Genomic DNA, 125,891 nt, shown 5'->3' with positions numbered 1-125,891 from the left:
CCATCCCTCTGCTCTTCCTCCAAGACAATGGGATGGCAGGATTTTTGATTTAGTAAACATATTAGTCTGTGTAGAGATGGGCTCCAACTGGGGTCAGAACTTCCTTGAAGCTCATGCTAGTTGACTCAGAGCCGTCTAGATGTAAAAGACATGTCGTGCTTGACATGAGTCACTGAGAACCCAATTACTTTAATACACAAAATGTTTTAGTTAAAAAATTAGAAAGTTCTGCCTTGTGTAGGCCCCCAGAACTGAACCCATCAGAGCACATACAGTATCAGCAGCCACTGTCTTGCTTGTTGTGTGTTTGCGCTGGCTGTATGGATAGGTTGTTGGATGGGGTCCAATATTGTTTTTAATGTGTTTTCAGATAATCATGAAAATCATACCCAATGTTCCCATATTAGTATGTGGGATGGAAACTCAGGGACTGCCTCCCATTTCTCCTATTTTACTCCTTACCCATATGACAGAGCCAAGTTCCTTTCCCCTTTCCCTTCTGTGATCTTCTTCATTACCTGTCCTTGCCCCAAACCAGGGTGCTATTGCTGGCCATTTGAAAATATTATTCTCTTGGCTGTTGCTTCCCTACATACCCTACAGTGCTTCAGCACCAAAACATGGCACAGAAGCACAGTCATCACCATCAATAATAAAGCTAATAACAAACACCCTACACTGTAATGAACCCACTTCCAACCACCGGTCCTCAGACAATGAGAATTCTTTTGATTCTGTATCCATGCTGCATCAGAGGAGATGTTCAGCACCAGTCCTGCAGTGGTCTATGGGGTGCCAATGGTGTTTGGAGAGGACTTGGTTTTAAGGGACTGAGAAAATCTGTTTAAGAACAGGTGCAGTGAGGAATAGAGCAATGGTTCTCAACTTCTTCCATACCAGGATCTCTCTCCCTGTTAGCAATATAGGAAGGACAGGGTAGTTGCAATTCCCTGGCACCTTTTTATGATCACTCAGGTTGCAAATCTATGGGATAGAAAATGGGAGCTAGAACAGGACTTTTCAGATGCTGGTGACCTCTTGGAGATAGCATTCATGAGTGACCCACAGGTAGAGAACTACCCCCCCCCCAACCCACGGCCCTTGGAGCTCTCCTCATGTCCGCAGATCTCTTGCCTTTTGAGCTTTATTTTTTTAAAGTATAGCTGAGAATTTTTTCCCAAAAGGAAAGGGAAATTTTTCACAAAAGGAACAACACCCGGAAAGTGAAAACGATGTTGGTGGTGCGTCCACCTGAGCTCCAGCACTTTCTTGCAAGTTGGTTAGCCCATTGCAGCGCCTGACAGCAAGCAAACAAAAAACAAACAACTTTCCATTAATCTTCCAGTAGGTGGCTGGGTTTTTCTACCAGCTGCCTTATGTCATCTTGCAGAAGGTCTGCCAAGCAATCTTACTCTCTCTTAAAACCTTTTTTTGTGCTTTGCACAACCTAATTACGTTGGTTAACTCCATCCCGCTGATGCATTGGCAGCACGATGCCCTACTCCAACAATGTTAACAAGCCTCTGTTATGAGTAAATTCACACCCTAATGTATTTACATAAGCTCTTACTTTGGTCTTCGCATTCAGTTTAAAAATTCTTGGTTTTGCTTCTTCAGTACAGAGCACTATGAGTTAGGGTTAGCTCAGGGTTAATACTTAAAGGCTTGTCTACACTACAGTGGCACAGTTACGCTGCTGCACATGTGCCACTGTAGTGCCCTAGGTCAGGTCTACACTACAGACCTGTACTGGTATAACTATGTCACTCAGGTGTGTGAAAAATCCACATCCCTGAGCAACATAATTATACTGACCTAACCCACTATGTAGACAGTTCTATGTTGACCGGAAAGCTTCTCTGGTTGACAAAGCTACTACCTCTTGGGGAGGTGGATTAATTATGCCAATGGGAGAAGCTGTCCCATCAATATAGGAGCATCTTCATGGAAGTGCTACAGTAGCTACTGTAGCGCAGTATGTGAAGACAAGCCCTTCGTACAGACATTTGCTACAGAGACAAAAGGGGATTTTCCCTCATCATAGTTAATCCACCCCCTTGAGAAGCAGTAGCTAGGTCATCAGAATAATTATTCCTTCCACCTAGCAGTGTCTATACTGGGGCTTAGATTGGCTTCACTATGTCTCTCAGGGGTGTGAGTTTTTTACACCTCTGAGTACGGTAGCTAGGGTGACCTAAGTTTTAGATGTAGAGCAGGCCCTGCCTTCCGTACCTCAGCTTTCATTCAGAGCCAATCAAATTAGTTCCACCTATGTCAATGCCTAGATTTCTGAAGGAGCTGAATGGTTCCTGGATACCCATAAAGCTTTGTTCTGTACAGATATTTCGGTACATGTATTTTTACCAAACTATCTTTCTTGGAACCATTACAACTTACACTTAGGAGTGTTTATTTAAAATTGACCTCTCTCTTTGTGCCAAGTAATCTTGACAGTGCTCAGCAACTCCTTCATGCTCAATTCTAAAATGATAATTAATAGGTATGTCATCAACTCTCTCTTCGCTAAGGAAATACACGTCCCGCCAGCAGACACTAGTATCCTACGGTAGAATCTTTGAGATCAATGGTAGAGGATGAGGAAGTGTCTCTGAAAAAGGGTGCACATTAGCAAACTTGGAGGCTTTCTAATGAGGTAGACTAGGAAGCCACTGAAAGAAACAGCATTCAGTTTCTCTTGGATTGTTTTATTCCAATGCTTTTTGTGTACTTTGCATAATAATGCAATGGAGTTGACAAAAGATTTATTCCCAGCTCCTATAAAATGACACAATACAATGAGTTTTAAATAGAGAGAAGAAAAAATCCAGGAAAAATGGTAATTATGCAGTCACTTCTTTAAGTCTGTAAATGTTATGGACAGAAATTCAATTAGTGCAGGGGAAAATGCAGAAGCTTTCTTTCTTTTCTTTTTTTTCCCTTTCTTTAATCCTTTTAATGCTCAGGCAGACAGGCACATTACGATACCAGTTTTGCTCATATATTTTATATATATACACACACATTAAACCAGGACTTTATCACAGAATATAATTGGATTTTAAATGCCTGTTTCTTAATTCAACAAGAATCATTCATTCACTTGGACCTTTATCAGTATATGCTATTGTGTAAGGCCCTATCTAATTCTCAGCCAATGGGAGTTGGATTGGGCCCCTTGAGCAGAGTTCACCTATACATTTGACCCTTAGGAATGGTAGTTGTTTCACAGCTCAATCCTGTAAGGTGCTGAGGTCTCCTGTGAGGTCAGAATGGAAGGCTCCTAGCACCTCTCAAGATTGAGCCCCAAAGCCACAAACTGTAATTGACAGGTTTCAGAGTAGCAGCAGTGTAAGTCTGTATTCGCAAAAAGAAAAGGAGTACTTGTGGCACCTTAGAGACTAACAAATTAACTGGTGTAACCTAAAATATGTTGATAGACCCAATTAGCAGATGAATGAAGGCATCAGTGCTTAGCAGTGTAGTCATCCCTTCCCCTGCAAAGATGGAATGACCATACTTAGCAGGACACAACATTACTGTACTGTGTGTGTAAGAGAGAGAGAGAGCGCCAGAGCAGGCAAGTATGGCCATGTGTGCATTGCAAAGGTGCCATCTAGTGGTGAAAGTGTATAAGAAGCAGTTGAATAAAGATTGCTGACTGATCAGTCATTTTGCAGCAGCCTTGCAAAATTGTTATGGAAATTTGCTCCCTCTGTTTCACAATTTACCTGCTTGCCATTTATTACAATGATGTTAATAACATCAAACTGAATGCTATTTTACCTGCCTGTTGAAGTAGTAAGTTGTTTGAGTTGAGCAGAATTGTGCAAGGTTGTTGTAACACACCTTGTCTACTGATCCAAGGGGATTGCAAATGCTTTGATAGCAGGCACTTTCACCCCTGGCTAGGAGTAATGCTATCTCTCATACAGAACTAAATGCAGTGTTTTATAGCTGTAATTTAGTTGTACACTCTTTGTGTGTGTGTGTGTGTGTGTGTGTGTGTGTGCTCTGCTCTGTAGTTTTCGAGAGTATCACTTCCAGGAGGTGGTGCTTTCTATTAATGTAATAACAGCTGTGGAAAAGTTAATGTGTCTACTCTGTAAAGACTTGAAGCATTAGTATCTTTCAGATGATATCACAATGCACTGGACTGGCAAGGTTCGCAAGGATTACAAGGATACCAGCATGCAGACACCAGTAATGGGTAATAAAATACATATGTATCACTGGTTTTGCTTTTTGGACGGCTTTCTCACAAGTAAAGAATTTGTGAATTGTAAAGCTATACCTGTGCTATGTCTGTGGACAGATAATATAAAACAAGATCACCATCTAGTGGCATGCACTGCATGGTTGTCTAATATTGATATGCTTGGATGTTCAATAAAGTTGTAGTTATTATATTGCAAAAGGTTTCTTGACTGCTGTACTAAACATTATTCAATAGCTTATTAGAGTTTCCTAATCAGAAAACCTCACTGCAGGAACAGATTTTTCTATTCAGTACCTGTGCTGCATGCTAAACTTGACATTTATAGAAATACAATGAAGCCTTTTTAATTTATCATCGCAGAATACAACAATAAAATAAATCTGCAAGCTGGAATAATATGCAACATGGATCCCCTGGGGAACAAATGAGTCTGTTTAAAAGACTCAGAAAACAAAATCTCCTCTTACAAGAATAATTAATTGTTAGAGGACTATGCCAGTTTAAAGGACATTTTATTGACTCCTGCCTCAGGTCAAAAAGACTTGAATGAAAACAGTGTATAATGTGTCCTGGCCATTTAAGGTTTTCTAGTCCAAACTAGAGCACTGTGAATAACTGACTTTTTGGTTTGCTAGCAATTCTGAAGTTTATTTTTAAAAATTCATTGTGGGTTGACCCAAAAAACTATTTTTTTTATATTTTTGGTTAATAAAAAATTGGGGTTAAATGAAACATTTTATTCCACCCAAGAGGAAATATTTTGTTACAATTTCAAGCATTTTTTACATTTTTTAATTTTTAGAAATAAAATTGAAGGAGATTTCAAAACAAACAGTTATTTCAAATAAAAAATAGTAACATTGTTTTGACAATGTTGAAACTAAACATTTTTCTGATTCGTTTGGAATTGTTTACACAACCAATCTGGCAAAACTAAGATGAATGCATTAAATGTCTCAGTGTTGCCAAATCTGCATTTTTAACTGAAAAAGTTTTGGCTAAAAATTTTGTCCAGTTCACGTCCAAACCTCCCAAGTGTAAAGATTTTGTTCAGCCACAGCCCAGAATTACAGTAAATCTCCTTCAGGCAGAGTCCTCATAAACTGGAAATAGATGTGGCTCACTTGTCATAGTCTAGCTTGCCCCCTTTCCCAGATTTTTTGCCAGGGTGGTGCTAATCTTATAAAGGGCCTGAAATTCTTTTGGGGTCTGTGAAAAATCATTATGTTGCATCACAATGCATCAGGGCCATGTCATAACATTATGATCAAAGGCATAAAGTCATTCTTTGAGCTTGGACATGTTGAGATTCATAACCCTATAAGCTTTCCACCCCACCCCAATGTATCTCATTCCACTGCATCTCTGGCATGCGTGGTCATTTACACCAATACCTCTCAACCTGCCCTTGCCCTAATGCAGGGTGCCATGGGTGGACAAACACCCACAAGGCAGGTTTCAGAGTAGCAGCCATGTTAGTCTGTATCCGCAAAAAGAACAAGAGTACTTGTGGCACCTTAGAGACTAACAAATTTATTTGAGCATAATAAATGCTGTTCTTTCTACCCACAGGCAATTATTGCAGAAGAAGTGCAGCAGGATTATTTCCCTAAGTGTGAATGACTCTCTCTCTCTCTCTTTTCATGAAGGCATTTTTAATGTAAATAATTTCAACAATAAGCATGAGAGCATAGGCACTGACTCCATGGGTGCTCTGGGGTTCAAGCACCTACTGAGAAAAAATAGAGGGTGCTTAGCACCCATGAGCCACCATAGATGGCAGGAGCACGTGCATGGTGCACAGTGAAAGCAGAAAGCAAAATATCAGCAAAATATCAGCGCCTGTGCATGAGAGGATAATGGCGGACAAGGTGTAAGTGAATAGTGACTTGTGCCACTGATTGCTAACGGCAGGGTTTTAACTAGTTCCTTGCCAGATCCAGAGTGGGGCTCTGCCCACCCCATCATAAATCTGTTTTTGATGGCTGCTGTCACAACGAAGGGGGATGGCAAACTGCAAACTCAAGCAACAATTTTTTTTATTTATTCTCTGGTTTTTGTTTATTTTTCTTTTCAAATGGAGTACATTTTGGTGCTCCAGAGAGTGGTTTTTAAGTGCTGACAAGAGCCTGGCATTGCGTGAGCTTCCCCTGCACTTCTCTGACGTGTTTCGCAAAGAACCCCTCCGCCATCCTCGTCCTGGGTTTCTTCTGAGCTGCACAGCAACACCGGTTTGGGGAGGAATGTCCACAAGGGACTGGCCCGGGATCATCAGCCTCACTTGGTTTGAGCCCTATACCTGAAATGTAGTTGAACATTTTAAAAGCCATCATTTTTCTTTCTATTTGTTCTTTGAAAACAATTCCCAGCAGGACTGATGAATGTGTTATTAATTACACCATTGCTCTTTTTACCCACTATTGGTCATTAAATACTTTAACAATGCAAGGTATTGAGAAAATAATTCTTTTTTTCAAATCTAATTGAACTAGAAAGGTCCGATCCAGCTTGACAGGTCCTGTAGTTAATTACCATTGTGTGTACAATGTGCACACTTAGTGGTATGCAGAATGCTTTGGATGGGAGATGTTTTTTTCTTGCAAAACAACTTCTTTGCCTCACTCTGCGGGTTTCAATGAAAGGCACAGAGGGCAACAGAACAACAGTAGGATGCAGGTATGCAAAGAGTCTTGCATGCAGAGAGCTAGATTGTGCCTTTGTTTTCCTTGGTTGAGCAAGGGGCTAAATCTCCCACTGTTTGGCTGAATAAATCCTACATGAATCTTGCATCCACGTCTGGTGTGAAGCTAGGGTTGCCAATCCTCTGGGATTGTCCTGGAGTCTCCAGGAATTATAGAGTAATCTTCAATTAAAGATTATGTTATGTGATGAAACCTCCAGGAATATGTACCATAACTGGCAACCCTAAGCAGTTCTTGCTGTCTAGATACCACCTAGGTAAACCAGTGGGTGAGGAAGGATCAGTGCCTTAGTTTGGTCCACCCAGCTTGCTAGCCAGAGTAGCTATTCAGGCACAAAAAGTAAGCTGTATCTTTTCAGGTAACTTATTTCCCTTCAGCTATTCTGTCTCAGAACAAGATGGGAGCAGGGGAGGGATTGTTCCTCTGAGAATTTTCTATCAGGCACAATGGCTCACAGAGTTACTCCTAGACTGTGCTTCTAGATACAGCTCTGTCCCAGATTTGGCATCTTCTTTCGTTATCATTCAGTGACTGCAGAGTTTTAACCATTCATTCTCCAAATGCTGGATTATTTCTTCTCCAAACACTCCCAATATATATGCATTTTGTTATGTGATTATCTATAACAGGGGTTGGCAACCTTTGGGAAGTGGTGTGCCAAGTCTTCATTAATTTAAGGTTTTGCGTGCCAGTAATAAATTTTACATTTACAGGAACCCCCCCAACAAAACCGCAGACTGGCAGCAGTCTGAGTGGGGCCGGCAGCCAGGACCCAGGCTGGCAGGGGGTGGGGCAGCTGGAACCCCAGATTAGCAGCAAGGTGAGCGGGCGGCAGCTGGTATCCCAGGCCAGCAGCAGGCTGAGCGGGGCCAATGCCCGGAACCCCAGCTGGCAAGGGCCCGGTGGCTGGAACCCCAGACCATCAGTAGGCTGAGTAGGATGGCAGACAGAATCCCAGACCGGAAGCAGCTTTATCCCGCTGCGGGTCTGGGGTTCCGCCAGCTCCTGCCAGCTGGGGTCCCAGCCGCCAGCCCCGCTCAGCCCACTGCCAGCCGGGTGTTCCATTCACTAAGCGGGGCCAGTGGATGGAACCCCAGACCGGCGGCAGGCTGAGCAGCTCAGCCCACCGCCGGTCTGGGGTTCTGTCTGCCGGCTCCTGCCAGCCGGGGTCCTGGCCGCCGGACCTGCTCAGCCTGCTGCCGGCCTGGGGTTCCATTCACCCAGGCAGGCAGCGAGCTGAGCGGGGCTGGCAGCCAGGACCCTGGCTGGCAGCAGCGTGCCAGTAAAAAATCAGCTCATGTGCCGCCTTTGGCAGGTGTGCCAGAGGTTGCCGACCCCTGAGCTATAACATATATCAAATGTTCTATGCATGTAAGCCCCTCGTCAGCTTGGTATAGCTCTCTGTCCCCCTCTGCTAGGTCGTATAGAAATTCATGAGCTTGTTACAGGTGTGGCTAACACAGATGGGTCTTTTAGCTCATGCAGTAGAGGCTCATGCATTAATATCCAGTGACTGCAGGTTTGAGCCTACCGCTGATGACCCACAGAGGAGCATGATATTGTACTAATAGCACTGCCTTTTTTTAAAAAAACAGACCAATCCTGTGTGTGTGCTTTGCCTTGGCTGGTTTTGAAGAGAGAGTAAAAATTGCATCTTTCAGTCTTACTGTCTTGGTTACAAATAGCTCAGATGTTTGGAGGTCCATTTTAACTAAGCACTCAAAATGGTAGATGTTTCTCTGGATTATCCCAAACTCTTAGGTCTGCAAAATGACTCTGGAGACACTACAAGAATAGACTTTTTTACTGTATGTAAATACTGCTGCTACCAGTTCCAGGGAACTTATAAGTACAGAGCTGTACAAACAATAAACATTATGGAGAGAAGTGATCAACATTTTATAGAAACACAAGAAAAGTTCAGTTCAGGTTTCATTCCAATTTCCTGTGAATTTTTCTCTTATTTTTATCTGCCATGGTTGGACCTATCCCAAATTTCATTGAGATCTTTTTGTCATTTCGTCTAAAATGTTGGCATTTTATAAAACCAACACAATGCTTGATTTGTACTTAATATGAGATTAAACTCATGATATTAAGCTATTGATATAGCATGGTATCATCTCAAAGCATTTTCCCCAAAAAATCTTTGAGAGATATATTGTGCCCTCTTTAAAAGAGCTCATCATGGATGTATCACCTGAGGATCTATTTCTAAGTGAGATTCACACTGAATAAGCATTATCTTTGATAGAATTTTTAATACATTAGATAGGAGCCAGGCATTGATCAAAGTGAGTTAAAATAACACTAAGCTATGTAAATATATAGCTCTAGTTCGTAATTCTTTATAATACCTTGTTATAAGCTTGAAAATAACATTTCTTATCTTGCAGAGTGTGACCTTCTCTATTTGCCAAACACCAGAAAGCTTTTCTCTAGGGGTTTCTGGTCTAATTTCAAGCAAGACTTTATTGCAGATCTCAAGAGAGGGGTCTTATTCTTTCTCCGTTTCTAGCCCAGTTGTGTCGATGTCAGTCCAGATTCTTGTATCCCCTTTGTGCTGCTCTGGTGGCAAAAAGGTAATATACAGTGGCCAGATCTCTCTACACACACCCCCTCCCAAAAAAAAGTTCCATGCTCTAATTACTAGATAATGCTCACAACCACAAATTGTGGGCTGACCTAAATAAATGGAATCTAAGACCATGGTGGTGGCACAAAGCAGATGTTGACCTGGCTTAAATGGCCACACTAGGGCATCCCCTGTCTCAATGAAGGGCATGAAGCTAGTAAACTGGGATTCATTAAAGGCTCCTTGCCCTCTAATCTGGAATAGTTCCTGGAGGTTGTTGGCAGTTGGCATAACACAAAGCAGTCAAGAGGCTGCTCTACATTATGCAAACGATTGGGACTAGCTCAGTATAGTGGAGAGTGCCTGGAGCACTGGGCCTGCTGCAAGACCTGAGGCTTGAACCAAAGGCTGTGAATGAGAGTAGGTCTGGCCTTGGCAAAATAACACACTAAATATTTACATAAATACCTTTCAGAAGGCTTGTACAGATACACCCCAATCTAGTACAAGATAAGATGGTTTGACAGAATAATGAATAGGGATGTTTTGTCCGAGATATCAGGAACAAGGGGAGGTAAAAAACAGATGTCATGAAACATGTAAGGTGGTACATAAGTTGTTTGTCTCAGTCTATAAATGTTGGGGTACCTCACCTTGATCCTTTGTGTGGTCAAGGGGACAGCAGAAATTCCTGCTGCTGGCTGAGCCACTCCTTGCCACGGGGCATTCATGTGTTAATGTACCTGTAATCACGGAGCCAGGGCACTAAAACTGCCTTGAGGGCAATAAACCTGGCTGAGTGCCTTTGTCACCAAATTGTGCCTGTGGTCTTTCTTTATGAGTAACATCGAGATGTGCTGAATTAGCAGACAGCACTATCTGCTAATACGGATAACATTGGAGCTCCAAGGACAGAAACATTGAGCAGCCTGTACAGCATTACCAACGCAATGACATTCCGGCCTTCAACACTTAAGAACACTCAGATCAGCACAAAGATCAGAAACTGACCTTTACACCTCATTCCTGAGCTGTACTGAGTACTGCTCCAATGTAGTAGTTGAGGTTATGACCCCGGGTGTTCTGCAGTCATAAAAAATCACTCCATTCATAATTGATTCAAATCTATTGCTTACCATACTTTGCACACTATATCATGTAACAACAATAGTATATATTTCCTCTATGGATTTCTCTTTTCTTCAATTGAGTCATGGCTATCTGACAGATATGTTCATTTTCACAGGAAATCTTCCACTTCATTAGAATCTCATTTTAATTTAATTTTATTTTATTTATATATTTATATATTTATTTTTGAGGCACAGTGTATTTTATTTTTGGAATGGTGTTATTTGTAGACAGTAGCCAAAAAATGGTTTTGGTTAGCAGCCACATGGTAAGCATATGCAGCAGAGGGAGGGAAGGAAGGAACTTCGGTAAACAGTGAAGATTTATGCTGATTTTAAATGAAAAATGACAAAAAACAATCCACCCAATGTATTGCTTGTTGTTACTAAAATAGATGACAGTGTTCAAACAACCTAAAAGGTAAGTGAAAGCAATATTCTGATGGAGCATGCAGGTTTTTTGGAGGAGAAATTTTCAATCAAAAAAATCAACTATATAAATAGTAAATTGAGAAAGATTACTCCTTGCATGTTTAAAGTGCCTTTTCCCAGGGCTTTATCTTTAGTGTTCTGCATTGTTGTGAAATGAGAAAATAGCTATTTTCTGATGCATTGTAGAAAAGCACATTTAATATTATCCAGCTCTTTTTTGCCTCAATGTTCATTGCACTGGGTTACCTTTTGAAGACCACTCAGACATTTTAGCTAGAGTAGAATTTGGCCACATATTTGCTTAATGATATTTCATGCATGGAGCACATTACAGCTCTGCTTCAAAAACTGTACTGACTTCTAATTAGGTTCAAGGGGCAACTAAAGGTAGTTTGACTAACAAAGTCCTGTTATTATTTATTTGTATTGTACTAGTGCCTAAATGCCCCAATCTGGGATCAAGGACATATTGTGTTAAGCACTGTATAGACACACAGTGTGAGAAGACTGGCCCCTGAGTCAGTCTGGTTGGGGATAGATATCTTATAGACAACCTCTGTCCTATGGTTTCCAATGGTCCAATCTGCTAGATGAGATCAGATGGCATATTCTCACTTGACAGTCTTCAGATATAAACTCTGCAAGGTGGGTGGCAGGTCAGTCCTTGATTCTGGAATTCACTTCTCCCCTTGGTCTGACAGACTTGGGTTTATGACCTTCAGTGAACATCGCAAAGTCTATCTTCTCAGCACTGCCTGAGATGGTGCTTGGAGGGCCTGAGGGGCCAGATTCTTTGTTTTTATTGATTGATCTTCGTTCCATTGGATGTGGATGTGGTTTTATGGTGTGTGTACATGTGACTGGAGGCCCTGAATGGAACATCTTTAGAATTAGGAGAAATAAGCAAGTACAACATTCTCCCTTTCACTCACACACTCTGCAAGACAGTTTAGGTCTCAATTTTGATTTGCTTTAAGACATGGCTGTCATTGTTTGCACAAATAACTTCTGAATTTGAATTTTTTTTTGTTTTAGGGTCTAAAAGGAGATATAAAGAAAGAAATCTAAGAAGCCATTATTTATACAGAACCTTAAGGGCTACATTCTCAATAATGTTATTTTGCCTGGGAATTCTGGGCAAGATCATCCCATCCCAGAAGAAAATCCTGCAGGAGAGGTAGGGTTACACCAGCCATTGTGGAAGTTGCAATGCAAGCCATCTTTAAGGCATCTTCACCCTGAAGGAGAAGGGAACTAGAAGGACTAGAGAAAGGGGTAAGGGACTTGGGCCACCAATTTATTTAGAATTGTGGTGAGATCTTATAGATCTCAGAGCATGGACCATGCATCCAGATAAATGGACAGCCCTTCTGTACTACTGCTAATGTTGTAGCCTTTAGCAGCATAGCTCCCTTAGGAAGCAGGAAGCTATAGCCTTCTCCCTAATGCCATCTCTAACCTCATCCTGTTCACTCCAAAGGATGCAAAAATCACAGGACTCTCTGGAAGTTATTCCCAAAGGAATTTCCTCATAATTCTCCTGTGGGATGTTGCCATAAGGTGCAGCCACATTCCCTGGAGATCTGACCATGCAGCGCCCCTAGAGAGGAGCATCCTTGGGTTTAGATGAAAGGAAAATACTGCTGCCTTGACTCCTGTCCCTTTGAAAGGGATCTCTGATCCTTTCGTCATCTCCACCCCACCCAGAAGAAGGGATGATATGAGCCTATGTGTGCATCTTTGTGACTCTGTAAAAGTGTCTTTATGTCAGAGGACCAAATTCTGCCTTTAGTTCTGACGTGCACATCTCCAAACCTTGGAGAAGTGTAAGCACCTAAAGAGCTGACAGCGGCATCTGTGCTTAACTGTTAATCCACTAGCATTTTGTCATCCCCCAGGAAGTGTGGATATGTAGACCTGCATGTCTGCTGCACTTGATCTCAGTGAGACGTCTGGCCAAAAATGGATGGATTTAACAAAATGCATAAATCATTTCTATGCTACTGTATGATACAGTCAGAGCTCATTCTTTCAGAGTAGCAGCCGTGTTAGTCTGTATTCGCAAAAAGAAAAGGAGTACTTGTGGCACCTTAGAGACTAACAAATTTATTAGAGCATAAGCTTTCGTGAGCTACAGCTCACTTCATCGGATGCATTTGGTGGTTTTTTTCCACCAAATGCATCCGATGAAGTGAGCTGTAGCTCACGAAAGCTTATGCTCTAATAAATTTGTTAGTCTCTAAGGTGCCACAAGTATCCAGGTCATTCTTTGATTCAGTTAACTGAATGCTGGCTGCAACCAGCAGTACCCAAAATAATTTGAGTTTGTGACCTTCCTACAGGTAAATTGGGGAAATGATTGGGAGCTTGCCATATGACTAAACTAGAGACAGAACTGGGCAGGAAATGATTTTCCTGAGCTGTGAAAATTTTTGAGATTGAAAATTTGTGTGAACCAAAAATCCTAAAGAATGTGAAGATTTCATTCAATCAAAATGTTTCATTTCAATAATTCTGGGACATCAGGTTTTGATTTTGACCATTACTGATTGTAAAAAAATTATTTTTACTATAATTAGTTTCAATTACGAAACAAAAAGTCATTTTGAACTGGAAAACTGGACATTTTCACTTGGAAAATTTTGAAACAAAATGTTTCAACAATTTTGCATTTTTTTCCAGAATTTTTTGAGTTGAAACATTCATCAAAACTTACCCTTTCCTGTGAACAGTTTTGGGTTTGAGAGAAAAAATGTTTCACTGGAAAATTTCCAACCAGCTCTAATTCATCTTTGTATTAATCCCATCAAATGGGGTCCACTCTACACATCCTCTCCCTCCAAAGTGTTTTGTTCAATGCCCTCTCCTCTATCACACCACATGCTAACATGACATTCTACCATTTCCTCTTGGTTTGGGCTCTCTTGGTACGTCTAAACAGCCCCTGGCAGTAGGTCCCTGAGGCCGGATTGACAGACTGGGGCTCATGCTATGGTGCAGCTGTGTGGACATTGCGGCTCAGGCTGAAGTCCAGGCTCTGAAGCCTAGGGAAGGAGGTGGGCTTCAGAGCCTGAGTTACAGCCTGAGCCACTACTGAAAAGCACCATCTACTTAGCTAGGTTTAGCGCCATGGCACAAGCCCATGTCTGTTGACCCGCGCTCACAGGGTCACGGCCGCCGGCTGTGTAAATGCACCTTCTGTCTTTTTCCTTCAATATTGATCTGTTGGACTCTCTTAACCATATAGTTCTGTCCTCCATTTCCACACTTTCCTGGATTCTGAAATCCAGATACTTGAAACTTGCATTTTTGGTATTGTCTGCCAATCTAGTTTCAAAGGGCAGAGACTAATAAGGGCCCACAAGAAATTCAGACATACACAACTAAATGACTGATGTCATGAAGGGGAGAAACTGAGTCAAACTCAGTGTAGCACCCTACACATCCATTGGTGAAGCCTCGGAAAGGATGCCTCTGGTTTTGGGTGGCCAGCTGAGCACCCACAGCGCCAACTGAAATACTGGAGAGCTGCACTTACTCAGCACTTCTGCAAATCAGGTCCAAACTATTTTAGGTCAGGCATTCCAAATCAGTGGCTATGTTAGAAAACTTGTCTGTAAATAACTTGCCAAATATTACATAATAAGTCGATGACTGAGTCAGTAACATGTCTCAGTTTTCCTGGCACTCAAACCCATTTTTTGACTACTGCATCGTGACTATGCTTTTAAATCCCAAGACTAACTCCATCAACATTGATGGAATTATTCTGCCTTTACACCTGTGTCACTGAGAGCAGAATTTAGCTCATTATCTTCTGAAGTTCTGAATGGTCATCTCAAACAATGAAGGAAAAAAACCTAGAGGGCCTGATTCTGACTTCACCTATGCTGATGTAAATCAGGTGCCACTCCACCGAAGTCAGTGGAGAGACACTGAAGTAAAAGTGGCATAAATGAGATCAGAATTAGGGCCAGAAACTTCGCTGCTTGACCCTGTCCTTTTAAGCCATTTTCAAGTCTTAGTCTGCATCATTATATAACAAGGTTCCTTTTGTTGTGGGCATGGATGCTATCACCCTGTGTGGCTGGTGGTTGGTTAATACTGACTATCTTCTTGTCTTCCTACTACCCTGATTCATTGGCCTCAGGAGGCTGCTGGATAAAGTGCATGATTAGGTCAGACAAGTTGAACCTTGCAAAAGAACAAGCTGGATGATCAAGGACCAGTGAGTATACTTTAATAATAGAAATTAGCATATAAAAATCCTGTTCTTTAATGAGTGATAATGGCATGTATTCGCAGAGGGAGGGAAAGGCGGCACAAGGCAGAGTTTTATATTGTAACAGCATGTTTGCATCTCTGCTGGGCCAGTTTAGGATCTTAATCTGAAAACTCTACTTGAATTCACAAGTAGCTGTAGTAGAAAAAATGTTAATATGTCCACATAGTACAGTAGTGCTTTAAGTTAAAAGATACAAACTTCATGTAAGGTTTTTTCTTTTCCATTTAATTGCAGGGTATGTGAAGTAAAGGCTGCTCACTGTCAAGATGAAGAACATATATAAAAACCCATCTCTTCTGCATTACCATTAACAATGCCTTAGGCAGATTTCACAAGAGCTATGTCAGGAGAAGAGCTATCCCTGGTATGAGTGCTGGGGCATAGAGCAAATGCTGCTTGAAATGAACAAACCTCACCAGCAATTATTTTCCTAACTATAACATTTGTTTTCAAATCCCACTTGGCATTAATTATTGGCCCACAAAAATGACAGGCGGAGAAACACAGTGACTCTGATGAAGATTTGCTCTCTGCCATATGAATCCAATTCTCTTCACAGCTCAGAATCGTAACTTGCAAAGAACTGGCGGAAAGGTCCTTGCAAAGAACTGCTTGCAAGATTCAAAGGGAGGGGGCAAGAGAAGGGAGGTTAAATGTCCCATTAACTAATCTGCCAAAATTAGCTCTATTAATCTTTCTTTACCCCTCACCTACTCAATTCACAAAACTACTGAAATATGATTGAAGCAAGCCAGTGTCTCTCCAGCATTGCTTGTCAATAGTCAGCCTTGACATCTCCGTGAGTAATTTAAGAAAGTGGTTTGAGTCAAGATGTCTTTTTTTCCAGGCTATTCATTTGAAAATAAATAACTGGATTCATTGTGTTCTCTGGGAAGGAAAGTCAATATATTTCAAAGGTTACATTTCTGAGAACTTCACCCACACACACACCACATCCTAGCAATATTTTTGTACAGTATTCGGAAATTGACACTTCAAAGTTTAAGATGGAACCACAGAAATGTTTGAAACAAATCCCAGAAGCTATACCTAGCAAAGATGGCCTTGTGCCTCTCAGTCCAAGCGGTGGAGGGTGGGAAGGATTGCACTCCATCCTCCTTGATACCTTATTAAGTTTGCATCATATGATCAATCTGCACTACAGTTAAGAGGCATATTGAGAGATTAAGTCCCCAGGTATCTAAAGAAGCCTTCTCTTAAACTCTGCCTGCAATGTATGCATGCCCAAAAATCTGTCTGTTGGATCGTGTTACATGCAAACAGACACCAACATATGCAAAATCAGGTAACTGTGCACATAAGTGCTGATATAGTGAACTTGCACATGCAAATGGGTGCACAGGAACATTTTCTAGTTGCTGCCTTTTAAGAGGCTCTCTTGAAAATTTGGCCCCTTGCCTCAAGCATTCTCTATCAGGAACTCTCTAGCTTATACCATGAGGTGTACCTGGGAGTGAACGTGCCACCAGCTGAGTTGGAATGGGTGGGACTCCCATTGTGACCCATTAGGACTGTTCTTTGATCTGCCAGAGGGGTTGCTGCAGAACAAAACATCCTGGACTTGTGCAAGTCCTTGTGAAAGTGAAGAGTACGGTGGCATGCAGCAGCAGAGGGAGCAGCAGCGAGCCAGTTGCGGAGGTGGCGGCTGAAGCAGAGATTTGCTTGGCATGCGCCCCCCTCCATCCTTTTTACAAGTGGGAAGTGAAACCACATGAATGCACCTCTGAACTCTGGGTCCTTGCTGACCAAAGACAACCCATTGTGAGTGGGGGGGGAGGGGCAGCAGAGGAAAGGGGAGTGATGTGGTAAAGGGCCATTCCTTCATCGAACTTTCACACTGCAAGGCAGGAAACTGAGGTAAAAGGCACTGCCCAGCTTTGTGGGAAAGGTGATTGCTTATGGTGGCATGCTTTTGGATCATGGTTGTGGTGTTTCTCCAAATTAATGCTGGGTCCCTTTCAATAAGAAAAGGTTTCTTTTGTTACCCACAGACTCAGTGCTTGCAAGTGGGGAAGTGTGGGCTCTTAGAGGCGCCCAAGAGTGGTGTTTCGTACCCGCTGCCTCAGCTCAGAGTCCAGACACAGGAATCAAATCTATGCCTCTTGCGTTTTAGTCGAGAACAGTGCTGAGAGGGTCACTTGCCCAGCTCAAGTGGCTTTTTTATCAGTACTATATAAACTCTAGCCATATCTTCCGGTTCTCTCCCACCCGGCTGAAACATTTTTCTACTTGGCCTTGAAAGAGTGAGGATGATTCCATGTCACAAAACGAAAGGGGTAGATCATTGATCAACTTCCAGTGCAGACCTGCTGGGCAGCTGGGTCAAGGTTTCAAATGAAAAATAGGTTTATTTGTGACCATCGGAGCATAACCTGACCCACCAGTTGGAGACACTACCTCATTGTTGATGATAAAGAACCTCTGAGTAATGACAGGTCAGCCTTAGCAGTAAGATAAATAGGGAGATAAACTTGGCTGAGAGTCAACCTTTCTTGTTACCAACTTCCACTGGCTAAGACAGGATCTGGGGCTGCTGAGTGAGGTACTGTCATTTCAATTCTCAAGGGGGTGGCTGAACTGGTTCTTGAGTTTGGGATAAGAGGAGAGGTCCTCTCATTGCTCAGTAATTGGTTAAAATACAGGAATCAAAGGGTAGGAATTAATGGTCAGTTTTCAGAATGGAGAGGGGTAAATAGTGGAGTCTCCCAGGGGTTTGTACTGGGACCAGTGCTGTTCAACATACTCATAAATGATCTTGAAAAAGGGCTAAACAGTGAGGTAGCAAAATTTAAAGATGATACAAAACTACTCAAGATAGTTAAGTCCAAAGCAGACTGTGAAGAGTTACAAAGGGATCTCACAAAACTGGGTGACTGGGCAACAAAATGGCAGATGAAATTTAATGTTGATAAATGCAAAGTAATGCACATTGGAAAACATACATATACATATACAAACTATACATATAAAATGATGGGGTCTAAATTAGCTGTTACCACTCAAGAAAGAGATCTTGGAGTCATTTTGCATAGTTCTCTGAAAACAGCCACTCAATGTGCAGCAGCAGTTAAAAAAGTGAACAGAATGTTGGGAATCATTAGGAAAGGGATAGATAATAAGAAAATATCATAATTGCCTCTATATAAATCTATGGTACACCCACATCTTGAATACTGCAGCAGATCTGATCCCCACATCTCAAAAAAGGTATATTGAAAATGGAAAAGGTATAGAAAAGGGCAACAAAAATGAGTAGGGATGTGGACCAGCTTCCATATGAGGAGAGATTAATAAAACTGGGACTTTTCATCTTAGAAAAGAGACAACTCAGGGAGGAATATGATTGAGGTCTATAAAATCATGACTGGTGTGGAGAAAGTAAATAAGGAAGTGTTGTTTACTGCTTCTCATAACACAAGAACTAGGCGTCACCAAATGAAATTAATAGGCAGCAGATTTAAAAGCGAACAAAATACTTGTTCACACGGCACACAGTTAACCTATGTAACTCATTGCCAGAGGATGTTGTGAAGGCCAAGACTATAACAGGGTACAAAAAAGAACTAGATACGTTCCTGGAGGATAGATCCATCAATGGCTATTAGTCAGGATGGGTAGGGATGGTGTCCCGAGTGTCTGTTTTGCCAGAAGCTGGGAATGGACGACAGGGGATGGATCACCTTGTGATTACCTGTTCTGTTCATTCCCTCTGGGGCACCTGGCATAGGCCACTGTCAGAAGACAGGATACTGGGCTAGATGGACCTTTGGTCTGACCCAGTTCTTATGTTCTTATCATGTTGCTGCTCAATGCATAAATTTCCCTTTGGGTTTCTAGTTTAAGCTACTCAAATGAAAGCACTGAGCTTTATGAGGTTTTGTGTAGAGAATACAAATATACCGACAGTCCTCAAAGTGCAAGGAGCTTGCAAAATGTGCAAGGATCCACTATTCAAGGTTTAATGCAAAGACCACACCCACCTAAGGGAGCACTTGCACAATCCAGATGTCATCCTGTGCTCTTGACATTATGGACCCAGAACTGAGAATTTTAAGGACTGGTTTTAGGGACCTAGCCCAGTTGAAACTGAGTCCAGGTTCTCTTGAAAAGTTCATGCCCCATTGTGTGTTTCTAACAGCCAGATATCAGGTGAGTTTTGTGGGGTTTGCCTGCAGGTACTTTGCATGGTTCCCATTCTGGATTATCATTCAGCATGTCAGTTCAGGTGTGACGATAAGGAGACCTTTCACTTGGAATAGGTTAGAGAATGGCTGTCATCAACAGAAGAATGGCTGAGCCCAGCAAGAGCGGAGAACAGTCTTCATTTATTCAAGCATCTCCTAGGGCAGATTCTGCAGTCATCACTCAGATAAAACTTCCCCAGGTCTCTCAGTGACATCAAGAGCAAGGATCTCCAGGATTTGGCTTTAGGATTATGTCAATTTGTAAGACTGATTCTCTTAAATAAATTACTCACTATGCAAGCCTGGAAACCGCTTCAATTCAACTAGGAAATGTACATAAACTTCAAAGGGTCCTAGTAAATTTCAGTCACTCAAAACACCATAGAGATCAATTTACAGTTCCTGAAGTCTCTTCTTTTTCCTTTCATAAATTCTTCCATTGAGTGCCATCCTACATTAAGCAAAGTGTTTCAGGACATGACAAACTGTAACCTAAAAATACAGCAACTCCCTCCAAGAAATGGAAATTAAGGAAAACAAACCTAAAGTAAAGCGAAATGTGAATTTAAAATCCTATTTTGAAAATCATTAAGCTTTCATCCTCCATCTACCTATTACCAATACTGAGTAAGATAAGGTAAGAGTGTTAATGACTGCATGAATTTTCTCCTAGACTCATGTCCAGAGGTTCTATCAAAAGAGTAATATGGCCTAAAAGTGTGGCTGTTGGAGATGCAAGGAATAACTCAAGGCTGGAGACTGAGTAGCAGCCGATGAAGTGAGCTGTAGCTCACAAAAGCTTATGCTCAAATAAATTTGTTAGTCTCTAAGGTGCCACAAATACTCCTTTTCTTTTTAAGGCTGGAGACTGTTAGCTATGCTAAAATTAAAAACGGGAGACAAAAGTCTCTCCTAAATTAATATCCTCTCCTCCAACCAGAGACTTTTAGCCCCACGCTTAACTTTTGAGCTAAGTACACATCTCCCATTGATACCAATGGAGATCTATGGATGGGTCAAAGGCACCATGTAGCTTTCATGCATTTAGGGTTACACATTTTATAAAGCAGTAGGCAAAATTCCAGCCAAAAAGTGTGTGCATGCACATACATGCAGCTAAGAGGTTGGCACAGATTTATTTAGTTCCACTGCACTTGTTTCCCCATCACTCATATTTCTTCCTCTCAAGTTATAGGATGTCCTGTCAATGATCTTCTGTGTCCCAGTGTGCAGTGACCACCCATGCACAAATGGTCATAGTGTTAGTGATTTAGCTTGTTTGCCAGCTCTCATGATAGTTAGTGTTTCTCATAAAGCCCCAGCTTCTGGTGGCATGTGATGGTGGGAAGAAAAACAACATGAAAACATGACCCAAGTGCAACCTACTGTCTCAGAAACAAGAAGACAAAGAAAAAGGAGCCATGTGACCAGGGTCCCAGTGGAGGCCAGCTCTGGTCACTCAATTCAGGTGAACTGCAAATAATGGGGCAGACAATCCGCAAAAAGCCGGTGGCTATTCCAATACTTAGATTAACCAAACCAGCATAAACAGCTTCTTTATTATTTTATTGATTACTCAGAAGTCCAAACAACACAGTTCCATCCAGGTACCTAAGTCAAATATGATGATTTCTGAAAATATTATTTCATCATATAAAAGAAAAGGTTCTACCAATCCCAAATGATCGGACACATTACCTCCCAGGTTATTGAATATTCCAGATCTTATCTAGATACATGCATACAGCCAATTCTTATTAACTAAACTAAAAATTATTAAAAAACAAGAGAGAGAGAGTATGGTTAAAAGATCAATAATATATACAGACATGAATTCAATTCATTAAGGTTCAGATTCATAGCAGAAATGGTCCATAGGTTTTAGTCCAATGTCATTGCAGGGTGTTCCAGTTTAGGACTGGGATCTCAGTCCTTATGGCCTAAGAGTCCCCTGTATGAAGCCTCAAGCAGATCTGAGATGACAGAATCAGGACCCAAGGATCTTTTATATAATTTCATGTATTTTTGACAAGTTGGAGTTCCTCGGGGGAACAAAAGGTAATTAGCATGACTTTGAAGGAGGTCCATCACCGGTATTTATCTATACAAATTAACATAAGGCAATTATTTAAGCTCAGTACCAATGTGGACACAAGAACAAATGGATATAAACTGGCCATTAGGAAGTTTAGATTTGAAATTAGATGAAGGTTTCTAACCATCAGAAGAGTGAAGTTCTGGAACAGCCTTCCAAGGGAACCAGTGGGGGCAAAAGACATATCTGGCTTCAAGACTAAGCTTGATAAGTTTATCAAAGGGATGATATGATGGGATAGCCTAATTTTGGCAATTAATTGATCTTCAACTATTAGCGGTAGATATGCCCAATGGCCTGTGATGGGATGTTAGATGGAGTGGGACTTGAGTTACTACAGAGAATTCTTTCCTGGTTGGCTGGCTGATGAGTCTTGCCCACATGCTCAGGGTTTAGCTGATCGCCATATTTGGGGTCAGGAAGGAATTTTCCTCCAGGGCAGATTGGCAGAGGCCCAGGGGGTTTTTCGCCTTCCTCTGCAGCGTGGGCCATGGGTCACTTGCTGGAGGCTTCTCTGCACCTCAAAGTCTTTAAACCATGATTTGAGGACTTCAATAGCTCAAACATAGGTTAGAGGTTTGTTACAGGAGTGGGTGGGTGAGATTCTGTGACCTGCGTTGTACAGGAGGTCAGACTGGATGATCATAATAGTCCCTTCTGACCTTAAAGTCTATGATTCTATCAATTTGCTTCTTCCTTCACCATTCAACAGTACATTTCAAAAAGAGATGAATACCGAGATATCCCATGTTTACAATTCATTTAAATACTAGGATCTTCTTTTGATCTCTAAACTATCAGAATAAGGCATAGACAAAGACTGAGGATTACATTTTGTTGACCCTACTCATTCATATGTAAATACACAAAAACACAACCATTACCTCCCCACATGTCTTTTGAGGGTTATTTATTTTGCTGGATGTTTAACCCTTTCTGGCCATGCATCACAAGCCATTTTTTAAAAATATCTCATGACTTTTAAGCCACACTTATGATTTTGAGAGTCATGATTTTTGAATGCTTGGGGTTGGCAATACTGAGTTAGTGACAAGATGCTTCGGGATACAACCCAAACTTTACAGACTCCTTTTACCCCAAAACTCTACATATGTGTTTGGGGAGGAGGGAGCATATTTTTTTTAGTTCCCAACCTCCTGCTTCAGAAGTAGCTTATTCCTAGGGATGGGTTTTACATTGATTTATATAAATTTACATTTTGAAGACAAACTTTGCAAAGTAAAGTTTGAAAAACTTAGAATGAAATGAATTTAGAATAAAAAACTGAGATTCTTCTTTACATTTCACATCCCCTCCAAACCAGGGGCCTCAGGGCCAGGGGATTTGCAAGTACAAATATCTAGCTCTGCTTCTTGGATTCAACTATGTGCAGTGTTGCTTTAGGCTGTGATACAGATGTGTTGCTTCACCCCAGGTATGAGTCTATATTTCAGTGTTGTATGAAATGATTCTCATTATATACACATAATATAGATGGACACATGTGTGTGTATTTATATGGGGTGTAGGACTATTCTATTCTTGAAGTCATAACTATCTTCCATACTAAAAATATCACAAAACAGATATAACGATAAACTGAAACTCAAGACACACATTCAATGATCAAGACACACAGTAGAAAATAGAGCTGGTGAATCACAAATACTGAACCTAACTAAATTAACCTGCATTAATTACACTATTTTCAAGGCTAACCCAACATCTCTGAGCTCATCTAAATTAATGCATAAGGAACAAAACACATAAAGGGCAGCAGTAATTGGAAAGCAATACGCTTTTCTGCTGCTGAAATGCATTGTAAATTCGTTAGTGTACAAGGTAGATAGAGCCACCCACTCACATGCTGATTGGCATCAGCTTTATTAACAGTGTTCAAGGGCAAGTTAACTCGTTTGGATGGGGTTTTACCTTAATTCTCTTTCCCACCCATACCAGAACAAGGGAGGCTTTTAACCACCCACCAATGGCATAAATAGTATCCAGTTTATCTGGCCTAACTGCAAGGACCGCCAACCATAAGATGTTACTAGCACTTTGGTTCACTGGCATTCCCCATTTTAGACCATCCACCAAAGCATTCCGTCCCCAGGTGCACATCCAGAAGCCCACGCGTGCATCTGAGTGGCGCACACCATCCATCTTCCAGCACGCTGGGCAGTGCTATGATGGCAGCATGACTGATGACTTCTCTGTTGATGCCCAAGTGGAATTCCTCATTTCCCAAGAGATGCACCATCCAGCCCAGTCAGTCAGAGCCAGGGTGAATGGTCCCTCCGCACTGGCTGGAGCACTGACCAGACAGATCTGGGCACCAAGAACATCTCTTTCAACTCTGTTTAATCCCACTTCACCTCAACTGGGAGCTCTAACCTGGTTTCCAACATTTGGGCATTGCCCCCGTATTGTGAATTGTGGAATCATGTGGTAAATGTATTTATTATGCAGCTGTGACCACTTCACCTGCCTTCAGTCCACTCATCTCTCTCTCTCCCCAGGGTTTATCCCAATATTTCAAACCCATCAGAATCTGTCACCTGTTAAAAACAATTTTTCTTCTCCCCAAAGGGATAGAAATAGCAAGCCAGATCCTCAGCAAGTGTAAGTTAATGTAGCTCCTTTGACTTCATTGGAGCAGCTGGGGATCTGGCTAAAGAGCTTTGTACTATTGGGAATGGCACCCATTTCTTACCCGGAAAGCTAAAGTTGTGATCTTTTTATCTATAGAAAAGCTATGTTGGGTAATTTCATGAGGCTTATATGGCTTTCTCTGAGACCTGCAGAGTTGGATCCATGAGCTCTTCAGCCAGTGTATACTGAAATCAGTTGAGCTACATTGATTTACATTGGGTTACAATCCAGCCCATGATAAAGACACCTGGCCTTACAGGTCGGGAGACAAACTAAATAGTCTCAAAATTTTGTAATGATCTCTAAAACTGTCCTGTAATTGTTGTTTATCATGTGGCACATGCTGACCTTGTGATGGTGGTGGATAGTTTGAAGATTTTACCAGCAGAAATTTAGTTAGCACCTCAGACACAATTAGCAAAGTCATAAAGATCTTGCTGATAAAACCTTCACATTGCCCCACCCTGTTGTCTGGTCCATCTCAGACACAATACCTTTGAAATCTAACATAGCTGTGTTATATGCATTTCATGCAACAAAAACAGCTAATACTTCAGTACCATAGAGGAAAACTAAACCCGGTGATTTTTCCTGCATGGTTAAAAGTCCTTAAAGTGTTCTATGCAAAGCCATTGAGCACTTATTAAACTTCAATGTTTGGCCTTAATGGGTTTTCCCAACTCCATCCTGAGATACTCTCAATATCTCAGTTATGAATCTGATTCCTGGTGGATTCAAAGCAAATAAAAAATGTCCTGAAAGTTTCATGACAAGCACCGGCCAGAGAATGCTGATTTCAGACTCAGCAGAGGCTATTCTGATACCAACACTTAGATTCCACTCTGACCTTCGCAGGCTATTAAACTCCACAGCTTACTCTTGAGGTGCTGGTTTCATCTTTAATCAGGAAGGAAAGATATGGATCTCTCACAGAGTCTGCAACTATCACATCCAATCAAGCCCCCACAGAAAAGCTTTAATAGCCTGCGAAATATGGTTTCAAACATGAAGCCAAAAGACCCACAGCGGGGGAAAAAAAGTAGAAGCTAAGATGCTACAACAGGACTGTGGTCCTCAAATTGCTAATTTCTTATTTTTAAAGAGGCCTTCTGAGTTGCTAAGTCCCTACAAAATACATGGCAGGTGTCTGTGTTTCATTTCTAAAGGGATAAGTGGCTGTCACTTAATACATACGTAACTGTAGAAAACAGTAGGGGTGTTCATCAAAATTTTCAATTCAAGCCAGGCAAGTGTAGCCTTTCTTACTACTTTTCTTGACAGTTTTGCAGTCATTCTGGGATGTTTTAAGGGTCATGGGGCTGGGGGGTTTCCTTCCTCTGCAACACGGGGCAGGGGTAACTTGCATGTTTAAACTAGTGTAAATGGTAGATTCTCTGTAACGAAGTCTTTGAATCATAATTTGAGGATTTCAGTAACTCAGTCAGAGGTTAGGGGTTTATTACAGGAGTGGGAGGGTGAGGTTCTGTGGCCTTCAATGTGCAGGAGGTCAACTAGATGATCATGATGGTCCCTTCTGACCTTAAAGTCTATGAGTTTATGGTTTAACTGAATTGTAACTGACTTTCAAGCACTGCTCAATTACTATTAGTATTTGTTTGCAATGGAAGGTCATTTTGTTGCTCACAGAGTTAGGCAACACTCCGAAGTTTGGCTCCATTTTCAAAAAGTTTGGCCCTTTCACCAAAACTCAGCTTAACTTTTGGAGGGCTTTTCTTCCAGAGACCTCTTCCTGTGTTAAACCCCTTCATTCCCTCACACCTTTGAAGGCATCAGCTCAGCTCCAGGGCAGCCTCCACTTAAATTTAAATTCAAATGAGCAAAAGCAAAGCATCAGCCCTGTTATTTTGACTATTGTGCCCTAGGGCAACTAGGCGTGAATGTAAAGAACACCCTAGACGTGGTCAAGCAAAGAGAAAACCAAACCTGCTGGATCTTTACAGGTGGTGTACCATGGTAGAACTGTGAGGAGAGGAGTCCATTGGTCCTGATGGGAAATGGCCTGAACTTGATAGAAAGTTTCAGTTGGTTAGAGTAGGTGCATGCCCCTCATATCCTGAAGCACCTGAGGATCTTGTGCATTCAAGAAAGCATGTCTTTAACATTAAACAACTTTAAAAGTACATTTATGTTTGCCTAGAAGAACTTCATACGTCAGTCTGATAGAGCTATCCCCTGTCTAGTCTTCCTCATGACAGGTTTGCAAATGTTGCATTTGGTATGCTTGTGAAAGTGACCTTCATTGACAAGGTTTGCTGCAGACGGAAAAGAGAGGTTGATAAAAGAAGCCTTTCAACATAAGTGTCAGCAGTAACAACTCCATTTGTGTGCTCACCGTTCATTTATATTGGTCTGAGAAAGATAATCATTACTAGCGGTAACCATCAGACTCCACAGGTTCAGCCAAACATATGGATGCTTTTTCAGCCCTAACCTCAACAAGCCAAACGTCTTTGTTGCTGAAATCTCATAAGAACAGCCTTTATCACAAGCACTGCTGCTCAAATTAATACAAAAACTACACAAAAATAATGTATTCACTGATTGTTGGGGGGGAATTAACAAGTAATTAGTTTGGTGAACATTATTTGACCCTCTATTGAATTGTATAAATAACAAATATACAAAAGCCCTGACTAACTTAGTCCTCAAATGACTGACAAAATTGGTTGGGAACACATCTGGGATTATTTCGCCTGATCTTCCTCTGATTTATGCCTCCATCCAGCAAAGCACATAAGCATGTCCTTGGCTTTAAGCACTCGCGTTCACAGCAATAGGTTTTCTGGTTTTGGAGCCTTTAGGTATGATGTTCTCAAGATTTAATCCACCCCCATTATTGTGAGATAACCATAACAATTTAAGGGGTTGGGTTTATTTTAAAGAACCTGAGATTGCTCTCTGTAAATGTAACACCAACAGACCCCAGTCATTGGCAGACCGCATCAAACCAGGGACCTCTGGAGTTTAGTGCATCAGCCTCTACCACATGAGCTAAAAGCTAACTGGCTGTTAGCTAAGGCTGTAGAACAAACTCATTTAACTCTCTCTCTCTCTAAGTGGTCTTGGTGCCACTAGATGGGACAGAACACCATGCCAAGGAGGTGTGTGGGTTACATACTTCCCCTACCTGAGGAAGTGTGTCCCAAGTTCCAGGGACTTCCCAGTTGAAATCCCAGACGAGCCTCTACTTGTAAAGCTGATGAACCCAAGTCGTTGGCAGGCAGGATTGAACCAGGGACCTCTGGATCTTAGTGCATGAGCCTCTACCACATGAACTAAAAGCCAACTGACTGTTAGCTAAGGCTGTAAAGCAGATTCATTTAACTCTCTCTCTCTCTTTAAGCGGTCTCGGTGCCACTAGATGGGACAGAACACCACACCCAGAAGGTATGTGGGTTACATAAACACACCAGGGAGAGAGAAGAGCTAAAGCAGTGGTTCTCAAAGCCGGTCCGCCTCTTGTTCAGGGAAAGCCCCTGACGGGCCAGGAGAGTTTGTTTACCTGCCGCGTCCACAGGTTCAGCCGATCGCGGCTCCCACTGGCCGCAGTTCACCTCTCCAAGCCAATGGGGGCTGCGGGAAGCGGTGTGGGCCAAGGGATGTGCTGGCCGTCCTTCCCGCAGCCCCCATTGGCCTGGAGCACCAAACCGCAGCCAGTGGGAGCCGCGATCAGCTGAACCTGCAGACACAGCGGGTAAACAAATGGTCCAGCCCACCAGGGGCTTTCCCTGAACAAGCAGCGAACCAGCTTTGAGAACCACTGAGCTAAAGGACAATGTTGGCACAGAAACAAATGGGGATAAACTGGCCAGGAATAAATTTAGGCTGGAAATGAGAAGAAGGTTTCTAACCCTCAGAAGAGGGAGGGTCTGTAACAGCCTTCCAGTAGGAAGACTGAAGCTAAATAACCCAACTAGTTTTAAAAGGGAGTTTGATAAATTCATGAATGGGATTATTTGATGGAGTTATGCAGGACAACAAGAGACTGTCTTGTTCAGGACTCAGGAGGTGCCTGCCAGCACAATGTCCTATGTTTCCATTCCTTGTAATCACGCAACTCCAGGAACTGGGGCTTTAAAGAAAATACCAAATATCATGAGATACCCAATAATATCACAAAAGCTGGCAATATTCAGATATCGTGCAACTTCTGGGAAATTACTGCAACAATGCTTCTAGGTCATTGAACCTACTGAGAACCAGCAAACATTAGCTTTTTAGGGCAGCGGCTGCCTTTGTTGAGTTTGCACAGTACCCAGCACAATGGTGCCCTGGATCCTAGGTGCTACTAGAATATATATAAAAATAATAATGTAGACACTGACCATATGGGGCTGGAGCTCTACTGAGGTCAATGGAGCTTTGCCAATTTACAACTACTGAGGAACTGGCCCAAGATCTGTCCCATTTTTGTGGGAACCAGATGGTGTTTTAGGTTGTTAAAATATTAAAGTTGCCCAAACTGGCAGTCAGAAAAGAATGGTGCATTGCAGCATATAGTAACTTATTCTCCAGTCTGTTAAATATGACACAGAACGAAAGCATGAAATACTAAGCTTTATGTGTAATGCTCCTGCAAGTGAAGAAGAAATAACACTTGCTCAAGCTTGTTAAATACAAGCTTTCTCCACTGAGCGATTTAAAACACACCTCAGCCAGATCCTCACTGATGTACAATGGCATCGCTCTATTACAGTCAATGCTGGAGCAATGCTGATGTACAGCAGCTGTAGATCTGGCCCACTTACCATTTATTCCTATAATATCCCTGCTATTCCTATCCTAGGCACCTCCGGATCAGAGACCATTAACTGGCCAACAGTGAGTAAACTGAGATGATCAGATTTTCCTGTGAGTTACCCAAGCAAAGTTTGAATCCACATCTCCAGAGGCTAAAGAATGCTGCACTAAACTGCTACCTCATTTTGTTCTTAAGCTTCTTTTTATTTCAAAATAACTTATTTCTTTAGCAGCAGTCTTTTTAAAGAACAATAGTTCTGCATGGTGCCTCAAAACTATTTAAGACCTTTCCAGCATTTTCATCTTTGGGGGAAAAGTAATTACCCACTAAGCAGTCACTCATTCGCTGATGCATAATAGTAATTCTTCAGCAGAGAAAAGTTTAGCAGAGCTGTTACCAGCTCTGTCAGCCATAAGCTTCCCTGCATGGCTCACCTCCTAGATGGATAGATCACAGGACTCCTGGGTGGAGTGGTGCACAAGTCATCTACAATTCCTCACAGAGGGATTTTACTGCGTGCCTGTGCTCATTCTTATACGTAGCCCATTTCACTAACGCTCAGTGCCTCAGAATAGGACTATGGTTTTCAACTTGTGGTCCGAGGACCCATGGGGGTCTGCAGACAATGTGTAAGATTTCCAAAGGGATCTGAAACTCTATTTGAAATTTTTTAGGGGTCTGCAAATGGAAGAAGTTTGAAAACCACTGGAATAATAGTATCAGACTGTTGAGGGTCGGGATTTTTCATTAGACGCAAGGGTCCCATGGAATCAAAAACCACTAACCTTTGCCCTAATAATAACTCTGTTATGCAAAGGTGATAGCAGCCTAAAGAATGGCTGGTGAGTGCACATGCTTTCTCCCATATTGTGTAACCCACGTAGGCAATGAGATTCCTGTTCATGCTGTATCTTGGACTTGAAAGAGAAGCTAATATAGATAAGATCAAAGAGGGCACTGAAGTTAGAAAGTGCACAGAAACAGCACCAATATTAAACTAGAAGAACTTGGGTATATTTTCTTTCTGATGAACATGGGGTGAACCTCAAAATTATTAGGTTTTAATTTCTGGTTTGGGGGTGGTTCCTATTTCATTTCATTTACTGGCTCTGCTGAGGATCTCTCAAGTTGGGAGGAGATGTTTTGTCTTCTTCATAAGTATCACTTAAGCATGCTATCTACCACAGAGCACTCCTCAAAAAGTTTGCCTGGTTGCCACAGGTTGCCTTTTCCTTTACCTGCTTTAGGCTTGGCAAATAGCATGTGAGCCACTACAGTCTTCCTTCCCTCTTATGCTTGCATCACACGGCCATTTGATGATGCTGTCTGGAAACCTGTGTTTGTCTCCCCTTTTCTCTTTCTGGGGGTTCAGAAGTATATCCCAGAACACTTTCAAGTAAGATTTTCTGCAAGGGGAAAGCAGATGGACAAAAAAAATTAGATTGAAAGTACAGTCTCAAACCCTGATTTACAAAAAGTAATAGTAATCTACAAGGAGCACTAATAGCTGGTGTTTTTGAGCTCTGGACAAATATAATTTGCGGCTTCAATTCAATCAGCACAAAGCCATTCAGGACAGAGACATGCTCTCAAAAGAAATGTTACCATAAATTGAAACTTGGCATCATGCTGAGAAGCTGCCATTAATGATCACTTGGAACAATTTGGGATACAATTTTTGACTCCACTTTGAATAACTATGATTTCAGAATACATTTTACACTCTTATGGAGACTGCTGTGGCTGTAGATCAGAAAGAGACAAGCAATCTTAATCATTAATGACTTGGATAATGGAGTGGAGCGTATACTTATGAAATTTGCAGATGACACCAAGCCAGGAGGGGTTACAAGCACTTTGGAGGACAGGATTAGAATTCTCAATGACCATGACATATTAGAGAATTGGTCTGAAATCAAGAAGATGAAATTCAATAAAGACAAGTGCAAAGTATGTCAGTTAAGATGGAAAAATAAAATGTTCAAATGCAAAATAGAGAATAACTGGCTAGGAGGTAGCACTGCTGAAATGGATCTGGTGGCTATATTGGATCACAAATTGAAGAGGAGTCACCAATGTCAGGGAATTGCAAAAAACACTAATATCATTCTGGGGTCTGTTAACAGGAGTGGTATTTGTAAGACACAGGAGGTAATTGCCCCACGCTAGTGAGGCCGCAGACGGAGTACTGTAACCAGTTCTGGGTGCAGCACTTCAGGAAAAATTTGGACAAATTGGAGAGAGCCCAGAGGAGAGCAACAAAAATGGTAAAAAGTTTAGAAAGCCTGACCTGTGAGGAAAAGTTTAAAAACACTGGGCATATTTCATTTTGTGAAAAGACAACTGAAGAGGGACCTGATAACAGTCTTCAAATATGTTAAGGGCTGTTATAAATTGTTCTCCATGTCTATTGAAGTAATTGGCTTAATCTGCAGCAAGGGAAATTTAGATTAGATGTTAGTAAAAACTTTCTAACTAAAAGGGTATTGAAGCAGTGGAACAGGCTTCCCAAGGGAGGCTGTGGGAGGTTTTTAAGAAGAAATTAGACAAACACTTGTCAGGGATGGTCCAGGTATATTTGGTTCTGCCTCAGGATAGGGGGATGGACTATATGACCTCTCCAGGTCCCTTACAGCCCTGCAGTTGTATGATTCTATGGTAAACTGAGGTTTTGGTAGCATTGTAACATGTTTTGAGAACGTAAATCAGAGGGACAGTTGGATCAGTCCATCCTGATCTTAGGTTCGGTTATCTGGGATATCCTTATCTGGTTCATCCAGATAATAGGATGGAAGAACCAGTTCAGGGAGCAATAGGAACTTCCCTCCCACCAATCTTTGTCCTCTTTTGAGAATCAAAGAAGAACCAAACTATTTAGAAGTTCAAATATGTTCTTCCTTTTACTTTGTTGCATGGTTCCATGTGGGGACAGAACCAGAAGTGTTAAGATATCTTGAGATTTATTAGTCCAGAGACTTAAGTGCCAGACATCTTTGGGTTAAGTAAATCTGCAAGATTTTGCAGACTCAAGAGGTTTGGATAGTACAGATACAGTGAAGTATTTGAACTCAAGGGGTTCACTCATCACAATGATATTAGAGTCTCTTTAATGGAATTCAAAATAACACCCAATATGGTTGTTGATGTGTGATAATGAAAAAAGATGAACATAAATATCAATCTAAATGGCATGAGATTTTCAAAATTCATCCTCATGACCAGGGGGATTTGGAGAGAAGGCAGCTTTAGCATGCTGAACTCAGCTCTGTTGTGCCTCAACATTGCCACATGGATGGTCTTTTGGAGTTTCTCAGAACCTGACACATGCAAAACTTCTACTGGGGACTTTTTTTTTTTAGGAGAAAAGGAAAATATTGTTCATTTTGTGGTCACAACTAAACACTAGACTGGCCCTATGGACTCCCCCAACTTCATGATTCATCTCTTTGAATGCTGTGGATAACTCTATGCCTGGAAGTTCCCAAATTTGTTCTAACTAGGTACTATGATTTGCATCGCCATGATGTACTGCGCAAATGTATGTCCATACAAATCCGTCTCCAAGTAAAAGCCCTGGTGTTGGGCTTATTAAAAATAGTGTGAGCGTAGTCATGTTAGCAGCAACTTAACAAAAACTCTGCTTTTCCCTACTGACATTACTGATGATGAACAAACCTAAGACTTCATCTACAGTTAAAACACTAAAGCTCCAGCTGCAGCACTGTAGCAATTCAGCGCAGACATTTACTATAGCAATGGGAGTGGCTCTCCCATCACTGTAGTTAATCCACTTCTCTGAGAGGTGGTGGGTAGATCAATGGAAAAATTCTTCCATTGACCTAGCGCTGTCTACACCAGGGGTTAGATTGACTTCATTACGTCTCCCAACGGTGTGGATTTTTCACCCCCTGAGAGATGTAGCTATCCCAATGTACCTTTTCAGTGACCAGCCCAAAGAATGCTAAAGAGACCTAGGCCTACCTGGACAAGTCATATTGCATGCACAATTTCTGTTTGCACATGTATCTGTGAGATTTTGCATGCACAAATATATGAGTGCAAATTTAGAATCTGAGTTGATGCCACATTGAAACCTTGGCCCCAGATATTTGCTAAATTGGACAAAATCAGAAATGAACAAGGTGTTAATTCCAAGTTTCCAAGAGGGTAACGTAAGAAATAGAAAATGAATGCAAGGCAAAATAAAACTGAATATCTTTTTCACTGATGACTGTTGAGTTGGTGTTTGAAATCGTTGCTAGGACATGAGAGAAAATTTTAATCACTGCTGATTTGTTAAGATAGGCAACAACAAAAAATACCCCACATCTACAGAACCTCGGATTATTTGAGGTTTCAGGCATGTCATTCAGAGGCATGTTGCAGTGCCGCAAACCATACTGCCTGGATGATTTATTCCCTTGGGATAGAAAAGAAGAACTCAAACACAACTAAAAAACAAAAACAAATAAATAAATAAAACCCACCAACCATGCACAAATGCAAAGCAGTGAAAGCATATTGCATCTGACATTCAGTCAAGAGATCTCTCTCATGGGACATGGTTACAAGACCATCACTCAATGAGAGAATGCAGAGTTCCTGTCCTCACTTTCTATTTCAGGACTGTCCCTTTAAAATTGGGACATAAGGCCACCCTAATGGGAATCTTTGCATTTCCTTCAGTGGCTGTTGGATCAGGCCCTATGTATTTAGGAATTTAAAGGGGTTTCACTATCTTTATTGCTATACATGCAGGCTTGGAACCTTACAGTTAGTGTATCCTTTGGCTTGGAGCATGTTAGGATCACAAAGAGAATAGCAACAGGAATTTCTCTCTCTTTAAATGATTTAGAGTCTCTCAGCCTAACATTAACTGCTACAGAAATGCTCCTAGAAAAAGGCTCCCATTGACTTCAATGGACTTTGGCTCAGGCTCCTAGTAACTTTTCTATTTCCACACACCAGGGACCTGCACACAAAAATTTAATTAAAACACAAGTGAGTTCTTTGGTAGTTGAGAATTCGTATAGCTCTGGATGTTTCTTGCCATGTGCAAGCTGGATGATTTAGGTTTTTGTTTAACAAGCAAGGATTCCATTTACGAGTTGATTTTCCATCATTCTTTCCTTGTAAATATCAAACAAAATTTCCAGGAACTGTGTACATTTACTTTTATATCAACCCAACCGCCTGTATTCATAAGGGTAAGTCTACACTGCAGCTGGGAAGGTGCTTCCCAGCAAGGGTAGACAGACACACACTAACTCTGCTTGAGATAGCACCCTAAAAATAGCAGAGATGTACCTGCACAGGAAGCAGTCAGGCTAGCCACCCCTTACAGTCCTGCCCGACACCTGGGGTACGTACTCAAGTGGCTAGCCTGAACAGCAGCCCATGATACTGTGGCCAGACTACTATTTTTGGCTCATTAACTTGAACAGAGCAAGTGCATGTCAGCCTAGGAACCACTCTCACATCCCTTCAGACTGAGGGACGTTTGAGTGAATTCACTTTAAAATTTCATTTGCCTCTAACAGAACTCACCCAGATCAAAATCCTGGCACCCAGCTCTGTAAATCATCTTTTACCATTTGATTTCCACAAAGACTCAACACAGCTCACAGGAATGTGGGTTTAAAGTGAATAAAAAAGGTTTACAGCCATGGTTGAAGCGACAGTGTATTCTGAATGTACCTCGATGTGCAAGAATACCTATTTCTCTCTATGGGTAAAATTCACCCCATGCAGGGGATCAGCACAAAGACTAGGCAGTCACTTAATTCTGGTCTAAGTAGGATTTAAGGGGTATATGATGCTTCAGCTGGACTTCTGCACAGAGGTGAATTTTATCCTAAATGCCATACTCTGCTCCTTTGCGGGTTCACCCCACACTAATGTTGATGAGCTCATTTCAAAGCCATTATCGGTTTCTCTTAATTCTTTTTCTGTATCCATAGCTCATTTTTCTTTTTACTCTGGGCCTCAAAAAGGACACAATGAAGCTCTTTCAGCCCTGTCTCAGAGAGGCATTTACACCAAAGTCTAATCCCAGAGTGCCATCTACTGGGGAGCATGAAGACTATGCAACAGTAGAAAAAGTATGATTTTTTTTAGATCATTTTTCACACTCCACACCACCCTCCCCAAATGTTAAACTCCTTACAAGAAGCTGCCACAGAACAGCAGGGCCAGTGCCTCAGCTTTTCAGGTTATTCCGAGTCTCATGATTCTAATGAAAAGAGCCAGAAGTTTAAAAAAAAAGCCCTGCTGTGGTATGACCTCACTGACAACTGCTGATTTGCTCTTTAGAAAAAAAAAAAAAGTTCTGGTTTCTGCTTTAGAAGCAAGGCCACTAATGGCACTAGCAATGCTTTACAAACTCCGGATGGGAGTTGGGCACTGTTGATGGGGAGCTAGAACTTATCATTCCTGTAAAGCTCTCTATTGCGACCCTTTCCCAGTGGTGGAAGGTTGTTAGGCCTGTCTTCCCAGCCCAAGAAGGCTGCCCAAAGGTCCATTCAGGTTTTTCTCCAGAGCATAGATTTATTCCACAAAAGCAACATTCACAAGAGGCCTTTCCCTTTGTATCTTTCCCATTCCACTGCCTGCCCCAGAAACCCACCTCTTCCTATAGCTCCTCTCCTCAACTGATCCTCTTGCTGGCTTTTCTAATCACTTGATCAGTCTCAGCTGGGAAGCAGCAGATCAGTCACAGGTGAGGCTGGGTCCAACTCCACTTAAAGGGCCAGACACCCTGTGAGAGGGGTTTTTCTAATGATAGACAAAACTCCTAATGATCCTGGGTGCTTACTCAAACCAAATCAGAGCATGGGTGGGGCCTTGGGGAGAGGGGCGGAGCAGGGACAAGAAGAGGCAGAGCAAAGGCAGAGCCTTGGGGGAAGGGGCAGAGTGGGGGTGGGGCTTCGGGTGGAGCGGCCACCCCCCGGGAAAATGAAAGGTTGACACCTGTGCTTGCAGTTGACATCTAGGCTAGCTTGAGCTACTGTTCTTGCCTTGTCTGAGCATCCAAAAATCAGAGCACTCCAAACAACTAGTAACCTTTGAAAATCTTGGCCTAATCACTTTCTTAATATTAGTTTTCCATGTACCTGGCAGTTGCCATAGGAATATTAGTGTAACCCAATCTTGAATGGGAGAGGTGAGACAATCTCTCTACCAAAATGTGGTACACTCTATGAAAGACAAGAACTGGTAGAAATTTTTTTACAAACATTTTCCTGTTGAAAAATGCCCTTGGTGGAAACTGAAATGCTTCATGGAAATTTATTGGTGTTGACGGAAATTTCTTCAAAACCAATTCATTCTTGGCAACCTTGGAACTACAGGCTGGTACGCCTAACTTCAGCACCAGGCAAATTGGTTGAAACTATAGAAAAGCACAGAATTATCAAACTCATAAATGAACACAATATGTAGGGAAGAGTCAACACTGCTTTTGTAAAGGAAAATCAGGCCTCACCAATCTAGTAGAGTTCTTTGAGGGGGCCAACAAACATGGGGACAAGGGTGATTCAGTGAATATAAGGTACTTGGACTTTCAGAAACCCTTTGACAAGCCCGTCACCAAAGACTCTTAAGCAAAGTAGGCAGTCAGGGGTAAGACGGAAGGTTCTCTCATGGATCAGTAATTAGATAAAAGATAGGAAACAGGGTAGGAATAAACAGTCATTTTTCACAATGGAAAGAGGTAAATAGCAGTGTCCCCCAAGGATTCGTACTCTGACCAGTGCTGTTCAACACAATCATAAGTTATCTGGAAAAAGGGCAAAGGTGAAAGTAAGGCAGGTTTGGGCCTGTATGGTGTACTGGTAAAAAGTAGCTGCCAGTACCAGCCTGTATCGCTGACTTTAAAGCGCTGCCACTGTAGGCAGGTCCCTACTGGCAGGGCCACCGATGAGGGGGTGCAAAAGGGACAGCGACGTTAAAGCCACCGACGGTAGGGGACAAAAGAAGTAGCTGCTCCAGGGCCGCGATTTAAAAGGGCCTGGGGCTCCAGCCGCCCCTGCCACTACCACAGAGCCCCAGGCCCTTTAAATTGCCACTGGAGCCCCGGGTGGCATGGGCCAGGCAGCGCAGATGGGCCTGGGGGACGCTGACCCCAGCCCTGCCCCTTCTGCCCGAGGCCCAGCCCCTTCCCGGGGGGGTCAGAGCTGGCCTCGTACTGGTAAGAGCTGAATTTTACTTTCACCCCTGAAAAGGGGGTAAACAGTGAAGTGGTAAAGTTTAAAGATGCTACAAAATTACTCAAGCGAGTTAAATCCAAAGCTGACTATGAACAGCTACAAAGGGATCTCACAAAACTGGTCACTAGGCAACAAAATGGCAGATGAAATTCAATGTTGATAAATGTAAAGAAATGCATATGAGAAAACATAATCTTAACTATACATATAAAATGATGGGGTCTAAATTAGCTGTTACCACTCAAGAAACAGATCTTGGAGTCATTGTGGATAGTCCTTGGAAAACATCTGCTTAATGTGTAGCTGCAGTCAAAAATGGTAACAGAATGTTAGGAACCATTAGGAAAGGGATAGATAAGACAGAAAATATCATAATGCTACTATATAAATCCATGGTACATGCACACCTTAAATACTGCATGCAGTCCTGGATGTCCCATATGAAAGAAGGTATATTATATTTGAAAAAAGTACAGAGAAGGGCAACAAAAATGATTGGGGTATGGAACAGCTTCCATATGAGGAGAGATTAAAAAGACGGACTGTTCAGTTTAGAAAAGAGGCAACTAAGGGGGGATATGATAGAGGTCCATAAAATCATGAATACTATGGAGAAAGTGAATAAGGAAGTGTTATTTACCCCTTCACATAACAAGAACCACGGGTCACCCAATGAAATTAATAGGTAGCAGGTTTAAAACAAACCTAAGGAAGAACTTCTTCACACAATGCACAGTCAACCTGTGATCACATTGCCAGGGGATATTGTGAAGGCCAAAAGTATAACTGGGTTCAAAAAAAAATTAGAGAAGTTCATGGAGGATAGGTCCATCAATGGCTATTAGCCAAGATGGTCAAGGACACACACCCATGGTTTGTGTGCCCTTAAACCTCTGACTTCTTTCCAGAAGCAGGCACTGGAAGATAGGGGATGGATCACTTGTTAACAGCCCTGTTTTGTTCATTCCCTCTGAAAGCATCTGGCACCAGCCACTGTCAGAAGCCAGGATACTGGGCTAGATGGACTATTGGTCTGACCCAGTATTGCCATTCTTATGTTCATCAGAAAAGTTTCTCAGCCTCAGGATGGAATTTCTGGTCCAAGAGAGAGAGACAGACTCACTCCAGAACAGCCAATAGCCCAGCAATTATTGCACTCACCTGGGATATAGGAAACTCAGGTTGCAGCCCCTGCTGCAAATCAGACAGAGCAAAGCCTTGAACCTCCAACATCCGAGGCAAACGCACTAACCACTGGGCTGTAGAGTCAATCGCTCTCTTTGGCCCAATGAACTAACTCCGTAGCCTGCCTGTGGCTGTGGACCATTACCCAACACTGTAGAGGAAAATGGGGGAAAACACAATGTACTGGGCAAGTGATCACAACATGCCTTGAGGCATGACTATGCATAATACAATACACCTTTCAGAGGAGCACTGCCTTAGGCCATTTCAGTAACACAGTACTTCCCTATGGCACCCCCTAAGATGCTCTTTTTGACAGCAAAGTTGTCCTATCCTTTCTTCAGATGCACATAACATCTGTAGTCTGGGTGCAGTACCAGGGTACCAGGGATGGCCAACTGGCTAGATGTCTGGCTATCTGCATATGCTATGTAAATTCAGTGAAAAGTAAAGTCAATACACTACCTCAATTTAATAATCCAGACCCCTCCGATACATTGGCTGGCACCACCTAGTGGAAAAGGATATCACATATTTCTAACAGAAGTCTATGTTTTAGGATGAAATTATGCCCTCTGGTTTGAATCTACACCTCCCACTTGTGTATCCGAACATAGAATTTAGCCCCAGGCTTTTAACTGCAGCTGTTCAGTGCTCCAAGAGTCCTTGGACACAGGTCCCAAAGGGTTGTTAATGTGTTCTGATTTATACCAGCAGATCCGAAATGTGTCATGTCAAATGTCCCATTAAGCTCTACAGTATCATGCTGAGCTGGAATTGAGTCGGATTTGTTTCCTCAATACCACGAAACATGAATGAATGACAGTTCTGGAGGTGGAAGAGCTGTTTATCTGTATCTGGCCACAGACCAAGTATCAGAAGTCAGCAGCAGTGCAAGCTTCCCCAAATGGCTCTGGAAGGATACCTGGAAGAGGATTTCTTTCTCCATAGCCCATTCTTCCCTGGGCCTCTGTGCTGAGTCAGCCAACAAGGGGATCTGCTAGTGCCAAAGATGACTGTGTTTTATCTGGTGGGGCCTGGAGACAGCCAGCTTCTTTCATGTAGCCCACTGAACAGCCAACACATCGTAGTGACTCCTGGACACTGCTAACCCTCATATAGGAATGAGTGCACAACTGGTGAACTCCCCATAGTCCATTACCAAACCCATTGGTTATTCAGTTCCCACAGTAAAGTTACCCCAAAGCTTGGATTGTGTTGTGGAATGGAGATGGTATGTAGAGAGACCATAGGGCCATGGAGCACCTATCAAACCCTGATTACCTATGTGCACTCTATCAATATCCAACCTGCCCATTATCATAAACAGTGTCACTAGAAGAGTGATGCCCTCACCCCATTCACTATTCTAAGTAAGGGGATTGAATCAGCAATTCAGTGCTGTTTAATACAGAAGGTTGGTTAAACAGCTGCAAACAAAGAGTAACTGTTAATGGAATGATCACAGAATCAAAGGATTGAAAGGGACCTTGTTCTGGGCCAAGGTACTCGAATCACCATAGGCCTGGCAGGAGTCCTCTGAGAAAAAATGAGGCTTACACACAGATGTGAGTTATTGGCTTTACTGAAGGTTAGTGACCCACCCGCAATGGAGACTCCGTCCCAGTCAGAGCTCCGGTGCGCTGGGTTCCCTGCCTCCGGGACTGCAATGCTTGGAGTCCCTGTTGCGGGTGGGTCACTAACCTTCAGTAAAGCCAATAACTCACAGCTGTGTGTAAGCCTCGTTTTTCTCAGAGTACTCCTGCTGGACCTGTGGTGCTTTGAGCACCTTGGCCCAGAACAGACCTCGAGAGGTCATCTAGTCCAGTCCCCTGCACTTATGGCAGGACTAAGTATTATCTAGATTTCAGATTGGAGGGAGGACTTAAGTGGGGTTCTACAGGCATCTGTTCTGGGTCCGGTGTTGTTTAATATAATTATTATTAATGCTACGCTTAGGGAAGAAAAACCAAATTCACAAATACAGAATGGGGAATAACTGGCATGGCAGCAGCACTGCTGACAAGAATCTGGGAGCTGTGGTTGATTACATCCTCAGCATGAATCAGCAATGTGATGCTGTTGCAAACAAAGCAAATGCAATTTTGGGTTGCATTAACAGAAGGTATAGCATGCAAGTCACTGGAGGTGATAGTACTGCTCTACTCGGTGCTGGTTAGGCCTCAGCTGGAGTTCTTTGTCCAATTTTGGTCGTCAATGTATAGAAAGGATATAGAGAAACTGGAAAGGATCTAGAGGCAAGAGACAAAGATGATCAAAGAGATGGAATGCCAGCCATGTGAGCAAAGGCTGAAGGAACAGGGTCTGTTTAGTTTGGAAAAGAGAAGATTAAGGGGGGACATGATAGCGGTCTTCAAATACTTGAAAGGCTGCCATAAGAGAAAAGCTGTTCTCGCTTGCCACGGAGAATAGGACAAGAGGCAATGAGTTCAAACTACAGCATAGCAGATTTAGAATAAGTCTCAGGAAAAAAATTCTAACTATAAGAACAGTAGGACAATGGAACACACTGCCTAGGGAAGTTATGGAAGCTCCTTCACTGGAGGTTTTCAAAAAGAGGCTGGGTAGCCATCTGTCTTGTATGGTTTAGACACAACAAATCCTGCATCTTGGCAGGGGGTTAGACTAGATGACCCTTGTGGGCCCTTCTAACTTTATGATTCTATCACTCCAGGAAGTACCACCTTAAAGTATAGCTGCTGTGTAGATGTGCCCATGCTACACTGTACGTGCTACCCTGGCTACACAGCTATTTATACTCAATGACAGCTGGCATGAGTATGTGTACACGAGCAGGGAAAGCACACCCCTAGCTCATAGTGTAGACATTGCCTTAGAGGGAAGTGTGCTACCTACCAGCACCACCTGAGTTTTTCTCGGAAGAGTCCCATCCACATAAGACCAGACCTAATGCTGCTTAGCTTGAGAACTCATAAAGCCACAGCTGAAGGCAACATGGCTCCAGGGAGTAACTACATCTACTGAGCACATCATTTACAGACGCATGTTATCACATTTTGGGGGAGGGAGGTAAAGGAATGGGGGTCCATACAGGCAGGAGCTGACCTTCAATTGCTAGAGATGGGCCCCAGCCCAAATTATTCACCCAAACACCCCTGAATGTTGAGGTTATTCAGAATCTGAACCTGCATCCAAATTTTGCAAATAGGCCACCCCCATCTTCAACTGAACCAAATCCCCTGAACTTGCATGGATTTGGAAACTGGATCAGGCTCCAAAGCTGAATTTTGCAGCCTGGGCCCATCTCTAATTAGACGTATCCTTTTAAAACCACATGAAAAGGGGAGAGATCTTTAAGAGGAGGAGGAAATTATAAATCTAGGGCATCCTGGCTGGGGGAGAGAAAGACTCTCTGATTTGAACTTGATCAAAGAGTCCTTCTTACAGTTATTATCTCATTTTAAATTAGATAGCTGAGGCTGCTGTCCCCCTACTTGTGGCTCCTTGATTCCCTCACACTCCTTTGATGTGCAGAGCTCTTTCTGTGCTCTGGCTGGCCTTTGAACATCAGGGTACCAAGGTTTCCCTGCTATATGTTTTCAAAGGAGTATGTAGAGATCCTGCCTTCTGTCTGGCTCCAGCTACATGGTGGCTGAGAATCACGCCGATGATCCCATGAGCTGCTGCAGAGGGGCTTCTGTTGCAATAGGAACTGAAAGCCTGCCTGCCATGAGTCTATCAAAGACTCTCTTCTAAAGACCAGGGAGTGCAGCAAACAAGTGAGGCTCTATTTCTGCACCACTGAAGACACTGGCAGAAGGATTAGGTTGTCACAATCCACTAAGGGTAGATGGAGGAAAAGGCTGAGCCAATTCTAAATGAATTGTCTGGGCATGGGGTTGAGGCAACTTCTTCAATCCATTCCCTAACCAGTAGGAGTCCCCAGCCTCTCACTTCCTCCCCATCATCCTGACAATACTGCTGCTGCTCCCAGGCCTACTGGAGACAATGGGGACTTCACGGATGAGTTATACTCTAGGGGTCAGTTACATACACGAGGTTGAAACTGAATCAACACAGCTGGTTATTGTATGAAATCTCACTTACTGATGCGCACTATGATGTCCCTGCTCCTCAGATGAGTCGTTCCACTCAGACTTCATGTCAGACGAATAAACAAATATCCTTCTCTCTCTCTCTCCAGCATTTGTTTAGGATTTTTCATTCATGTCGTCAATTCTCTCTCAAGCACTTAGCTGACTGGTTCTTGCTCACATGCTCAGGGTCTAACTTCATCACCATATGTGGGGTCAGGAAGGAATTTCCCCCCAGGTGACCTTAGCTGTTTTTCAGCTTCCACTGCAGTGTGGGGTATGAGTCACTTGCCAGGATCATCTGGGTACATCTCATTTAATCACTTAATGTGCCATTGCAGGTCAAGTACTCATGAACTTCAGTATCTCCTATTCTCCTCCTGTGGCACATAATAGTCTATTTCCTTGTGGGTTGTAATACCCGAGTATCGTTTCAGTTGTTGGGTTTAGTGTACGGGTGCTGTTGGGTGGCCTGTGATATACAGGGGGTCAGACTGGATGGTCTGGTGGGATCTGGCCTTAAACTCTATGCTCTATAAGACTCAATCGATCTACTGTTTATAATACTAATAGTAACTCATAGTTAGTAACTATGAATAACTGTTAATTTATCATTCACCCAGATGCGGCATTATAGAGCTGGTTGGAAAACTTCTATGAAGTCACTTTTCATAAGAGAAAAAGGTTTCGCTGAAGTAAAAATGTTTTGTGAACTTGTGTCAATTTCATCAACATTTCATTTAGGAGACACACCGAGAAAGGATAGACTGAATCCGACCGGAAGCAACTTCTCAAACTAGATAAGGAAAGGCACGACAAGCAACCTACCTGCTTCTCTGAACACAAGACTCTCAACAGGCAGAAACATTTGCTGTCCGTTTCTTTAAAACCCCCATCAAAGTGCAGATTTTTGGTGCAAATGTCTCTTAGTCCTGAGTATGAAACTCATTCATTTCAGTTTTCTGTTTCTTCTTTCTGTTCTTCACCACTAGAGAGCACCGGCATTATATCCAATTTAACATTGAAACGTCTGTTGATCTCCAACCAGTGACACTTTCAACGTGTTATGACCCTGTCTGGGACATTAAGGGTTTCCAATGGCTTTTATGACTGGCTATATTCAATAAGCCAAACATCTCTCTGTACCTTCCTTAGTTGCCTCATGTCTGTCTCCACTGAGTGATTCTTTGCTGTGGTCAAATTAGCTGATGACACTAGCAACGGAGGAGAAGGCCAGAACTGAACTGTAAAGTGACCAGCAGAGGAAATAAACAGCTCAGTCACAAAATGGGGGATCTGTCTGTTGTATGGCTATTGATCTCAAAGGCCCAAAATGTTAGAAGTGTTTATAAACTCTCACTGTCTGACATTAAACATGATAGATAGCTTTGGGATTATTTTAAAGAAAGAACTGGATAAATTCATGAGTTTGGTTGTGCGATGGGGCTGCTTGTGATGGTGGGGAGCAGGACTCAATAGCCCTGAGGCTCATTTCTTGTTTACGACTTCTCTTCCTAAAGCTCATGCATCAGAGTTCCAGACGGCGACCTGCAGGGGTCCCCCTCCCCAATGTATTCTGGGTTTTTTGCTTTGTTTTGTTTTTTATCTCCTTCCTCTGAAGCATCAGGGATGGCTACACCTGGAAATGGGACAATGGGCGGGGTGCCCTTCAGTCCCAACCTGCACCCTCCCCACGCACTATGCCAGCTTTCAGGCTCTCTGCTGCAAAGTGGACCATGGTCAGTGAACAGCCAGATAGTAGGGAGAAACCCTCACCGAAGAAGGGTGGTCTTGAGATGAAGGCACTGGACTGCCCCTGAGAAGAGATGGGTGCAATTCCCAGCCTGCTAACAGCTGCTGTGTGAGACCTGGGAAAAGTCATTTAATCTCTTAGTGCTTCAGAGTGCCCAACCGTAATTGTAATAATAGGCCCTTCCCCGTACCCTTTGTCTTATCTATCTAGATCTTTGGAGCAGGAACTGTCTCCTACTGTGTGTATGGGCAGTGCCCAGCCCAGTGGGGGCCTCATCTCACTTGGGGGCACTAGCGTAAGGCAAAGACTGCTACTAACATAATAAAACTCCCTTTCACTTTCATTCAAAGGAACATAAATGAGGCAGCTGTAATGATGATCAGATTCGACGTTCAACGCTGTGTAGAACTGGGCTGGCTTGGGACCATCTCTAGTAGTGAAATGAGCTATACTGAGCCAGTGGTGAACGGCCAGCTGAGCTCACAAACACAGCCTACATATAAATTGGGGGAGGGTTACAGGGGAGCTGTGACCCTGCTATATATGGATCAATGAGGCATCTCACCAAACTGGGGGTCCAACAGGAATTCACATGGTCCTTCCAAATTCCTCCATGTCTCTCAGTAGGATACTTTGCTCTTCTTGATCCTTTTACCCATTAACCACTGTTATTAAATTGGGGATGTGACTCAAACTGGGCTGATGGTGGATGGATTGTAGAAATCACAAAGTTTGGTGTTCCCAAGCCCTTTTCCCACTGTGGCTTACGGATGATTGCTGCCAGGGTTACCACAAGCTGGGAGAGCCAGCAGCAGAGGCTTTGCAACAGACACATCTGAGAAGAGCTGCAAGGACACATTTCAGACATCATCATGCTGGCTCCAGGAAGTACTTGCCTATGGTGGTATCAATTGTTAAGCAGCATCCTAAAATGTAGGTGCTGTATTAGACCCAAGTAAAGACCGTTCCTGCGCCCAAAGAGTTTATGACCTAGAAAGAGAAGTCAAGCTACACTGGGAGAGGTTAACTTTGACATTTTCCCTTTCTATTTTCATTTGTCACCCCTCACCTTGGCCATGTCAGACCCACATTTTGCAAGTGTTTGAGGGCCTCCCAGGAAGACTTCATGGGTCAGATACACCTAAGATGTTTTAAGGAATTTACCTGCCCCTCCCTCAGCATATGGAACTTGGTGTCACATTCTTATCTCCCCCTCCTACTAAAAGGGGCAATCCTGCCATCCCCACCTTCTCGATGGAAATTGCGTGTGGGAATGTGAATACAAAGTGGTTGGAGTTCGTGTCAAAATCTCACGCTGCTACAGTGAGTTCGAAATTAGGCCAAACAAGTTCATCCAGCCACAGTTTGGAGTTTTTTGGGGAGTTGGTTTTTTTTTTTGACCCTTCACAATTCCATTCCATTCAAATGTGACACCTAGTAATAAGCTATGGCACACATTTTATAGGAAAGAGTGAAATATTTAATGAAAGCTGTGGCTTACACCTCACATCACTGTACGGCCTGAATCCTGTAAACTTTACTCATAGGATTATTTAACTCCTTTTAGTGTCACATGGAGAATAGCTAGAGAAAACGGAGAGAAGGAAGAGACAACAGCCAAGAAAGGAATTTGATAGAGTTTTCTTTATATGACACCTGGAATCTTTGATTGAACTGTGGCTTGTCTATTTCTTCTTTCCCTCCAGATCTAACCCACTCAGCAAATGGCAGAGTACTTTAGTTTTTCTTTTTGAAGAGTTGATGAGTATAGAACAGAGAGATCACATTGCTCACCATCTATCTCAATTTCACTGCACTTTGTATCCACTATCTGTGTTTCATGCTTAATGCTATTGTCGTGCTCTCTTGATTTGTCTTAAAAATGAACAAGCAGTAGCTGCCCCTGAGACATTATAACAGGCATTGCAAATGTGACTGTCACATCCTAATCACCAGGTGGACTCACTAGCTGTGTGGCCTCCTGCCCTGTCAAGGGGAGAGACCCGCACACCTCCTTACAGGGAGATATAACAAACAAGCAATTGAATAAGAAGAATTGTCATGGCTTTGTAAGTTACAAACAAATCGTCACACATCATTAGCTTATAGTCTAGCTGTACCTGGTTTTAGACATGTACAACTAATAGAAATCAATACAAACAAAATGACATTCCAATGGACATCTTAGAAAAGGCAACTAGCTCAAAAAAGTGCATGTGATCCATTATTAAGGTTTAATTTATAAACAGACCAATAATGGCAGGTCTGATATATCTAACTGCTCCCCTTTCCATTCTCCATTTAAAGTGACCATTTAAAAAGAATTACTGACTTTTTCATCCAAATGTATTTTAAAAATAACATTTTACAAAACCCAAGGGCTAAATAAATGTTTCAGTGCTTTTTAAAAAAATAAATCACAGTGCAAGCAGCTGATTTACTAAACAAATAATCATTCCCTCACTCTGTTTGTAACCCAAACATTACAGCATCGAGAACTCAGAAGTAAGACTGATTCTAAAGCCAAGTAAAATTGGATTCATGTATTTTCCCCCAGCTAGACAGATGTAAATGCAAAAACTAAACCAAGAATAAAAATGGAAATTTAAATGGAATTTTTAAAATAGTTTAAATCTAAGGTGGTTTTTGTAATAAGAATTGGGAAATTTGTTTAAATGATATGTACAAACTTGAGTGTCCTCTGACAGTCAAAACCTCATGTTCTTTTAAAACTTGTTACTTAATCATTATTAATGTACATGAACGTTCCATACAAGTATTAACTCTGTTCCATTTGTTAGAAATTTGTTAGTCTCTAAGGTGCCACAAGTCCTCCTTTTCTTTTTGCGAATACAGACTAACACGGCTGCTACTCTGAAATCTGTTCCATTTAATACTCAATATGCAGTTGCATTATTTCAAATAGCCACAAGGTGGCAATACAGAAAAAGATTTGCAGGGCCTAATAAATAAGAGAAGGTGAGGGTGGGTGAATACTTCACCTCCCCATGTAGAGCATGTACGTTCTCAACCTAGTGGCCCACAATGTGATACTTGGGCTGCAGGTGGAGAACCACAGCGCCCCCCCCAAAACCCCCTACAGTCCCCTATGCCCAACACCCCCTGCCCAGAGACCCCTTAACAGAACGGGGCCAGGAACAGAGCCCAGAGTGCGGGGCTGGGCAGACGAGACTTGGACCCCAAGTCCTGCCGTACAGGCAGCCTAAAACCTGGGGGTGCTGCAGCACCCCCACAAACCCCAAGTTCCCAGTGCTCCTCACCTCCATCCCCTCCCCTGCCTAGAGTGCCACTCCTCACCCCAAAGCTGCCCAGAGAGGCACTCACCCGCCCCCTGCGGCACTCACCATCCCCCTACTGACAGGAGCACTCCAGTAGGCTGCCAGACACCGTCTCCCCCTCAGCTAGCCCCACCCCCGTTCAGATCAGAGGGGCAAATTTTGAACTTTTGTTAGCACACAGCTGGGCCGCATGCGGCCTGCAGGCCATGGGTTGAGAACCGTGGGCGTAGAGTACTACGCTGGATGTATTGATCCGGGTGTATTTCCAAGAAAAAACGAATGAAATAGATTCTCAGGTATTGTCCGTGACATATTTTTAGCAGCAGAGGAAAAACTTGCAACTGTCTCAGCGCTCTGTGAATCCGCCGCAGACACTGTGTATAAGAGGCTGCACAGCATCAACATCCTATTCCATTTAAACCCTTTCTGGATTAAACTTGGGCCCAGACTGCTCTGTAGTGGTGACGGCAGCCCATGGGATAACATCAGCCAATTAACCTCTTTGCAACAAATAGAACAAGGGGAAAGGATTTCTCCTCTGGGCCACGTGGCCATGCAAAGTGAGAAGATATATTTAGAAAGAACACACATACTGACCTGAACACACAAGATCTATATGTGGCACGGAGATCAATGGGATTGCTCTCAGCAGCAGCAAAACCACGCAAGCATATAAATGTTTGCAGGATTGGGGGTCTCAGTGTAAATCTACACTGCACAACTAAGCCCAGGTTCTGACTCCGGTTTGAGCCCAAGCTCCACGTCTCTCCACACACACATCAGTCTGACTCAGATCAGCAAGCACTCATGGGAGCTGGGTCAGAAACTGAGTCCTGCTGTCACTCAGGACCAAGCCCTGTCATTTTGCAGCACGGACACAGGTCAAGCCACAGACCCGAGTCAGAAAGTCTGTATAGTGCAGCATGGACACATTAGCATGGCTGTGAGAGGTGGGTCCAGCCATTGCAAACCCAGGTATACAATGCAGTGTGGATGCTCAAGCACAGACTTGGAAACAGTCCCTAGCTATTCTGGGGCCCTACGCAGCATGCCTCTGCGGAGAGGGAACGGGAGGCTGGCCCCAGGCCTCCGTGGTGGGCCCCAGGCCTCCAAGGGGGAGCAGGGCTGGCTTGGGGGGCAGCGGGGAACCACCCCCAGCACTCACCGGTGGGGTGGCTGGGGCCGGGTCGCTGCACTTCCTCCTGCTGGTGAGTGCAGGCCCATCGTGCCCCAAATTTCCAGATGCCCTACGCAGCTGCACACTTTGCGTATGGGTAAGGACGGCCCTGCTTGGAAACAAGAAGTGCACAAGCCCAGGTCCCACAGAACCAGCCTTAGTGTGCAATGAAGACGCACCCTCAATAACTAACCAAGTTATTTTGTTAGGGCTGTCAATGTGGTTTTGGGGAATGGTTGAAGTTATGTTCCCAGAATGATGAAGGGCAGGAAATGAACTTTTTTTATAAGTTCCTGGTTAGCAGAGTCCCTGGCTGATTGATTGTGTTAATGATGCAGGGGTTATGTTGTAATATTAATCAATACGGTGCCTAGATTCCCTGTTTAACTGTCTTTTTATTACTTAAACTGATTGATCAATGCTACTGTAACCTTTGTTCCTCCTCTCCCCATTTCCCCTTTGATCGTCTGTCTCCAACCCCATTTGTTGTACGAGGATTGAATTGAGATTATAAATTCTTTGGGGCATGGACTGTTCCTCTGCTTGTTTCTGTGAGGTGCTCAAAAAATAATCAGAATAATTTGTGGTTTCAACCATCCTGCCATTGGGTGTTTAAGAGCCAGGATTGAGCAATCAGACAAAAGAGGCATTGTAGGCTGGTATATTATGCCCCTAATATTTTGTGAAGCTCCACTCTGGATCCTTCCAAATAACCTAGACCCTTTGGCAACCTTTCAGGCAATAACATAGTTATTGTTCCCTTGAGTAGGGAGAGAACTTGCATAAAATGCCATTGTATAACTCAGCGGTATAATCACTTATCTTTCATCTTGCTACCTGGTCTTTCCGGTGGTACTGCCTTCCTGAACATGGTATTTACGTATATGACATTTCAGTGTTGGGCATGATGCTTGGCTGGCATATGTAGGGAGGGCTCTGAAAATGCTGCCATACCTACAGACACAGGAAGTTCCTGGCCATTGGGTGCCCACCTCACTGTGAAAAGGTTGAACTACTAACGTGCTGTGTACAGTTCATCACCCGTGCCCCAGAGGATGTAGAGGTGCTTCATTTGACTGAGCTAAATCTTTGAGGTCCCCGTGGAGTCAGGAAGTCTCCCTTGTTATCAGAATCCTGGCTGGGGTATATCAGAGGTTCCTTCCTTTAGAAAGAAGTCTCCATCTATTCTACTAGCTCCATGAGATTGATGCACAAAAAGTGTCAAGTGTTTGATTATTAAATGTATTCCCTGGCTCTGGATGCACTCCCTATTCTCCCCCAGCTGGCACGGCAAAGAATATGGGACATGAGAGATGTTAAAGGTCACAATCATGACCTGGAGACAAGTGAGTGGAGGAAATGAAATAATTTCACAGGGGGATCCACATCTGCTGGCTCTGGCTCTGGGTATGCCCTGTTCTGGAGGCCTCAGAGGCAAAAGCAACATTCTGGTGTAGTGGCTGCCTGGTCTTGAGCTCATCATATCTCTGCAAGGAATCCCTTGTCTTTCCCGTCACTCGTCATTGGCAAATACGTTAGTTTCACACTGAGGATCAGGGAATGGAGCAGACAGGGAAGAATTTTGACTTTAAAATAAGGTGTCCATGGAAGCAACTGTAATAATTCACACGTCCTTTAGAAGGGTCCATGCCTGGGCAGCTAAGCAAAGAACACAAAATGGGAAAAGACACAAAATGTATTTGATCAAAATGACAAGAGGGCCCAGTTCATTCTCAAGCTGATGCTGGTGTTTCCTTGTGCACAGTGGCTTGTGAGTAGGAGAGAGAGTATAATCTGTGTAGACACTTTTTTGCTCTCACCAGGACACTGAGGATCTCTGCTGCACAATCTGTAATCGGACTCTGATGTCACTGGGAGCTCTGAGCACAGAATATGCAATGGAGAGCCCTAGTGCGAGACATAGAGCTGCAGGGTGATCCCGGCATGGGGCTTTGCCCTGTTTTGGGAGGTTTGCTCCACTGGAATACAAAGGCAGAAGTAGGGAGTGTGATTTCAATGCTTCGCAAACCAGGGCTGCACTGTGTTACCATCAGGCCTGCTTGCATCTTCCATGACATCAAGGCCAGTCCCTATGCTCTTGACATGCAACCCTGCTGTGCTCTTGCAGTGGGAGGAGGGGCAAACCAAAGAGCAATTTCATCTGCTAGACTTGCACCTTGCAAACCAAGATCTGAGCCAGGGCGGCCATTCTTGTCTGCAGCATGCTGCTCCTTGGAACTCCTTCATGAAATGCTACAGCTTCATCAGTGCAGTGCACAAATGCATGGATACTTGACTCTCCCACAGAACCTGCCAGTAGAAACTTTGAACAGCCATTAATTAACTAAGCCTCATAGCTCCCCTGCCAGGTTGGGACACATTATCCACTTTTGACAAACAGGAGAGATTGAGGCATAGAGGGCTAAGGGGACTGTTCCAAACAGCTGCATTCCCACAGCTTTATTTCAAATCAGTGGGAACTGCAGGTACTCAGCACCTCAGAAAACCCCTGTTTTACAGCACCTATCGAAGTGCTGAGCGATAGCAAATGGCTGCATTCTGCCTATGCCTTCCGGGGGAAGGCAACAAAAGTTTGCTTGGGTGAGTTGTTTCTAGAGAATCTGGCCTTTCCCTCATCCCCCAGGATTTCACCCTATATGTACCCTACTGTCTGCCTCCAGGCAAGCAGAACTATTCCTTCTATAAACACCCTCCACACCATAAGGGCAGCCTAGGGAGAAAGGATGGTTATTTGGCTAGGGCACCAGAGTTGAACTCAGGAGATCTAGCTTCTATTCCTAGCTCTGATAGATTCTTTCTGGGTGAGTCACTCCGTCTCCCCGTGCCTCAGTTCTCCACATGTAAAATGGGGGCGATTAATCTAGCCTTTGCCCTACCTATGGAGCTCGTAAGCTCTTCAGGACAAGAACTATCGCATCCCATGCGTAGGAACAGCCCTTTTGCACAATGGACTCTCAATCTAGTTTGGGGCCTCTAGGCACTACACTAATGCAAATAATCTAATGTAAAGTAAAAGGCCAGTGGAACGACCTCTCTGCAGTAACAAGCCATTGAAAGGTAACTTGTGTCCAAAGCTGCAGCTCTGATGTATAACATCTTCTTAATGATCTCAAAAGCCCCAGCTATGACCTACTGCTCCTCTTGAGAGGAGTCTGTGTAAAGCTTGAAATATGCAGTTTATCATCTTCCAAACTGTCCAGAGAGACAGGAGGGGTGGGGGGTGCTTAAGGTTGCTGAATGCCAGGCATAAATATAAGATGACCTTGGACCCCTGACTTGAAATACTTTAATTTTCATTTCATTTCATTCCATTATCATCAACAGAGATCTGAACATCCAGGTCAGCATTTCATAGTAGTCTTATTCTTCCCTGGCAAACCCCATGAATTCTCCACACCTTTGTGGACACCTGCCCCATCCTTTCCCGTTCTCTCCAGAAACCCATCCACAACCTCCTTGCCAAAAGTCATGGCACCCCAGACTGACCAGCCTCAAATCTCACTACACCTTTCTCTCACCCCTCAGAAATATTTACCCTGCATAACAAACTGAAAAATGGCTTAACTGAGATCTTTTTATGACTTCATATAATATCAGGGTTGGAAGGGACCTCAGGAGGTCATCTAGTCCAACCCCCTGCTCAAAGCAGGACCAATCCCCAACTAAATCATCCCAGCCAGGGCTTTGTCAAGCCTGACCTTAAAAACTTCTAAGGAAGGAAATTCCACCGCCTCCCTAGGTAACGCATTCCAGTCCTTCACCACCCTCCTAGTGAAAGCTTTTCCTAATATCCAACCTAAACCTCCCGCAGTGCAGCTTGAGACCATTACTCCTTGTTCTGTTATCTGCTACCACTGAGAACAATCTAGATCCAGATTCTAGGAATTCCTAGATTCTAGGAACCCCCTTTCAGGTAGTTGAAAGCAGCTATCAAATCCCCCCTCGTTCTTCTCTTCCACAGACTAAGACTTCTGTGGTCCTTGGCATTCCCTATGCTCCTCTGATAACATGCTCTTCAGGACTGTTTGTTTTAATAAAGAGTAAGGGGAGGGGACATGAAAAAGCTATAAAAATAATGAATGGTGTAAGAACAAGAGGACATCCCATGATATGGGAGGGCTGTTCATTTAAAACCAATACAGAAAATTGCTTTTTCACACCCTAAGACTGTAGAACTCATTGCCACCAGATCTTATCAAGGGCAAGAGCTTAGCAGGATTCAGAGGACAACTGGATATTTACATGGATAATGAGACCATCCAGGAAAATGAGTCAGATTTTTTTAAAAAAATAAAACTATGGAAGGAACAAACTCTCACGCTTTAAGGCATAAGCCAGCCTCTAACCATTGGCATTAGGAAGAACTTTCCCTGGGCACAGGTTATCCTATTGCTGCCTGCTGCAGGGTTTCAGGCATCTTCTTTTTAAACAACTGGTGCTGGCCAATCTCAGAGACAGGCACCAGCCTAGATAACTTCACCGCTCTGATCCACTACAATGTCCCTATATTATTTTCTAAGACTATTGATTTACTCCAGAGAGTGAGTGATCAGGCCCCAACTCATACTGTTGTCACCATGTGAAAGTCTCCTTTTATCTCTGCACCTTAACCCAGCTCCAGTGCTTTTCAGACCCCATCTCCGGGTGATTTTATTTTCCTGATGTTCTGGCTCCTGCATCCCTCCTAGGAATGCCACCATACCACCCTACTCCTTAGATAGAAAGTCAGATGTGAGAGAGGAACACTGCCTGGGAACAGCTTAACATGTCTGTGGAGGGTTTTGCTATAGAACAGTAATGTCAATGTAAAGAATGTCCAGCCCCTATATGAGCTAAATGAAAATACAGCAGAGCTTCCCTCTCCTGAAATGAAGGGGTGATGCAGGGCTTGCCTCTGCCAAATTCTCAAGAGCAAAAGCAACCAAATCAGCCAACACAAAGCCTGTTCCCAGACACCCTTCCTCCCTGCCAAACCAAAACCTGAGGGCTTCCTTGCATATCCTTCTTATAGTAGGGCTGGGGTGGGACTGAATTAATCACCCACAGCTGGTCCAGTCTCCCTGGCTTGCAAATCTCAGCACTCAGCTATGATCCTGCCTCTAGAGAGCAGAGGGATAGGGGCAGGGTTAACTCCTTCCCTGCCAAACTATGGCTAGTGTCTATGCATCCCAGCAAAGGGAGCAAGTATCAACTGTGTTTTTCCATAATCCAGTTTTAGACGGATTATACCAATGCCTCAATCTTGCTATTTCAAAGGCAGTGCATAAAGTAAGAGTGAACATTCAGAGGCCATCTGTCCTTTGGGAAAGTCCTAAAGGATTGGCTGCAAAAGCTGATATAATATTGATTTTATATATATATTACTTGATGTGGAACTTAATGAGTGAGTTTCTATGGCCTGTGTTTATGCAGGAGTTCAGACTAGATGATTGTAATGATCCCTTCACCCTGGAAATATATTAATCTACGTGATGTTCCTTTCTGGACTAGTCAAGCTATTTGGTAAGAAAATGTACTCCCTCTGTAACTCAATTCCAGTGTAAAGCCCCATCAGATGTCAAACCAAAGTGCCCCAGGGTCAGTCTATCACTAGCCATTTCCATGTTCTTGTTTTATTTGGGGGAGGGTGGTAAATCTTATCTATGGTACTTAAATGGGCCCCATAACTGTACCCTCTGAGCACCACACACTCAGTCTTCGGCGGCATTGCGATGGCGGGGGGGAGGGAGTCCTTCAGTACGGAAGACCGGAGCGAATGAAGGACCCGACGCCAAAGTGCTGCTGAAGACCCGGAGCGCCGCTGGGTGAGTACCAGTGGGTGGTGCCTTTTTTTTTATCTCCGCTCCCCCTGTTTTTTCCACCTGGCTACGCCACTGCACACTCTTTAAGGTATTTATCCTCAGAACACCTCTGAGAAGTAGATAACTATTATATAGGCAACTAATACCTTCCATCCCACCCCTTTTCACACTTGCTATCTGGTCATCCTATGGGGAGGTTACAGCTGTCTCGCAGCCCCTTTTCACCAGCCTCACTCATGAAAAAGAGCCACAGTGTAATGGTCAATTGGGTCCCATATCTCTAAAGGAAAATGAACTGGAGCACAATTCCTCAAATGACATGCTTAGTTAACTAGCTATCTACAGTGCAGTCAGCAGCCTTGTGAACCCATACTCATGGAAGGGGTGAGGGGTGCATATGAGAGAGAGAGAAGAGGGTGTGTTGCAGGGTGTTTTTATACATCTGGGGAAGGAGAAGTGATTATAGGAACAGCTATTGCACTATTTATTTAGAGAAATCAAACTGACGGCAAAATAAACGTTTCATTGCTAAACAAATGAAAAAAGGCTTGACTGATTAGGTCAGTGCAACTGATTGCCACTCTAACCAAGGCAGCCCCACAATTCAGGAATCCATATACATGGGCAAAACACAGATCTGTAATTGTCCATGGGTCCAGCCCCATCTGTGTAAATCAAGATGGAAGCTGTTGTACACAGATAGTGCAGGCATCTTTTACCATGTAGTCTAACCCTGCTCTGAGCCCTGTCTACATTATAATTTCCACAGTTTTTACCACTGGGAAAGCTGCCATTGGGGCAGATTATTACAATTTATTTGTATTATGAGAGCGCATAGGGGCCATCTGAGAACAGGGACCCATTGTGCTAGGTGTTGTACAAAGATAACATAATCAGGCCTAACTGTTGTTTTCCTAGTGTACACAAAACCCTTTATAATAAAACCAATTTAAAATTTTGCAATAACACATCATCAGAAGCTAGCAGAGCTGTAAATGAGGGCATACAGGGAAGAGGGATATAGATTATAAATTTTGCTAAAGCCTATTGTATGAGCTTTGCTGTCAGATTTTCATCATGCCCAACTCATATGGGTTATGGGTTTGTTTTTCATTTTGATCATCAGGTTTTGTTCCCTGTTCGTAACCTGATAACGTGCATGAACAAATCAAAACTGGGTGCTCTTGTTCTTTTACTAGCATCAGCGCAGCACGGAAATGTCCCTGCTCCAGCTGGCTGGATGGTGCCCGTGTGTATTTAAAGCCCAAGTCACAAGGGCTGCGGGCACAGCACATACAATCATGTTCCTTTTGGCCACTAGACTGACAGGTCTGGAGGACACATTCTGACTTGAGAGAGAGACTTTGCTTAGCATTTCAGCTTGCATACCCAGGTCATCTCTTAGGAAATGCACTGAAATCAGATCAGCCATGAGTGTGCATAGACAGTATGAAAGAAACACAGGAGCAAGACACTTGACCAGAACTGACTGCATGACAAAAAATCATTTTGATCCTTCTGAATAATCTATGACTTTATCCTGGTTGAAAAGCCCCAGTGCCCAAATTCATAGTTACCATATGGCCCCTTTGGGCCCGCTAAGCCAGTGCAAAGGGGTCAGAGTTCAGGCATAAATTCCCAGCACAGGGACCTCTCTGGCAGATCTGTCCTACCTCCATAGAAGCCCTCCCATCTACCCCACCACTGGCTGTGATGGAGGAAGAAGGGTGATGCATCAGAGACAGGACAAGGCATAAGCAGGGTGTTCTTGTGCCCTAGCAATTCTGCTGGCCAATTGCAGCAGTGGTGAAAATTAGAGAAACCTTCCGAGCTGCCCTAGACTGCACTGGAGGCTGCACTGGCTCCCAGACAGCCCCTGAAAAGGGAAGGATGAGCTGCCTATCCTCTGTCCCTGACTTGGTGCCAGCACACTGCATGGAAATATATGGGTCGCAATGTTTTTAAATGGAACCTCTGACAGTGTGACCTGGGTTTGCTTCTTTAACTTAATGGGTGTGTTCGACCCATCACTCCCTACCGGGGCAGCTCCACTGGTGGCCACAGGAATGTTGACAGGGCACAGGAATGCGAGGCATCATCATGTCATCTCCTCTGAGTAAGGTTAGAGGGAAAGGAAGCACCAGAGGCGATACTCATCGGGTCTTGATTTGGCCCATTTCCTCTGCCCCTTCTGGCCACGCCTCAGAGTAGGGGAGCTGGTGGTCAGCCAGGCTAGCCTCTGCCAGCTTCTCTCTGCCCATCTCATTAAAGGTACAGAGTCCTACTACAATAAAAACAGATTTCAAAACATATATTACGAGAAAATCATGCTTAATATTTTAAGAGTTAAAAACATTTCATGATTTCCACTCTCAACCACCCAAACCAATAAGCCTTCACTCCCGAAAGACACCAGAGAAAGATTAGGAAGCATCTCTCTCACACACACACACAGTCTCTCTCTCTCTCTCTCTCTCCCTCTCCCTCTCCCCCCCCACCGCATGCACCACAGCACAGGCAGGGAGGGCTGGAGCTGCCTTTGCAGGGCATCATCTGTTTCTGATGCACCCCTCAGTCTCCTGCGATCTGAAAGGAAGCATGCAGGAAAAAAGGACATTAGCAACGTATACAGATAGACAAAGCGATCATCCCAGCTCCCGACTTACTTCCTTGGGGAGGAATGCCTCTCCAAGCCCTCATGGGTTACCCCACTGCCCTGACAACCTGTGTCTTTCTTGGGGGCCCCCACTACAGCAGGTGAAGCAGGGAGATGGGGGAAGTGGCTATGCCGCATGGAGGGGCCTGGCTAGATCTCTTCTCTTCACAACTGGGCCCAGACCACTCCCATCCCAGCATACTGTAGGGAGACCAAGAAAAGAGGGGGAAAAGCCCTTAGGTCAGCAAAAGAACCACAAAAATAACAAAAAATGTGAACAGCTTGACAACCAAAAATTCAGTCATTAGAAGCATCCAAGTGCCTTACCTCTTCCTGCAGCACCACCCAAAAGCCTCATCGTAGACAACTGGTCCAGAGTCAATCCTGCAGCAGCTTTGGGGAGAATCTGCTGTTATCCACAATGTGAGCGTGAGGGCACATCCAGGACATGGCCCCTTGTCCTTCACTATGCATGTACCACCAGGAGAGAAACCCAGGCATCATTCATTGGAACAAACTAAACGTGAGCAGGAGGCAAAATAGACATGACAAACCAGACACAACATGTATCTGCTCCTGGGAAATCCAAAAAGCTGTGCTGGGAATTATGGGAGAGAAACAGCACCCCACAGGCCCTGCAACAGTTGCTGGGAGTGCTTGGCATGTGGATGCACTGGTCTGTGTGTCCCCAAAACAGGATGGCTATGTGAAGGCACTGCATTGGCGTACTCATAGTGGGGCAAGGTGCAGTTCTATAGTGTAGACAAGGTGGTGGTCTAGGCTGCACAATATAATTTAAAGCAATTCCCCAAACAAATACTGCCTAATCTCTTAAAGCTTAGGTCAGGGCAACACACAAGACAAGTCCAGCGAGCAAGAGACAGCTCTTCCAGGATCACATTTAAATCAACAACTTACTTGGAGAAAACATAAATCTGTTGGGGAAAAATATGGGGAAAGGGAGAGGGAATTGGTAGAGGGTCATTTTAATGTATAGTGACTTCCAGCATCCTTTGCAAAGAAATGGCTGATGGTACAGTTTTTATTGTGTCTAGGAGTGATTATGTTGTGTGAGCAATGCCAGCTGCTGATCAGATATCTCTCTACAACATCTCTTTTATTATGGATTTACCAACAATGTGGTGGTCGTAGTACTTTGACTGGTTTGGTATTGTATCTGCCCTTTTTCTTCTAATCATCATATCATTAGAATTCATATATTTCCAGGTCTTCGTGTGAGAGAAATAGAAGACATTCATAGAAGACCCACACAGAGCAAGAAAGACAAACAGACCCTTCCAGAAATTGACACATACTATGAACATGGGCAGATGGCCACATCTGCATACTCAAAACCAGGAGTAGATATATGTGTAGACGCATACAGGGAAGGACACATATACATCAAACACACAGAGGAACATAATAAAACAAAAGAGCTGACAGACAGGGTCAGACCAATAGTCCATCTTGCCCAGTATCCTTTCTCCAACAGTGGCCCATACCAGACCTTCAGGGGGAGTGTACAGAACAGGGCAATTGTGGAGTGATCCACCCCAGTCTTCCACTCCCGGCTTCTGGCAGTAAGATGGTTAGGGTCACCCTGAGGATGATGTTGCATCCCTGACCATCTTGGCTAATAGCCATGGAAGGACCTTTCCTTATCCAGTTCTTTTTTAACCCAGATGTATCTTTTGGCAATCACAGCATCCCATAGCATCCCATGAGTTTCACCGGTTAGTTGTGCATTGTGGGAAAAAGTACTTCCTCGTGTTTGTATTAAACCTTCTGCCTATTGAGTTCATCCAGTGTCCCCTGGTTTTTTGTATTGTGTGAAAGGATCAATAACACTTCTCTATTCACTTTTTCCACACCATTCACAATTTTATAGACCTCTATCACACATCCCTAGTCATCTCTTTTCTAAGATAAATAGCACTAATGTTTTTAGTTTTTCCTCATATGAAAGCCATTCCATAGCCATGATCATCTGTGTTGCCCTTCTCTGAACCTTTTCCAATTCCACTATATCCTTTTTGAGAGGGAGCAACCAGAACTGAAAGCAGTATTCACCATGGATTTCTAGAGTGGCATTATGATATTTTCTGTCTTGTGTTCTATTCTTTTCCAAATAGTTCGTAACATGCTATTAGCCTTTTTGACCACTGCTGTGCATTGAGGTGAAGGTTTCATTGAACTAGCCATGGTGACTCCAAGATCTATTTACTGGGTGGTAACAGCTAATTTATATCCAATCATTATATATGTATAGTTGGGATAATTTTTTCCAATGTGCCTTACTTTGCACATCAGTATTGCATTTCATCTGCCATTTTGTTGCCCAGTCACCCAGTTTTGTGAGATCCCTCTGTAACATTTCACAGTCTGCTTTGGATTCAACTATTTTGGATAATTTTGTACCATCTGCAAGCTTTGCCATTTCATTGTTCACTTCCTTTTCCAGATCATTAATGAAATATGTTGAACAACACAGGTCCCAATGCAGATCCTTGTGGCCTCCATGGCCATTCCCCTCTCTTCATTGTGAAAACAGACAATTTATTCCCACCCTTTGTTTCCTATCTTTCAACCAGTTACTGATCCTGAGATGACCTTCCATCTTATCCCATGCCTAGTTAGTTCCCTTAAAAGCCTTGGGTGAGGGATCTTGTCAAAGGCTTTCTGAAAATCTAAGTACACTATATCCACTGGCTCACCTTTATCCACATGCTTGTTGACTTCCTTAAAGAATTCTAAGAGATTGGTGAGGTATGACTTCCTTTTACAAAAGCCCTGTTAACTCTTCCCCAACAAATTGTGTTGATCTATGAGTCTAATAATTCTGTTCTTTATTATAGTTTCTACCATAGGAAGACACACACACACACACACAACACAGAAAAAGGCACTAACACAAACACACAGAGGGAAGGAGTCATTCACCCATCCAGCCTAAACAGTCATTCACCCTCTAAACAGATACTAGACCTCCCCCCCCCCCCCCTTTCTGGTTATTTTGCAAAACAAAACAGGCTCCTAACTATAACCCTCTGGGTTTGATCTCCTTCAGAGATCTCGTAGTTTGGGGTAAACTAAACTGATGCCCTGATCTCCCTGGGATCAGGAGATTTACATTCCCTTCTCTTTTTTCTGCTGCCCTCCTTCTTATAAGGAGTCTTGAGCGACACGTCCTGACACCCTCTGAAACTATTTGGCCAACCGGGTGGGGTTTATCTCTCGCTCGCTCTCCCTCTTACCGCATTGCAGAGCTAGCCGGCGATGAATTACTTTTGCAAGGAGCATTCAAAAAACAACAAAACCATCCTATCTCTTCCAGGCAGCGACTAAATTATTTTTTTACAGCCCACAAACACAAATTCTTTTTAAATTGAGGAAATAGGATCTAAACCTGCGGAGAGTATATCTTTTTCCTTTCAATTCAGATTCCTGTTTAACTGAGTGCTCTCAGATTATAGGAAGAACATTTTGAAAATGGAAAACGGGGGACTTCTGTTAACGATTCCTTTATTCCCGGAGTAGTGACCTATGAAATTGACATCAAACGGGATTACATGTATTAAAATGCTTCTAACCTATTGAAGATCAACCGACGCGATATATTGGCAGGGCGTTTTTATTTGTAACTAATGAAGATGTTTTGGTCACTTACACTTGTCTCCCTTAAATGTACAAATCTCAATGGGAAGATGGCATCGTGTTAATGACACTAATCAATCCCTATATTTTTTGAGTCCTAGGGTGTTGAAGCAAGCCTGTTTCGCGAATTCATTTGAATTCAAACACTAACATATTTAGACCTTTTATTTCGTTACAAGCTCCCCCCCCCTCCCCCAGGACAAATGAACCAAGATGTCGCACAAACTGCGAATCTGATTCTGTGGGCTTTACTGACAGAAAATGTCTTGTGAAATCAATAGGAGATTTAGGTGAGGGCTGCAGTATGGGTAAAAATATTTTAAAGTATTAAAATAATGATATGCAAGATATCCAGCTTCCAAAAACAGAATGTCCATCGGTTAGAAAGAAATCAATTAGGTGATTAACACTATGAAATAGTTGTTCTGATTATCAGATGATTATTATTATGCAAGACGTTTAGAATGTCCACCTGTTACTAATAATTTAATTCGGTAATTAGAATAATGTATTTCTATAATGTTATTGTTGGTGTAGCTATTATTATTGGCCATCTGACCTACAGTGTAATTTTGTACAAAGCACATGAAAGATGTCTGATCTTGTTATAGTTAAAAGAAATTAGGGCGGGGAAATTAACTTCTCTCTCTTTTTGAAAGCGGTGATTTCAAGTAGAGGGTCAAAAGAGAAGAAAATATGCTTAGCTCTTCCCCCCCCCCCCCAAGATCCAAGCTCTTCACAGGGTGGTTACAGTTGGGAAAGGGTCGTGATTGGCTCAGAGTGATTTTGTTAAGGAAAAAGAACAGGAGTACTTGTGGCACCTTCGAGACTAACAAATGTATTTGAGCATAAGCTTTCGTGAGCTACATGCATCCGATGAAATGAGCTGTAGCTCACGAAAGCTTATGCTCAAATAAATGTTAGTCTTTAAGGTGCCACAAGTCCCCCTTTTCTTTTTGCGGATACAGACTAACAGGGCTGCTACTCTGAAATTTGTTAAGGAAGGCTCTGGTGCATCTCTCTAATAGTAGCTCTTTAGGGGCTCTTCTGTCTGCTCTGTAGCTACAGTGGGAGGGCTGGAGCTCATTATCTGCCAACCAGTTCGTCGCATTGGTGGGTTGAGGACATTAAATATCCTCAAGGGGTCTCCCCAGGGAGTGTCCCCTGCGTAAAAGCTCCCGGAGTAGGCTCAGGGTAATTATTTAACTAGTAAAAATGATAGCAAGGGCGACCTGCCTGGTCGCCGGTTAAAAGGAACCCCTTCCTAAAACAGCTTTGTTTCTGGGCTCAGAGTAGACTAGGATTGCAGCAGTACAATTACAGTAGCCTGGACCCAGGAGTCTAGCCCTTGTAAAGTGTCATCGACCCTGGCACTGTTCGGGTACCTGCTGCAGCCCAGCCTGGCGGATGGGAATGAGATGGCAAATCGGGGGCTTCGCTCTTGACTTCAGCGGGAGTAACCCACACTCCTTTAGTTGATCGGGGGGTGGCGTGAGTCCCCTTGTGTGGTCTGGGCTGGTGTTTTACTGGATGGGACCCCCTGGCAGTTGAGGCCATGGCCGCCTCTCCTGTAAGGGGTGTCCAAAGTTGCAGAGCGTGGCGAGGTTTCCCAGCCTCGCAGTCACTGCTGCCACGCTTTCTTCGCTCAGCCCCCAGCCCTCCCATTCGCTTGGGGCACGACTATGGAAATCAGTGGGAGTGGGAGAAAAGGTCATACATGGTCATTGGTGCAACTGTGAGGGAGTGGGCAGGGCTGGCCCTTTATTTTCTTCTTTCCTTTCTTTTTTTCATTCCTTCTCTGGCTTGCTTTCTCTTTCTTGTTTCAAAAGCTAAATAAAGAAGGCATCTTCCCTTCAGCCACTCCTAACCCTGCCCTGACACCTGCATACTCCTCCTCTATCGCTCATGATGTTGGTTAGACTTCTCCAACCTGCAGTCCCTATAACAAACCATGCCAGCCACAGTCGTTATGTTTTCTCTTTATTGTTTGATATATTTATGTACCACATTATATGTTAAAGATAAATCTTCTGATATACATTTTTTTCTTCTTATTTACCACAATTACACCACACGTACATTTGAAACAGCTGCACAGATCTGGTGGATTGCACAGAATGAGTTTTGTCTTGCTTTTGTACCCTGAACGCTTTCAAATCCAACAACTTTTTGTTAAATTTAGCTGTCATGATTATTTTTTAAAAAAAATAAGGAGAACTGAACTCCAGGTCTGTGATTTCAGCTGGAGGCAAAAGGTCTTGATCAAATGGGATTACTGGATATGAGTTAAAATGAAAGAATTCAGGATATGTATTTATTATATTACTACAATGTAAACATTACATCTCACTGGGATCGTTGGTCACCAGCTGTTACCATTTTAACTGTCTGGGCATTCATACAATCTAGGTCTTGTCTACACTTCTGTAACCACCCTTCACAGGGTATAAAATAAGGCGACCTCCCTGACCCCACCCACTACTCAAGATCTACTTTTAATTTTACACAAAAGCAACCCAAATCCATTGGGTTGACAACTGTGTTTCAAATCTTGCAACCCTGACTTGCATAGTATTTGCAAAACTATTACCTTGAAAATTGTTTCTAGATAGGGCATTTTACAACCCTACAAGATATATTCTAAAGAAAGTTCAGACCATTGTTTAGAGGATAGGAGGGTTGTCAGATATTTTCCTTCAAATAATTTCTAAATAAAAAAAATATTAAAATTTTAGCTTATTAAAATGACTCCAGGGCAAAGACTTTATTTTATTTTATTTTTTAGGTTCTATGATGTACTTTTTTGGATGCACATAACTAAAATAATGAATCTTTTCTTTAAAAGGATACATAATTGTTTGGCTATGTGGATGTTCAGTGTAATTCTCTTTTAATGCAACCAGCTCTGGCCACTCTTTAGTCTTCTACGTTGGAACTGTAAGCCTCTATGAGGCCTTCTAAAGAATGGATGAATCCAGACACGCTGCATATGCCACCTATAACAAAAATGGCGACATCAAAGAAAACATGGTGCCACATGAGCTTCCTCCACAAGAGCTTGAGGTGGAAGAGACTTGGGAGCAGGAAACAGAGGCCTGCACCTGTGAGGCTCCCTGTAAGACCCATCAGGAGGGCAAAATGAGGGACATAAATAGCCATTAACAAGGTGAAAACTACCAGGGCACACCTGAGGGTGAGTCCCCAGGACTTGAGCCTCCCATCACCCCCATAACAGTTAGGAAAGACCGCCCTGTTTCCATCCTGGAAAAGGGACTTCTCCAGGACTTCCACAGCTGCAAAGAAGGGCAATGGGTAGGAAAGCAAAGCTTTGGCCACCAAGAAAAGGTTGACTACCGCCCTAATGGTGGATGGCAAGTTGTCTGTGATGACTTCTTTAGTCTCATCAGCCCATGTCAGATAGGCTACCAAGGCAAAGAGTCCCTTGAGAATACAAGCTGCTATGTGAGTCCAGTTCATCATGCAATGAAACTCCTTGGGGTGCTGCATGTTCCCCTCTAAGGAAGGCAGAAAGATCTGGGAGGTGTAGCTGAAGACAATGATGCCAATGGAGATGGGGAACTTCTTCACATCAATGTAAAACTTGACTTTGTCCCAAGCCCAGTCACGTGCTCTGGAGAGGCAGTAGGCAATCACCAAAATGTTGATCACAAAGTGGGCTAAGGTGCAGAGCAAGCTGAACTTCGAGACAGCCTTGAGGTTCTTCAAGAAAGCACAAGGCAGGAGCACAGCTGTGGCAATGATAGACCAAGATTTCTGCGAGACAGGCAAGTTTGGAAAGCTGTTGTACATCAGGTTCCCACTGACCACCACATAGAGAATACAGGTCATGACCAGCTCAATGATCTGAGCCACATTCACAATCCTCCCTCCAAGCTTGGGAAACCTGGGAGCACAGCAAGCGTTAGCAATGTCGACATAGGAGTCTCTCACCCTGACTATCTCCCCATCTTCATTCTCTTCGTAAAGACAGGCAATAAGGATTTTCCCAGTGTAGCAGCAAACTACTGCAGCGAAAATAATTAAAAAGAGTCCTAGATATCCACCATGAAGGATAGCATAGGGCAGGCCAAGAACAAACATCCCCTAGAAAGAGACAAAATTGATACTGTATTGTTCATTTTAGAGACCACATACATACAACAGCAAGATCTCTCTCACACGCGCACACACACAAGCAAGATTCTACTCGATGCAATCACATCACAAACCAACAGCAAGATCCTGCTTCATATAATCAGTTATGAGAGAGAAATTAAAAATGAAATTGGACAAGGATTCCTGCTTCACTTGTCTGTCTTTTAAAATGTCTGTATATTTCCTAAAAGAAAAGGAGTACTTGTGGCACCAAATTTGTTAGTCTCTAAGGTGCCACAAGTACTCCTTTTCTTTTTGCGAATACAGACTAACACGGCTGCTACTCTGAAACCTGTATATTTCCTGAGCTGCTAAACTGAACTGAAGACAATCATTTTAATTTAAAACAAAACCACATTTGATCAGAATTTGTTAAAAATCTGTATTCCGAAGGAAAGGCAGAGAAGTTAGTCATTTCAGAATTGGAAAAAGAATACTCTTCACGATTTCATAAAAAAATTCACTCTTTATTATTATTTTATTGTTGTTGTTATTATTACTCCGCTATTTCAATTTCCCAACCTCTGACTATCTCCTATCAACCTTTTAATTCCCCACTCAAACATATAGGACACTGAATCTCGTCTCCATCAAAACAGAGACCCCATTTTAAGGGACAACTCTGGGGAAAGGTTTGGAAATATTCATGTAGCCCGATTAAAACTCATTGGGCTGCGTTGCCACTCACAACGCACACTCTCCGTGGTGCAGTTGCTTTTGACACACTGAGGATGTCCCTGCATTTGAGAGTGCGAGTTGCTTGTGGGATCTGTCCGCATTATTAAGATGGGGAGGGTGACACCTTTAAAAGTCTCTAGCTGCTCTCCCCCAAAGGACTCGTTTTCCATTTGAAATGGCCTATAATCCCGTAAGGAAACACGCTTTATCTGCAGAATCATTCTGGAGCTAGAAAATGGGGGGGGGGGCGGGGGGAAAGGGGGCGTTTGCCACGACAGGCAAACCCACCACGGCTGTTCTCTCCGTGTGCATGGGGCCCAGAGGGAACGGGTCCAGTGGGGAGAGCATTGGTTTAGGAACGTTATCAGTACAAATGAACTACCAGACGGAAGCTTTTTAATAAGAGATGAGAGACTCCTAAAACCGCTCCGGGTTTATTTGCGACGGGTAATCATTTCGGGGTGAAACGGGTAATATTCCAATATCCAGGCAGCCACAGGAGGAGGATGGGGGTGGGGGGGGCACTAAATCCCCTCAAACCCCAAATGAAAATCAGTCACAAATACCCAAATCTCACGTTTTCAGCAGTGTCTCTCCTGGCGAGTCAGGACTTTGGGAGAAAACAGAGGCAATGGGCACCCCACTCAGGTGTACTCATTGGCTTGTACAGTGTCCCGGTGAGAGACTTTAACGCTCAGTGGCCGTGCCATTGTGGCTGGTCCCGTGATTTCTATTGAAACAGGAGAGAGTTGGCAAAAGCCAGGCGCTCCTTCTCATTTTTAAACTTTCCTGGGCGGCTTGCCATGTGAGGTGGAGTGGAAAAGGGGATGATCGGGGGGTTTTTTTTTTAATTTCTTTTAGTAATTTACCCCCGAGCCCAAACTGAATTGACTCCATCAAACCATTAAGGCCAGCATAGGGGAGTGGGCTGCGTTCCATATTTACACCCTCTGTTGGCCTGAGCTCTCTGTTCGCACAAGCGTCTTACACCGTCAACATATAATTCCCGAGAGGAAAAAGCGCATACAATTGGGGGTGGGAGGGGCTGACATGTTTGTGTAACAAGCACGATCTGAAACGATGTTGTGAGTTTGTGTGAGTGTGTAAACACCCGCACCTCACACACACAGACCCCCAACGCATGTGCCTGCCATGTCTGTCTGGTATGTTTCAAGGCTCTGCGTCAGACTGAAGGCAGCAGGGAGATTTCATCCTCCCCCGCCCACCCCCCATCCTCCACCCCGGTTATTATGATGACCCTTATTCCCTATACATGCCTGCCAAGGTAACCTGCAGCGCTGAGGGGCGTGCAGTGAGATGGCCCCCTCCCCATTACCTGGATTGCGTTGGTGACATTCCACCCAGCTTCCCAGGCCGTGATCTTTGGCTTGCCTTGGCCGGAGAGCTCCGAGCATATGCCCTCGTCCTTGGAGGCGGACGGGGGCAGGGGACCCGTGCCATCCCTTTGGTAATGGATATCCCCTTCTAGGGGAGGCTCTGCTCCTTCTTCGCTGGCGTCCGACTTTAAGATGTCCATCTGAAGCCCTTGCCTGTGCTCCATGTCCAGGTCATCGCAATGAACAAAGCCCACCGCCTCTTCATCGGTAGCCGCCTGGAAGCCCATCCTCGCAAACATGCCGCTCACTTTGGCCTGGGACTTGTTGGAAACCGAGGTGGCGACGTTGGAAAGCTTGCTCCGGATCAGAGTGGCCATGTTGACTCACTGGCTTGGGATCCTCTGGCCACCAAGAAGCCGGCGATCCTCGGCACCAGGCGAGAAAGTTCTGCTACTGAGGGGCTGGCAAAGCCACTATCTCCACTTCCTACCGCAATTGGACCTTCTCCCCTTCAGTGTCCCCTGGAGCATGACCCCGCTCGGTTTGAACTCCTTGGCACCTCCCGATCAACACCTCGCCCTCTTCCTTGTGCATATAGACTGGGGAGTGAAGTGGGGTCGCGGAGGGGGGGGTCTCTGCAGTGCTGGGAAGGGGGGGTCGGCGGTCTGGTGCCCAGCCTGTGCTCCAGAATATCCCTGTCCCCTCTGAGCAGCAGAGACGCGGGTTGGTTGTCTCCAGCCTCAGTGATGCCAGTCCAATGCAGAGGAGCCTAAGGGGAGAAAGGCAGGGGGACGTGGGATGATCACCAGATTGCCAACGCAAGTCTTTTGCTGTGCACACCACGTCTCCATCCCAATGCGCCCATCTATCAGAAAGAAGGGGAGAGGATTGCTGCATTTCTGAGGGAGGTACCACAGTCCTCATCAAAGCCCTTCTCCCCCCCCCCCCCGCGCCCCTTTACACAGCAACACCCACACCTTCTAGGCTCTGCCATCCACACAGCAGAGGGAGAGGGAGAGTTGGCGGTGGAAGGAGATAGGGGGGTAGTTCCCCCTCACTGATTTATATGTACAACTATATTTATTTATCTATCTTCCCAAAGGAGCCGCCTAGCCCTGATTTTGGAGCCGGTTTTCGCTGGCAAGACAGGGACCCAAAGAAACCCCCCACTGGAGGCTGGGAGCTTCCGCTTCCATCATCTTGTCTCTCGAACGATTCCTGAGTGTAATTAATTTTGCTAGAAATCCGTGGATCATTTTCTGAGCCACGTATAGACAGAACACCCGTGCCATCCCGGCCAAAATACAGTGTAATGCACTACAGCCGTATGTGGGAAGCACAGACACCCAGATTTAAACGGCTACATACCTTCTTTCTGTATTGTATAGCTAGATACAGATTCCTTGTTATTATACTTATATCATCCCTCTCCATGTACCTACACAGATCCCTTCTTATTGTCCATATAGTTTATATCTACAGTTTAAATATAGATTTCTCATTATATGTATATTCTATATCTACATCCAGATACAGATTCCTCCCTATTGTTTATCTATTTTATATCTAGATATAGATTCTCATTATAGGTATATTTATATTTATATAGATGCAGATTCCTTCCTCTTGCCCATATATTTTAAATCTAGATTCAGATACAGATTCTACTTTTGTATACATAAATTCTGTAGCTGTATGTAGATACAGATTTCTACTTATCGTCCATGTTCTATAACTACAGGTGTACATTTAGATACCACCTTATTACATATAGATGTATAGTATACTTTAATTTTGTTTTCAAATGCTTACATTTATTTTTAATGCAACAGCCTTGAAATTATTCATTATTTTTATTTAACGTATTTCCCTGGGCAAGAGATTACCCGGTATGGTGAAGAACTGAATAATCAGTCACTTTGTTATTCCATTTGGGGAAACCTATAAGGAAATCTATACCCTTTTAAGGGAATGCGTCATTTTAGAGCAGTATTGTTTAGGGGATGCCATCTTCCTTTCCTCCTGAATACCTGGATAGGGTTTTTATTTTTATTTTATTTTATTAAGATGTTAAATGCAAGCTGTAAAAATCCACTTATCGTTTGCTTCTTTCACAAGACACAATATATATTTGATTTCTCTTTTAAAAAATCATTTTAGTTGCTAAACTAACTTTTTTATTAAAGATAAGCAGAATTGTCAACACTACAGATTATTTTCCTACTTAAGTGTTAAAAGATAGGTGACTAATACCAATCTAATTGAACTGAGAAAAGGAATTGGATGTGGAATTAAGATGAAAACGACTAGAGGTTGAAGAAATACATCCACCATTTCTCGTGAGATGCCTTTAATAATAGGAACCAGTTAAAACAGGGATTTAATAGGCTACGGTGTAGCTGAATTGAACCAATAAGAACTGACACTAATTAGAAGAAATAAGAAATAAGAAAAACTAGTTATTTTATTACTGTTGTTATGTGCGTTGACAATTGTATCCTAATTCCCTTCTGTGATGTTCCTTCCTGGTAATCCTCTGTGCGGACCTGGGTGCGAAAGGTCAAAGAGAACCCAAACAATGATGCTTATTTATAGCAAACGATTCTCTGCAGAAGAAGGAAGGCCCTGCGGTGCATTAGCAAAATAGGGCTCATCTCTGCCTTTGCTTTGGAGAAGGAATTAGTACAAATCATTGCACAAATAGGTCGAGAAAGAGGAGCGCTGCCCATCGTTGATCCATATTTAGAACATCCAGCATGCATTTGGAGCTACGGAATTATCAAGTCGCAACTAGAATTTAAACTTCCATTTTTAAAAATCTCCCTAACTGAGAAAAATTTCTGATCAGAAATTTAAGTCTGATTTTTTAACCGATTAACGGCTATTTCCCTTCCCCCCCCCCCACGACCACTAAACGAAAAATAATTTTTCTTTTAATTCAACAAGATTTTAATATGTTCTAACATACGATGGAATTTGTTGTCGAAAATGAGGTGGGAAAGGCATGCCTGGGGTTGTGCGGTTCATCCAAACCATATTTCTTAAACCCAACCCTGAGTTCTCTGATTCCGAAAACAAAGGGTACCAATTAACTTCATAGGACTTTAACTTGTGAAACTGACTTGAGCTGTAGTAAAGCCCGGAGAATTTTCCACATAACCCACAGAACGAAACACCTGATAATCCAACAAATATATTGTCTTTTGCTGGACTGTCAGCTCCGCTGCAATTTTTCCACCAGAGGGATAGGAAAGGAGCGGAAGAAACGATTCATTCTATAGTAATTTGATGGTTTTTCCAATGCCACTTAAAATATCTTGTTCCTTTCCTCCAGTTTATAATTGTTCATTCGCATAAACGAAAGGAAGAATTCGATTTGATTTTTTTAAAAATCTAATGTATATATCTATATCGAAGAGCTATTAATTACTTATTATTTACAAACCTTAGGGAGCGTTAAACTAGCGATCCTATTTATTCTCTATTGAAAATAAATATCTGTGAAGAATGTAGATACTTGAAACTAACCTCTGGCTTCCCTCTTTGTTTCTCCGGTCCTTTTGGCTAGAAATGGCAAGCAGACTCCTGGTGCTAACAAAATATTTCTGTGAACGCCTCATTAGTGGACTTTAGCTATTTCATCAAATGGGGAAAGCCCCATTTTTCCCATTAAGTGCTTTTAGTTGTATGATGTCAGTTGCACCTCCTTCATCAGAAAGCCACCAGCCAAATAAACCCTGGTCCAGCTCCCATCCCATCCACACCAAACCTAGAGCAGCCCTGACAGATACGGATGCAAATAAACAAACTCAACCCGGGACACGGCTAAATATAGAGTCAAACAAACAGGGGGCCAGTGTAAATGGGGTTTCCCCTTCGCCAATTAATTTCTCCAGCTCTTTGTTTGAACCCAGATTCTCATCGTTTAAAGAGACCACACTGGCAATCGAAGCAGGATTGGGGACGGGGAGGAGGGGAGGTTCTGGGACCAAAACAACCACCCGTGTTTGGAGCTACTGGGGGGATTTTCGGGAGGTAAGAGCAGGGCGCTGAGTATCAGGGAGACTGGGGCTATGGCTCAGGGCTGGTGTACTGAGTCCAGTAAGCAAAGCTAGATGCCAAAACATGCCTTGCACAGCAGACACGGCTCGCTGGTCCCTAACACAGCACACGCCTTGCCTCTGTCTCAGAGCCCGTAACTACTTCCTTCCCCCCTCTTGCGGGGCATTAAGGACGCAGGGTGAATTCCTAACTCCTGTGATGTCAATGGCAAAGTTCCCATCGACTTCACTGGGGACAAGCTATATTCCACTGTCTTCCTATTACACAGCATCATCATGCACCTTATAGATAAACAGATGCATCTCTCTACATATACTAGGGAACCAGGAGTTTGGGTAATACGAGTTTGCTTGGTCACCCAGACAAGTCTCCCTTTCCATGGTACGGAACAATACAAGCACATTTCTCTCCTTCGCAACTGGGATTTGTTCCACTAACAGTCCCGGTCCTGTTCCCTGCAGCATCGGCTCCAAAGAAGGATGAGTCCAGATAACTAACTCGCGCCTCTGTGCAGCTCTGCATTGTTACCAGGGAACAGAAACCAGGGTAACAGCAGCATCCGAACTAAGCTCCGGTTCCATCCACACTGGATTGGTGTCGAGTCCCAAGTGCTTGAACTCATTCTAAAACGTCCATTTGTATAAACCGCTCCCTGACACAATGCGGACCGAAGCTAAGAAACGATACACAGATTCCTCGAGTACAATATGTCACCCCTATAAATTACATCTTTAAATGTAATCTGGATTTCCTAAACTGAGTTTAATTTTTTTTTAAATACAACTAAATTTAAAGTCCATCACCAGCTAAATGCATTTTGTTTTCCACACGTGCACACGGCACTCCGCTTCACTATGTTTAAATTCTACAGCAAAAGAAAGCAAAAAAACTTAAAAGACAGTTTGCCTCTGAATAAAACTGAAAAACAAGCAACAAACTAACAGACGAGCCATACGTCCCCTAGAGGGAAAAGACCCTATTTACAACAATCCCCACTGAAAAGGACTCTTCCCCCTCCGCCCGCCTCCCCCCGCACCCTCCATACCTGAGAATTCTGTCGCAAGAAATTTGAACTTCCTCCTGGCTAGTTTGTGTGTGTGCCTGAATGAGTTTCCCCAGCAGCTTCCTTTAATGGATTTCTGTAAAACCTACCCAAACTTTTGCCATGGTCTAAAGAATGGATTCAAGATATAACTGAAAAGAAAAAGAAAAAGAGAGAGAGAGAGAGAGAGAGAGAGAGAGAGAGGGGGAAGGAAGGGAAGCTGCAGAGAAGAGTTTTGACGTTTACCTATGCTTCTCTCCATCTTCGCCGGCAGTGCATTATTCCATTAGAAAGTGGGGGATGGATGAGGACCAGGGACAGCAGAGAGAGAGAGAGAGAGACTGAAAAGAACTACGTCATTGTCACTCATGCTTTCCCTCCTAACTAATCATTATCCCCAAGCAGGATGTTACATCTAAACATTGCCCAAAGGTTAGCAGGTCTCCGGGGTGCATTTGATCTGCAACTAATTTCCGAACGGAGCTAAAGCAGAGCAAATAACAATTCCTAAGCCCCTGCTTCACAAAGACGGAAGGGTTTCCACTGGGTTTTGTACGTTGCTTGGCTATATAAAAACAAAGACGTGGGTGCTTTCTGGAGCCTCAGTCGCACCGGGCGCTGTCTGGAATGGTCTTCCTTCCCACCCCTTGTATTTAAACAAAGCGCATCCCCTTTCCAGGCTCAGGACAGGGCGAGTATCTGTCCCTAAAGGGAAAGCTAACTGACGCTGACCAGCCTGTCTGCTTTGACGGTAAGTTCTCGCTGAGCCTTGCCAGTGTGCCAGGAGATCTAATGGGAATGGAACTGCCTGGCAAAGCCTTCCATGGGTTAAATACACTCGCCCTTATCTACACAGCCCAGACACGGTGAGATCTGCAGTTGCGGCTCCTGATTTAATAACCTGGGGGGAAAGGCTATTCATGACTACAAATCCTGGGGGGGCAGAGGAACCCACACAAAGCAGGATTCTTCCTACAGCTGCTCTACGCACCGACTCTCCTAATGTGAATTGCAGATGGGCATAGCTAGGCACAGTCGCCTTGCAAATGGGCTCTCAGCCTGGAAGCAGTTCTTATTCAGGAAGGGAAACTGGAAAAATAGACGGCCCGGTGCAAAGTCAACGGGAGCCTTTCTACAGTTCTGTGTTGCAAATTTTTCAAGAGGTGTCTACGAGAGGAGAAGTTGTGCAAGCCCTTTGCTCTCTGCCTCAGTTTACGCCCCTGTAAAATGGGTATTATAATGGGATTTACCAAACCCCAAAGGGTGCTGTGAGCCTGAACTAAAGGCTGCAAAGAGCTTGGAGAGCCTCAGCTGAAAGATTCCATGTTCAGGGTGTGATCATGCATCTAACCTGATCCCAGTGCAAGAGATTTAGGTCTTCAGAAAATTAGACCCCAGCACACTGGCTCTGGTTATTTGTGTTCCATTTAGTAGCTAATCCTATAGTAATTTCTCCAGTCAAATAAATATACTGAGAGGTCAATTGCCAATTCCTTGCACCTTTCAAACTCCAATTGATTTGAACGGGAGAGTTGGGTGAATCACTACTGCAAGATCACAAGGTGTGTATAAATTTTCACTTGAAAATGATGAGTTTTGCTTTGCTTTCATTTTAGCTGATTGGTGAACTAAATGGGTAAGAGACCCCATGTGACCAGAGAGAATTGTGGGTACTTGAAGATGCGATTGATAGCATTTATGTGTAGTGAAAAAGCAACTACCCTGTAAAACGTGTGCATACTCTGTACTTAGACATAGGAATGTATGTTTTGAAGTTAAGTGAAGAGGGTGCATACAGCAATTGTCACAAAAAGTCAACCACAGATATCTCCTAATTCTTAGTCTAGGGCAAAAATTGTGATATCTCGGATAGTATTCTGAGGTAACTGTTAGCAACTGCTGATTTTAAGGGCCACTATTGAAATCAATAATTGTATCTGTATTTATATATGGGTGTGGATGTGTAGATTAGACCACAGAGGTCTGAAATGGCAAAGATTTACCAACCCATTGAGAAAAACTGTATTGTATTTAGCTATCCCTCTGGTATTGTAAACATGCACCTTCTTGTTCTAAGCTTTCAGACATAAGTGGCTGTACAGTACAGAAATTCATTCCAGTTCTTTCTTCCCTCTCCAGCCCCCATTCCCCCACCTCAACAGAAGCCTTGGAGGTGAATTCTGACAGGATAATAAAGAGTTGCACAATACACTATAAAAAGGCAATTAGGTAAACTGCTGGATTGGGACAAGCCTTTGTGACCAGGTTAATAGCTCTGAACAGAGCTGGGAATTTCAAGAGGGGAGAGAAGGAAAAAGATGCTGATACATCAGTGTGCTTTGGGCTGGGGGGAGAGAGTCAGCAACAGTCACCTAACTACACCTGCATCATTTTTGTAGGAGATGTATTGATAGTCTTCTTATTAGGAGAAAGTAGCCCTGTGAAATTCTACGTATGTCCCTTCACGGGGGTAGATCTCTTGTTTGAACTCTGCTATAAAAGTTTATGGTGGAATCTGAGGGCACCTGTATTTGTATTACAAGTTCTTTTTTATTAGCATCCCAGGTTATGGGATAAAAAGTTACTGAAAAAACTGACGGTTTCCCTCAGGAACACACTACATCTGAGTCTCGCCAAAAGAAGACGGTATCATTGCCCATCGTCTAGTACCATAAAGCACAGAAATGTGGAATAACTACTAATGAGGTAAACTCAAACTTCTGTTATTATGAATGAATCTTCATCAGCATAACATTAGCATGGAACAATGCAAGGGTTGGCTATAGTAGAACCACTCTGTGAGTGGCTAGATCCCCACCATCAGGACCAAATCCATCATCTTATGGTTTTCCAGAAACAAAGAGAAACAAAAAATAGACACTTGCAGTCAGTGAAGGACATGAATTCACACTGTGTAGAGGTTAAGCGCAGGAGTTTATTACATACAGCGCTGACGGAGTGTCACCTTGCTTATTAGGCTTAGAGACACTGTTAATTGATTACTATGAAATATATGGATTTTTTTATGGGCGGGGGAAAGTGATGGGGTAGGTAGTTTTACTTTTTTGGATAGGTTTAGCAGCAAGACATGATAGCATAGTAGCCAATGGTTAAAGGTTACATAATGTTTTTGCTTATGGTTTTAAGTTGACAAATTAACATTTAATTAGTACTTTAATAAATGTATTAGTATAAAATATATATGTTGACTTTTGATTTGCGGTCCATAGGAATGAAGTAGCTCCTTTGCTTGTTCAAAAGATATATATTTAGGGGTAAAAGCAAAGAAACAGTGAAAGTATATGACAATAAAGATTGTTTTTTAAGTTGTTTATTTGTGTTTTAAAGCAGGCATTGGTCCCTGGGAAAGGGAGGTGGGAGGAGGCCATATTTTATACTGACATGCTTGAACCTTTTATAAACTCAAGGTTGGATGTGTGGGAAGAACATCTCCCTACAGAAGAAACTAAACACAACATAAACAGGGCTTCTTTGTTCTATTTGCAACTTTGAATAAGACAATTATTGCCCCCAACATCTGGTGTTTTGCTGACCTGGCATATCTTAGGAAAAGCAAGGTTATTTTTGGTTATTTTGCCTTTTGTTTTAGCTATTGCTAGGCCTCTGACCTCTTGACCAAACTCTGGACTTTGGGCCTGTACACAAATCCATATACCAGATAATTACATTAGCAATGGATTTTAACCCTTCAGTCAGAATCACCATTATTTTAAGTTATGACAATAGCATAACAAGAAAAAACAAAAAGTAAAAGCTCCATGAGAAAGAGCACATAGTGTGCGTCTTCTTCTTTTAACAATCTGCACAGAACATAATAGGGGGCATACTGGCTCATACCAATGGTCCATCTAGCCCAATATCCTTTCTTCAGACAGTCGCCAGTACCAGATGCTTGAGGTAATGAACAGAGAAGGGCAGTTATCAAATGATCCATCCCACGTCATCCAGTCCCAACTTCTGGCAGTCAGAGATTTAGGGACATCCAGAGCATGGGGCTGAATCCCTGACTATCTTGGCTAATAGTCAACTGAACACAAAAATGACTGCCTGACTCTGTAAACAGCAGAATTCTTAAGATTTATAAAGGTGCAGTACAGATAAAACAAAGATATAACAGATGCATAACTAAAGGCATCATGGTTTTAGATAAGTATCTCTCAGGATTTAGCCTGGTAGGAATTTTGCCTGAGTAAGGACTGAGTAAAAACTGAGTAACATCTTACAGATTTGACCTCCATTTTTTTTTTTTTACACTTTTCAATATTTCTCTTCTGACATGAACAAAACTTCCCATGAATCTCTGTGATCTTCATATGCCACACAAACAAATCATTATGAACAACAAAATAAAAATCTTCCAAAAATGAGAATAAGACTAAAAAAAATGTCCTAGGAGATATTTCTGTTAGGTGGGAATTAAATTTAACTGTGACCTTGGCTTCCTGTTGAAATGAAAAGGAGGTGATAGTTGTTAGTGTTTATGAGATCAGATTCCCAAGCTCACTGTGAAAATGGCATTTCTCCCATGGGTTGGATTCGTGTTAATAGGGTTTTCATTGACAACATATATAAAGCTTCATCACTGTCAAATTAAATGAGCATTTAAATAAAATATTCATATTTATGCCTTGAGTAGTACACAGTATATTTGCTAGGACGCAATTATAGTGTCATTTTGAGAGTCGAGGAAAAGCATAGCATATGTATGCTTGGTAACATTTAAACCCTTCAAAGTTCAAATTAAAAACTCAATGTTCTTTGCTTTCTGCTAGGATTCTGTAATCTGATCAATAAATTCCAGTCAGTTATCAAGACCATCAAAACGGGATGAGGTCCATTTCTCCTGCACAAAACTGAATTGATGACAAAATTCAGGTCCCATTTGTAAACAGCTGCAGAAAATTGAGCATCAATATTTCATTGTATTCTGGACAGCAACCACCCAACACACAGCATCCTTGGCCCCCTCTATTCCAGGCAGGTTGTTCCTGTGCAGAGCAGGAATACTCGATACTGGGGGTGAAGTGCCTGTGTGTGCTTAGTTGCTGTTGCTAGGTCAAGAGGCAAATGCTCACAAATGTGCTGAATACACACTTCTGACCCATAGGCCTGCTCCCAGGATGTCACTGTACAAGTCCTTTCATATGAACGAAGGAGCATAGGAATTGCCATACTGAGTCAGACCAGAGATCCACCTGGTCTTCTGTCTTGTCTCTGATAGTGGCCAAAGTTACGTCAGAGGAAGTTGTAAGAAACTCCATCAAGGGCAGGTATGGAATAACCAGCCCATAGGATAAGTTTCTTCCTCAGCAGTTGATGCTTGGCTTACACCCTGAATCTTCAAAGTCAGTATGCCTCTATTTTTTTCTCCATGGACAGTCTGGGGAATGACCTTTCTGTTGGCACTACAGAAGTCAGAACTGGGGCAGAACACTACTGCCCTTTCCTCCCTTGTGGTTCCTGGAGGCAGTGCCCAGCCCGCGCCAACTTTGTCCCTTAATTGTTATTTTTCATCCTTTATTTTGTGTCCATTCTGCAGTGAGGAAGGAAGGCCAACACCGTATTATTCAGACCTATCACAAATTTATTCCAGCTATACCCAAAAGCAAACCCACAGCAGCAGCCCACAGGACTGCAAGATCTGTCACTGAATCAGTATGTAGGTACTCCTGATGATAGGTTCACAGCTAACATAGGGAAGGCAGTTTGCAGATGTTATTGAAATGCTCCCATAACAGCAGAACAAGAATACATCATAGCATATATTACCCACACCTGTAGGTTCTGAGATTGGACTATTAAGGGCCACATTCTGAACCAGCCTCAAATTAGCCTATAATTTTGCACTTCTGCTTTTAGACTCACAATTGACTTTGCAGGCAAATATTAGCATTCTCCACTCTCGAATTTTGCATGTGTATGTAAATGGGGCAGCTGGGTACCTGGCTACATGATACACATGAACAGATGACTGTGCACATGTTCAGGGTGCTTGTCCACTTTTGTGCAAATCTAGGAGTGCGTAAATTAAAGAGGGTGCTGTAAATTTGGACCTGAAGTTTTTAAAAGCCTTGGAGTAAAAGCAAAGTGGGGAAATAATTAGGGGAAGAAAGAGGAAGAAATATTCCTCAGAATATTTATTCATGATTGATGGACCTGAGCACCAGAACAATACAGTTTCCAATATTGCATTGCTTGCTTAAAGATAATGACACGTGCTGGAACTGTCATGGAGGGATTGTGAAGAAAGCTCCCTCCCCACCACTCTTGCCTACTCCCCACTTTCCACACTGCCAACATCCATTTTTCTTTATTTAATTTTATTTTTTGAGACCATCTCAGTCTCACCATGGCTGATCCATGTCAGGACAAATGGCTGTACAGGGAGAATGGCCAGATAAAAAGTGCACTTCTGTACTTATTCTTTCCCATAAGGCAATAACAAGTGTGGCAAATTGCCGGTACGATTATGATGAGTCCCGCGCTTCCTCTTCTGGGGGGGGGGGGTTCAGGGCACAGTTTCTTGCCCCTGAACTAGGGTATTTACTGTCCCACTAAGAAAAGGAGTACTTGTGGCACCTTAGAGACTAACAAATTTATTAGAGCATAAGCTTTCGTGAGCTACAGCTCACTTCATTGGATGCATTTGGTGGGGAAAAAAAAAAACTGTTCCACTAGTAAGCCAGAGAAGGGTAGTGGAAAGGAAGGGATCCGGGCCCGCCCTCTACTCCGGGTCCCAGCCCAGGAGCCCTAGGGATCATAGTAAACCACTTGAACTAGTGCTTCCTTACCCTGGGCTACTTCCCTCTCCTGATCTTCAGCTTGTGGGGCTTCCTGCTCTCTCTCTCTCTCTCTCTCTGCACAAGCCGGGTGTCTCTTTACCTAGGGTCCTGGTCTTCTAGCAGTCACGGCACTTCTCCAAACTCACCTCTACTTCAACTCCTCCAAACTGCACTCTGCTCCAACTCCTTCCCCTGGCTGATTGAAGCAGGGGGTTTTTGTTAGGTGACTAGTTTCAGGTGTTCTAATTGGCTTCAGGGATTCTATAGAAACCTTTCTTCCCTCTACAGGGAATAAGGCTTCTCCTCATCCTGGGCTTTGCATATCTCTCCTACATCACTCTCCTGCTGCCTTCTGGCCATTCTGTATCACACAAGGGACAAGCAATGATTTTAACAGGGCAAAAACAATTAGAAATATATAAACATAAATACCACTTTTTAATGCAACAATTAACTCATGAAACTCATTGCTGTGGGACACTAACCATGCAGATATTTTTAGCAAGATGAAAAAGAATATCAGCTGTCATTACACTACTCAGGATAACAAACACAAGGGCAACCAAGTATCATGATTCACAGCATGTAGTGCTCACCAGCTAGGCTTGGAAAGAAATTTCTTTCCATAATATTCTATGATACAATTGGCACATTACATGAGGGCTCTGAAGGCTTTCTTTGAGCATCTGTTGTGGTGCTGCTCATGCCCTGAGAATGAACAGGGAACCTGATAGACCATACATATGTGTTGTGGGAGGACAATTCCTGTGTCCCTAACTGTACCTAGCTTAAGCAACAGAAAACAGGAAAATGGCAAATGGCATTTTTAGAAACTTTCAAATATTTATAAATAGTAATACTCTGCACTTCTGTAGCACCTTGTATCCCAGGATCTCAAAGTGCTTCACAAACACTAACAAAGATGCATGGTGGTTGTAGCCATGTCAGTCCCAGGATATTAGAGAGACAAGGTAAGTGAGGGAATACCTTTTACTGGACAAACTTCTGTTGGTCCAAGAGACAAGCTTTCGAGCCAGACAGAGCTCTTCTTCAGATTATTTGGGACCTGAGGACGAGCTCTGTGTAAACTTGTCTCTCTCACCAACATAAGTTGATCCAATAAAAGATATTCCCTCACCCACCTTATCCCTAGCACCCTGTGCAGCCATGTAGGTGAAATCCCTCTTCTACAGAAAAGGAAACTGAGGCACAAAGCTGTTACACCCAAGGTAGCAACAAATCAGTGGATAAAACAGGAACAGAACCTAGCTCTCCTGACCCACACCCTGTGTTTTTTCTCTAGCTAGGTATTTTATGGTCCACAACACTAGCCTCTGAGCACTTCACAAAGATTAACGAATTCATCCTCATATTACCCCTGTAAAGTAAAAGTATTATAATTCCCATTTCACAAATGGGCAAACGGAGACACGGAGAGGTTAAAGGGCAGTGATGAGTACCCACAGCTGCCTTGGACTTCTATAGGAGCTGCTGATGCTCAGCGCCTGTGAAAATCAGGCACTAAGTTGGTTTCTTAAAATCACGCAGTCTGTGGCTGAGCCAGTGATTGCACCAAGAACTCCTGAGCCCCCATCCCGTGCTTTATTCACAAGACCATCCTTCCTTTCCTTTAACTCCTAGATCGTGATTCCTCTCTCTTAATTGTGCATTCCTCCAGAATGACAATCTCTTTCTTTTTTTTTTCCATTTAGTTAGTTGCTCAGTGCTTTTCATTGCATCTTTCCTTTCTTTTGCCATCTACCCTTTTCAGTCCCTCTCAAGCCCAACCCAACCCACAGCCCACCCTAGCAGTGATTGAACAGTGCTGTATTTTCCTCTGTGTACCAGGCCAGCACTTTTATTTTTTCCCCGTCTTCCACGGGTAACTAGCAAACACACGTCTACTGTACATAACGTCGGTGCCTGAGGCTCACAGGGGCTCAGCTGCATGTTTGCGACTGCTGATCCATCTGTTGAACATGCCAGTGGCCTCACATTGGATGATTTGGGAGGGAGAATCCATTAAAGAGAGAAAGTCACTCTGCAATGAAGATCAGCATGTTTTGTTTTTTCTCTCCATGCTGCTTGTCTTTCGTCTTATTCCCTTCTGTAATTTAAGGTGAGTGGCTGATGAGAGGAATCTTGCTGCTTTTATTTATACCCACTCCCAGCTCTCTTCTCAAGGCTGTGTTTCAACAGCAACAAAGAAACACACTTCTTTGTGACCTTGTCGTGACTAGGAATAAGGTGGTATCCCTTTAAGTAGTTTATGAGCTCTCTAGTGGTGCTCACCATGTTCTGTGTTTTAGAAGTTGGCAGAATCCTGTCACAAAGCAACAGTATGTGCAGAGCCAGGTCTTGTGTGTTTGTGTAGAGTTAGCAAACAAGGTTATTTGGCACCCAGCTCTGCCCATATGGTTTCCTCATATTGCTGATTGTTGGGTAAAGAGCGAAAAAGACACAGCTCCATGGGCCCATAACGAACATGGCGTTTTAAGGCTAAATGGAGCTGAGATGCACTAATATTTCAGGGATTCACTGTGGAATCTGAGCCGCTTCCAGTCACAGGACCCATCATCCTGATTTTATATATCATGATTTATCCACCCCTGTGCATGAAAGCTCAGAAGCTCTAGCTCCTTCTCTGGCAGTAGGCTGAGAGAGAGAGAAAACAAAAGGCCATCCCATCCAGATTGCCCCCTCCAGCAGCAAAACCAAAAGGGAAGGAAACTCACAGTCTGATCCTTCTCTGTGGAATCATAGTGTCCTTATTCAGCTATAGCACTTAAGCACGTGTGTCCTATTATTATTTGTTTTGCAGTAGATCTAAGGAGATAACCCTGCCACCCCCACCCCCATCCTGGTCAGGGCCTCATTACACCACCCACTGTACAAACGCAGAACAAAAAGACAATCCCTGCCCCACGTTACTTCCATTGTACAAAGAACAGTCTTGCACTGGCACTGAGATGGCCCAGCTGCTGAACACAGCTTTTCCATCTCTAACACCCAATCCCACAGCAACTTCTGCTATTGAACCATTCACTCTTGTTCTGGTTGGGACAATTTCTCTCATCCTCATACCGCAGCTGCAGTATAAAGATCTATACACAAACTGCATTAGATTTAAACCATACTTTTATCCTTCTGCCCATGCCCTTCATTCCTCATTTCCCCACCATGGAAGGGGCTCTGTTTGCATCCCATTCCCCTTCTGCCATGTGCCAAGGCTCCATGTATCCCCCATATTCCCTTTCCCCCATACCATTGTCCCCCATTCCTGTCCCCATGCCATTGGATTTGTGTGCACCCTCCCCTCACCTGCTGCCACTGTTATTTCTTTTCTTTCTGTCTAGGAGATAGATTATTCAGGGTGTGAACATTTTTAAACTGTATTGGGACAATGGGCAGGGTTGAAAAGGGAGGCATTGTTATGCCTGTAGATATTAATGGCTGTCATCCACTGGTTCTTTTATCTATAGACAATTGCAGAGGAGGTTGAAGCTGATAGGTCTGCTAATCAGATGCCAGAACATCCTCTACATGTGCCCCGTTTTCTCCCGTTCCATTTTTCTGATTTTCACCAAAAAATCACTGATGCCTAGAATGTTCCCTAAACTTTGGAAATTGATCAGAGGCGGCATTCAAAAGTTATTGCGTAACAGATAGTCAGGCAGACAACCAGAGAAACTGAGTTGATTATAAGACCTCGCTTCGCTAGACCAAGAGATGAAAAGTTCTGTAGAAGGGCACAGTGCTAGAACAAAGTGAAATGTTTACATGTGGATTCTGGCAGAAGCACCTGCCCTGCAGTCCTGGGCCCTGGTTCCTCTGCTGCATTATCTGTTTGATGCTGCAGGATATCGAGCACTCTGGTCCTGACTCACCAAAGCATTTAAGCATGTGCTCAACTTTAAGCATGTGAGTAATCCCAGTGAAGCCAACAAGAATTTTTACATACAAAAACATTTTGAATAAAACATTTGTTATTTTAGAATTTTTTCACAAAATACATGTCTCTTTTCTTGATCAGCTCTGCAGAAAGCATGTGTATTTGGGGTGGAAGAAAGTTTAGGGGGAAGCAGAGAGAGGGATGTACAGAACCTGCTAAATATCACAGAAAACCATGGAACTTCTCAGTCCTCATCATAAATTGTGGCTACACACACACTCTACCCCCCTTCCTCCACAGCACAGACACATTCAAAAGCTTGTGACAGTGTCTGAAATTAAACATATGATTACAGCCCAACGCTGTTATATGCTTTGCTTACACACACACACTCTGTCCACACTAGACTGAAGACTAGTGGTAGCACCAGCTGTATTACAAAACAGCACACAACTATTTTCCAACACAGCTGCCAGTAGCATGCTTCAAACAATCTCTCTCCTCTGCCTCTGGCCTCTTCCTACCGGGCTCGATTTTACCCTTGATATATGACCTACAGTAACTTATACTCTGTGTATGTGATTAGATAGACAGATATAACATGAAAAGAAAAGGAGTACTTGTGAGTACTTTGTTAAAATTTTGTTAAAATTTGTTAGTCTCTAAGGTGCCACAAGTACTCCTTTTTTTTTTTTTGCGAATACAGACTAACATGGCTGCTACTCTGAAACCGGATATAACATGGGTGCCCGATATAAGACACCAGTACAAGTGCAAACACAGGAGTGGATATTTTAAAAATGAACAGTGATATGCATCAATATACTTTGGAGTCTATTTTGAACTTGTTGCCACTCTCCCTGCTTTTCACTCATGCTTAATACCAATCAAGCAGATAAGAGGTGATTTCTTGTGTTCTGATGCATCTGTCCATCCTTCTGAGGGATTTTTTTTATTGTGGCCTGCAATGCTATTCCCTTTCATTCCTTCTAACCATGAAAAGATACCTAAAGGAATGTTAAGGCAGCCAACCCTGAAGATGACCTATTGTAGGCTTTAAGACAACAGAGGGGAATTTCAGGCCACGTGCCGCATCTGCTACACTGGTTACTGTGTATCAGCCATTATGGGTAACTTACAAAGGCTACAACAGATAAAAAGCAAACAGCATCACTGAGAGAGGCCTCTGCAAAGCACTTCGGTGAAGCAAAGCAGAGAAATCAGCGGATTGCTCCAGACTTCTGCAGCATCAAGAAGAGACAAGGAGACTACAGTCTCAGAAAATAAGACAATAATAAAGTAATCAATACCATCTTTTTTTTTAAATGAACTCATAGAAGCAGGTTTTCTCCCCACTGCCCCTCCCTTTCCTGCTTTCCCATAGCTCATCTTTCACTTTGTCATGCAATTCCCTGTTGGCCAGATGCAGTCTGCTTCGTTCCCTTTTTCCATTACACACTCGACTGAGCTGAGGACGAAAGGACCCCTGGATTCCAGCAAGAAGGTAATTAATTGACTTTCTGCTCTCATTGCTATGCGGCAAAGGTGGAAGCCACAGCAGCTACAGTTCATTTTCAATCCAGGAAGATCAGCCATGAATGGCATCATTATAGAGATGATCATCTGCCTACTCTAATGACATTGACTCAGGCACTGGGCAGTGTCCAGGAAAGGAGAAAGCCGTATAAAGAGACCTGGGATTTTGGGTTAAACACATACCTTTAACCTATCAGCCACGTATTAGCATGTGTAGCATTTTCCTGGCCATTCTCTCTCCATTTCCTGTTTCAGAGTAGCAGCCATGCTAGTCTGTATTCACAAAAAAGAAAAGGAGTACTTCTGGCACCTTAGAGACTAACAAATTTATTTGAGCATAAGGGTGCATCCGATGAAGTGAGCTGTAGTTCATGAAAGCTTATGTTCAAATAAATTTGTTAGTCTCTAAGGTGCCACATTTCCTGTTTGATTCTCTTCAAAGCACAGCCTGAACAAAGATCCCAGCTGCAAAGCCGCCAGCCACTCACTGACCTGTATTTCCCCCAAAGGTGAACACGCCAAAACAAGAACTAGCTTCAAGCAAAATAAATGGCTGCTCCTGCATCAAACACAGGTCACAGGATTGCACTCACCTGTTCCACTCATTAGAATTCAGCATATTCCAATTTTCTGGTAAGCATTCATCATCTCAGAATTATTTACGCACAGTACGTTTGTATGGAATGGTTTTGTGCTAGATTGGTCTGGTATGTGTAATTTAAAGTTAGGATTTTCAAAGGTGCCCAAGGAAATTAGGTACCCAACTTAATACCATTCCCTTTAAAGTACATGCATGCTCATGGTAAATTTGCTAAGGTGACTAACTAATAAATTCCAGTAAAATATGGTTGGATAGAATTTCTCAGCTCAGAATAATAATAATAATTATAATTCTTTTGTAGCAGTGATAACAGGACTACCCACATGAAATGAAGTTACACACATGCCTAACTGTTTGCAGGATCACATCTGTGTCAAATGCAGAGCCAGGAACAGAAGCCAGTAGACATACCCATGCTAGCTCTAATTGAGCTAGCTCACTAAAAATAGAAGTGTAGCAGTGGCAACATGAGAAATGGGATGAGTTAGGAGCCCTGAGTATGCACATAGGATCTCAGATAGGATCATACACAGGACAGCTAGCGCCTCCCACAATGTGTGCCACCGTGACTGCACTTGTATTTTTAGCATGGTAGCTTGATCAAAGCTAGAGTGGGTATGTCTGCTTGAGCTGCAGATTACCACCTCCAGCTCCAATGTAGACATACCCTAAGAGTACGTCTATACTGCACTCCCCTGGTGGTGGTGTGTAGGGTATGTGTAGCTACACACCCCAGTGAAAAGCAATCTACATCCACACAGTGGTGTGTAGCTCTGAAAAGGGAGGAGGCAGAAAGGAAAGGCTCTGGCAGTGCCTTTCCCTGCAGTGGGGGGGGGAGGCAGCGGGACACTAGACTGCTAAAAATAGCAGTGTAGACATGGGATGCACTGGTTGGGCATGTAGAGAACTACACAGGGTACATACCTTCAGGCTTCTTTACTCATCTGTGCAGTGCCTCACTATCTACACTACGCAGTGTATGTACTCCATTCACCTCCGTGAGGAATGTGCAGTGCAGACATACTTTAGGATAGGGGAGCTACTCACAGGCTACTCTTCTTAGCTTTAGAACCTACCCATCCCCTCCAGCTGAAAGAGCCCAAACCTATCCATCTTCAGGGCCTGTCTCTTTTCCCAGGCTTTTGCAAACAGAAGGTCACAATAAGGAGTGGTAGCTGTCATAAGGGATATTAGTTGGGTTTTGATTTAACCCTTAGCTAGTTATTTTTCTGGTCTCAGGTTGAGGCCTAGCTGCCAGCTTCATCTTTTCATGGGATCTTGGTTTTTTACTTATGACGAAAACACCCAGGGTCAGATTAGTAAAGTGTTTAGGTGCCTAATGATATAGTGAGGCACTTATTAGGATTTTCAAAAGCACGTAGGCTCCTAATTCCTATTGGTTACTCTGGAAAATCCCACTGAGCACTTATCTGTACCTTTAAATCCTTACATATCTTTGCAAATCTGGTCTCTGGGGCCCAGGATAGAGGCCTTTTTTGTGTATTAGAAATCAATATAAATAAATACTCGTCTTTAATTAAGGTAACCTCTCTGCATCCCAGATCAAGGAAAGGTACATATTCTGACAGAGGATGGTGAAACATATGAAAATAAGAGATAGTACAACAGTCCCATAATAAATGTAATCTAGTACTTAAAATAAAACTATTATATTCCTTTTCATGGGCCATGTTCCTAATACAAAGACTGGGCAGATGGTAGTATAGACCCTAAGGGGAACTATGCTTGATTTACAAAGCATTCACATCCAGTAGCCATCACTAGTAGAGTAATAACATTTGATAGTATTCACCATTAGTATTTCTCTGCACACAGTCTGCTGCAGTTCAGTACACCATTTTGGGAGGGTATCAAAAGGTTCTCAGATTCTTCCCACAGTCACGCTCCAGCAGCCATCCTTCTTCAGATGCATCCAAAATCTTTTGCAACAGTCCCCAAGGTGCTTCAGAGGAAGTAAAGTGAGAATCAGTGCAGTAGTTTATGAGGTATTTAGGCAATGTCTACACTGCGTACCTACAGCCACCATGCTGCTATAAAGTACGCAACGTAGCCGCTCTTTGCTGGCAGGAGAGAGCTCTCCTGCCAGAAAAATAAAGCCACCCTCAATGAGGGGTGGTAGGTTTGTCAGCAGGCGAGTGTCTCCTGCCAACAAAGCACTGTCCACACTGGCGCTTTTTGTTGTTAAAACTTTTGTCCATTGGAGGGGGTGGGGGGATGGTGTTTGTCACACCCCTGACCATCAAAAGTTTTAACAAAAGTGCAGTGTAGACACAGCCTTAATATATTTGAGAAAGATCCAGTTGTGAGAAGCTTAGAAAACCCAAACCTGAAATCTCCTGTTCTCAAGACAGGCAACTATAAACTTACACCTACCCAATGGGATAAGGTTAACCTCTTCCCCACCAGCCCCTGTACAGGCTCTGTACATGCCATCACACACTTTTAAGCTCATGCTGCCATTTAAACATTTTATTAACTGACAATTAATCTGCTTAAACTCTGGATTTACAGGGAAGAGATTAAATAATTAAGAACTGCAAAGTGGGTGATGACAGGTACTATCAGCTTGGCATACGCTGCCATACCATAAAGCTTCTCCCCTTCTCCCGCCCACTCTGCATTGCTCAGTGTCTGAAACTCGCACAAGCATAGGTATCTTCTCACCCAGAAAGCAGGCTCCAAGAGGAAGTTGGCATATCCAAGCAGAGGAAAGGTTGCCTTTGTTTGGACAGATGTTACTCTAAAAATCCAAGGGTGTTATTTAGCCACATTCATCCACATAATGGCTTTTCACAGCACTGGAGTTTGGGGAATTCATTATAGTCCCCCTGAGCAATCAGTTGCTCCTCTAAAACCCTGCTTCAGTTTTAATGATTTCTCACTTCCCTGCAGTATAAAGCACCATAAGGGCCTAATGCACTATTTGCCTGAGAAGGTCAGTAGCAGAATAAATATTTGCCCCTCCTGCATCTCATTCAGGGCTTTATAAAAATTAAAGTTTTATTCCATAATCAAAATCAGTCTTTTTCTTTCTGGGTGTTTTTGTTTGTTTGTTTTTGTTCCTGTTACTATTGGACAGTTTCCTTTGATTTCTAATTGTGCACCGTGCCAAAGCCTTGCTGTTTGTATAAGGATATATTGGTGAATGTTACGCCTTGCTCAAAATTATGCCCTAGTGGTGGCACAGTGAGGTTTTATTTTCTCTCACCATTCATAGCGGTCACTACCAGTGTAAGAATTCAGTCCTACCTGCACATTTCATGGGTTGAAATGGGAGCAAAGATTGAGCAGGAACCAGTATTTCTCCAGCTGCTCGCCAAGGTGCAGAGGGCAGAGAGGTCTGTTTAGAGAGAAGGAATTCTTAGGTACCAAGATGATAGGTGCCTTAGAAATACCATAGAGAGAAAGAGTGATAGATGCTACCCCATATGTGACCTGACTGGAAATTACAGATGTCTTGGATACCATCCCAGAAAGACTCAGCTCCTTCCAAACAGAGGGCCAGATTGTGTCCTCTAGATTGGCAGCCAGAAAGGGTTTTCCGCATGCAGATATTCACTCTTCTGCATGGAGGTGCTGCTCGTTCACTGCCACTACACTGTTCCCTTTACTCCCTCTACCTGAAGGTCTGGGGTCTGTGTTGGGGGCATGGAAAGAGACTGCATGGAGTGGGGGAGAAGAATGGGCAGGGTAGGAATGAGGTCAATGCATTGTCCATCCCCTCTCCCATTCCCTGGAAATTACTCAGGAACAATAATACAACCCTGGGAAGTGGTGGTAGGGAGGATGTATTCCAGTTCCACAGCCAGGGGCTGTATTATCTTTGCTGCATCGCACCCACCAGGTTCTGCAGCCAGCAGGGAAACTGTAGCAACATGATGGCTAAGTAACCAGAGCAGCTTTTCCAGAGCACTGATGGTCATGGCTTCACACAGATCCCTGGGGAACTTCTAGGTTTCAGAGCAAGCCCCACAGCTTTTCCCATGGAGGAGGGAAAATCACCAATGTACGGTTCCCCCACATCCCTCTTCTGCAGGTTTCCATGGGAGGGGGTGAGCTGAGCCATGAGGTCTTCCATATTTGCCCATCTATAGGGAACCCTTACTTTTAGATTATTCCTAGAAGTATCCAGAGGCAGCTGGTCCAGAGCATCAGGGATTGGATTGATCCAGTACATGGCAAGTCACTATACCAGCACTTCTGTGGTGGTCCAAACAATCACTGTCAGCATGAAAGCTGTCGTCATTTAAAATAATTACACCTCTGGTCCTCCTGTCTGGAAAGACCTCATTCTGCCATGAGTCAAATGCTGATGCTGCAGCCCGAGTGCGGCAACAGTCTTATGAGCTGGGTTAAACCTTGTTATAGGTTGAATTAAAACCTGGTTGAAAGTGATGCATGAATATGCTCCTCATTTAAGATAGCGGGAAGAGACAGTTAAGGGGCCTCACCTAAAACAAGGTCTAGTAGAATCTGCCCAGAAATTAGCACCATGTGGATGGAGGGAATTCCACTAGGTATTGTTCTGACTGGGGAGGGGGGGTGGAGGCAGACAGAACAGTCAGAAAGGAAAAAGAAGCAAGAAAGCCAAGCAACAGCTGGTAAGCATGATGTGACCCTGGAAAAAGGCAGAGAGCGCTTTTGGGTGTTATGGATCACTTGATGATTACCTGTTCTGTTCACTCCCTCTGAAGCACCTGGCATTGGCCACTGTTGGAAGACAGGATACTGCGCTAGATGGATCTGTGGTCTGACACAGTATGGTCGTTCTTATGGTGTTTGCTAAAGTGATTTGGGGCTGTAAGCCAAGAAACTGCTCCTTTTGTTCTTGGTTTCTCCTGAGTTCAGAGAAGCAGAACTTGGTATATTTCTTGTAAATAAACAAGTTTGCAGAGTTAGATAAGAAGAGATGCAGCAGAAGAAATGGGCACAGCCTCAGGGAAAGTAACAATATTGTGTGAGATTTGCCCACCCACTTTCAGACATCCCCAGCCTCCAGAAAGAGTGGTTAACGGACTAGTGGTTGTATTCTTCTTTATGTTAAATGCCCTGAGAGTGATCAGACAGCAAATGTGAAAAATCAGGACAGGGGATGGGGCGTAATAGTAGCCTATATAAGAAAAAGACCCCAAAATCGGGACATCTGGTCACCCTAAATGGCATAGACCAAATTTATCCATGGCGTTACCTCAGTGGTTAATTCGATCTATTTTTCTTACAGTCCTGGATTCTTTCCGATGTCTTTTTCACCGGGGCGCCTCAGGAAGCTGTTTGGGTGAAGACTAGAATCGCAGCCATCTTTTAACATCCATAAATATTTTCTCCAAGTGCCTTCTCTTTGATTAGCAATCTGAATTGCAGCCACACAGCAGCAGCAGCCGCCAGCTATGAATTGCACCTTCCTTGCGTAGCTCTTAAAGCAACCAGCACAGGACATTTTGTTCCAAAGCTGATACGATGTGCGGTTATTGTTGTGACCAACTGCCAAACGCACAGTGTACACAGACCAGGGGTCTGTGATGATGTAGATTGCAGGTCAGGAGCAGCTGAGAGCAATGGGGAATTATTTTCTCATCTTATCTCCTTGCTTTGTCCAATTCATGCCATCATTTCTGTTTGCTCCCAGCTTGGCAAGTCCCAGAAGGATACATCACTGTCAGAGTCACTCACCAGATAAGAGGGTCCATCAAACAAATACATTTGTGTGGTTTCTTTTCCCCTCTGCTCTGCACCGGCAAAACCATTACGCTGTGTCACTTGCATCTAACAAGATTTGAGAGGAAACAAATCCAAACAAATAAAGTTTCTGAATGTATATTGGTAGTTGGAGCTGTAGTATTCCCTGGATAAAGAATCATAGACTTTCCACTGCACATGGCTTCTATCGCAGTGCACAGGATTATATTGAAACACAAGATGGCATTCAGCAAGAAGCAGTGTAGTAATGATAGTTACCAAGGGTGAAATCTGGCCCTGCACAGAGAGCTTGCCCATGTCCTATAGAACACCCATGTCCTAGATAAATCCTGTTTGGAGGACATGAGACTGAAGTGGTGCATAGGCCTTTAGCTGGCTCTCCGTACATCCAAAACAAAGTGTCCATTTTTCTGTTTTGGGAAGGCACGTGTGAACATTATGAACAAGATTCTGTCATCCTTACAAGGAGGAGGAGAGATCTTCTTTATGGAGCGAGCTTATCCTTTTGGGGGCAGATCCTCAGCTGGTGGAACTCATGGAGCTATGACAATTGATACCAGCTAAGCATCTGCCCCCTTTAATTCTAAGGCAAAGTCGACACTACAAGCGAGGGGTGTGATTCCCAGCTCACATACACATGCCTGCACTAGCTCAATGAGAGGTAGCGTGAGTATAAGCAGTAGTGTAGCCATGATCACATGGGCAGTGGCAGCAGAAGCATGGTTCAGCCGTACTGAGTACAGATCTGCCTGACCCCAGTGGGTAAGGATGCAGGACAGCCGAGACATGCCATCACAGCTATGCTCTTATTTATATTCATGCTAGCTCTCATCAAGCCAGCGCAAGTATGCATACATGAGCTGAGAATCACATCCCTGGCTTGTAGTTAATTCGAATACTAGCAGCCTACTCACTTGCCTTTGGCTTTCTTGGGCAGCAGCACAGCCTGGATGTAGGGCAGGACCCCACCCTAGGCAATGGTGACTTTGCCTGTGTAGGCAGAGCCTAGATATTCAGGAATGAAAAGGGTTAAAGAAATAATTGCCCCAGGTTATCTAGAAAGAGAACTATTCTAGCAAAGCAGCTCCATCAAGTTCTAATTAAGGTTACTGCAGGGCACACACACGAACACACACACACTCTCTCTCGATACAGCTTTGTTTTTGTTGGGTTGGGTATTTTCACTGGGATCTTCCCTAGCTCATCGATATCTTAAGTATCAAAGACAACCTCTGTGGCTTCAGGCTGGAGCCTTGGGCTTTTCCTGTCCTGTCACAAAAAAAAAGAGCTTGGGATGTAACTTGGCCATATTCTAGAAAATTAAAGGTTTTATATGCACTTCAACTAAATTATGTCTAATGTCAAACAAATCATACCTAAAAGGGTTTGGGGAGAAGCTATCAGAGAATATGTAGAACAGCTTTATAGGCCTGCTTCTTGTTCTATTCAAGACAATGGCAAAACTCCCATTTGCTCCAGGTCAGGCAGGACCAAGCCCTCGAGAAGGTGAAACCAGGAGTAGAACAGCTTGGCAAAATAAGGCATGTTTGGGATCTCTAACAATAGAAAGCAGGGTGCTATTCTATGAACAGGGAACCAGGAGTCAGGATTCACTCACTATGCAAGCTTGGGTGAAAAAGCACAATCTCTCTGTGTCTCAATTCACCAGTCTATAAAATGGGTATAATAATAATCACAATCACTAGGGAGTTCTGAGGCCTAATGCATTACACTTTGAAAAACTCTTTGATGTCTTTGTTTTTAAGAGGCACTGTATCTTAAGTATTTCTTCACATGGAGCCTGATCCAACTCCACTGAAACCAGGGGGAGAATGTCCATTGACTGCAGTAGAAGCTGGATCAGGCTCATCACAAGGGTCAGCCCTCATATTTGCTTCAAATGAGCACACTCTGAATTTCAGGAGTCCATGTTTTAAAACTCTGGCTTATTTTCTGTCTTGCTAATGTTTTCAATTATGTGGAGCCCAATTCAATATCCCTACCTGATTGGGAGGCAGCAGGAGTTGGCTTTTCATGTTCTGTGACCTAGAGCTGACTCCATTTGCTGCCTATCTGACTAACTAGTGAAGCAGAAAATGCACACAATACAGCACAATTAATGACAGGTCTGAAAAACATACCAGATCCCAGCGGAGAGGAGGAAATTAGGCTCTTGCAGAAGGATGGAATTTGGTAGTGGTGGTTTTTAATTTATACAACTATAAGTTTTCTTTTAGAGAAGGATCGAGATTTATTATTTTCCTAAAATTGGCTTAATTTTTTTAAATTGCACGGTATAACATTAAAATTCACACCAGCTGTGTGATTCCTAGGGTGCCAAGAAGGTGAAATTGTTTAATGCCACAGAAACTGTCTGTCTGTCTTGGCAAATATTGGCATAATGATTAAAGAACTCTTAAAAAGAATTCATAAATGATGCATATTACAAATATAATCAATACACTAAGATCTAAACATTAGACAGGATTTTGGGGGCACATTTTAAAAGAAATCTCGGCATAGCCCCTAATTTCTGCAGTTTTGCACCCAAAATAAATTGTAGGATGTGAAACTGCCAGTAATTAATAGCAGGTGCTAATGGCTGAATGTATATACCAAATTACCTATGTCCCCATCCATCGTAGTAGGATGTCTATATGCTATCATTTGAACTCACAGCTAATCATGCCTGCAATTGTACATCTGCAGGTAATTTCAAGCACAACACTGAAGGCCATATTAAAAAAAAATGTGGCTGTTAACATGCTATTTTAAAATATGCAATACATTTATTGTAGCACATGTCCCTAATCCATGGCAAACCTGGCACTGTTTGTATTCTGTGAGTTACACAGGTGTGTGAAAACCCTTAGCTAGCTACTTCAAGCAGATTTAGCCAATAGTGGAGTCTCCCGGCTCCAACGTGTATGTGTGACTTGCGTACTTGCTGAGACTCAGACTGTGAACATCCTGGTCTACAGGGAAACAATTCTAGCAGTGAGCCAAAGGGAAGCTTTCTGCTGGCTGAGCTGCTAGGAGTTCGGCCGAGCTTATTTAGCTGCAAGTCATTCCTGTATATGCCACACACATTCAGATACAGTGAAAGAATCAGTGTGAGCTGCCTGAGTTAAACTGTATGCTCGTGTTCTTATAATGTAGTGAATGGCATTAAAAAGCACCAAAATGTGGGATAATAGCCTGAAGGAACAGGCACACCAGAGAGATACCTCACAGAGTCATCAGCATTAATACAGCACTGCTTTATTGTGTCCCCATTCTATACATCTCAGTTTGCCATGTGCATTTCGTGAGGAACAGATTTTCCTTCCATTGACATCAGTGGGGCACTGACCATTGCCAATTACAATTTAAACAAATCTTTTAGCTTCCATATTAAAAAAAAGGACCACATCCTCTCCTGCATCTTGGAAAGCTGTCAGATCTCAGATCTGATGAGTGCAGGGGACTAGACTAGAGGACCTCTCAAGGTCCCTTCCAGTCTCATGATTCTATGATCTCCCAAATGAGATTGCCCCAATGTGTGGGAGACCCTAGATGTCTCTTTCCCCTCCCCCACACCCAGGATCACTCAGCCCGAGTGGGGTTGTCGGGGGAGGGGGGGGAGTGGCACATGGCTGGAGCTTGCTGAGTTCTGGCAATCCAGAGCTGGCAGGTGGCCCCTTTGAGGCTCTAGTGAGTCATCACAGTTTACAGCAATCCCCTATTGATTCCAGAGTGGGGGGTCAGTATAAAAGAGTCTGAGCAGGAATGAGTTGAGGCTATTTCCTTAGTACTTTATCCTTGCCACCCAAGAGATACTGGGTGCAGCAGAGAATCAGGCAGTAACAGACCCAGGAATACCCATTCTAATTACACTTTATTTTCACAGTTTAAGAATGGTGAGAAAGACTTTGCACCATGTGAACTATTACACTGCTTTCCTGAGAAAGAGTGGATACAGTGCTAAGTACATGTCAAGTCTCCCTTTTAAAGTTCTGCCAAATGACCTTTACAAAGTCACACTGTGAAGTGATATATTGAGTTTGTTCTTAGGCCTATGAAAGATTTCCAGTGGATTATGAAATCATTCAGCCAGTGATTGACTCATCAGTTATCCAGAGAACCAGGAATCTGTTCATAAGACCCATGAATTTCCAATTGCATATAATAATACCAAAGGTTTCAAAAAAAATCCCCTCCATTATTATGATTTATATATAGATAAATTCGTGTACAGTGTGAGGATTATAGCAGGTTTGCTTAGCCTCCTTAAGAACGCATACATTAATCCACTGCCTACAAGTCTCTAGTACACTCACAAAATATATTTAAAATATGGAGGGGGGAGTGTGGTCTAGCAGTTAGAGCAGGGCACTCAGAGGCAGGAACCCTGTGTTTAGTCTGACTTCTACCACTAACTCAGCACATGACTTTGGAAAAGCCCCAGGAGTTTTTTGTGCCTTGTTTATCCAGCTGCAAAATGAGCAGAATTATTATTTTTCATCTCACCTGGGTATTGGGAGGCTCATTATACATGGAACTGGTAGCACCGCCTTCACTTAAGGTTGCTCAACACTTCCAATTTGAAGACCCTGTTTCCAGTTGCTTATAATACTGCCAAATTTTAACCAGTCAGGCTGAAATTTCCCAAGTCAGGAGTCTGCCTCAGGCTGAATTTTCTTGGTGGGGGGGAGGGGCAGTAAATTGGTACAGGCTGGGCAAGGAAACTGGTACTGGAAACCAGGGATGGAGACAGGGAGGCTGATGTTGGATGAGGAACCAGAAGAAAGGTGTGCTGGGTGGGGGTGTGGAGGAGACATATAGTGACTGGGTGCAAATGGGTACAGGGGTGAGATGAGGCGAGAAGAGACAGACTGGATAAGAACTGAGATTGGCCAAGCAGACAGACAGGGAGCTGGTGGAAAGATTTGGATAAGGAGGCCCAGTGAGGGAGACTGGGAGCAGGAGACAAGGTGGGAGGAAGGTTGGGACTCAGATGTGGATCCCAGCAAGGCAGACTAGGATTTGCTAGACAAAGAAACTAGGATTAGGATGATGAGTTTGAGGGGCACAGAATGGGATTGGCTAGGTGAGAAGATTCAGGTGGTGATATGGAATTGGAGCGGAGAAGAGACAGGACTTGGACATAGGCAGGCTGGAGGGGACAACAACTGAAGGGGTCATCTTGGGGACCAACCTGGGAACACTACCCTCCAGAACCTGAAATGAAGCCAAGATTCCTAAATCACACCATTTCTCTTCTGTCTGATGTCAAACCCACTGGCAAAACCCACTCCCCCCACTCTAGTGCTGGTCTGCATAAAAGATGATGACCTACTCCTGCTGTCAATTACTCCATTAACTTAAGTAGCAGAGGACTGTGCAGTGGTTCTTAACCCTGATGTTGAACTATGTGGGTGTCAATATGACACCAGAGTTAGAAAATTCCAGAATTAAAGTTGCCTTTGTAACCTTAATTCAGTCTCCTTCTGTATATGTGTTATGATACAGTCGAAATTACATGCTCACATGCTACTTTTTTCCACAGGACCCCAGGGCCATTCCATGAAATCAGGTTTGCGTAGTGAGGGAGGCTGTTGTCTGTAGGACCTGTGCCTCATTTACTGCAGAAGTCAGAAGGTGTGTAGTGAATAAGGCAGAGGTCGGGGGCGGGGGGAGGAGTAGTTTCATGATTAAGGTAGTTGAATGTTGCCCAGGAAAAATGGATTCTACTCCTGCCTCTGCCACAGAGTTCCTAGGCGATGCCGGGCAAGTCATATACACCAACATTTTCGCAAGTAGCCACTAATTATGTGTCCCTCCTTTTCTTGGTGCCTAACCTGACAGCCTGGGGTCTGATTTACAGTAGTGCTGAGCACTCACATCTGTAACTGAAGTCAATGGGAGCTGTGCTGAGCACCTGTAAAGTGCTATATGATGAGAAAAATGAAAAATCAGGTGTCTCTAGTTGGGCATCCCAAACTGAGTGCCTCAGTTCCCCATCTGTAAACCTCACTGGCTGTTCTGAAAAATAATCTTTGTGAATTACTCAGATATTATAGGGATGAGCACCATAAAAAGCACATGATGTGAGGAACCATTCTGTCTTCAGGGCAGGGTTTAAAGGGTGTGCACTAATAAGGGCTGGTGTGGGGCCCCGCATTGAGCAGTGAGGGTAAAGCAAAATATTAATATTGAATGAGGAACATTCATTCTGTGCACTGAATGAGGCTGGGTCTTGTGGGAAAAAGCAGAATGTGAGTATGCAACTAGTAACTATCATAATACATAGGAATTTGGATGCTGAATTAAGGGAGAATGGGCAACCTTCGTTTTGGCATTTCCTAAGTTTTGAGCACTTGTCTTTGCAATCTTGACATTCTTCCAATGTATTGTGTGTCTAGTTTAATTAATGTTTCCAAAAGGATTTAAGACCTTCAGCTGAATGGTTAAATTTATACAGACTTCATTTTCCTTCCCATCAGAGAAATAGATAGCATGTCTGCCATTCAACACCATGTATGCAGTGTTGTTGGAGCCGTGTTGCTCCCAGGATATGAGAGAGAAGGGCAAAGTAATATCTTTCATTGGATCAATTTGTGTTGATGAAAGGGACAAGCTTTTGACCTCCACAGAGCTCTTTTTCAGGTCCTGAAGCTGAAAAGTTTCGTCTCTTTCACTAACAGAAGTTCGTCCAATAAAAGATATTACCTCACCCACTTCGTCTCATTCAGCACTATGGACAGCTCAAGACATGCAAAGGATTTGAATGACAGGGCACTTTTCACTTTTAAAAATCATTTATACACAATAGTGTACTAATAACCTCCTGAAAGATTATAAATACCATGCAATATTTAAAAACTATGAAATATTTGTTGTTAGATTTATTCATTTGCTATGACTATAGTATGAAAGATTTCAGAAAGACCTAACATCACAGCTCTCCCACAGTTCAGTGCTGTCCCTTGCATTTACTAGCTACATAACACATGTTCTTCTCACTGCATCTTACTGAATAATGATAAAAAGTCTCAAGAGAGCTTTCAAATGGCTTCTAAATTGATGTTTAAAAGCTTTCTATTTTCCCAAACAGGCAGGGCTAATGATTTTTTATTACTTGGAAGGTAAGCAATTTGAATAAAAAATGGATTTTTTATTACCATCAAGTCAGTGGATTTCCAGAATGCAGTTTTTACCTATTTATGACTATCCTGGAAAAATATTTGATTAAAATGTAACTGTTATAATTTACTGTTATATAGATTCCTCCTGTGCAGGTAATTTGGTAAACAGGAAAAAATGCATTCAAGATGAAAGGGTAGGTGGGATAAGACAGGTCAGAAATTCAACTATTGGCAAAAAAAACCCTACATTTGGACACTCATATGGGTACTTGGGTGTATAAAGTGTCTGAACTTATCCTCAGAAACTACAGTGATGGATGCCAATGTAAGGAAATGGATTAGTTAACTAGGATAGATGGATAAATGGGATAGAAAAATTTTGTTCCCCTTAAAGTCAATGGGAAAACCGCTTTCAGCAGGCAGTTTGGGGACTTTTCTGAGCATTTTCCTGCCTAGTTGATCTAGGCATGTGGATGTTGCATTAAAGTACCATTGAGCCAGGATTCTGCTGCAAGTGATTCTCTATGAATACACAGACCTAAGTGACCATAAAACCTATGTCAGTTAGTGCACAGTCCCTCACTCCCTTTTAGTTCTCAACCCACATTTAGGACTGAGATGGTCCCATTTCATTATTACATAGAATATAAATAGAGGCTTTGCTTAGACATATGCAGGCATTACAAGATCATTTCTTCTCCCCTTGTGTCTGACACCAGTGCCTAGTTGTGCATGGCGAGTGCACTCTGTAAGCCATGCAATTCTTCCTATCCACTGCACAGAAAGAGGAAGAGATAAGGCCAAGTTGCTGTTTCTCTCCATGGAAATCACATAACCATTGCACCCTACCTGCCTTGCAGACTGCTCAGCCTCAGACTGGTACAATACACATCCTGCTATGTCCTCTCATCCTCCAGCCAAGAGAAATGTACTGCCCCATGTGATCCCTCCCACTAGTCTGGGGAGATGTGATAATCCACATCAGCAAGTGGAGAGCTCCAGCAGTCAAGCGAGGAGAAGAAGAAGAATCCCCACAAGAATCCCACCACAAGAATCAGAAGGAGCCTATTCCCACCTCCAGCCACCCTCCCATAAGGGGAAAGTGAGGTATGGGGGAGAATTGATTAGGGAAGAGACGTGCATGGGATTAATGGATTCTGTAGGGTGGGGAAGAGTATGGAATTGATTGCATAGGGTATGGGGGCTGGAAAATGTGGAAGGGATGGAGTGGTGGGATGCAGAGAGGGGCGTGAAGAGAGTTTTGCTGAAGGGAACAGCACACAGACAGATTGAAGAGGTGGTCCCTTGTTAAAGTATGGACAGTATGACAGAGGAAGGTGTGCAAGGGCCATGATAAATCAGGGACTCAAGGAAGGATTCCAGCCATCTCTGCCAGAATTCCCTCAGCGACTCTGGGGAAGCACACATGAGGCAGCAATGCAGGTGCTCCTGCTTCAGCAGGGCTGACTGGTGTGGAAGGATATTAAGGTGAGGGCATACCCTTCCTTTGTCCCGTCAGCCTGCTAACAGTGCTCTGGGCACAAGTCTAGCATAGTTTCCATGCCCCCTACCTGTTGGGGTTCACTGATATGCAGCATTGGTGGGAAAGGCCTTCTGTGCCCTCCCCTTGTACCCTCACAGGGCCAACCCCAATCTGTCGTTAAGAACACATCAAACATGCACAGGTGATGCTGATCCTAATGCTGGCTAAATGGAAGGCAGATGGAAGACACATTTACTGCTTGATGACAGCATTTCAGGCATGCTTTGTTCCTTTGAGTAGATTCCTTTGCATGGGCAGTGCCTGCTTAGCTCCTGATGGAAAACATTCTGCTGCATTTTGCGAGCTTTGTTTCATAACGCAGAGGAAAACAAAACAAAACAAAAACAGAAAAGCTGCTTGAGGAAAACCAAAAATAGAAGGCTCAGCAGTGAGATTTACTGCTTGGCTAATAATAAACCTCCCTTCCCAATGATCCGAGTGAAGAAAGCAAGGGTTGAGTGGCTTTATCTTTATTCAGTGCCTGGGTCCTTCTGGGACACTTGAACGTGATTGCATCATTTTCACTGTCAGGCTTGATAACACACTGATTGTGTTCCCTCCTTTTTTCAATGGCAGCGAACTCCCCTGGTAGCTTGGTCTGTTAATCTAAACTGACTGGCTCACTGCATTAGCCCATGCAACTCCCTTTGGCTTCCTGCTGTAGCACATTAACACAACAAATGAACATTGTAATTGCCTTTTAACTATTTATCAATCTGGAAAAAGAAAGAAAAAAGAAAAGAAAAAGACCACAGGCAGCAGCCTATCGGACAGCTCAGCTGTCAATCTGCACCTCCATCTATTTCTATTTAAAGCCAGCCATTAAGCTATGCTAATAAATAGCCAACTGCAGGGCATCACAACTGCCCTACTAATGGACAATAAAAACATAGACTTAAACATATGCGGTACACTCTGCTTAGAGGACCTGATCCAAATCCCAATGAAGTCAATGGGAATTTTCCATTGACTCCAGTGGGCTTTGAATCAGGCCCATATACAGAGCAGTAGGACATATACACATACTTGATATTAACCATGCTTTACATTAGTACATACGTTTCAGAGTAGCAGCCGTGTTAGTCTGTATTCGCAAAAAGAACAGGAGTACTTGTGGCACCTTAGAGACTAACAAATTTATCTGAGCAGTAGATTTTCAACTGAATGCATCCGATGAAGTGAGCTGTAGCTCATGAAAGCTTATGCTCAAATAAATTTGTTAGTCTCTAAGGTGCCAAAAGTACTCCTTTTCTTTTTGCAATTATTACATACATTACCCATATAATGGGGCAAATTAAAACAAGATGCCCAATATAACTGAGTCAGTAAAGGATTTAATTTATTATGGTAAAATCACGGTGGTACGAAAGAACAATTCACCACAGCTTTTAAAATGGTTCATCTGAAAAAATAGCCTTTTTATCAAAATAAATCTGCATTGCATCTGCCAGCCACTTCTCCAGAGCTATTATATGGCTAACAGCAGCATTATCTGTACCACTCCTTGGCCTCCATTTAATCACTATGCAGCTAGCCAAAATTTGATACATGTACAGTCCAAAGGAGGCTTGGCTTGAGTCTGTATGTAAACTATTTGCTCAAACAGATCATGCAATTAAACAATATAAACATAAATGAAATGGGCTATATTTCTGGAAGCCTTGCTCAAAAGTATTCATGTATGATTCTGTTCCTTAGAATGTGATAGCAGCCTTATTTGTCTAGTCGACTTTTAGATATCAAAACATTTATACATTATAATGCACCCATCACTATAGTATCTAAATGGCAATTCTTTGTGAGGCTGGTAGAAATGCAGTAGTTGATGGTGTCATAGCTATCTCTCTTTTCTCTTTCACCCAACATAGTTATGAATAGGCAAGTTGTAATGTTATCTTCAACATTTTTGTTCATGATGTGAATTCTCCCATGGACCTCACTAAAGCTGCACTGAGAGAATGAAGTGAACTCTAGCCTTCCTGTGCTTCAACCCACTTCAACCTGTTCTTTCTAGAGCCAGAAATCTTACACAGCATTTTAACCTGTAGCAATTGATTGAGCTAGAGGAACAGGATCAGAAGATCCAAATGGTATCAGTAAAAAAGGGAGGAATGGCATAAGTCAGCCAGATTTCACCGGCATGTTCTCAGAGAAAGGAGCTCTGGGATTTTGTCATGATACAAGGACAGAAGGAGGGCAGAACTTGGAGCTGAACCCCAAGGAGCCACAAAGAGCTTTTCCCCTGAGTTTGGAGTGTGTTTTTAGCATAATTTTTTTGGGAGACAGTTGATGCCCCTTTGTAATATCACTGACCAGAAACATTGAACGTTACATTTTCTTTCTTGTTCAGATATACCTATTAATCATCATCCTGATGCAAGACATACGGACCACATTCTACCCCACATATATTCTTAGTGAAATTACAGTTATGACAAGTCTGCAAGGTAGATACTGTAGTCTGTTGCCCTCCTTTAGATATAAGGAAATGGAGCTGAAAAGTAATTAAAAGGCCAGATATTTAAACAAACTCTTTTACACCCATAATTTGCAAATGCAAATAAAACCCTGGTTTATTTTTGTGCCCCTAATTAAGTACATCTGCAACTGACATTTAAGTGCCTGATTTGCAGGTACAGGTGGGTGCTTAAACTCAAAATGGCTTAAATTCAGTTGCAAATAACTGTAGGTATCAAACCTCACCTCTACTAGTGTGCACTAAATTACAGGGGCAAGAACAGAGGCTTGGTTCAGCCAGGCTGAATATAAGGCCCTGTGTTACTAGTCCATGGTCCTTGTGAACACAATATGGCCCAATAGCTTTAGTTTAGGACTGGGATTTATAAAAGTACCTGGATTGATGAAAATTGTGCTTCCAGTTTTCTTTTCTGCTTAGGACCAAAGAAAGGAGAGAGGGAAGGGGAAGTGATTGCTGGTTGCCCAGCTTTTGTAAAGAGGATGAGAAAACTGTCAAAGAAACATCACTCCTGTCTCAGGCTGGGAACAAACTACTGGGGCCTGCCTAGACCTGAGCCCTTTTAAATGCATCACTCCATGCCCACTTTAAGTAATGAGATATTTAAGCTGCCAGGTAAGTAACCTCTGGGATTCCCTAACAGGATGAGTCATCAGATGCTCTGTGACAGATTCAATTCCTCAAGTCCTTTGCTTCAGTACAATTAGTCTCTGCTTCTACCATCCTAACCTTGTAATTGCGTCAGTTCTAGCTTCAACTATCTAAACCAAAGAGACAATAGACAAAACTGATCCCTTTCTCTGTGTATCCAGTCACTAGCTGGTCCACATTGCTCCTGATTAAAGTTTTCCCTCAACCTCTAAAGCAAGGAGGATATGATAAAGGCATGCAATCATCAGGGGAAACATCATTTAAGAACATAAGTGTTCCCATACTGGGTCAAACCATGGTCCACCTAGCCCAGTATTCTGGTTCTGACAGTAGCCAATAAAAGAGCTTCAGTGGGAGCGTACAGAACAGGGCAATTAATTGCGGGTTGGACTAGATGATCTCCTGAGGTCCCTTCCAACCTTGATATTCTATGATTCTATGAACTATGCAGCAATCTACCCATCTTCCACTCCCAGCTTTTGGCAGTCAAAAGTTTAGGGTTGCCCCGATCCAGGGATTCCAATCCTAGCCATCTTGGCTAATGTCATTGGACCGCCTGTCCTCCATGAACTTATCCAGTTCTTTTTTGAAACCAGTTACATTTTTGGCCACCACACCCACCCCTGGCAATGAGTGCCACAGGTAGTCGTGCATTAGGTGAAGAAGTAATTCCTTGTTTGTATTAAACCTGCTGCCTAGTAATTCCATTGGATGACCCTCTGGTTTTTAATACTGTGGGACAGGGTAAATTTGTGCAGCCCTAATCTTTTTAGTCTCTTCTTGTATGGAAGCTGTTAATAGACTAACTCCAGCACTGCAAACTAGATGCTAAATCCAAGATGACGACATTGAAGGAAGATGGGATTTCACATGTGAAATTAGCACTGTAGATATATCTCAGACAGTACTGCAGTTCAGGAATTATTCTACCATAGGAACTCTGCCATAGACCTATTAATCTCCTATCAGTCATTTTGCTCCACAGGCTCTGTATTGGCAGTGATGTTATTATCGGCTTGGGTGGACACTTGGCCCAAAGTTTCCAAATCATTTTTTTTATTTTGGCAGTGATATCCCAGATATTAAAATGCATCAGGAAATACCTCTGGGACAAATACCAGGTAACCAGGTGAATTTGTAACAAGATGTTTGCACTGTAAGACAGCAGAGCTTCGTGATGATTCAGTATCATGGTGACAAGACACAAATATCAAAATGCCATGATACAAGGGCTTTGTTCCAGAGGAAGAGATGAGAACATGACAAACCCAAGTTCAGATCATAACCAAATACTCTGCTAGCTTTTGCACAAACTCTAATTTGTGAGATCATGCTGAATGCAATAATGCTAGACACAGTAAGGCTTATTCTAGGGAATTTGTCACTTTCATTCAACCCCCGCACTGTTCAAGACTTTCAAAAGTGACTAATGATTTTGGGTGCCCAGCTTGCAGTTCTATAAAGGGATTTTCAGAAGCTTGGATCCTCAGCACTTTCTGAAAAGTCAGGCTCCTTCATGGTGTCTCAAGTTGGACACCCAAAAATTACTAGTCACACTTGAAAATCATGGCAGAGGGGTCCACAAGTTAATCCAATATTCAAGGTATGGTTACACCAGAACCATCTAGGGAGGGATGAATGCCCGTGTGTCCTGGTATAGGGTGTAACAAATGCCTTCAGTCTTCTCTGTCCCTACCACCATTTAAAGATGATTCAAAGCTAAATTGGCAAATTAACATATTCTAAATGTTTTTCCTGTATTAAATGACTATAGGTATCAAACCTCACCTCTACTAGTGTGCACTAAATTACAGGGGCAAGAACAGAGGCTTGGTTCAACCAGGCTGAATATAAGGCCCTATGTTACTAGTCCATGGTCCTTACGACCCCAGTAAATTAGATGACAGTCATTCTGTCCCCTGCATTTCTAACATTTGTACATTCCCCCAGGTTCTGTGTGCCTTCCTCCTTCCCCCCTCCTCGTTCCACCGTTCACACATATGATGAATAGGGTGGTATTTTGTACTCATTAAAATTTCATTTTATTTTTAAACGGACATGCTGCCATTTCAAAGGCTCCCTGATGAGAAGGGGATTTGCAGCCTGGGGAAGAAAGCGAAAAGGGCGGGAGGGGTGAGGTGGCGGCTGAGTTTGAGATGGGAGACATTTAATGAAGTGATTGCAGAAGAAGCTGTCTGCAAGAGATGGGGTTGGCTTGTTGCCTGCTCTGCTGACAGAAAAAAAGCAAAGCTAATAACCTCAATTACAGCCCAACCTCTCCCAGGGCAGATCATGACACCTTTGTTTATTTGAATCCTCAATATGAAGGCAAAAATTGTTTTCCTGTTGCATCAGCATATGTTGTACAGACAGCAATGAAGCAAACAGACTTCATTGGAGGAGACAGAAACGCTATCAACAAAGAATCATAGTTGCTTCCAAAATGTGCCTTATATTCTGGCATCATTAATGGCTCTGTTGGGCTCCCAACTGTTTCAATTGAATAGCCTGAGGTCAATAGGACACCTGAGACGTGTCCAGAAGTAATGCAGTCTTCTCGTTTTTAGGGCTCAGTTCTGCATCCCTTACTCCCATAGACTAGTGCTTGTATTCCTACTGACTCCACTGGGACTGGACCCATTCAGAGGACAGGCATTTCACTTCAGCATGACTTGCTCAAGTGAATGATACGTGCATGAGTACTGGGGCTTTGGCTTTTCAAGCTTGTGGCCAATTTGAAGCTATTCTGTAATAATTTATCAATATGCTATGTTGGCCTAGTTACTGGGATATTTACTGTCTGAATATACTAGTTTAGCTCCATGTGAGGCTGCCAGAAAAAAAACACATCAGGAAGGAAGAGTCTGGTTCAGGGTAGCCACCCGCAGTAAACACATGAGAGTTGTTCAGGGACAAGGCCAGAACTATTAGCTTTGATGTTTCCACCTTCTCTCCAACCAGGACAGGGTGAGACCCAGGAACACAGAAGAACAAGAAAATTCTGGGAGGACTGAAAGGGACCTATCTCAAGAGAGGCACTAGTTATTTGGGGGAACCAGACACAGGTCCACGCTAGGGTGTCGTTAGGCCTGCCTAGGTCACCATTATGGGATGAGAAGATTTTAGGTAAGATAAATGTGGGTAGACTGTGTTTTAAAATCCTTTTTTCCTCCAAATTGGGTTTGTTCCTCCTGCTAAAACAAACAATACTTTTGTTTTAAAAAGGCTACCTGGTCACTGTCCACCATTGGTTACAGACAGCCAACGGGAAGAACCACAGGTGCCCAAACTCAGTCAAACGTGATTGATCATAATGGTTGATACATAAGGTACAGTAGCCCCGCGCCTGGTCTAAGTGGGAGAATTGTCCAATTCCACCCAGAGACAGATAAAGGCAACAGGCATAAGACCTAAGGTGAGGGGGGTTCATTTAGAGAGGCCAGAAAGGGGGAAGCAATGCAGCTATCCTGTAACTGCGAAAAAGCTGCCATGAAATACATTAGAAAAGTGGCCATGGTCACATGCCTTGCTGTAATGTATAAACTGCTGGGCTTCTCAAGTGCTGGGGAATTCTAGCTGTAATTATTCAGTCACAAGCAAATACAAGAATGTTGCTAACCGTTTGAAATTTAAACACACCCTAGATAATCCGTTCTTCCCTAAACCTCCTTGTTTTCACTGTACCCATCACACCAAAGCAGATATGCCATTACACGTGGTTTTCAAAATACTGCTCTGAGTTACATCTGTGTAACCTTCAGTGGGGGCAACCTTGCATGAATGTAATCAAGGGCAGATTTTCATAATCACCAGCAAAAGAGGGGCAGCTATAGTAGATAGTGAGGACCTAGTAACGTAAGTGCCAGGAGTCAAGAGAAACCCACACCCTATATACACACATTCACATGAATATTGTCACTGAGCCAAAAATCTAGCCTATGAACACTAGTGTAAAGTCTGAAGAGAATATTGAACTACTGCAGATTCACAGTGACAGAGTGTAGGGGATGGAGATGGGAACACACACACACACACACACACACACACACACACACACACAGAGTTTCTCCCTTGTATCACTCAATAAAAATGTAGAATGCAATCTATTGCTTGACATTCTGAATAATGTCAAAGTCCACACTATTATGTAACAGGTTACCAGACTGTGTTAAATTACACTTACACAGATCAATCAAAACCTTTTGCTCCCTGCATGGCACAAGTGTGGTGAAGTTACCCTGTCAATACATTTCCCAAATGAAAAACCCAGGACCTAATAAACAATCTAACAGTTCAAGTTAGATATCCTTGCCTCGGGCTAGGAGTCAGAAATCTTTCCTTTGCAAAGGAAGCTTTGTGATTTAACCTTTGTCCAATTTCACACATGATTGGCTTGGGGCAGACATAGTCAGAGGAAGGATCATGAAAAAAGAGAAGGAGGTTATTGCCTCTTTGGGCTTGTTTGTTCGTATCAGGTGCAAGACAACTGAGTAGTCAAAAAGGTATGAAAGGGCAAAGGGACAGATGCTTGGAACACCCAGTCCAAAAAAATCCAGTCACGATGCAAATCCTATCATGAGAAGATTTTGAACTGTCCCCTCTTCTGGAAAACTGATCTTCATTCATTGAGGGTCTCATTGGCAACTTGCCAGGAGCCCTAGGGAAGAATATAATATCCACAAAATGGAGATTGCAGCCTCCTTTTCTTCACGGTGGAAATAAAGCCTGCACAAACCATACATCCCAGCATGCAGTACCTAGATCAAGACAGTGCATTGCATGCTGGGGCCTGTAGTCTTGAGGGCACCACCAGATCCAAAATCAAAATATTGGCCCTATCTCTGGGGCAGCAGCAGCCCTCCCCAGAGCTTGTTTATTCGTTTTCTTTGCCCAGTGATCATGGCCCATGTGTTGATGTAACTGTGCATGCACCTTTGGGCAAAGCCTGATTACCTGTGCACATATATATCAGAGCTTTTGCACACAACCTCTGGTCTGTGCATGTCTAAGAGCACAAGCACTTAGCCATACATTTCTTAGAACATAAGGGCCTGGTCATCCTTTGAGAATGCTAACTTGAGAATGCAGCCTGGACTTGTTGAAAGGCTGCTGGCATTCTCTGGCACTATTCTCAGCCCTTGCTAGTATCTTCTGAGCACATTGGTATTTAAGAGCTGAGGAACTGTAGATAGACCATTGTTAGATTTCTTTAGGCATAGCTGTGGGTCAAGCTACAAGTAGCAGCATACTGTTCGAAGGTTAGTGGACCAATCGTGCAAGCTGTAGCACAAATTGTCCTTCTACTGCTGTCAGTGGGAGATCTGTCCTTAAAAATAATTTTCCATTCCACCAACATACTGTAGCTGTAGTATTACACTTAATTAAAACATGGTAGCATTTAATTTAAAGACAAGTTCAGCTGGATATCAACCCAGAAAGGCAATGATCACTTTAAAATCTGTAAAAATAAAAGGAGTACTTGTGGCACCTTAGAGACTAACAAATTTATTATTAAGCGTAAGCTTAATAATAAATAGCATAAGCTTTCGTGAGCTACAGCTCACTTCATTGGATGCATTTGGATGCACCAAATGCATCCGATGAAGTGAGCTGTAGCTCACGAAAGCTTATGCTCAAATAAATTTGTTAGTCTCTAAGGTGCCACAAGTACTCCTTTTCTTTTTGCGAATACAGACTAATACGGCTGCTACTTTAAAATCTGTGCTTCAGTTTTCTGAGGCTAGCAAAATTATGGCCATAAATTAAGGAGCAAAGGATGCTCTATTTCCTTTGTTAGCGTGAACAGCTTTGCAAAAAAGGGAAAGAAAGAAGAAGGAACATGCCTGTAGCATAGATGTTGTGGATGTTTCTCAGAGGCCTGTGGAGTCCAAGCTGATTAGCAATTGACAATGACCTTTGTGAGTCATGGAAAGATAAGCCCCGAGCAGAACACTGCAGGCAGCTGATAGCAGCAATTCCCACAGCAGGGCAACGGGGCTCTGAAGAGATGTAGAATAGGCAAGACTTCCAGCTCCTGTCAGAAGGGTGGGAAAACTGAATGCTACAAGGATATGGGGAAAATGATCATTACAAAGGGTTTGAGTCAAACAAATAAAAGAAGTTGAATTAAAATTCTTCTTGCCCTGCAGGAACAGAGTTCTCTCTGTTTCAAAAAGAAAGCAATTTTATAATTAACTAAAACACCCAAGAGACTAATTAAAAAACCATTAAAGTTTGCTAAGTGACAAAAGAATACTTAACTTATTGCATCATTTACCTAAAGGCAAGGAAATGAAAAGTTCAGGAATTCTATAAATCTTACACAAAATCATAGAATTGTAGAACCATAGGGTTAGAAGGAACCGCAAGGGTCATCTAGTCTAACCCCCAAATACATTTTATTAGGTATAGAGGAATGCATATTTCATTACAACAAAACACCCTTATCTCTGACCCATGGACTGTGAAAGGGAATTTTATGTAAAAATTAATAATTGTTTGTACAGGATAAATAGGAACGATTATCAGATAATAAATATTTATCGACCAACAGGAGAAGTTGTCCTTAGAGCACTTGCTCTTGAGAATAATTTTGTTTATATATTTTAATGGAATATTAAATCAGGGTCAAAGTAAGTATTTAGGTAGACCCACATTTGAGGCTGACCATCAAGGAAGACAGTGGAGCCATTACTCACAAGTAGTTCCATTGAAGCTATTGCCTGGGTAAGTGCTTACCGACGTGAGAAGGACATACCTATATCTTTTTAGGTGTTTTCCCCCCAAAGATTTTTGTTCTACTTGTATTACATTAGAGCCTAAGGCCCCAAATGAGATTGGTTTCCATTGTGCTAGGCCAGTGGTTCTCAACTGTGGTCCACGGTTTGTTCGGAGAAAGCCCCTGGCGCGCCTGGCCGGTTTGTTTAACAGCTACGTCTGCAGGTTCGGCCAATCATGGCTCCCACTGGCCGCGATTCTTTGCTCCCACTGGCCACGATTCGCTGCTCCAGGCCAATGGGGGGTGCGGGAAGCAATGTGGGCTGAGGGATGTGCTGGCCGCGGCCAGTGGGAGTCACAAGCGGCCGAACCTGCGGATGCAGCAGGTAAACAAACCAGCCCGGCCCTCCAGGGGCTTTCCCTGAACAAGCGTGGACCACAGTTGAGAACCACTGTGCTAGGCGCTGTACAGACACAGTGAGAGAGAGATTTCCTGTCAGAAATATGTTACAATTTAAATACACAAGGCAGCCTAAGGGGAGATTACTACCCCTTTTTACACAAGGGATAGTGATACAGAGAGATTCTTGCCCACAGTCATAGAGGGAGTCTGTGGTAGAAACAGAAGTTTAACCCAGCTTTCCCAAGCCACAGTCCAGTGCCATAACCCCACTAAACAGTCTTTTCTGTATTTTGAGATTATAGATAATATTTAGAAAGATAATATTTATTTCTGGTCTAAAGTTACAATCCTCCAGACATTCTCCCCACTTTTAGAATCAGATCTTTGAGGTTTGGATCTATTTTAGATTTTTGTTCCTCTCTCTCTCTCTCTCTCTCTCTCTCACACACACACACACACACACACACACACACACACACACACACACACACACACACAATTTTTGACTTTGTGTTTCTGGTCTCTGGCTAGGAATCAAAGTGCCAAAATTCCTTAGCAAAGATTGTGCTCACAGAATTTCTGGCTGACATTGGAAGTGCAGGACTCCTCCCAAGGAATCCCATTTTCATGAAATTTTTTCAGTCTAGTTATGCAGGCTCAGGTGATTCAAATAATATGGAGAAGCTTCTGATAAGTATCAGAATTTATGGATACTATTCTGAACCAACCCTACACTCCGAACCCTGGCCCATCACTAGCAGGGGGCAGAGACAGCAATTCCAGTAGGGTCCTAATGCTGCCAGGTGCTGAGAGCCACCTCTGAAGTGTTTAGTACCCTCAACTCCCAAGGGAACTGAGACAGTTTAACCTTTTAACAAGCTCAATTCCCAGATAAGCTGGTACAGGACAAGCTTAGGATCTCAGAGAGCTTCAGTCTCATCTCTGTGTAGCAACACTCCTGATTTCGGTATGACAACTAAGCCAACGCAAGACCAGCAGCAGTCACTGCTCTGTCTTTCCCTGCCCAACTCCAGCACACATACTCCTCCGTAACCCCCTTTCCCTCATGCATTATCTTTAATCACAAACATAATGGAGATTCAATTTGAGCCCTCAGCTGCATTTGCTTCCTCATTATTCAAAGTGCTGTAATTTTCTCCGTAATAAACAATTTTTCCCTGCTCTTTTTTGCCTTGTTCTTGCCTGAAAGTTCAAAGAGAGGCTTTTTAGTTTTTGTATTGTTACATGGGAGCTCCTGGCCAGTAACGAAGATAAAAACTCAGGGCTCTTTGCACAAGGCTATGAGGAGAGTGCAAGCTTTCTTTGTTCTCTTTCAGACAGCACCTGGAAATGATTACCATCATTTGCAGCCATTTGCTGACACTGTTTTCCACTCCCAGCCCCCACTCCACCATAGAGGGCCACTCCATTGTGTACACTGGCTGCTACTTATGATGCCCAATCTTCTCTTCAGCACCCACCATTGTCTTATTTCCTCTCAAAGGAATACAACACATGCTCAGATCTGTGCCTCACCTTGTTCCCTGGATAATTTTTCCAAATACCTTTGTAGGGTAAGGAAGTGGGGTTAGCTGAGGAACCTACTAGTGATTATGCAGCTGCATTTATTATATTGGGGGAAAAGGGGCTATTTCTCCCTCACGCTTTCTTTGAAGAGGGCTATATGACTTAGCTGCTTTAGCACATCCACCATTGCTCATACCAGTGGTATAGTACTGGTGCTAGAAGAAAAGGAAGGGAACATCAGACACTCCCCTCGCCTTAGGCTACATCTACACAGCAAAAAAAACCCCACACCACATGGCAGCAGGTCTCAGAGCCTGAATCAACTGACTCAGGCTCACACTGCTGGGCTAAAAACAGTAGTGTAGGCATTCAGGTTCAGACTGGAGCCTGAGCTCTGGGACCCCAGGAGGCAGGAGAGTCCCAAAGCCTGGGCTCCAGTGCAAGCATCTACACAGCAATTTTTAGTCCCACATCCCAAGCTCAGCACGCTAGAGTCAGCTAACGTGGGCCAGCCGCAGCTGTGCTATCGTCAGACTTTTATTCCAGAGTAGACATACCCTTAGAGAGCTGGTGGCCAGGAAGCGGTGGGCAGCTCCCTGTTTACTGGAAGTAGAGTGGGGTTTGTCTCTGGATCTGGGGAAGGGTCTCAAAGAGCATAGAAAGGGGAGGACACAGGGAAGAAAGGGAGGGTCATGGAAGAGAGGGGAGAGAACAACAAAAACAGCACTGAATTAACTCACATCCAACCCCCTCCTGCCACCGCCCAGAATCCCAAGGGATGGATGTATTCATCCTTTGCCTTCAAAGGTTAATTCCAAGCAGCACAAATGAGTTGCTGAGGCCCTTGCACCAACTGGCAGCTCACTAGCTATGTCTACCCCTTCTTTGAGTGGGACCAGAGGGAAGGCAGCACAAAGCCCATTATCTCTTCTGGCTTTGGGGCCCACCACTTGCTTGAATCCCTGTAGATGACAAGGCCAGCCCTGTAACAAACAAAGATACACAAAGTAATGAATAGCACTTATGATTTCTGTGCCTTAACAATATGAGGAGAAGGAATTTTTCAGGCAATATGAACCTGACATAGGGCTGGAACCTGCAAGGTCCTGAGCTGCACCATGTGGTGCTGAGCACCATCAACTCCCATCGACTCCCGTGGGAGAGGAGGGTGCACGGCACCTCATGGAGTGCTCAGAACTACAGCTGGTTGGAAAATAATTTCTCTCTCTCTCTCTCTCTCTCTCTCTCTCACACACACACACACACACACACAAAACATGAAAGAAAGAAAAAAAACTATTTTCTCTAAAACAATATGAATTTTCATTGAAAAAACTAAAACCAAAACTTTTTTTGTTTTTGTTGAATGCAAAAATTTAATCACAAAGTTCCATTTTCTTGAAGAAATTTCAACATGCTTTATTCAAGGTCCTCTCCTGGTTCAATATCTAGTTAAATGGTAGGACTAAACGGTCAGTTTTCATAATGGAAAGTGGTAAATAGTGGAGTCCCCCAAAGATGTGTACTGGGACCTGTGCTGTTCAACATTCATAACTGATCTGGAAAAGGAGGGGGACAGTGAGTTAGCAAAGTTTGCCGACAATACAAAATTACTCAAGATAGTTCAGTCCAAAGCTGATTGTAAAGAATTGCAAAGGAATCTCACAAACCCAGGTGTACTGAGCAACAAAAAGGCAGATGAAATTTAATCCTGATAAATGCAAAGTGATGCACCTAGGGAAACATAATCCCAATGGCACATATAAAATGATGGGGTCTACAACAGCAGTTACCACTCAGGAAAGAGATCTTGGTGTCATTGTGGATAGTTCTCTGAAAACATCTGCTTAATATGCAGCAGAGATCAAAAAAGCTAACAGAATGTTTGGAACCATTAGGAAAGGGATAGACAAAAAGACAGAAAATATCATAATGCCACTATATAAATCCATGGTATACCCACATATTGAATACTGCGTGCATCTCTGGTCACCCTATCTCAAAACAGATATTAGAACTGAAAAATGTACAGAGAAGGGTAACAAACTATTAGGGATATGGAACAGCTTCCATATGAGGAGAGATTAAAAAGACAGATTGTTCATTTTAGAAAAGAGAGACAACTAAGGGGGGGATATGATAGATATCTATAAAATCATGAATGGTGTGGAGAAAACATGTTATTTACTCCTTCAGATAACACAAGAACCAGAGGTCACTAGATGAAATTAATAGACAGAAGGTTTAAACAAACATAAGGAAGTGCTTCACACAATGCACAGTAAGCCAGTGGAACTTGTTGCCAAGAGACTTTTTGAAGGCCAAAAGTATAAATGGGTTCAAAAAATAATTAAGTAAGTTCATGGAGGATAGGTCCATCAGTGGCTATTAGCCAGGATGGTCAGGAACGCAACCCCATGCTCTGGGTATCACTAAACCTCTGACTGCAAGAGGCTGGAACTGGACAACAGGGGATGAATCACTTCCTAATTGCCCTGTTCTGTTCCTTCCCTCTGAAGCATCTGGCCACTGTCAGAAGACAGGATACTGGGCTAACCTATAGCCCAGTAGGCTAGCTTACTTTTACTATATTCACTGCTTTGCATTATATGTTGCTTTGCAAAATATTCAGCAATAATGCAAGAAATCTACAGGCCTGTATCCTGTAAGACATTAGCTTCAGCAAAAAGAAAAGGAGTACTTGTGGCACCTTAGAGACTAACAGATTTATTTGAGCATAAGCTTTCGTGAGCTACAGCTCACTTCATCGGATGCATTTTGCGAATACAGACTAACATGGCTGCTACTCTGAAACCTAGCTTCAGCAAGTTAGCATAAGGCTTGAGGCCTACGAACTTTGCGCATGTAAATGGCCCAACAGAAAACCAAGTATTTTGGGAGCTGAAAATAGAGTTTAAGGGGAAGTTCTGACCACGGGTATGAGAGTCAACCATAGAAGTGTCCTGGCAACGAACTGATGTACATAACAGGTACATGAGATACATCTAAGGCTAGCCTGTTTGCTTGCCTATATATCTTTTCTTATGAGTTTGCTTATTTGTTTCATTATAATAGGTTTATATTAGAGTTTATTTTGGCTGTAACGCAGGGGGACCTACAGGCCACATCCTGTATGTTGAGCTAAGGCAAAGTTAGCATACATATGTTTGGGACCTTTGACCTAGACAAATGGTAATGAGTTAAAGCATAATGTCCATATATGGCTGTGACACTTAACATAGAGAATGTGTTGAAGTAGGTTGGCACAGGGGGCTTCCTAAGTTCAAAGCCTTTTAAACTTAACAGGTGCATCACAACTTGGAAAAAACTGAAAAAAACGGGTAGGACAGAAATAACCAATACCTAACCACAAAAGGGCCATGGTAACAAATTGACGTGTACGATAATAAGTTGCAGAGTAGCAGCCGTGTTAGTCTGTATTCGCAAAAAGAAAAGGAGGACTTGTGGCACCTTAGTCTCTAAGGTGCCACAAGTCCTCCTTTTCTTTTTGATAATAAGTTGAGATCACTAATATATTAACCTCTAGGAAAAAGACAGTCCAACATCAGTAAGGGGAGGAAATACAAATAAGGGAAAGGGGGAAAATCCCCTATTGAATATGCATCAAACATAACAGCATCAGCGAAGCATATTATAAAAGTGGCATCACAGCCTAGGGGCAGTAGGAGAGGGAGATGTAGTCCTTGGGAGGTGCCAGAATGATGGCCACTGGTGATGATGGGGAAGGTGATGATGATGAGGAAGATGATGGCTAACATTTCAGGTTTGTCCTGCAGGAGATGATGTGAGTATATGGATGTGCAGATGTACGTTCTGTAGTATTTCTATCTCCCTCACTGAGTGGGAGTGTTTGTGACTGTGCTAAATGTATTAAAAAAAACATATTTGTAAATATAAAAGCGTTCCTATAGTGACTGTGCACAACGGGGTTCCCAACTATATAATCATTTAAATACTGGGCCTGATCTTGGGGCAAGAACCTGTCAACCCTCAGAGTGATAACAGGGGATTCTTAAGTAATCAATATAATTAATACATAATCTAAAGTTCAGGCAACAAGATGGACCATTGATCTGACCCATTATGGACATACTTATGTTCACCATGCAAAATCAAGCCCATATTGCATCTGATTATGGTGCTTCTTTAGGGAGAACGACAAGGGTATAAATATTCTCAGTTGCTCAAAACACAAAGTTAAACCAGCCGAAAGTAAATACACATTTTTTTCTTAATTGACTCTTTAACTGTGCCCGTGTAGATCCAGGCACCACAATAATGTGTCAGCTTGGGAGAGCGAAAGGTCTGTTCCTCCCAAAGGGCATCTGAGCTAACATTTCACAAATTACGTTTCTGTTTTCCTTTTCTGTTGATACTTTCATTTTATTCAAAGGTCATTTTTTAAAACCAGAAGAATGTGGTGGAAGCAGCTTGTTTCCGAACGCTTGAAGTTTATAGTCACTCCTTTAGTGATGAGGAGAATTATAAAACTTTATCATGATTATTGATGTATATATTGATGTATATGACCCCTGAGGGGTCATATATTGGAGTATGCAAAACTGGGGAAGCAGAAGTCATTGGTCTATATATATACACATACACACACACACACACACACACACACACGGCTACCTAGCTATCAGGCAGGTAGGCTAACATTTCAAAACATGGGTGCCTAAAGTTATGCCTAAATATGGATTTAGGACCATGTAGATGGCTCTACTGTCCCTATCCAGGTGAACTGAAAGGACAGCAGGCTTAGATTACTCCAAGACCATTGCGAATTCCACCCTAGAGAGGAAGAAGCACCACACTGACCATGCAGGAAGACAAAGGTGACCCAGATTGCTCTATGACCCTGGTATTAATTAATGTCTTTTCTACTGTGATACCAACTATCTGAAACCAGCAAAGCCAGAGCTTATCTAAGACACTCCTAGTTGAAGAGTACAGTATAGAGAGTTGTCATTTTTGCACCCACCTCTGGCAGCCTAGGATGAGAGATCACTGAATGGTTAATTCACTTTACAAGTTAATAAAAAAGGATATTGTTACTCTGGCTGTTACCATAACTAAACTGAGAAGGTTTTCATGGCTATGTTAGATGGTGTCAGAGGCTTAATATTAATTAAATAGCAGATTTAAGGTTATCACTCATATCCGCAGCTGTGATCTGAATTATTGCTTGATGATATTACATTTTTTATTTGCTTGCTGCCTTTGATTGATTATTTGTATTTGCTGGGTTATAACGTGCCATATATAGCTTCTGGAATGGAGCTGTTTTGATTCTAACTGCATTACATTCTCTGGTCAGATGATTGATTGGATCTTCTGAGCTTGCCATTAAATACTAGCCCATCTCTGCTAGCCTGATATGTATCTATAGCCATATTCACTCATCAGTGTATCCTGTATTCAATCATCCCTGTATTCATTTCTCCTGATATTATTATTAGCCTCAGGGAAGTTGTTTCATAGGCTATTTAGTTTGAATTAAGCATGTATGTCAGTCATTTCTTGGTCTTAATAGCACATAGATAGGATTCAAGCCTGGATCCAGCCCTTTGACTAGTTTTGATCTTCCATGCTCCATATCCAAGTTGTTTTATTATTATTAAAATAGGTGTTAGGTACTTTTCTGAAACTTCTCACAAGATTCCTGACATACTTTTATTAGAGAGGCTTTGAAATAGAGCTTGTTGTTCACCTGATTCTGTAATTTCTGAAGACTTCCCGGTTTAGTCAGATATTGTATGAACAGGAAAACAAATTTTCACCAAAAGTCCCTAGCCCCTAACCCAAAATAATTACTGGGCTCCACTTGAGCTGGTTTATATTCTTTAGGCCAGATTCTGTCATCATTTAAAGTTTGCCTAAACATACTGTATTTACTCCTCATTTACACCACTGCAAGGTCTGATCTGCATACGAACACGGACTGAAATAACCAACAGTGCGAATTAAAAGCAATTTACTTATCTGGCAACAACCTCTGCGTGGACACTCTTATTTGAGCGTCCTATTTCAATTTTGCTTCCAGTTTAAATAAAATTGAGAAGTAACACACAGACATGCACCTAAAATTCTGAATTAAAAGCAATTTTGTTATTTCAGTGCATGTTTGTATGCAGATCAGATCTGACATTGATGTTAATTAGGACTGAATACACTGAAGTTACCAAAGCTGATTTAAGGGCAAGATGAGTCATACCCTGCGTATTACCGTAGGTTGTTACTGCCTAAATTCTCCATGTACTATACTCGGATTTCTGTTTTTCTAGATTATGTCCTCTAGTTGTTGAATACTTTGCAGCCCAGCCTTATCTTTAAACCAACAAAGTTTGCATCCAGAGCTATATTTCTCCACAGCAGGAGACTGTAGATCTAAGTTAGCTCAGGTCCATCTTTAGGCTGTGTACTGTACTAAGTATTTCAACTATCTTCTTCCCACAGAAAAACTCATATGCTTTTCCTCCATGATTAGCGTGTTGGCACTTTGTCCATATGCAGCCTTTACATTAACTTTCAGCTAAAGCTTTCTGAGGTTCTGATGAGTCTGGATAACCTTTTTCCAGCTTAATGCATGTTTCTTTTTTCACATTCCTCTGCATTCAGACCAGAAGCAGAACCACCAAATCAGGAACACATCAGTAGTCAATCTAGTCTGGTATCCTGTCTCAAACCGTGGCTAGTACTAGAACCTTCAGCAGAAGATCTAAAGCATCCAAAATTGACCGCATGAAAGGTGGTGCTGATGGTAGTGGTAGCCCAAGTTAAACCAGGAAGTGCCAAAACCTACTTAAGAAAAGCTGTTCTGAGATTCTTATTGTATAGCCAAGAACTGTGGTTGGTTCAGTAAAGCATCAGAGCCTCTAAGATATTCTTCAAAACCTAGGCTCAGAACCACTCTGAGATTCCCTCATCATGATATTGAATACATGAAGAAGCTGCTTTGTCAATTTGTTACAAGTGCATGCTGCTTTGAACAAAACATGAGACAACACTCAATCATGTGTCTTCTTTCCCTTTCATCTCTCTCCACCCTTGCTACCCGCAAATGACTCACAGAGCTTCTTTTGGGGACTTCTTTACTAACTGGCATTCTTTATGATTGAAGGAAAGGATGGTATTGCCTCTCCCGCAATCAGAGGTGAAATGAGTCATCCTTTGCTATTTCTGGAGTCAGAGGCATGAAGCCTGCAGATTTCTCTGCTGCTGCTGCCAATTGAGAGGTCACGTCGTAGGCAGAGGGTGGGGGGAAATCAAAACTAAATATAGTCATGTATATATGTGGTAAATCTGTGCAAAATTCAGTGGTTTCTCCTTGTTATGATTCATACAAGTTTTTGCATGGTTTCAGTTCCTATGGGTTCTTACTGTGAATTTTGCTTTGAATTTCTGATTTAAACTAAATTGAGATGTCTCAACAACACCAAAAATCCCATCTTCTTGGAGCACTAGGATGCAATATGGCAGGCCCCAAGGTAATTCAAAACCGTTTGGTGGTCAGCACACACAAGACCAAGCCATATATTAGCCACGTTCCCACACACAGCTATGGACCTGCAAAAGTAGAAGGTTATACTATGATTTGGGGAACTTGAGTAAAACACTGTTTGGTCTCATCTGCACGGCAAGATCAAACCATGTCAAATGATTATCATGTCTGAACTTGGTTCCTGCAACAAATGTAAGGATTAGAATGTAGATGGGACTAAAGTCTCAGAGGTCAACTCAACTAAAACCAGAAGGTTCCACCTGCTTTCGGGCCAAAACCACCATGTTTTTCATATTTATTTTCCATCAATCTGACTAGAGTTTCCAGTTTGTATGGACACCTGAAACTGGGTGCATTTCGCTTTGGGGCAAAAGTCTTGCCTAGTTCCAGTACAGGGGCAGAAAAGGCTTTTCAGGGTGCGTGTAAGCCATCAATCCTACTTCTCCCCCCATCCACCCACCCCCTTCTACTGTGCAAATAAAGAATATTAGGGGCCAAGTTGAGCACCTAAAAATTGGGGGACCTACACTTGAAAACTCAGGCCTAAGTAACTTGTTGACACCACATAGCAAATCAATGACTAAATCCTTAGCAGAACCCAGATCAACAGCTTGCCAGTCCAGCATCCCATCCACTGGACCACACTGCCTCCTTCTAAAACCACGTGGCTCTGAATTTAAGTATCTATATTGTAGTTAAGAGGCTGTTTCTCTCTATCGAGCCTGCTCTGCTCCTGTGGAACCAAGAGGGCTCACTCTACTAACTGGTAGAGCTTCTAAGCAATATTAACTATAGACTCCAGACAATGTGGCAGTGGCCCTTGAAATTCTAGTGGTTAAAATAAAAATAAATAAATAAAAAGAGTTGGCAGTGCATGCTCCTAAGCCACCTGGTGGAATAGTTAGGGGGCATCTGTTCATGGTATACTGTGCTCCAGCCCTTTGAGTATGCTGGGGATTTAGTCAAGATCCCCATAGCCAAAACACATCAGGCAATGACTCAGAAGTGGCTTTGGGAAGAGGGACATCCTTGCCTGACAGGGTGAAGGGGACAAAGCATAACTCATGCTTTCCATTTAATCCCCATCAGTGCACACATGCAATCCATTTTTTAGAATACTAGGCACAGTAAGTAAATACACCTCCCCTCCCCCCCCACACCCACAAAAACCCAGCATATTTGTGTATATATTTTGCACACATGCTATGTATTCACATGTGTATGTATGTGTGCACCTTTTTTGTGCAGACAGTTGCATGAGGAAGGGAAAAATAATTGTGCACACAGAATAACAGAGGAAAGCAAGGGGCTGGAGTCTGAGGTGAATTATGTTTCCATCTCATTAGCCTGCCAGCTGTAGCACTAGCTGTGCCCATCAGAGATTTGCCAAGAATTCTGATTCAGTCAGTCATGGAGGTCACGGCCTTCAGGATAGAAAGAAAGGGGAGGGAGGGCAGAAAGGGGCAAAGATCTTATATTAATGTTGGACTGCCTCTTGAACAGTCAGAAATTATTATTATTTTTTTTTTTTTTTAGAAACAGGTCCTAGTGTCAGGAACAGAGTTATAGAAAGTGTTACATCTCTGAATTATGCTATTCTTTTTAGGTGCAGACTCTTGTAGTTCAATGGTTTCACCCGCTGTCACAGGTGGATCGTTGCCTGGAGGCAAAAAATATGCCTGGGGTGAGATATATTGATTACATCTTAATTGAACTACCTCCTTATCCTGCCCATTGCTAGGTACCCCACACTGCACCCATCACTTTCACCTCACAAGTGGCCTGTGAAGCGCCCTTCCCTTCCCCCACTCCCCATTGAACTCCAGGTTTTTCAGCCTTTGAAATGAGAAGTCCACATACAAATTCATCCAGCTGCTGAAATCTCATGGAAATCTCACCCCTCAGTCTGGAGAGTAGAAAGACACTTTTGGAAAGCCTCCTTAGAAACTAAACAACGCAGAGCAGAGAGAACAGATTCCCAGTATGCATGTGCAAGTGCAAACAACTTGCAGAAAGTAAGTATTTTAAATCAAATGGCAGCTTATGCAAGACGAGAGAAATCCTGTCCTTTTGCCGCAGAAATCCAATGAGATGAGCAGAGGGGTTAAGCACAGGGCTAGAAACACCTAGGTTCCCTGGAAGAAGGGACAAAGCAACCTTTCATTCCTCTCCTCAGATAGATACAATGACTTTCATTCTACATTGACCTGAGACTCTTTTTCTCTGCTTCAGCTGAGTAAAGGCAGGGCTGGCCCTAGGTGTTTTGTTGCCCAGGGCAGCAAACATTTTTGGTGCTCCTCCTTTATACACAAGGCAGCCAAGAGATGTAGTGCCCCTTCCCCACCCTCGGATGATGATTTGGTGCCCCTAAAAGTCAACACCCTGGGTGAGCACCCAGACCTAGGGCTGGGTCTGTGTAATAGGGCCCTAAAGGCAACAGATTTATGTTAGGGTGGCAGAGGGGCTCCCCTGGCAGGTGTAGAGCTGCCACAACAGCTCTGCACCAGCTCCCCGCAACCCCTGACATACGGATTATGCTGGGAGGGGAAACCATAGCTGGAGCACACTACACTGGCTATTCTCACTTACAAACAGCAGCTGAGGACTAGCCGGTCTCCCAGGATCTGCGAGAGTGAGGGATCATCCTTCAGGATAGGTTGTAGATACTAGATGATGCACTGGAGAGGTTTTAGTTGGGGGCTGTAGGTGATGGCTAGTGATGTTGTGTCACTTTCTTTGTTGGGCCTGTCTTGTCCCCTATACTAATTTCCCCCTACTCACACCTTCTTGTCAACTCTTTGACATGGGCCACTCATTACCACTACAAAAGTGTTTTCTTCCTCCCTTAGTATCCTACTGTTAATTGAATTGTCTTGTTAGACTGACCTCCCACTTGATATGGCAACTCCCATCTTTTCATGTGCTGTGTATTTATACCTGCAATTGTATTTTCCACTCCATGCATCTGATGAAGTGGGTTCTAGCCCACGAAAGCTTATGCCCAAATAAATTTGTTAGTCTCTAAGGTGCCACAAGGACTCCTTGTTGTTTTTGCTGATACAGACTAACACAGCTACTACTCTGAAACCTTTTCAAATATAGGTACAACATTTGCTACTCTCCAGTCTCCTACCATAGTGGCTGCTTTTCAATAAGCAGATGAGGAGCTTGAGTGTATATAGAGTGGTTTGGGATCTAACCAACAGCAGCTCTCAGGTTCCCCAAGAAGATGGAGGAATGCAAAGTTAGCTTAAAGTGAATTGGTTCATGTTCACATACATGCACACCTCTCTCCCCTAAAATGTACAAATAGAGAAACCAAGAATCAGGGCCATTGTGTTTATGGCCTTTACCACATATGGGTGTTTCAGAACATGCCTTTAAAAAGCAGAGGTCCCACTTGCTTTGCATGAGTATTAAAGTTTTCATAGCACTTTTCACATGTAAATAAGTTTGCTGCCTAAATCAAGACATTTCTCCTGCCCTCTTGTTGTGCAGCATATTGTGCATTACTTGGTTTTTGGATACCTCTCTCACCTACGCCAAAGGTGGTTGCATTTTTGCAGGTGAAGTGATCTGCATCTGCGTGTAGCATTTTTAAAGCTTTGTGAAATTCTTTGCATGAAAGGTACAATATTAATTAATAAAACTAGAACAGAGAAAGGGTAGACACTGTGTTAGAGGAGCTCAACTGGAAGAAGTGCTCAGGGTCAGAACACACTATGACTTGTAATGGGACATGAGCATTAGCCCCACATTTCAGAAGTAGATCCTAACTTTTCCAGAGTTAGGTGGGAGAGAAGGAGGAGAATCCAGGGGTTAGTTCAGCCCCTTCCCTAATACTCAAGGTTGATCTCTCTCTCTCTCTCCTCCATGTCAAGATTACAGACTCTGAAAAGAACAAAGAAAGGAACATAAAGAACCCTAGCAGGTGCATGGAATTAACCGTTATAAAATGCTGTCAGAAGCCAGTCTCTTTCCATTATCCAGATAATTTTCCTCTTTTGTCCTGGGATGAATAGATCACTTAGCACCAAAATTGCTCCAAAGGAAAGTTGTTGCCATAGCTTTCAGAGCAAGAAACTTAGTTATACAACAAGCAGTAATCAACACATGTTGCATCTTCTAGCTGTAATTTCCCAGTTACAGTGATGTAGACTATACAAAAACTGTATCCAGTGTCTAACGAGGATGCTGTAGAATGTGTAGCATTGTCTGATGTACAAACACAGTATTTTTCCAGATTTGTGTAACACTTACAAAGTTAGTCATAGGACTAATGAATACTTCACTTTTCTAGAAATATTTGCTCCAATAAAAAGTTTCCCTTCATTTGTTTCTTTTCTAGTAAATTATCATTTGTGAAAAAGAAAATTTGAATAGTCACACCAAGAATCTGAATCAAGGAGTGATGTTCATCCAATCAGAAACAAAAGCAGTACCATCTGACCCATATGTCCAGTCAGAACTAGCCAGCTTCACTTGAATCCGAATGATCAGCTCCAGCACAAGCTACACATAGTTATTCACAGAAGTTATCTGGCAGATAAATTTTGAAAACAAATAAATTAGTTTATTGCCTTGACTAGCTTATGGACAAGACACAAAACATGAGCTGCTGATACTCCATGGAAAGGAACGTGGGTTCTCCCTCTCTCACTAGCCTTCAACCACCAAGAAGGATTCGGAAGGAAATGCCACAAAGGGAAACTTGTGAAATTTCCCAGCCCTTACACAGAGTCATAGAAATGTAGGGGCCTTAAGAGGTCACCTAATCCATTCCCTTGTGCTGATGCAGGACCAAATATACTTAGACCAGCCCCAATAGCCGTTTATCTAAAAACATCTAATGTGTCAATAACTGGACACCATACTTCAGCTGAGGCCTCATCAGTGCTGAGAAGAGTGCGATAATTATCTCCCACATCTTACATACAACACGCCTGTTAATATGCCCCACAATTATATTAGCCTTTTTCACAACTGCATCATATTGTTGGCTCATATTCAGTTTGTGATCCACTATAACCCTCTGATCCTTTTCAGCAGTACCACCGCCTAGCTAGTTTTTCCCTATTTTGTAGTTGTATCTTTGATTTTTCCTTCTTGAGTGTAGTATTTTGCACTTGTCTATATTGCATTTCATCTTGCTGATTTCAGACCAATTCTCCAATTTGTCAAGGTAATTTTGAATTCTAATCCTACCTTTCAGAGTACTTGCCACCCGTCCCGGTTGATAACTACTCTTAGAGTGCTGTCTTTCTATTAGGTGTGCACCCACTTCATAGTAATTTAATTCTTACCATATCTCCTTAGTTTGCTTATGAAAATGTCACATGAACTGCATCAATAGCCCTGCTAAAAGTCAAGATATTGCAACTACAGCCTCCCCACCATCCACTAGCCCAGTTACCCTGTCAAAGAAGGGAATGAGGTTGGTTTCATAGGATTGATTTTGACAAATCCATGTTGGCTATTCCTTATCACCCTGTTATCCTGTAACCTTACAAACTGATTGATTTTTTTAAGTGTCTTTCCAGGAATTGAAGTAAGGCTGATTCATCTAAAATTCCCTGGGTCCTCTTTTTATAGATACTATATTTGCCCTTCTTCAGTCCTCTAGGAGTTCTTGAAGATAATCTCTAATCGTTCTGAGATTGCTTTAGATCATTCCTTAAGAACCCTAGGATTAATTTAATCAGGCCCTGCCTACTTGACTACATCTCATTTATCTAATTATTCTTTAACCTGTCCTTTCCCTATTCTGGCTTGTGTTTCTTTCTCCTTGTTGTTAATATTGATTGTGTTAATTATCTGGCCACCATTAACCTTTTTAGTGAAGGCTGAAGCAAAATAGACATTAAACATCTCAGCCTTCTTGATGTTATCTATTAGCTCTTCTTCCCCACTATATTGTAGACCTACATTTTCCCTCATCTTTCTCTTGCTCCTAATGTATTTATAGAACCTCTTCTTATTGCCTCTTCTGTCCCTTGTTAGGTGTAGCACATTTTGTGCTTGAGCCTTTCTGATTTTGTCCCTACACGCTTATATTATTTTATTTATTTATTTTACACTCACCTCTAAGGCATCCCCTTGTGGCTGCTTCTGGGGATTAGCTCCTCCCAGTTTGATGCCCCCTTCCTTCCGTAACTCGCACCACAACCTCTCTCTCTCTCTCTCTGTCACAGTGCTTCCTCTTTGTGACTTGGCCCTTCTTCATGCCTTGGCCCTCTGGCCAGGTCACCTCCCCTTCTGGGGTATCAAAGTTTCACCAGACCAGTTGTCCCAATACCATTCCAGCCAGTCTTCCAATTCAAGACTGTGCCATTCTCCCAGTGGCTGGTAGGGGAACCCAGACCCAACCACTACTCTGGGCTCCAGCTCAAGAACCTACAATCAGCAGTCAAGGTCTGTACCATCTCAAGCCTTGTAGTGGTTTCCCTGGGCATCTTCTTCACCACTCCTTTGGATAAACCTCTTCCCTTGGGGTCAGGATCCCAGGACTTCTGGTCCTCACTTGGGTTTCCTCCTTCTCTCCTCACTAGGCCCAGAGAACGACTACCAACCTCCACACTGCAGCCCCTTCTGCTCTCACTTCCTGGCTTTAGGCAATAGTAGGCAGGGGCTTGTCTATCTTCAATTAGTGCTTGTCAATCAAGCCCTAATTCTCCCAGGTGCAGCCTACTAAGCTAATTAGTCCCTTCTGAGCCACCTTAACCCCTTCAGGAGTGATGTGGGGTGAACACCCCATCACACAATCCTTTTATGCCAAGTTCTGTTCTGGACTTATTTATGTATTATAAATAATACAGGCCTCAACCCCATTGTACTAGACATGGTACAAACACACTAGAAGACATTCTCTGCCCTGGAGAGCTCACAATCTCAGTATAAGACTTACTGTCATTGGGGTGGGATCTTGGGACACTTCATCTTTGTGCTTCTGCCTGCTTACACAGCTTATTCTGTGCTCTAAAATGGAGCTCACAACACATACAATCACCACAGAAGGGGTCAGAGACTAAATACATTAATGTTGGTGCTTGGATAGCCATAGCTGGAAGAAGGAATAAGTGCAAGATGTTATAAATTTCCCCAAAGACCTTTGCCAACTATTGAACATCCTACAGGACTTGTAAAAGGTTTTTCACAGATAGTATCAGAGCCCTTTTTGCTTCCTGTGGGATATGGATCTGATTTTTTTTTAAA

At 43.0% G+C, this 125,891-nt stretch overlaps 1 protein-coding gene across 6 annotated transcripts; it reads right to left on the bottom strand.

The window, feature by feature from the left end:
* Positions 1-62,863: 62,863 nt before the first annotated feature.
* SLC32A1 (solute carrier family 32 member 1) lies at positions 62,864-125,240 on the bottom strand. Of its 6 annotated transcripts, none has more exons than XM_043495852.1 (3): positions 124,761-125,240; positions 67,056-67,825; positions 62,864-64,990 (listed from the first exon to the last, which is right to left on the bottom strand). In XM_043495852.1, exons 2-3 carry the CDS (start codon positions 67,431-67,433, stop codon positions 63,803-63,805), a joined length of 1,566 nt encoding a protein of 521 aa, XP_043351787.1. In that variant the 5' UTR covers positions 67,434-67,825; positions 124,761-125,240; the 3' UTR covers positions 62,864-63,802. The 6 variants fall into 6 exon arrangements, with proteins under 6 accessions (XP_043351787.1, XP_038224981.1, XP_038224978.1 ...); XM_038369053.2 differs by lacking the exon at positions 124,761-125,240 and adding an exon at positions 72,164-72,779; XM_038369050.2 differs by lacking the exon at positions 124,761-125,240 and adding an exon at positions 72,164-72,676 and having other exon boundaries at positions 67,056-67,921.
* Between the last annotated feature and the right edge of the window lie 651 nt (positions 125,241-125,891).

The sequence above is a fragment of the Dermochelys coriacea genome, chromosome 13 (genome assembly GCF_009764565.3).
Source record: "Dermochelys coriacea isolate rDerCor1 chromosome 13, rDerCor1.pri.v4, whole genome shotgun sequence".
Classification (NCBI taxonomy): domain Eukaryota; kingdom Metazoa; phylum Chordata; order Testudines; family Dermochelyidae; genus Dermochelys; species Dermochelys coriacea.
Note: the sequence above shows the minus strand (reverse complement) of the source record. Positions and strands in the feature narration are given on the sequence as shown.

What these genes read in the sequence shown, in the direction of transcription:
- SLC32A1 (XM_043495852.1), bottom strand. Translation starts at nt 67,433, where the DNA reads ATGGCCACTCTGATCCGGAGCAAGCTTTCCAACGTCGCCACCTCGGTT. An exon ending in ATGTCACCAACGCAATCCAG is followed by an intron (nt 64,991 to 67,055) that starts GTAATGGGGAGG and finishes GTCTCTTTCTAG; the next exon opens with GGGATGTTTGTTCTTGGCCT.